At 39.1% G+C, this 144,179-nt stretch overlaps 4 protein-coding genes across 8 annotated transcripts in view; 1 reads left to right on the top strand and 3 right to left on the bottom strand.

Moving 5' to 3' along the window:
• Positions 1-1,999: 1,999 nt before the first annotated feature.
• On the bottom strand, positions 2,000-44,240 carry traf3ip2l (TRAF3 interacting protein 2-like). 4 transcript variants are annotated; one of them, XM_052014795.1, is made up of 11 exons: positions 43,362-44,053; positions 42,395-42,593; positions 25,437-25,526; positions 22,481-23,079; positions 16,767-16,809; positions 13,720-13,787; positions 13,321-13,418; positions 11,885-11,953; positions 11,610-11,726; positions 7,272-7,346; positions 2,000-4,568 (listed from the first exon to the last, which is right to left on the bottom strand). In XM_052014795.1, exons 3-11 carry the CDS (start codon positions 25,445-25,447, stop codon positions 4,422-4,424), a joined length of 1,227 nt encoding a protein of 408 aa, XP_051870755.1. In that variant the 5' UTR covers positions 25,448-25,526; positions 42,395-42,593; positions 43,362-44,053; the 3' UTR covers positions 2,000-4,421. The 4 variants fall into 4 exon arrangements, with proteins under 4 accessions (XP_051870755.1, XP_051870757.1, XP_051870756.1 ...); XM_052014797.1 differs by lacking the exons at positions 42,395-42,593; positions 43,362-44,053 and adding an exon at positions 44,102-44,240; XM_052014796.1 differs by lacking the exon at positions 42,395-42,593 and having other exon boundaries at positions 43,362-44,052.
• Positions 44,241-51,854: 7,614 nt separating this feature from the next.
• On the bottom strand, positions 51,855-122,725 carry chd1l (chromodomain helicase DNA binding protein 1-like). Its single transcript, XM_052014549.1, has 25 exons — positions 122,505-122,725; positions 119,582-119,694; positions 117,554-117,660; positions 113,707-113,818; positions 113,230-113,261; positions 111,181-111,262; positions 110,873-111,035; positions 109,337-109,492; positions 95,321-95,413; positions 94,591-94,687; positions 93,027-93,100; positions 91,477-91,587; positions 90,858-90,972; positions 89,019-89,175; positions 84,609-84,777; positions 82,284-82,429; positions 77,200-77,363; positions 72,140-72,351; positions 70,812-70,910; positions 66,085-66,155; positions 62,104-62,218; positions 60,277-60,385; positions 56,998-57,220; positions 53,451-53,534; positions 51,855-52,080 (listed from the first exon to the last, which is right to left on the bottom strand). Exons 1-25 carry the CDS (start codon positions 122,710-122,712, stop codon positions 51,952-51,954), a joined length of 3,141 nt encoding a protein of 1,046 aa, XP_051870509.1. The 5' UTR covers positions 122,713-122,725; the 3' UTR covers positions 51,855-51,951.
• adal (adenosine deaminase-like) lies at positions 96,139-107,865 on the top strand. 2 transcript variants are annotated; one of them, XM_052014551.1, is made up of 11 exons: positions 96,139-96,274; positions 98,095-98,251; positions 99,075-99,205; positions 99,634-99,694; positions 100,535-100,622; positions 100,908-100,989; positions 102,075-102,201; positions 103,289-103,369; positions 103,595-103,733; positions 105,796-105,896; positions 107,221-107,865. In XM_052014551.1, exons 2-11 carry the CDS (start codon positions 98,216-98,218, stop codon positions 107,416-107,418), a joined length of 1,044 nt encoding a protein of 347 aa, XP_051870511.1. In that variant the 5' UTR covers positions 96,139-96,274; positions 98,095-98,215; the 3' UTR covers positions 107,419-107,865. The 2 variants fall into 2 exon arrangements, with proteins under 2 accessions (XP_051870511.1, XP_051870510.1); XM_052014550.1 differs by having other exon boundaries at positions 96,166-96,308; positions 107,221-107,864.
• Positions 122,726-127,741: 5,016 nt separating the features above from the next.
• The window catches only part of LOC127569601 (T-box transcription factor TBX19-like), a 21,415-nt gene continuing 4,977 nt past the window's right edge, over positions 127,742-144,179 (bottom strand). The window contains exons 2-8 of the mRNA XM_052014388.1: positions 142,349-142,613; positions 140,253-140,387; positions 137,820-137,881; positions 136,692-136,753; positions 134,449-134,637; positions 132,428-132,560; positions 127,742-128,754 (exon numbers count right to left, since the gene is read on the bottom strand). Of these exons, the coding sequence (XP_051870348.1) occupies positions 128,514-128,754; positions 132,428-132,560; positions 134,449-134,637; positions 136,692-136,753; positions 137,820-137,881; positions 140,253-140,387; positions 142,349-142,613 (1,087 nt within the window). The 3' untranslated portion in view covers positions 127,742-128,513. The remainder of the gene's footprint in view (positions 128,755-132,427; positions 132,561-134,448; positions 134,638-136,691; positions 136,754-137,819; positions 137,882-140,252; positions 140,388-142,348; positions 142,614-144,179) is intronic.

Genomic DNA, 144,179 nt, shown 5'->3' with positions numbered 1-144,179 from the left:
TGGACTACATGTAAGCAAAACAGCAAAGGCAGCATTCTCAGAACTAAGTAATGCCACAACCAACATATCAGGTTGACAGACATGCCACATCCTGTTTTGAATGAGGGTCGATTAAACAACTGGTAGGGTGAAGGGGAGAGGGGAGATCACAAACGAACCAGAGTAAAACAAAGTAAAGATGATGGTGCAGTGCATGGATACGAGAGACTGGAATCATACCTTGCATGAAGTCGTCGTGGTTGCTGAAGGCAAATTCCCTTTGTGTCCTTGCTGAGGCAGCTCCTTGGCCCCAACTTCCAGTTGCTTAACTGACAACCTGCCCTTCAATGTGACTGTTTATTGATGATTGCAATAGACAGTAGCACACAATATGCAAGACAATGATGCAGTTAAATTTTTGGCAACATCCAAGCTTGGGAATGATAAATGGCATTTCAGAATCAGGTTTATTATCACTGACGTGTATGTTGTAAAATTTGTTGTTTTGCGGTAGCAATACGGTGCAAAGACAAAAATGTACCATAAGTTACAAAATAATTGAGAGCCTTATTACCCATACTGAGGAGACGGCAGCCTCCGTGAAACGTATTGTTAGTTGTTGCCAAGGCGGTGGGTTTGGTGATGCTGTGAAGTGTTATATAACAGCTGAGGCTCGTCCCTTCTTGAGTGTGAGCTAGAACTTGTATTCATCCCGGTTACATTACTGCTGCTGTCTGCCTGACGTGCTGCGTTCAAAAGTATTGAGAGATATATATTTGTCTGAAGTGGCTCTTGTGAACTGTAAATAGTTTGGGGGAATAATCATGAATCTCATCTTGAGGCTATTTTTGTAGGGGGATAATACTTGATAACCACTGAATATTTGTTTCGAGCAAAACAAATTTTATGAAGAATTGTTGAATAATGTTCGCACTTTTTGTTACTGCTTAATGCTTATGTGGTCTTAAATTATTAAAATAAATACTGTCAGCATTTCAAAATGTGATTGGTTCTAAGTGTTGGCATGGACTGGTTGGGCCAAAGGGCCAGTATCCTTGCTGTATTGCTCTATGACTCTATAGCGCAAAGAAAAGAATAACAAAGTAGAGTTCATGGACCATTCAGAAATCTGATTGCAGAGGGGAAGAAGCTGTTCCTAAACAAATTTGACATTTGTGCCACACAATGACAGGAAATCTGCCACCCATGATACTCAATGGTATAAACATCAAGTCCCTTGGTGTCCACCACCAATTAGATAAATCAGCCGGACCACTCAAATTAGATAAACCTACTGGAGCAGATAAGGTGCTTGCAGTTGGAGGGGTGGGAGCAATAGGTGTTTAACTCCTAAGTGCTTGATTCTTCTGCACTATTTAAATAGCAAGATTGTGATGCAATATTTTCTACTTGCATTGAGGGTGCAGCTGCAGCAACACTCAACCAGTTCGATACCATCCAGGAATGAGCAGTCCACTTAATTGACACCATTCACTAGTTTACCATCCACTCCCTCCAGCACTATTACAGTAACTGCAATACATTCTAATCAACAGGATGCAATAATGCAAAACTTCACGTCTTTATCAGCATTCCCTGCAAAAACCCACTACCTTTGCAACCTTATAGGGCAAGAAAAATATGGAAGCACTTTCACACTGCTCCCCTCTATAAAACATTACATCTTGGATGCAATGTTGACACAAGAGATTCTGCAGATGCTGGAATCTGGAGCAACACACACAAAATGCTGGAGGAACTCAGCAGGTCAGGCAGCATCTATGGAGGGAAATAAACAGTTGACGTTTCAGGTCGAGACCCTTCATCAGGACTGGAAAGGAAGAGGGCAGAAGCCAGAATACTGTAATCAAAGAGTTTTGTGGAAGAATCTTCACTACCTATAATCGCAGAAGTTCAGCAGAATTAACCACAATCATCAATCTCAAAGAGGCCAAATTCTGAAGAATGATTTTTCCATTAAGAAAGCAACCAGAAAAGTCACCAAACTATTTTTCTTGGTAAGAATATAGATTTATTAAACCCAGTACAACAAAATACAACTTTTGGAGAACATGACTGTAATTATCCGATTTTGAAGCACAAACAAATAATACCAAGTTGTCAAGAATTAAACAACAGACATTACATTTCATTACATAAGCAAAAACTGCATTAGAGTAACATTTCCCATGGCTATTTTATGTTGGTCAAATTCCATCAGATTTTGCAGTAAAAGATAGTTTGCAATGATACAACTACAAAATGTTGTCAGCTAGATTCACCAAAGAATTACGAGCAAGAGTATGAGTTTTCTGCTTTCTCTTCCTTGCAAGCCAGATAACAATTGTAGGAAAGATGGAAAATAGATACAATTCTTGCTGTATATAGATAATGCAATTTTATGCTGGAGTATCAGGTAGTTTCTGAATTCAGCTTCATGGCTCCCAATTTAGGACCTCAGTGAGAATGCACTGTGGTAGTACATGACACCATCATAAATACATTATACTTTTAACAACCATCATCTGGTTGGTAGAAACAGAAAACTGGATCGCAAAACAAGTAGTACCAACTAAACATATTAAGTTGTTTTGTACTTATATTTAATGCAGAGTTCAAAAACAATTCAGACAGTGAATTTTGTATGGCTATGCTAAAACAGTTTGTTCCTGTACATCAGGGGCAGGCAAAGGTGGGCATGCAGGGCACAGCCCCCACTTTCCTCTCTCCGATAATCAGTAAGCATGTAAAGGTCATGCACATTTGAGCACAGTGTGTGTTTAATGTTTCTCTCCAAACATGGTCAAATTTAAACAGCTACCTGCAGTTTCTGTATTTATAAACTGCCATGGTTGGTTGTGACTTTACTCCACTGCCATTGCCTTTCCCCCACTCCATGAACACAAGTTATGCTGGGATGTTTCTCAAGTTTCAAGTGCAAATTTAGTTCCCGAGTATTAGTGCATGGTTCAACAACACTTGGACCTCAAATCAAGCTCAAGGCTATTCTCGTTCAATAATTAAGAAAAAGTACTTTGAGGGAGGTGTCACTAACCAAGTCAGGAAAGCAGGATATAAAACACTTTATGCCCACAAGGACATGAATGAGTTATTGTGTTTGCATTGCCACTGCAGATGAGTTATTGGGTCCCCACAGGCCATTTCATCCCAAGTCCCATTTTCGACCATGCAATTGATGCTGGCCTTTATTGTTCATTACCACACAAAGTATGTCACATGTCTATGTGGACAAGGTGACAGCCCTGATGTATTAGCAATTTACAAAGGTCACACCACCAAAGTTCTTTCATCATCACTACCCCTACCCAACAACATAGTGAGAGCATCTTCACCAGAAGCATTGTAGTAGTTCACCACTACCTTCTCATCAGCAATGAGGGATGGACAATAAATGTTGGCCTTGTCGCATCCAAATTAAAAAAAAATTAGGAGCATATTCACTCCAGAGACTTGAGCTTTAAATCCACATAAAATACATGTCACATCCCTGTAACCATGTAAAAATGTCATATTAAAAGTCAATAAAGGATGGTTTTATAAACAAAATACATAAAACAAACTATAAAGACATGGGCAAAATATGGCAAGGTGGCAAGTTTGGAAATTATTCAAGTATCTAAATATAAAGAGCTCTTAAATCACTTTCCAGGTAAAAGATTATTTTATTTAAACCTCAATTTTAGAAGTTTCTGTAGTTTTTTTTGAAAAATACTCACTTATGCAAATTAAACAGCAAGTGATTTAATAGATTCAAGGATTTCACCAAGAAATGTACTATTCTGCTCCAGTGTTTCACAAAAGGCGATAATCACACCATAGTTGAGATGACATCGGGGACATAAACAGTTCCAAATCATTTTTACTGCCCATTATTGCAGCCAGCTGGGATGGGAACAAGCATTTGCCATTTTCCATTCTCAGAGACATCAATGCCAAATATGTTCTTTGTATCAGATTAAAACACACTCTTTTGTGCAAACTCAGTTATTTAATCAACAGTTCTGATTTTGTTTACAATTACTTCGGCCATTTAATCATTGATCAGAGCAATCTATAATCCAACACTCCGCTCACTGACTGTAATAGCGAACATGGCTGGAAAAAGAAGCCTCAACATGGAAAGTAACATTCTAAATTCAAAGTCAGATTAATGTTTGAAAATCTCTTCTGATTTTACCATCCGCCTTCTCTTGAAGGTGAATTATGTTCATATCAAATGTACATCCATGTCAAAGTGAAGCAAATTTAAAAAAAGATTCTGAAATATTCTGAAGTGAGTAACTCATCAAAATCAGAGTTACCAGACCCTAGCGAATTGGCTATCAATTGCCACAGGACTTACAAAACATGAAAAGATAATGAATGGGACTTAACTAGCACATGTATGTTTTATGACATTATAGCAGCAAGATGAAACCTCATTAAATAGATTTCTGAATAATGGTAGGAAGTTCACCAACTGGAGGTGGGTTGTACTTTTCCAAACGCATCAATCGTCGTAGAATATCTTGGCTCTGCACTGGCCAATTGTAGACATGTGTATTTTGAAGCCATGAAGGAACATGTTTCTGTACAAATAAAATGAACAATTATTCAAATCAGTTGATACCAAAGACAGGGTTTGCAATCTGTTAATCAAATTCTTAATTGATCACTATGGCATAATCAGATCTTAATTAAATATTTGTCCTTCATTCTCTATTATTTGAAGCTCCAATATACCCAGTTTGCCCATGAGTATAATGTGCTTGTATAATTTTCAAATGGAAATGCACAATTACAGAAATTCATGTTTACATTTTAATTTGGAATAACCACTTTTCAGAATTAACTGCATAATCAACCTCTGCCACTCCAGTCAACTTGCTCAGCCCCAATTCCACTGCAAACTTCCAGTGTGCCCACTAATATTCTGCCCATCTAACAGCTTCTTCATACATTCCCTAAAGTAAGCACATTAGTTTATCAATGCTTCAGGTTAACTCTATCCTGTCTTTAAATTCATCCAAAATATTGATCTCCCATATTTTTCTTTCCTCCAAACACAATCAAGACATATCTCCTAAATTTTCCACACCCATGCAAAATTCATGCTCATTCAAGTATTTGATTTCCACTATGTGCAGAGTAATTGCTGCTCACGTGTGCCAATTACTGCTACCTCCTTCTCTTCACCTGCTCCACTCCACCCACTTCTCTGCTTTGCTCTTTCCTGTACACCCTCAGCTGCAAATTTAGCTCCACTCATTAACTTCAAACACCCTTTTCAGTCACCTTATATTCTCCTCTGAATTCATGGTCCTGCCTTTAAACCCTCCACCTATATTTCTTCAAACTTGCAGTGTTAATGTTTATCTATTCCCAGAGAAGATCACTAGCTATTTTTCTGTGAAAATATATGACCTTCAGCAGCTGATAAAATACAAATGCACTTACAGCCATTCACTAAAATCTACATATTTTAAAATACTTACTCAAAAATACTGCAATGTGAGTTCTCTATATCCTTTCAATTGCTTATTCTTTAATCCGCTACCTCTAGTTTTCTTAGTACAGTCACTTTTAATAGTTAGTAATGCAACTGCTTTAGCCAAAAACTAAACCAGAAGTCTCATCCAAAACATTAAAGTGATGGAAAAATGCACGAGTTGTGCCATCAGGCCACATCTATTAAACAAAAACATAATGGGCTCCTGACTATATGCAAACTTTGATTCAGTAAGGCTGGAGGAAAAGGGAGAAAAGGGATCCTCAACATTAAGAATTCTTAATATGGTGTTTAGGAACCACATTCAGACCAATGGTAAATAATTGGATCATGCTTGAGGTAGAATATCTTGATTATCAGAAGACAAGAGTTCCTTTAGGATAACAGCCTTAATGCAAACATTTTCAGCTGTCTTAATGGCCTTCCCAATAAACATAACAATATTTATGTATAAAAGCTGCATCAAGTTCATGCAAGAATAGATTCTGGGTTAAATTTGGAAGCACTCGTACTGCTGTTTGAGAGGAACTGCTCTACACTTGTTTCACAAAATTAAATCTCACTATCTGGTTCACCATTTATAAAAAGGTATTAAATGACAAGACCTGCTAAGTTTCTAAGTAGAAACAAATCAAAATTGCCAGAGTTAAGCTTGTCCATTTCAGTCTTAGTACATTTCTTTAGCGCAAGATCATGCCAAGGCATTGAAAGTTATCATCAAAGATTACATATCTGCTCCTCCAGCATGCATAGTCAGCTTCCCATGGTCCACTCTCCATTAGTTTGATGTCAGCCAAAATGTAGTGCCCATAAAGTAACTTGCACTAAATTCAATTCACTTAGCATGTTTGTGTTTGCTGACCTCACTGCATCCTAATTAACCAGTGCCTAGATATTACATTTCTCATCCTTGTTTTCAAATTCTTTTTATATCTTCCAAACTCTTCCTGCCTCATAACCCTCCAAGATACTTGTGCTCCTTAAACAACAGCCTATTCATCCTCAAATTTAAACCCACCACATTTGGCGCCCATGCTTTCAGCTACCAGGCACCCAAGCTCTGGAAGTCCCCCCGACACCCTTTCCTCCTTCATGATGTGCCACGTCCATGAAAATACTTTTGGACATCTGCCCAAATACCTTGTGAGGCCCAGAGTGTGTCTTTATATAATAATGTTCTGGTAATAACTTTTAGGTATATTGCTTTTAAAAAGGTGTTAAATAAATCACAAAGCTGTAACCTCAATCCTTCAAATTTTGCTTGATGGAACTTTAGCATTTCTTTTTGCTCTACCTCAGCTTGCACTACTACACTTTGCATCATTCTGTTGCTTTTGCATTCACTGTATTGATTATTGTATTTATTATTACTGTGTATACTGTTTACTCTGTGAGCTTCACACGAGCAAAGAAGTTTATTGCACCCTGGTGTATATGACAATAAACTAACCTGAATCTTTCAAAAAAAAAATGTAGGATTTTAAATAATCCCATTTGAAAAATAAATCCAAGTATCTGGCAGCTTTATTTTCTTAATATTAGTAATTTTCTTCCAAAAAGCAAATACATCAAGCTGTATAATAAAACTTTTGCTATGTTAACATTGTAAACCATTTCTGAGTTTAGTAAATCTTTCATTTAGTTTAAACATTTTGAACTTGAGTTTTCCTCTCCCCTTTGACTGCACAAAGCAGCCTTCCCTCTCATGATCTTACAGCCTCTAATGTTCCAAAACTCTCCCTATATCTGCCTGCTGTACCCAAATTTCTTTGTGTTTGCTTACCATGCAGGCGCCTGGAAAAATAATGGGAACAAATCTGAAATTCTTGCTTCCATTCTGAATGAATTCATTTTGCAGCTGTAACAAAATAATGGTCAGATCAAAGTACATTTAAGAACATTTCTCACTGCATTTAGCACTAAAGGCAATGTAAAATATGAAAATATGGTTCTGCTAGGAAATGTTATTCAAAAATGCCGTTTTCAGAATTTTTTTTAAAAACAGCTATACAAATTAACAACCTTCCAAAGTGTAACTGTTGTAAAAATTCAAATAACCACTGCAGCAGCCCCTTGCACCCCAGTCAAAAACATATTTTCACCCAAGATATGGGTACAATTTGTTCTCTTTGCAGGATGTGTAAAAGAAACAAGGATACAGTGGTGGAGCATTGGTTAATTTTACAAGGCTAACAATACCAGAAGCCCAAATTCAAACTGCTGCGAAGTTTCAATTTAGATTAACAATATGGAATTTAAAACAAAAACTATTCATCAGTAATAATCATTATAAAACCCATCTGCTTCACCAATGTGCTTTAGTGGAGAAAATCTGCTGTTCTTAATCAGTCCGGCCTATATCCAATTCCAGACTGACTAATGTAGTCAACTCCTAAATGTGCTCTTAAAATAGCCAAGCAAGCCATTTAGTTCAAGGACAAATGGAGATGGGCAATACTGTCCTTTCCAGCCCAGATCCCGAAAAATAAATTAAAAATTGAGCAAAATCATTTAAAATTGATATCGTATGTCTAGAAAACTAGAAGTTGCCAACTATTGGACTATTCCACTGTTACACTCATTTCATACAGCATTAGCTAATCTGAGCTGCTCCATGCAGAGGACACCAAAACTGCATTAGTCATGCTTGGCTATTCAGGAATGAGAAAGCAATGCAAGGAAGGAAAGCACTCTGAGCAGTTCTTATGCCTTTGACTAATACTGATGACCTCTGCCTCACATGCATCAGTATGAGGTGGTCAAGGACATGACTGGTCATCAGAGCAAACCAGTAAAAATGAGATATTCAATGTTCAGGCTTGCAAAAAAGTAAAGGAGACACTCTAGTTATTAGATCTTACCTGGAGGCAGATTTTGGAAAGGTGCAAGAATAACAGGGTTGTTATCATGGGAGACTTCAACTTCCCAAATATTGATTGGCACCTACTTAGTACCAAAGGTCTAGATGGGGCAGAGTTTGTTAAGTTTGTCCAGGATGGATTCCTGTCACAGTATGTTGAAAGTCCGACTGGAGAGAATGCCATATTAGATCTAGTATTAGGTAATGAACCGGGTCAGGTGACAGATCTCTCCGTGGGTGAGCATTTGGGGGACAGTGACCACCGCTCCCTAACCTTTACATTGTCATGGACAAGGACAGGAGCAAAGAGGACAGGAAGATATTTAATTGGGGAAGGGCAAATTATGAGGCTATAAGGCTAGAACTTGAGAGTGTAAATTGGGATGACATTTTTGAAGGGAAATGTACTATGGAGATGTGGACGTTGTTCAGGGATCTCTTGCAGGATGTTAGGGATAAATTTGTCCCGGTGAGGCAGAGAAAGAATGGCAGGGTGAAGGAACCATAGGTGACAAGAGAGGTGGAACAACTAGTTAGGAGGAAGAAGGCAGCATACATAAGGTTTAGGCAGCAAGGATCAGAGAGGGCTCATGAGGAAAATAGGGTAGCAAGGAAGGAACTTAAGAAGGGGCTGAGGAGAGCAAGAAGGGGACATGAAAAAGCCTTGGCGAGTAGGGTTAAGGAGGATCCCAAGGCTTTTTTCACGTATGTGAAGAGCAGAAGGATGATGAGAGTAAAGGTAGGACCGATTAGAGACAAAGGTGGGAAGATGTGCCTGGAAGCTGTGGAAGTGGGTGAGGTTCTTGATGAATACTTCTCTTCAGTATTCACCAAAGAGAGGGGCCTTGATGACGCTGAGGACAGTGTTGGTGAGGGTAATGTTCTAGAGTATGTAGATATCAAGAGAGAGGATGTGTTGGAGCTGTTAGAAAATATTAGGACAGATAAGTCCCCGTGGCCTGATGGAATATTCCCCAGGCTGCTCTGTGAGGCAAGGGAGGAGATTGCTGAACCATTGGCTAGGATCTTTGAGTCCTCGTTGTCCACGGGAATGGTACCGGAGGATTGGAGGGTGGCAAATGTTGTCCCCTTATTCAAAAAAGGTAGTAGGGATAGTCCAGGGAATTACAGACCAGTGAGCCTTACGTCTGTGGTGGGCAAGCTGTTGGAAAGGATTCTAAGAGATAGGATCTATGAGCATTTAGAGAATCATGGACTGATTAGGGACAGTCAGCATGGCTTTGTGAAGGGAAGATCTTGCCTCACAAGCCTGATAGGGTTCTTTGAGGAGGTGACCAGGAAGATTGATGAGGGTAGTGCAGATGTGGTCTACATGGATTTTAGTAAGGCATTTGACAAGGTTCCACATGGTAGGCTTCTTCAGAAGGTCACAGGGCATGGGATCCAGGGAGGCTTGGCCGTGTGGATTCAGAATTGGCTTGCCTGTCGAAAGCAGGAGGGTTGTGGTGGAGGGAGTGCATTCAGATTGGAGGGCTGTGACTAGTGGTGTCCCACAAGGATCAGTTCTGGGACCTCTACTTTTTGTGATATTTATTAATGACTTGGATGAGGGGGTAGAAGGGTGGGTTAGCAAGTTTGCACACAACACAAAGGTCGGTGGTGTTGTGGATAGTGTGGAGGACTGTCGAAGATTGCAGAGGGATATTGATAGGATGCAGAGCTGGGCTGAGAAGTGGCAGATAGAGTTCAGTCCGGAGAAGTGTGAGGTGGTACACTTTGGAAGGACAAACTCCAAGGCGGAGTACAAGGTTAATGGCAGGATACTGGGTAGTGTGGAGGAGCAGAGGGATCTGGGGGTCCATATCCACAGATCACTGAAAGTTGCCTCACAGGTGGATAGGGTAGTTAAGAAAACTTATGGGATGTTAGCTTTCATAACTCGTGGGATCGAGTTTAAGAGCTGCGAGGTAATGATGCAGCTCTACAAAACTCTGGTTAGACCGCACTTGGAGTACTGTGTCCAGTTCTGGTCGCCTCATTATAGGAAGGATGTGGAAGCGTTGGAAAGGGTGCAGAGGAGATTTACCAGGATGCTGCCTGGATTGGAGAGTGTGGATTATGAGGAGAGACTAAGGGAGCAAGGGCTTTACTCTTTGGAGAGAAGGAGGATGAGGGGAGACATGATAGAGGTGTACAAAATATTGAGAGGAGTAGATAGAGTAGACAGCCAGCGCCTCTTTCCCAGGGCACCAATGCTCAATACAAGAGGGCATGGCTTTAAAGTAATGGGTGGGAAGTTCAAGGGAGATATCAGAAGGAGAATTTTTTTTTACCCTGAGAGTGGTTGGTGCATGGAATGCACTGCCTGGGGTAGTGGTGGAGGCAGGTACGTTGGTTGAGCTCAAGAGATTGTTAGATAAGCATATGGAGGAATTTAAAATAGGGGGAATATGTGGGAGGAAGGGGTTAGATAGTATTAGGCGTGGTCTAAAGGTTGGCACAACATGGTGGGCCGAAGGGCCTGTATTGTGCTGTATTGTTCTATGGTTAACTGTGATCTATTTTGGGCACCAAACTTCAAAAAAGGTATGAATGCGATCAGATAGATTTTATTAATATTACAGATACCAATGGATATGGAATAAAGCTATGTAAATGGACCTGCAGTACAGATTAGCTATGACTTTATTGAAAGCCAGAACATGCTTAAGAGGCCGAGTGATGCCTTACGGCTCTTTTATGATCCCAAGTTAAACTCAAGGCAAAGTACAAATGTGACTAAAAGAATCGGTCAGAAGTGACAGTAAACAAGGATCACTAGATGGCACAAGGGCAGTTGAACCACACAAAGAATAAAAAAAAGTGGAAGTGAGCAGATCAAGAATGAATAAATGAATTGCTGATAACTGTTCATCCACCAATAATTAATTATAAATAAAACAAAAGGAAATTATACTTGTGCCTTTTCCAATAGAGTTGAAGCAGAGGTTTTCAAACTGTACGATGCACAATCCCCATTAAGTACACAAGATGTCCATAGGGGATACACTGAAGAAAGTGGGCTGAGGCAGATTTGTTCGGGCAGAGTTTGAAGGTGGGTTGATGACAAATGAGTGGTATTTAAGTATGTCTAGAAAAAACACGTTGGCAAGGGACACTGGTAGCTGATAAATATGGAAGGATAGTTGCTAGGAAAATGTAATAAAGTAACTGAGGAAACTGATTTGGGGGAAAAAAATTAATGATCTAAAAAAATTAAGTAATCTGATTATATTACATTACAATTCATTGGCAGCTTACCTGTTTATAAATAAAGACAGAATTCAAAGAATGTTCATCATTTTTTATGTCAAAGTTCTGAGATGTAACGGCTTCATAGTACTTAGGGCTGATGATGATAATGATCAGGTATCCTTTCTATAAATACATATTAAAAAAATACACCATAATCATAAGTGATGAAGTACATTAAGGAATAGTTTTGTGCTATTAATCACTATGCAAATGTTTGAATAAAATTTAAGGCAAATGTAACCTATTGCAAAATTGCATGATATATTGAGAGGAATACTCACATCATTGATGTATCTTTCCATCCAGTCAATTTTGTTTATACTTCTGAATTGCTGCTCAAATATATCAATCTAAAAAGAAACAGCTGGCCTTAATGATTTATTTTAAGTACAACACTGGTAATTTCATTTTTTTTTTTAAATTGCACACATATCTCTTATGGCTGCATCTGCCAAAAATGAAAATTGAGGGCCTGACTGACTTCCTGTTTATGGGCAGATTTTGATATTATTCCCTCAATTCTTATGAAGCCAAAATTGGGAAATACTGTGCAAATATAGGAAACTACAGATGAGCAATAATGCATTTCAATGACAAAAACTATTTTCTGTTAGAAAAATATAAGATGAGGATTCAAATGCACACAAAGAGTTAAAAAAAAGTGTCAAAAATAGGGTCAGGCATAGCATAATATGCTACAGAGAAAAGCTAGTTTGTGGAACCAGAAAGGTATATTTATCTTGGACTGACCATGATTTTGTACTTGGCCATTTGGGATTATCAGATTAATTATAAATTAGAGGAAGATTTGTGCCATGAATCAAAGTCAAACGGCTCAGCCAATATTACGCCATCTAGATGAACCTTAACACAGCCTAAATTATCTTCAAGAATTTTTTTTAAGAAAAGATATCCTGGAATTGCTTCTAAGCAGACAATTGATTAAAAGAAATTGGGCTATGCAATTTTGGTAATTACACCACCAATGAATAATGAGTCAAAACTCTATGCTTCAAAACATGTTTACCTTTAAACAGTTATGGGGCTTTCAAAACTGGTTCTCTGCCAAAAGCAAATATTTTTCTGCTGAATGAACATTGCATACAGCTCATTTCATGCAGTGTACAGCAAAACATTTCTACCAAGTCAATAAAATTGCACAGTAGTCTTTTTTAGTACTTTTGCTGTCATTTCTAATTCAAAAACTAGTTATTTGTACACATAACATTGATGCAACACCAATACCATATGAACAGCTACTCACACAATGAGAGAATTTCTGACTTGGTGCTTGATTCAATATACTTTCTTTCCCCCAACCCCCGAAAACTTTCCAATACTCCAAACTATTAGTTGTCTGTTAAATATGAAAGAGCAAGGTATCTCACTTAATTGAAAGGACACGTAACATAAGAACAACACTCTGCCCTTTAAAATACATGTACAAAAGCATTCCATTTTAATTTTGTTAAGACGTTTAATTGTCAACTCTGTGGACACTGAAGATACAAGAGATGGACTACTACACCCAGCCGGGGGACTTTTGGTAAGCTAAGTAATCAAACTATCTACATGATTCTTCCTGATCTGCAAAAGTAGAATAATTTTGTTTTGTTCCTTCAGGTTTGATTACCAGCCCTTTCCCCCTCCAAGCTCCAGAGGTCAAGGATGTAAGTGGCAAAATGTGTAGATGAAAGGAGATAATGGCAAAACCAACCTGAGTTTCAAATCCATTCCTGATCAATAAAGCAACAAAGTTGATGACTTCCCCAACATGCTTGTCATTATCTGTTGCATACGTCACAAAGACTTTTCCTGGAAAAATTAAAAAATTATCTTAACACTGATTGGTTTTAAGAAATCTGATGAATCTTTTCTATGTTTTCATTGTGGAACTTTAATAAGAATACAACTAAGAATTCACTGGGGCAGATGAAATAGCAAAGATATCTGAATGGAAAATAAATGTTGAGAGAGATATTGTAATGCCAATTTTAGCTCTTCGTGCACATAGTACTGTTTGATGCAAATACGATTTCCAAGTTAAAAATACAAAAAATTCATACAGAAATATGATTCATGGAAAAAAAGCCCTTGCATCAATACGGAAACTTACTCTGTTCACGGGGAAGTGGCACGCTGAGTGGCACATTTGTATTTACTGGATCTGTGGGAGCAAGTGGCCTGAAAGTACATGAGGTAGAAAATTAGAAAGCTCTGTGTGAAAAGATATAAAAATGTTTCTCACATTCCCTACAAGTAAATATTTTTGATTCAACACTAGAAATGTTAATGATGGAAATAGAGTCATAAGAGTACTACAGCACGGAAACAGGCCCTTTTGCCCATCTAGTCCCCGCCAGCCTGGTTTTATGCCTAGTTCCATCTACCTGCACCCGGACCATTGCCCTCCATACCTCTCATCCATGCACCAATCCAACTTCTAATGTTACAATTGAATCCTTATCTACCACTTCCACTGGCAGCTCATTCCACACTTGCACCACCCTCTGAGTGAAGTAGTTCCCCTTCAGATTCCCCTTAAATATTTCACCTATCACCCTAAACCTATGTCCTCTAGTTCTAGTCTCACCCAACTTGAGGTGAAAATGCCTGCATGCATTCACCGTATCTATACCCCTCATAATTTTATATACCTCTGCAAGATCTCCCCTCATTCTCCTGCGCTCCAGGGAATAAAGTCCTAACCTATTCACCCTATCCCTGTAACTCAGGTCCTCAACTCCCACAACATCCCTGTGTAAATTTTCTCTGCACTCTTTCAAGTTTATTGATATCTTTCCTGCAGGTAAGTGACCAGAACTGCACACAATACTCCAAATTCGGCCTCACCAACATCTTATACAACTTCATAAATCATGGCATTGAGTATAGGAGTTGGGATGTTATGTTGAAGGCCAAAGTGCCAAAAGCTCTCTTTACGACCCTCTCTACCCGTGATGCCACTTTTGAGGAATTATGGATCTGTATTCCCAGATCCCTTTGTCCTACCATACACCTCAGTGCCCTACCATTCACTGTTCAAGTCTTACCCTGGTTTGTCCTCCCAAAGTGCATCACCTCACACTTGTCTGCATTAAATTCCATCTGCCATTTTCCAGCCCATTTTCCCAGCTAGTTCAGATCACTTTGCAAGCTTCAACAGCCTTCCTTGCTGTCCACTACATCCCCAATCTTGGTGTCATCTGTAAATTTGCTGATCCAGTTTACCACATTATCTAAATCATTAACATAGATGATAAACAACAATGGACCCAGAACCAATCCCTGTGGTACACCACTAGTCACAGGCCTCCAATCACAGACAACCATCCACTACCACTCTCTGGCTTCTCCCGCTAAGCCAACGTTGAATCCATTTGGATACTGTCTATTGAAATGTCTTTGTGACATTTATTACTCATACTCTAAACTTCTACACAAGTTGTCCCACATAATCAGAATAACCAGTCAGCACAAAAATTAGTACATCACAGTTAGGATTAGGCTATACAAGTCCCTCAAACCTTTCCCAGCATTTGGAATTTACTGCTCCAAGTACTGAAAATGCTCAGTGACTGGAATTCTGCCCCAGAAGGCTGTGGATGTTCGAAGATTCACATCCTTCTCAGAAAGAAAATTCTCCTCGATTGATGGTACCTATTTCTGGATTTACAGGCCACAGTCACAGCCCCTTGGCATCTATTCCGCCAAACAACATGAACCACATGCACTTCAATATCATCTCCCATTCTTCTAAAATCCAGAGAACACAGGACTACTTGACTCAGTTTCATCTCAGGACAGCCCTTTCTTTTGAAGAATGCATTCAGTCTTTTTCCCAGGGTTGGGGAATCAAGAACAAGAGGGCATAGGTTTAAGGCAAGAGGGGAACGACTGAGTAGGAATTTGACAGCATCATTTGCACACACACACGCATTGGGTGGTATGTATGTGGAATGAGCTGCCAGAGGAAGTGGTTGAGACAGGTACAATAACAACTTTTAAAAGACAGTTGGGCAGGTGCATGGATAGGAAAGGTTGAAGGTTATGGGTCAAACGCTGCCAAATGGAACTTTCTTGGATGGGGCATCTCGGTCAACATGGCCCAGTTGGGCCAAAGGGCCTGTTTCCATGCTGTATGACTCTAATCAATCCAGTGAGCCAATATTGCACCCTTCCAAAGGCAGAAATCTAAGGAGTGCACTGCTTTACAGTTGTGGTCTCTTCTATAAATCTACACAATTACAAGACTACCATACTCACAATCCATAAAGATACTAAAAGTGTCACCTCTGCATGTTGTATTTACATATTCAGTTTCTATGATCAGTATACAAAATCTCCAAATCCTTCCAAATATTTATTAAACTCTTGCCTTTTAAAAAAAAATTAGCTTTCACATTCTTTTATCAAAGCACTTAAATCCATATTTCCCCACATCATAACTCATTTGTCATCTTCTTGGCAAATTACTTAGATAGGACAATGCATTACCGCTCCAATGAGTTGGTGAAGCAAGTGCTCAGGCTCACCCATGGGTGAAAGTTCTGATCTCTCATACATTGTCACAAGAACATGTCTGCAGATGCCGAACCCTACGAGGAGGGGTCATCATCTTGAGGCACTTGCAGGCATTGTCTTAGCAACGTGCAGAGATGTGATGTTAGAAATGCAAAAAAACATCTTTTACTTGTACCACATCTTTGATTGATAATAACACAAAAGAATGTACCAGAATGATTTCTTTGTAAAATACCATTAGGTACAATGAGGGTGAAATATTCATTGCTGCCTATTAAACATTCAGAATCACACAAGGAAGCAATTATCCAGAATTTTCTCACCTCCAACTGAATGATTTCAACAATTATATTTGTCTGGTATTATTTCTGTTGTATTCCATTTTATCTACTCTCCTATGCAAATTTTATTGAACAAATATGAATTACAATAGCCTGCATATTCTTCCCATTTTCACTCTAACTACTTCCTGCATGCAGCTACGTAAAACTTCAGCAATCGATAAACCAATCTTTACAAAGGTCACACAAAAATGTCTGACCTATTTTTATGTTACCGATATACCTTACTTAAAAAACAAAATCATGACCCCTAAAATGGGAAATAGGAAGCAAGGAAAAAAAAACTTCAAATTCCTACCTCTGTAAAGAAAAATTTCCAGGACCATTTGGAGGAATAAAACCTGCAATTAAATTGAAATACTACCAGTCACACAAAGTAAACTGTTGAATACTGCAAAATAACTGCAATGAGTCACCAAACTTCCTAAATGTAATTCATATTCCTTTCTTCCATGAATCTACATTTTGACTCTGGCAATGTCCCCACAGTCATCTCCTGCTTATTCTTCCCTCTCCTTTTTACCACCACCCCTGCCCCCCCACCCGCCAAGTCATTTGCCAATGAGTATGAATGCATGATAGATTTATTACTAAGTGTATGTGCACAGATCCAGAAGTTACAAATACATTTTAAATTTCAAATATTCACCTATTCCTCAGCAAAACAGAAAAGCTCTGTTGCAATGTTATGGTTTTTAAACCACATTTTAGGAGTGCCAATCCTTAAGGCCAAGTTAGTGCCCATTGGTGCAGCATTACCCAGTTATCAAAGGTAACTGTACTAAGGTTATCCAAACTTAGAAGGGACATCACAGCAGAAAGTAAATGGACAGGAAACAAGCTAATTAATCCCATCATGGAGTCTCATGATCTGTACTTTTTAAATAAAGAACTGGCAAATTTTAAGAATACAGACCATTTAATCTGTCTCCAACAAAGTAGTTCTCCCATCTTTCACTAAGGGTTTCAGGACACAAATGCTCATAACACACCAAAATCAGGTAATACCTTATCTCATTCCACAAGGCCTGTTTACCGAAAATATGGCACTCATTAGTATGAATAAAGGGTCAGAAATGTTGTTACAATTTACCTGCTCATCTGCAAGAGAATATTTCTGGATAAATGAAGTTAATAGCCATAATTAAGATTAAAAAAATGCTTGCACTTTTTATTACAATATTTCACTTCTGCTCCAACATGCACTTTTAAGAACATAATTAGGAGTAGGCCATTCAGCCCCTCTAGCTTACACCACCATGGCTGATCTCCTTCAAAGACCATTTTCCTGCCTTACGTCTTCCTTGAATATCTAGATAGTTATTGATCATTCGTTTGAATGCAATTAGTTACTTGCCTCCACAGCCCTCATGGGTTGAATATTCTGAAGACTGACCAGCAGCTTGGTGAAGAACTTTCTCATTCCAGTCCTAAATGGCCCACCCCTATTTTGAGGCTGTGACTGGTTCTTCTCTCATTACTCTGTAGAGCCCTCAAAGAATTTTTAGATTAAGAGGTGCACAAAGTTAAAGGTATATAATCGTCAGGATAGTGACAGATAACGTTTTAAGAGAAATAGTGATAAGCATAGAGCAAACGTAAAATAATCATTCAGCCAAACCCTTATGTTTTACCCGCTGTTTCTATTGGACTGATTTAACAGAAATAAATTTTTAGAGTATCCAAGAACATTTTATATTCCTCCAGGCAATACTGATAAGGCCTGCATTAATTGTCCTTTGAAATTTCTCTTGAACCAAGTTGGCTTGCTAGACCATTTCAAAGACCAGTTAACATTCAATAACATCATTGGTCTGAAGTCACTTTTGGGTATGGGGAATTTTCCTTACCAAAGAACATGCCCAGATGCCTTGGTAGGATTTGAACTAGTATATCCGAATCAGTAGAACAAGCCTAGTAAATTGTAAAGCTTGTAAATTAACTAACATTGTAACATAACCCTGTGGCAGATAGACGTGATGCAGACAGACAATTTTAACAGCTGAATTATTGAATGAGAATACTGAGAGACTTTGAATAGGAGATTTACTGGAATTTATTTCAGAATACATGAGCTATATAGGGATATTCTGCTGATGCAGTGATTAATCTTTGGACTAGTAACCTGGAGACTTGGACGAACAATACAGAAACCAGAATTCATATCCCACCACTGCACCTGTGGAACTTTAATTCAGTTAATAATTTTCAATAAATCCAAGCTCAAGTTAGTATTGACCACAAAGCTACCAAATCATCATTATAAACAAAAGTCCTTCAGGGGAGGAAATTTGCCATCCTTACCCGGATTGGCTTCTGTGATTCCAGACACACAGCATTGTGGTTGACCCATAAAATGTCCTCTGACCAGGCCCAGCATGCACTCTATTCAGTGCAATTGGGCATGGACACCAAATGCTGATCCCAAAAAGGATAAAAACCAGCATTTATAAATAGAAAAACAGAACAAAATGCAGATGCTACAAATCTGAATTAAAAAGAGAATGCTGGAAATATTCAGTAGGCCAGGCAGCATATTGGAGAGAGAAACTGAATTAATGTTCCAGGTCCATGACTTTTCACCTGATGAAAGCTTGTAGACTAGAACCAATGACCGTTTCTCCAAGACTTACTGACATGATATTAAATATCAAAAATGACATTTAAGATAAAGTGGAATTGGTGCACAATGATAATTGATGAACCAATTAAACTTGAGGATAAAAATTGAATTTCCATATCTTGAAAATTGTTAAGAGAGGGAAAAGTGCCAGAGGACAACTTGTTTATATAAAAAAATGGAGGTAGGACGAGCCCAGCAAACTATAATCCAATTGGCTTAATATTAGTGTTTGAAAAGATTACAGAATTCTTATTCAAATGATGTAATAGAGAGAAAAAAAAAAATCACAAAATTGAAAAAATAAGTAGTGAATTCCAAAAAAGGAAGGACATGTTTGACCAACCTTACTGAATTCTCTGACAAAGTAACCAAAAGGACAGATAAGGAGAACATAATATATATTTGGATTTTCAAAAACACATGAATAAGTGAAAAGCAGTCCATAGTCAAGCACAAAAGTGTGAAGTCAGAGGAAGGACAGCACAACAGGGAACAAGTTAATAGGCTTTTGTTTTATTTTACATTTTGGGGGTTAATGGTCAGTTATTCAGATTGGAAAATAATTAAACATATGTTCGACAAGGAACATTTTGACTGTAGTTGTTCAAAATTTATAAGCCATTTGAAAAATTAAAGGGAATTTGGATATGAACATAAAGGATTAGAAAGATATGAACCAATTTTAAAGACAAACAGTATCTTGGCTTTTATTGCAAGAGGATTTAAATGCACGAGCAGGGACACCTAGCTACAATTATAAAGAGCCCTGGTGAGAAAGCAACTTGCAACAGAGTGAGTACGGTGTTGGTTTACCAGGTTGATTCATGGGATGGAGGGGTGGGGGTGCATTGGGTATGAGAAGAGATTGAGAAGACCGAGTTTACACTCGTGAACTTAGAAAAATGAGACAATCTCACTGAAACATACAAAATTCTGAAGGAGCTTGAATGGGCAGATGTGGAGTTGATTTCTCCCCTGGTTGGGTTTCTAGAACCAGAGGTCAGCCATTCACGACAGAGCCGAGGGGATATTTCTTCACCTGGAGTGTAGTGAAGTTTGGAATTCTCTATTGAAGAGAATTTTAGATATTGAGGAAATCAAGAGACAAGGGACTAGTGCAGGAACTTATTAGTTAGTAGTGGGTCCTTCAGCCCTTCAAGCCTGCCCCACCATTTATTAAAATCATGGTTAATCTGATTGTAACCTCAACTCTGCAATTCCTGTCTACCACAGTAAATTACAAATCTATCAAGGATCTATCCACCTCTGCCTGGTTCTAAAACTCTACTTAACTTCCCTGTTGTGGAAGAGAGTTTCAAAAGACCCATGACCCTGAAAAAAAAATTAAGTCTTATCTCAGTCTTAAATAGGTAACGCCCAATTCCAGATTCTCCCGCAAGAACCACCCTACACACATTCACCATGTCAAGACCTCTCAGGAGCTCATATTCTTCAATCAAGTCCCCTCATACCTTCCTTAACTCCAGCAGATAGGAGCATAGGTTGTCCAACATTTGCTTATGAGACAACCCATTCTTTCCAGGTATTAGCTTAATAAATCTTGCCTGAACTGCTTTCAATGTGTTAACATCTTACTTAAGGAGACCATCAATGTACCCAGCACTCCAGATCTCTCCCCATATAACTGAGATATTCCCTCCCCACTTTGGTATTCAATTCTCCTTGCAATAAACTAAAAAAATATTGTTAGCTTTTCAAACTGCTCCATCTCCACACCAGGACATACAGGTCCCTCTACTTCTGTGCCCTGCAATATCTCATTAATTAGATAGCATGCTTTTTTTTGGCATGAAAAATAAAATGGACAATGTCACATTTTTCAAAATTATACTCCATTTGTCAGATTTTTGCCCATTCACATAACCAATTAAAATACTTTGCAGCCTCCTTATGGTCTCTTCACCATTTACTTTCCTACCAGGTAAAAGATCAGCTAAGATGTTATTGAATGGTGAAGGCAAGAGTCTCCCTTTGGCCAACTCCTGCTTCTATTCCATATGTTGATGGAGATGGCAAAGAGCAGGTTATTCATGTGAAGCATTCAAACTAATTGGAACCTGTGAGATTGAAAGGCCTGCTTGTGTACTGCTGTGACTGCAATAACATTTGACCAACGGCTTTACAAATACCCAGCGAGACGCAGTAATAACAGGCTCATTTGGAGACTGTACTTATCTGACTGATAACAACTGACTGATAAAAATAATGAAATAAACAAGTTGTGCTTGTGTTATAAGTATTTTATCACTGGTTTCAGTGACTGCCCCACTTCCTCACCTCCAGACAAACACATTTTAGAGTATCTAAAACTAGAGGGCATGGGTTTAAGGTGAGAATGGGGAAGGTCTAAAGAAGATCTGAAGAGTAAATTTTTCCCACACAAAGTATAGTTGATATCTGGAATGAGCTGCCAGAGGTGGTAATGGAGGTAGGAACAGTAACAACATTTAAGAGGCATTTGGACAGGTACTTGAATGAACAAGGCATAGAGGAATATGGAATTAATGCAAGCAAGTGCGATTAATATAGACAGGCACGATGGTCAGAATAGACGGTGGGCTGAAGGGTCCATCTCTATACTGTACAACTCTATGATTCTATGAACCAAAAGAAATAAAAACTTTGAAATTATCAAAAGGTAGAGGGTTTAAGTAAACAGCCAGGGGAAATGAAAGTGACACCATAAAGACAGGTTTGCAGAATGGTTGAACAGGTCTTGGATGTAATTAGCATCAATAAGCATGGGGTCTTGGGTGGAAAGCAAAGAATGGTAAAGACAAAAATAAAGATGACCAGAAGGAGACCTGGGATAAACAGTTTAGTTCTTGCTGCAAAAGTCTGACATTTTTTTTTGGACCATGCTTCGGTTGAAGCACGCTTCATAGATTTATGTTCCATGCAGTAGGCAGGGGATGACATGATGTTGGGGCATTAAATAAAACCAAGGTACTGCCTGCACAGGAAATGTGTAAGCAATCCTGCAAAAGGATAGTTCTTCTGGTATGAACAATTAACAAAACAGATTACCTTACTGCTGTACTAGGAACTTGTTATGTACTAATTGGTTACCATGTTTGCCTTAAAACATAATGACAACACTTCAAAATTAGTTGCCTGTTGACTGCATTTGGATGTTCTAAGGGAATGAAAAAGGACCATGTAAACTTGATTCAAAAACATAATGCGATTGGCAGGTCTTTAAAGCAGTTGCTGTGCACTACTTCTACTCTGCTAAAACTATTGCAGCTCTGGTATCTAACGATAAAATAATGTATGTAGGAATAAAGCTACTTCCAACAGCACAGAATCTTTTTCAATGAGTTAATTGCATTTCTTCAACATACTGAAAAGAAAAATTCATCGCTAACCTGGTGTCCCAAAAGGGTTGTGGTCTACTCTGCCAGGCGGTACAGGAGGAAAACGACGAGGTTCTGGAACGTACACAGAAACGCCAGGTCGGCAAGGGCTCTGTTGCAAGAAAGGACTGGGTGGTTGAACTTGATAAGACCGCAAAGGAAGCCCTGGTTCAAGATGCGTTAGTCCAAGTGTGCCATATGATGAGACCATTGATGGCGGTGTGCTTCCATTCTGTGGTGAATTAGTCATGCTGGCACTTGGCGACAAGTTGTCATCAGATACAAAACTATAATCTCCCATCAAGATGGCTGCAGAAGGACCGTGCCAATTTCCAACATGTCCTGCAGAGGAACTGCAACAGTTATTCACATGGTGAAATGGAGCACCAGCACAAGTACTGTCAATGCCTTTAGAAAAGGTATCAGAACATGCTGGGGACTGTGAGAGATGTCTGAAATGATCACTGGAGCAGCAATTCCCTGGCACTGCCCCGTAAAGGTCAAATGATGTGATCTGTGATTTTGAAAGAGAACTCTCGCTATCTGTTTCATCATTTTCCTCTGGTCTGTTCTGTGAAGAATTTGCACATTCTTGAGAAGATTGTGGGCAACTGTGGAAATTAAAACAGAAAATAAGTAATGTCAAAACTGGGATTGAAACACCCAAATAATATAATAGAAAGGCTAAAGATGGCAGTTGATCAGTTTAAAAAGAGTACAATGAATCTCAATCTCAGCATACTGAAGTTAAATGGAGCAGTAAAATCCGAAGTGTGCAAGAGAATACACGCCTTAATAAGAATACTGCGCTTTAATAAGCACAGAAAAAGCCACATGACCTTGAGAAAAAAATGCTCAGTCAAAAACATTGCATCAATCTTTTTGGGATCTTGTCCCAATCACATTATCATTAAATCCTAATGATTAAAGGCGGACTGCATTCCCCACTGACCTCTGCACCATCCCAAGGCCAAGCAGAAGTAGGGTTGGAAGACAGGTGGGGATGTGCATGATAGCAAAGGCATGGTTGGAGACCATGGGCATAAGGGACCATTCTAGAGACAGCATGGAACGACAGGCTGGTCAGCCTGATATCAGTAGTGGGGAAGTTACTGGAGGGAATTCAGACAGGGTCTACCTGCATTTGGATAGACAGTCTGATTAGGAGTCAACATGACTGTGTATGGAAAGCCATGCTTGATGAACATTTTAGAGTCTTTTGAAGAGGTAACCATAAAGGTAGATGAGGGTAGGGCAGTGGATGTTGTCTATTTGGACTTTAGCAAGGCCTTCTACAAGGTCCCACATGCTAGGCTGGTCTGGAAGATTAGGTCAACGTGGAATCCAGGGAGAGGGAGTTAGGCAGATTCAAAATTGGCTCAGAGGCATGAAGCAGAGGGTGGTGGTTGAAGGTTGTATCTTGGAATGGAGGCCAGTGACTAGTGGTGTGCCACAGGGGTCGGCGTTGGGACCCTGGTTATTCATATAAATGATTTGGGTGCGAATGCACAAGGCTTGATCAGTAAGTTTGCGAATGACATGAAATTAGGTGGTGGTGTTGTTGATAGTGAAGGAGGTTATTGTAGATTACAGCGGGGGGGGGGGGGGGGGGGGGGGACCTCTGGATCAGTTAGGGAAGTGGGCCGAGGAGTGGCAAATGGATTTCAATACAGATAAGTGTGAGGTGATGCATTTTGGAAAGTCAAACCAGCGTAGGACCTCTACTATGAATGGGAAGGCACTAGGGAGTGTAATGGAACAGAAGCACCTAGGTGTACACCTGCATAGTTTGTTGAAAGCAGCATCACAGGTAGACAGGGTGGTGAAAAAAGTGCTTAGCATTCTGGCCTTCATCAGTCACTATGTTGCAGTTGTACAAGTCGTTGGTGAGGCCACACTTGGAGTACTGTGTACAGTTTTGGTCACCCTGTTATACAAAAGACGTGCTTAAACAGGAAAGAGTGCAGAAAAGATTTACGAGGATGTTGCCAGGACCAGAGGGCCTGAGTTATAGGGAGAGGTTGGCTAGGTTATGTCTTTATTCCTTGGAACATAGGAGAATAAGGGGTGACCTTATAGAAATGTTTAAAATTACAGGAGGCATAGATAAGGTGGATGGTAACAGTCACTTCCACAGGGTAGGGGAGTCCAAAACTAGGGGGGCATGGGTTTAGGGTGAGAGGGGAAAGATTTAAAAAGGGACCTGAGGGGCAATTTTTTCCATACAGAGGGTGGTGAATATATGCAATAAGCTGCCAGAAGTTGAGGCGTGTACAATAGTATTATTTAAGAAGCACTTGGATAGGTACACGGAGAGGCAGGGCTGAGGGGGATAGGGGCTGAATGGAAGAAATTGGGACTAGCTGGGTGGGCACCATGGTCAGCATGGACTCATTGGGCCGAAGGGCCTGTATCCGTGTTGTTACTCTATGACTCTATCAAAGGATAATTGAATTAAAAAATGTAATTGTTTAATCCAAAAGAAGAGAAAAATGCATTGACTTGAGGGAAGCAAAGCTGCATATTCTTTGGGGAGAAACCTCGGGCTAAGTGGGGACAATGTGATAAGAATTCTATACCCACGATAAAACAAGAAAAATAAAGGAAAAAGGACAGGAGATACAAGAGAAAATTGTGATTGGAGGCAAGTGCTGGGATTCTCAATGAGGCCTTTGGAAAATGCCAAAAGAAACAGAAGAGCTATGAGGGATTCAAACCAGGAACGACCACAGAAGAAGAAAGCAAAGGAGTGGAAGGGCTGAGGTTGGGTTGAAGGGAGCACAGAGTTGAAGAGCAGTGAAATGAAAGATTGTATGGCTGGATAGGAGAAGGGAGGAAACAAGAAAGAAGCAATAGAATTAATGAGCTTAACTCTAGATTGGCAACCAAAATGCATACACGTCATCTTGGGTTACATACACACAATTAAATGAGGTACGTAAACAGAAGCCATGTAACACCATTTCACCTTTTCAGCATGATGCAATATTCAGTAATTGCCTCGTGAACCTGTTTTTCTGTTGTAGCAAGCGAACCATCAAATCAACCTCGGCAATAACTGTGGGCCAATCAGAGAAAACAGATGATATACAGAAAAGGTTACCCTGGAAAAACAAATAAACATCAGCAAAACACATGGAGCCTGAGGATAACATAAGCTGGCTATGGCAAATGCAGAGACTACCAAGTCTGCATTCACAGTTGTATTTCATTTTTCCTTCTGACAGGGGAGGTCGTTCAGCCCATCAAGAATATGCCAGCTCTCAGAGCAATGCCATCAATCTCACCTCTCCATTTATTTCCTTTATAAATTCTCCACTATCACATGCTCATCAACTCCACCCCAATTCTTCAACCAAACACCTACAATAGCAGTAATTTACAGTAGACAATTAACCTACTAATCACCGTGTCCCTGGCATGTGAAAGGAAACAGGAGCACCCAGAGGAAACCCACATGGTCACAGGGAGAAAATGCCAAGTCCAAACAAACAGCAACACCACCCAAGGCCCCACTATGCCACCCTTTAATCTTTTGAGGGTTTCATTTAAGCAAGTTGTTCATCGCAGTTGTTAATGCTAATCACGTGAAGCAGGGGTGGGAACAGACCAGGTGGCAACTGCTATCACATAACATGTAAACTGTTGAAACAGGTCTCTATCTCATTCTAAACCTCATTTTTTTAAAAAAAAGTGACCCATGATTGCAAATAAAAAATCACTTCTGCCATACTATGCCAAACTTTGAAAATGTGTGTTAGAAATACCGAACCAACAGACCGTAAGAAAATACTAAAGACATTCTTTTGAGAGAAGATTAAAATTCAACCTCTCTAAAAACTGAAACATTTAGATATAGCTCAAAGTTACCCTACCCTCCCCTCTCCCCCTCCCCAAAAGCACACAAGAAAATAGGAGCAGGAATAGGTCACACAAGCCTGCCCCACCATTCAATATGATCTGTCCCAGGCCTCAACTCCTCTTCTATGCAAGTTCCTCATAGCCCTCAATTCCCCAATCTTTCAAAAAATGTATCACCTCATTTTTCAATAACTTCAATGATCTAGCCTCCACAGTCCTCCAGGGTACAGAATTCCATAGATTCACCATACTCTGCCAGAAGAATCTCCCATATGTTCACACAAGATCATTCCTCATTTTCCCAAACTCCGAAGAATGCATATACAACTTCTTAGCCAGGTGTGATAAAACAACCCCCCTCATCCCAGGAATTAGCCTAGGGAATCTCTTTTGGATTACCATCGATGCTACTATTTCCATTCTTAAATAAGAGCACCATAACTGCGCAGAGAACTCCATGTGTGACCTCACCAACACTCCGTACAATTGTGACAATATGTCCCTATCTCTAAACTCCAACTCCAAAGATAGGTAGAAGTACGTGTGTTGAGGTTGGATATGTTATCTTACTAGGTTCGGATTCAAGTTGGGCTAGATTGTTCTGACTTGACTCGGTACTTTATCCAAGTTAGGTTGATTTGTTTAATGCTACCTTGTGTATCCTCTGTTCTTGATTGATAGTTGGTATTTCATTCTCCAAACAGATCACTCCAAAGATAGGAGTGATCTCCAAAGAACTCCAAAGATAGGTAGAAGTACAAACTAATCAACTAGGTTTTAACAATACTCTATAAACCACAAACACAAAAACACTATAGGTTTATTTTTATTTTTCAGACTGTAGAACAGGGAAAAGAATGTAGATCCTGGATCCCGATTTGAAAATTTAGGACAAAGGAGTGGTTTTACATTAATTTGAAGGTTTGCCAGGGTACAAAATTAAAATCCAACCAAACCAAACCCAAATACTCAGATTCTTTTTCATTCCTGAGCTTCATCAGTAATACAACAATCTCAAACATCCTAGTGATCTGTTTGGAGAATGAAATACCAACTATCAATCAAGAACAGAGGATACACAAGGTAGCGTTAAACAAATCAACCTAACTTGGATAAAGTACCGAGTCAAGTCAGAACAATCTAGCCCAACTTGAATCCGAACCTAGTAAGATAACATATCCAACCTCAACACACGTAGTCAGGTCCTGCTAGGCTCTGATCAAGTAGATAGGTTCTACACCGATCACTATTTCACTGTGAGATACTTTAGCACAACTGGCTATTGAAACAAAACTTATATCATTGAAGCAGGTTGGTTAGCCCAACCAATCTATATTCCATTCAAGAGATTAAGATTTCTTTTTAGTCACATGTACATCGAAACACACAGTGAAATGCATCTTTTGCATAGAGTGTTCTGGGGTCAGCCCACAAGTGTCGCCATGCTTCCGGTGCCAACATAACACGTCCACAACTTCCTAACTCGTACGTCTTTGGAATATGGGAGGAAACCGGAGCACCCAAAGGAAACCCACGCAGACAAGGGGAGAACGTACAAACTCCTTAAAGACAGCGGCCAGAATTGAACCTGGGTTGCTGGCGCTGTAATAGCATAATGCTAACCGCTACACTACCAGGCCTGCCCTCTTCTTAGCCTTCTTTAATTAACCTCATCATATATTCACTAGAAAGGACACAGACTCCACACAGCCACCCTGGCTGCATTTCCTCCCACCTCACTCCATTTCATGCTCTCATTTTCTCAGTGCCAGGGAGAAATGAACTCAACTGGATGAGCATAGTGCAAAGAGAAAGAGATTGGTAGAATGTGCACATGCCATTTTGGCTGGGTTAAATAGTAGAATACTGAGTTGCATCAAATAGTGCCAGGGAAAAGTGCCACTATGTTCCAAGGATTGAAAGGCTTTCCCTTCTTAAAGTGCAAGGAACACCATGTACTGCAAATCACTGATTTTGATCCACAGAGTGTAAATGCCTATGAGAGTGTGTCGGGAGCTCTATGTTCAAGGAAGATTCAAAATAGTCAATTTCACTTGATAGCTTTTTTAATCTTTCATATATAAAATTATAAAATGGTTATGCTAACCATAATGAAAAATTTTTAATGTTTTTTTTTTAAAATGCTCATTCAAAACTCGTGCTTTGAACCAGCAATTGTGTCTTTTCAGTATTTGGATTTCCCCTTCAACAACCTCCCATCCAACCCAAATACGACTGGAATTTCTGTATACTTGCCACCTGAGCCACATCGTACCCATTTTCATGTATCTGTGTTTTCCTTGAAATGCAACATTTTGTTTTTAGGGTGGCTTTTCTTTTTTTTTGGGGGGGAGGGGGAGAGCTGGAGAACAGGAGGGAGAAGAGGGGTTCATTGGATAATGACATGGCCCAGATATAGAATGGAGCAACTCTACTTTGCTCACTATCTGAATTAAGTTGCACTTGACATTTTGTACAAGCTTATCAACACTATGCTATTCCCTTCCTTGACACAACTGCAGTTGAACCATTAGTATCCACCACGTCTCTCCTCAGTCACGGTGTCTTCCCACTCATGGACTCTTAAGTTCCAAAGATTTATTCTCAACCCCTTTCAACTTGTCATTTGAATGCTGACATCATGTGATATGATTCAAAATCTGCTAAATTAAAACTATCCTCTCACCATCACCTCTCTTAACCACTCTGTCACATTACTCAGCTGGATCCAATACTGGTTATACAGAAATTTCTTACAATACATGATTGGAATAATTATAACAATAGAATAACTAGCTTTGGTCCCCGTCATCAACTATGCTTCCAGGCCACAAATACCATTCAAGAGGTTTGTCCAAAGCTGAGCCAGGCTCTTCACAATCTTTGCATTGCTCTTGACACAAAGCCAAGTTTCTGCCTACATATCTGGTCTTTCACGGACCACCCAATCATCCTACTTCCATTTCTGTGACACCTATTCCACCCATGCCCAAGCTCATTTTCTTCTGACTCTCTCAACCAAGTCTTTGCTGCAATTAGGCTTGATTAATCCAGTCCCCTCCTGCCTAGCCTTCCTCCTCCATCTCACCATGAAATATTGTTCATCAAAACCTCCGCTGTCCATACATTACATTCCAAGTTTTGTTAATTCACAACACCTAGGCTTACAGTGGCTCAAGCTCTAATAATGCCTCAAATTCAAATTCTTATTTTCAAGTCCGTCCACGGGCTTGTGTCCCCACCTCTATCTCTGCCGATCATTTCTCCAAACTGAACTCTACAAAAAACATTTTTGAGTCTGTACATACCTCTCATTCTGATCTCTCACACACTTCTGCTTTTAACTGCTCCACCATTTGCAATCATGGCACCAAATTATTGAATTTACTTTAAAATCCACCTCTCGCCTCCCCAAACTCCTACTGAGCACAGCAATATGAGGAACAGAAGACCATAGGATCCCTCAAGCTTAGTCCATTGTACAATAAGATTATGGCTGGTCTAAACTTGGCCTCAGCTCCATCTTCCTGCCTGTTCTCCAAATTTTATTTCCTGATAATCCAAAAGTGTGTCCAATTTGGTCATGAACATATTCAATGACAGCTTTCACAGCCCTCCATGAGAAGAGATTTATCCTCACCCTTACCTTGAGTGGGTGACCCCCTAATTCTGAAACTATGTCCCCTCATTCTCATCATTCCATGTGTTTCAGTAAGATCACCTCTCATTCTTCTAAACTCTCCATGAGCATAGGACCAACCTACTTAACCTTTCCTCAGAAATTAATCCCTTAATCCAAGAAATCAACCTATGAACTGCCTCAAACATAAATATGCCCCTCCTTAAATAAGATCAAAATGATGCACATTACTCCTGGGTGGCCTTACCCACGTTGCAAAGATTAATTACAGAGGACTGAATATAAATGCCAATACTCTTGCTGGAACTGTGTGTCATGTTCATGAAATCCACATCCCACTGTACAGTAGCACTTTACTTCTCTCCCTAGAGTCAGGGAATGATATAGCACAGAAATAGATTTTCAACCCACTGAATCCCTGATCATCATCAACCACCTATTTATACTAATCCAACCCTAACCCATTTTCCCAAGATTCTACCACCCACCTACACACTGGGGGCAATTTAGAGCAGCCAATCAACCTACCAACCCACATCTTTGGGAAGTGGGAGGAAACTGGAACACTGGATGAAACCCATGCAGCCAGTGAGAAAGTGCAAACTCCACACAGACAGCACCAGAGGTCAGGATCAAACTTGAATCACTGGAACTGAGAGGAAGCAGCTCAACTAGCTGTGTTAGTGTGCCATCCATTTAAACCAGATTGCACTTTTCTATTCATTTAACAAACTGGATAAAATAATTTCATTTTTCCCATGTTATGCTCTATCTGCCAAATATTTGCCCAGTCGCTTAACTTTCCCTTTGAAGACAGTGTCCATCACCCTCACAACTAGCTTTCTCACCTATATGCATCTTATCTTATCATCGCCAAATTTAGTGCCTTCTTTTCTGTCCTTAATGTTGTGTGTAAATAGTTCAGTCCCCACTCCAACACTGAGGCACCTCACTCATTACAGCTTGGCAACCTGAAAATTACCATGAATCATTTATCCCGATCCCATTTTCTACTAGTTAGCCAATCACTTATTCATGTTCATGTATTGATCCCAATGCCATGAGTCTGATTTGGTTATTTGGTTTAATATTTCTGAGACTCTGTATTAAACCTTTGTAGAATATTCATTATGCTGGAGCCCCACGTAGATATTACTTTGAATCGCCAAGGTGCACTGAATGAGAAGATGTGCTCAAGGCGATTTTGAAAGAGGAAAGCATGACCTGCTGGTCCAAAGCTCCAAGGTTAGCCATCTTCTCCCGTAGTGCAAAAATTAAATGACTGCCATCTGCCCCTGCCACCATGCAAATTAATTTCATTCAACCTTAAAAATGATTCCACAAGCCTGCATGTTATATTTGTGGAATGATGCTCACATCCCAGTGTCTAGAATTATGTTCCAAAAAATTTAGAAGGTATGGATGGATACCCAAATCACATGCCTGAGAAAAATTCTCGTGTATGGGGATGACAGAGCTTCTGTCCCTTCAGCTAAACTCTGTGCTGCAAATGTGCAACAGAAGGAGAAGAAGGGAAGCCCAAAAATAACCATTAGACATGGACTGCAAAAGATCAAAAAGGCCTTTATAAATTTTATCTACTGTTGGCCTTTTGTTTCCCACGCTATGGGAGTGAAAAACAAAATTATACAATGGGCAAGTTACAGATTTTAACTATAGAGAGAAAACACAAACTCAAAATTTCATATTCAAACAGAAGGAAATTCTTATCTTAAGATGTATGCCTCAACATTACACCTTCCTACTTCCACCACTGATCAAAATGCATTTTGCAAAATATAACACGGCCATAATAATAGACCCAACATATTTTCATAAATTGTCCCCAGATTGTTACAGTTATTTTCTTTAATTATTGTAAAAACCTATCTTTTAATGCACTGGCTAGGGTGGCCTGTTGTGAACATTGTTCATACATACAGTGGTCATAGAAAAATGAAACATATTTAAGTCACCAGTCGTTATTCACTCCTTAGTTTCTGACAGGAAATATAACCACGTTCATTTCCCTACCACTAATACAACTTCTCTTTTTCTATTGTAAACCTGTTCTAATTTGGCATCAGGGGTTATGGTATTTGCATTTTTGCACAATAATAAAGTTTTTAGAATCAATCTACATTATTCAAATCTCACAATATTCAACAAAACAAATTGGTTCTGGTAGAAGTAGACACCTGACTTTAACCTAAAAACAAACTATTGCCCAAGAGATGTACGCATGTGATTAACTGTGTACATTTCCTGTTATTTCAATAGGAAGCCTTATTCAGTAAGTATTCAGTCAATTAACAAGGCTGATTATAATTAAATGTCTTTAAGGTCTGAGTAGTTCTGAGTTGAGACTAATTATTGGTTAAGTTATGCTGGGCACACAAGCATTCAAAGCAATACAAGTACAAGCATAATCAATGTTTTAAAAAAAAAAGGCTTTACAGTAAAACATGAAGAAAGTAAGTTTTCATTGGAGAAAAAAGGTATGTTAAAAAGGCAAAGGCAGATAATAAAGATGAAAACAGATCAACACTTATCCAAGTTAAAATACAAGGTTAGATAAAGGGGGATTCAAAATAGATTATGAACAGATGCACAAGTAATTAGAAAATCCTACTGCTCTCATCACTGTTCCAAAATCAAGATTATCTGCAGAATCATTCAATTCAAATTGATTCATCAATCCAGAAGATCTAATGCTTGCTCATCGTGACACCTCATTTCCTAAAACAGGGATACTACCCTAACTGTGCAAGCCACATAACCCCACCCTCCCCCTCCACCACTGCCTTCCACATTGCCAACTTCTCCAGTTACATAGCATTTTCCATTTTTCAAATGGTTTCTTATCTATTTGTGGGTTTGTACCGAATCTCTGTAGATTTTGAGATTACAGTAAAACTTTTAATCTGGCACACTTGGGGCTTTGATGACGCCAGGCTGCCAGATTTCAGAGAGAAGCAGCACGGAAATAGGCCACTCAACCCACCAAATCTATACCGACCATCAACAATTCATCTGCACTATTACCACATTAATCCCTTTTTATTTATTCTCACAGCATTCCCTTTAACTCTCCCAAGTGAGTTAATTACAGTGGCTAATTAACCTACCAACTCACACGGCTTTGGGACGTGGGAAGAAACTGGAGATCCTGGAGGAAACCCATGTGGCCACAGGGAGAACATGCAAACTCCACACAGACTTGTCCTGGTCCAGGCATATCGACACCACAGCCAAGAAAGCTCACCAGTGCCCCTACTTCCTCAGGAGGCTAAAGAAATTTGGCATGTCCCCGTCGACCCTCACCAATTTTTAATCGATGCAGCTTCCTATCTGGATGCATCACAACTTGGTACGGCAACTGCTCTGCCTGAGACCACAAGAAACCAGAGAGAGCTGTGGACACAGCCCAGCACATCACAGAAACCAGCCTCCCGTCCATGGACTCTGTTCTAACTTCTTGCTGCCTCAGTAAAGCAGCCAACATAATCAAAGACCCCACCCAACCTGGACATTCTCTCTTCTCCCCTCTCCCATCAGGTAGAAGATACAAAAGCCTGAAAGCACATACTACCAGGCTCAAGGACAGCTTCTCTTCTGCTGTTATAAGATTATTGAACGGTCCCCTTCTAGGATAAAATAGACTCTTGACCGCACAGTCTACCTCATTATGGCCTCGCACCTTATTGCAAGCCTGCACTGCACTCTCTCTGTAACTGTAACACCTTATTCTGCGCATTTTGTTGTCACTTTCCCTTGTGCTACATCAGTGTGCTGGTATGATGAAATGATCTGTATGGATGGCATGCAAAACAAAATTTTCCCACTATACATATGGCAATAATAAACTAATTTACCAACACCCAAGGTCAGGATTGAACCTGGGCCTCTGGCACTGAGGGCAGCAGTTCTACTAGCTGTGCCACTAAGCGACTCCTACTGCTGGATATTATTCCTATTAAAGCCACTACACATTTTTATTTTTTTTAAAAAAAGACATTTCATAGTATAATAAATTTTCCCACGAACCTGGTAAGTTTAAAGTTGAGTGCAGGAAATGGAGTTCTGGTGAGCTTAAAAGGAGCATGGCAAATGAGGCCTGGGAAATTTAAAGGGGGCGTGGGAAACAGTGCTCGGTTAGGCATGTTCCAAACTATTGGGATTTCTGAATAATCAAAGGGGGATTCCCAAAGTTTTACTGTAATTCCTGTCTTTTGACATGCAACTTTCTTGATGCCTTTCTGACATTGATGCATTCAGCATTGTTGTGCTTAGAACTGTCAATTTGGGCAAACACTGCTTCAAGAAAATAAACAGGACCTTTTCCTTCTAAATCCATGCTGAATGCTGTTGCATGATCTCAATCTGCTCCCAATTATTTCATTATTCTTTTCAATTTATTCAGATAGAAACAGAAAGTTTGTGTACTACAATCTTAAACTTTGTAGTTTTTTTTTTACTTCTAATAATTGGTTATAATGACATCACTTTTACCAAGCATCAGAGATCCCCTAAAAATGATGCCCAACAGCAAGTAGGGCAGGAAAGGTGAAACCCATTGTACAGACATCACTGTGTTTTAGGTCATTGCTGAGTGGCATCACCACCTCTGACTACAACATCTGGACAACTAATTTTAGTCGGATACTTTAGTTCAGAGGGGGTCATACTATTCACCTCTAAAACAAGTCACAATTCAGAACCTGACAGTGTTCATCCTTTATTTCAAGCTCACTTACCACATTTTTTTAAAAAAGTATAGAAAATACTGCAGACATTGGAAATTTGGACTAGAAATAAGCTAAATCTGCTCAGCAGGGAGAAAGAGTCTATGATGAGAAAAGGTCATTGACCTGAAATAAAGGACTGGATCAAGGTTTCCTGTGATCAGTGGCTCCACAGTGACCAGATTGGAAATCAAATATAAAGATATCTTGACCAGAAGAGCTCAGTGCCCTTCACGTCAACCTACTCAGCTTCAGACCAGCCATAGTTGGCACACAAGTAGTAACCAGATTCCTTTCCTTTGAATGAGATCGCCAACCTTCAGTTAAAAGGTGAGTTCAGGTTGAGATTTTATTATTTTTATTTATTCCATTTTGTACAAGATTTTAATTTACAGTAGTTTAATATATTTTAAACTAAATTTTACATAGTAAATAGATTAAACAATTGTTTTCAATCTTTAAAGGTTTCCAAATAGCAGAGACATTTACAAATAGTCAAATGAGCCTGTACCAAGTGCTCTCAGAATGGTACTGCCTCCCAAGGCATCCAAGTCATCATTCTCAGTCTACTCTGCATTGCAGAAGTCACATGAAGTGGAGGTCTTCTATACAGTGGACCCCAATGAAGCCACAAAAGGTTAATGTCACCTTGGGAATCATTAGGGCAGACTACATCAAGCATGATCCAGTCCGTTAACTCTCCTCATGCCTTCACTTTTGCTGCCTAATCCCTGTATTCCCATCAGTTTCTACTTTTTTTTCCCCTAAAAAGGAAAATATGTTGCACCTCTGACTACCTCTTGCAGTATTTCTGCTTAGCCTCAGCTGTCTGTCTATCATGACATCCTTGATCTGCTTCCTTTGGCTGGTAGGGGTCTCTTTTAAACAAAATGCATGCCTCTCTCATGCTGCCAACTATTTCTGACTCTAAGATCATGCTAAATTTTATTCTGTGTCATGTTTCTCAAGATAGCTGGAATTTCATTTCCTTAGTGTTAAATATAGAAATAGAATTAGACTTTGAAATTGTTGTATTAATTAATGCTTTCAAAGACTTTTTGATTGTCTCTTTAAAATCTATTCAAAGGTAGAGGCAAATTCATTTTCTTTTAAAGAAGAAAAATTACAAAAGCCAAATCAAGATGAAACCAGATTCTCAAGGATTCTGCACACACTGGATTAAGAAATAGTCATGTGTTACATTTACTATCTCTGACCAATATTCCTGTTTCCTCACATACTCTTACTATTTCTTCATAATTTTCCTCATTTTGATGGTTTCCAGCATTTAGCAATCACAATCCATGCTGAGAATGACACATTTTGTAGTCTTGCCACAATGTACAATATTATGCACACATAAACATTAAACTTAAAGCATATTGTAACACAATCCAAGTGATTTAGTAAACAGTGGGCCTAGTTTCAGCAGCAAGATCAAGGTACAGCAAACATTTAGCATGTTCTAAATTTCAGTACTTGCCACTTTGCACACAATGGTTGAAGAATTCGAAGTGGAGACTTTCTATCTGAATTTCCTCTGATTCACAGGGAGTTATGACTTAAAAGTTGGCCAAATGTCTTAAACAAAATACTTTACTTTTTAAATTTAACAACCCAAAAGGCAAGAACACCCATTCCTTTATTTAAGAAATATAGAAATAGAATTAGATTCTGAAATTGCTATACTAATTAATGATTTCAAAGACAGTTAGATTGCTTCTTTAAAAATAGATTAAAAGGGGAGAGGCAAATCCATTTCTACCTTTGTGAAATTGGACTCACGCAGATGGCAATGAGGATGCTGTAAAATAAATTGAAGTTCTTTCAAAATGCATACAATCCATATTTATCCATTCCGAAGTTCGGATAAGGGATTATTCCTTGTGCAAAGTCATACATTTCCCTTTCCAGCCTAAAATAAAAGATGCCAATGGGCTCCAATTTGTATTTAAAAGCCCATTTTCTAGGAGATCTTTACAAGATTTCTGCAAAAGCTAATACGATATGTGGAAGATTTTGCATTTCTCATGGTGAAGTGAGAGGAACTAAAGTCATAAATATGTTTTACTGATATTACTTAAGGCTAAATGTAGTTTGAGATACAAAGAATACATACCTCCAAATTTCACTGAAAATTTAAAGCCTTTTCACCTGCTGGAATTTTCAAATGCAATAGTTAACATATTCAATGAGAGGAAGGTGTTGATTGGGCTGGCTAAATTAGATTGATAAGACAAAACAAAAGCCATCTTTCAACAGCTACGTTCCTTTTTCCCCCCAACTGAGGACAATAACACCATTTACCTTAAAGAGGTAATTCCTCTTACAATACCAAGTAATTGAAATGGAAGGTCTTCTGCATTATTTTATTCTAATCACCAGATGCAACTTCAGCTAGAGTTAATGAGTGTTTGAACTGCTCACAAGTCTTTTAGATTCATCTTCTTAGATTAACCTGAGCAGTAAACAATGGTCTATGCTTAATAATTTCTTGATATTTTCGGCAAACAGGTTCTATACCTAACAATAGGCGATAGGTGCCAGTAGCTAACAGCACTTGGTCTCTAGAACCCTTTCGACAGAGATGATTTTGTCTTCAGGCTATTCTCTTTCCTGTCTTCCCATAAAGTCTTTAAGCTTATGTGAACCTTTCTTCCATACACGTGGTCTTTAACAGGAGTCTATTTTATTGGTTCTGGTGGCCAAAAATGCCTCAGCAATTGAAGACCCCAAGTGGCTTTTTTGCTCCACCTGGGTCAGTATCTCATGTCAATTGATCAATACCTCCGTCACACAAGTCACTCACTCCCATTTTTGATTCAATACTTTACTGCTCCTTCAGCACATTGGGCCAGAAGGGCCTGTTACCGTGCTGTATAAATAAAGTTTAAAGTTTAAAATGTTTAATGAAACAAACAGAATTATGATCATATGAAAAACTAGAAAGTTGCTTGGATTTTTGCCTCCATAAAGTATAATAGATTACTTGTTCTCTTGCTGTTCATACTAGAGTAACATGATCCAGGAACTCCAGACCTTCAATTTATGTTTAAATGAACCCTATCTTGCCAACATTCCAATGGCTTAAATTTTCTGGGAGGGAAGAGGGTGTTCAAGAAAGAAAAAAAATGGAATGTAACAAGATGGACAGTACTTTAGTAAAGGAGGGTAGGGGACTATTTAAAAAAAGTCTTAAGATGGTGGAAAATTGCAATGGAACTCCAGAAATTTTTGCAATGAGACTACTTTGTCACTAAAATTAAAGAAAAATTTATATATGAGCAAAGCTAAGGAAATAACTGTAGAAAACAATGACAGGACTGCAAAGCAGAATTAAATCATTATGCAGAAATTCCCTCAGAAAAAATAGACATTGCACAATTCTACTCCTTCGTCATAAATCACTCCCAAAAGCTACAAAAAATTTCACCAATGAGAAGGCGGGTTATTCCACTTCCTCCATTCCCAAGCATCACCTTTTGCCAGAATCAGAAGAGCTCAAATCCCACTCAACTGACTTGAGCACAGATCTAATCTAACACTGCAGGGCAGTGCTAAAGGAGTAAAGAACCGTCAGAGAAAAGTCTTTTGGACACAATGTTAAACCCATCTTTTCTCTTGGATTAAAGATCCCCAGCATTATTTCAAAGAGCAGGCACATTATCCCATTGTTCTGTTATTTATCCTACATTTAAAACTTCCAAATCATAATAGTTGTCATTATTACATTCCATTGATGGGAGCTTGCTGTGCACACATTGCTGCATTTCCCATATTTCAATAGTGACTACACTTAAAAAGATGCAGGTATTATTATTTCAGGACAAAGACTTTTCATCAGTTTCTCTCTGCATTAATGGTGCCTGACATGCATCCATTATATTTTACTTTTATATTCAGCACTGATATATGGCGAGATAAATATCAAATAGACAAATTAGGTTTTGACCATTAACTTTTTATGATTAACAAATAAGAGATGATAACATTAGATATTATTTATGAATTTCAACAATTACTCAGCATCATATATTCATCATAACACAGCAATTCAATCAAACAACATCCAACATGGAAGAATATCTTTTAAATATAGTAGACCGTACAAAATACACTTCAAGTGCATGATGTCAAACTGATACCAAACCACAGAAAGGCCATTAGGACAAATGTGCAAAAGTTTTGTCAAAAAGGTGAGTTTTAAGGAGAAAGAGTTAGAGATGCAGAGAGGAAACTCCGGAGCTGAGGATCAAGATGGCTGTCAACAGTCAACCAAAGACATTTTGAGGGCAAAACAAGTGGAAGCTAGGGAACAGAAGGGTTCCGAGAAGATTGAAGGTGGAAGAAGGTTTCAGAGAGAAAATGATCTAAACAGCTATTAAGTTTCTTTCTTTCCCAAAAGCATAGCCTCTAAAATTCCTGAAGGCCAATTTCTAAATCAAACTCAACCAACCTTTAACAAGAAAAGCACAGATTCTATGACAGGAAACCACATCCTTCACAATTAATCCAGCAATACTTCCTTGAAAAATTTCATGAAACAAAAAAAAACAAGCTGTAATTACAACCAAAAAAGAAATCTAAACACGTACCCTTACATGGGGATATAATCAAAACACATTCAACGTTCCAGATTTGGCTCAGCTAGTTGCACTCTTGCACATATCAGAAAACTGTAGGTTCAACTCCCACTCTAGAGTCTCAAGCACAAGAATCTAGGCCAACTGAAAATCTACATAAGAGCAATACTATTGGAATAATGCCATCATTTGGATGAAACTTTGGCTCTGTTTGTTTTCTCAAGCAGGTATGAAGAATTTCACTGTTTCAAAGACAAGGAAGTCGTACACCATGGAAATAGGCCCTGATCCATGCCGACCAAGATTCCCATCTAAGCTAGTCCCATTTGCTCACATTTGGCCCATATCCCTCTAAACCTTTCCTATCCATGGACCTGTCCAAGTCCCTTTTTAAATGTTGACAAGATGAATTTTTTTAAAAATTGGTTACAAATGACAACTCAAAATTCCACATAGAGGGCATGGTTTAAAATGAGTAGTAGCGTCCCCAGAGGACATTCAGTTATGTTAAATCCATGAAGGTAGCAGATCAAGTGGTTCTGTTATTCATCTATTGAAGAGAGTTACATTTATTGTTGATGCCAAAATATTTTCTTAATTCAGTGAAAAATGCAATCTCTCGTTATCTGGGTAATGTGGAGGAAATGAAAAGGGACTGGAAGTGACGGGAATGACCCGGGTCATTCTCTCTTATCTCCTCTTCCATCAGGTAGAAGATACAGGAGCCTGAGGGCACATACCACCAGACTTGAGGACAGCTTCTACCCCACTGTGATAAGACTATTGAACGATGAGATGGACTATGACCTCACGATCTACCTTGTTGTGACCTTGCACCTTATTGCACTGCACTTTCTCTGTAGCCGTGACACTTTACACTGTATTGTTATTGTTTTTACCTGTACTACATCAATGCACTCTGTACTAACTCAATGTAACTGCACTGTGTAATGAATTGACGTGTATGATCAGTATGCAAGACAAGTTTTTCACTGTACCTCGGTACAAGTGACAATAATAAACCAATACCAAAGTGAAAAGGGACTGGAAGTGAAAAGGGACTTTGACTAGTCAATATAATTATTCCTTTGTTTACACTGAAGTCAAACACCAATATGGGCCTGCTAGTATTAATTTTGTAACTTCACGCAGTTGATTATTGTATAAACTAATAAAATGGATGAAATGACTAAGCTATCGAACATTCAAAATGCAGTAAAACAGCAATAAACTCTTCCATCCATTAAAGCTGTAAATTATCCAGAGCTCACACCAAAGGGGGACAGAGGAGCAACAGACTTCCTCTCGGGAGAAGGCATTTTTAATAACTTTCTTTTATACAATTTTGGTCTGATCTACATGAAACAACTAGAAGGAATTCAATAGCTGTATCTGTGGTCATGAATACAGAATTAAGACGACGTGGGTACCAAAGCCTTCGAGCACATTGTTATGCATTGCCTTTTATAAACATGCAATGCTTTGGAATGTCATGGTAAAATAGATGCAAGTTTCTCAAGAATTTCTTCACAACTAGCAATTTCACAAAAATGCTGTGGAACAACAAGCACTCGAAGATTAGTTATGAAGCACCACCAACGTATTGGCACAGATAGAAGGACACCAACTGATTGCTCACAATCTCAATGTGGGGATGGAGAAAAAATGCAAGTGGTAGAAAGATTTCACATGGATATGACACAAATCTTACATTGGCGTCATTGTTGCTGCTCTGGTGAATAAACAAAAATCAGTGAGAGTTATTCTTCAATGCATAGACAAGGCATTTTATAAAGCTCTCCTTTAACAACTTTTGTTTTTAATTGGCCTCGGAATTGTCAAGAAATGCGTAATTCATTCCTCAAGTAATTAAAACAAGATGTTTGCTGTTATTTTTTTCTCCAAATTTTCAACTCTTGAAGCTTCCTCCCACCCCCACCGCTCATAATACTGCCTCCACTGACATTTTTGATCACCTTTATTGATAGTACAATTTAAAGCAGGGTTGTGAAAACATTTAACTGGAATTAATATGACATCCTAAGTGTGACAAAACCCTCTTGCGTGTTTTAAGGGTGTGTCATCAAACCTAAATATGACACTAAGGCACACAACGGCAGAAGGCCAAAAGTCTTTCGGAGGATCTTAAAGGAAGGAGTCAGAGGTTTAGGAAAGGAATTCCAGTCCTTAGAGCCTTGGCAGTCATTAGCACAGTTGCCATTAATGATTAAATTTATAGATAATCAAGAGGTCAAAACTCAAGGAATATTTCTAAGGACTGTGGGACTTGGAGGATGATATTAGAGAGAGAGAATGGCAAGGCTGTGATTACATGTGGTTTGATGCTCATCTAATGTTGTGAACAGTCTTGTTCATCACCAGATAGTCATGAGGGAGAGGGATGGAGTCACTGGCAAAGGAAGTGTTATGTGATAGGGACCAAAGACAATGTTTTTGACTTTCCTAATGGGTGGAGTCTACGCTCATGCAGTGGTGAACGTCGGACACACTCTGTCGAGGTGGGTGTCATCAGTAAATATATGGAAACTTATTTTCCAATTACTTTAATGTGGGGCAGCATGTACATGAGAGTCAAATGCAAAAAGTGAACTGCTGAGGAACTCAGTGGATCAGGCAGCATCTATGGAGGGAAATGGACAGTTGACGTTTCGAGTCAACATCCTTAATCTGGACTGAAGGAGTATAGGGAAGGGATAGCCAATATAAAGAGGGAAAGGAGAGGGGTGGAGGCAAGAGCTGGAAAGTGTTAGATGGATCCAGGTGAGGAAGGGATGACTGGCAGACAGACTCGAGGGAGGGAAGGGTGGAAATAGTGACAGAGGCTGGGAGGTGAAAGGTGGAGGCAACAAAGGGCTGCAGAATACAGAATCTGATAAGAAAGGAAGCTAAAGAGTGGGACCAAATAAGGGAGGGATGGTGGGCAGATGTGAACAGTGGGGGAAGGGGAAAGAAACTGGATGATAGGAGACGGGGGGGGGGGGGGGGTGGGGGGGAGCGGTTGGGAAGTAGAAAGAAGGGAGTGTGCAAGAGGACTTAGGTAGATCAGCAGGAGAAAGGGGATGGGGGACCAGGTTACCTGAAATTGGAGAATTCAATGTTCATGCCATTGGGTTGTAGACTGCCCAGGTGGATTATGAGGTGCCGTTCTTCTCGTACACATTTGGCCTCACTCTGGCAGTGGAGGAGGCTGAGGGCAGACATGTCAGTGTGGGAATGGGCAGGCGAATTACAATGAAAGTTCAGCAGAATCTCCATTCCCACACTATCACCAACTTCTATTTAAAAAACAGTAAGTACCAACTTACAAACACACTTCAGAAATACCAGTGATTTAAATCAGTACAGAGGAACCAACCAGAATAACACAAATTCTCCTTTACATATTTTAATTATATTGTACTGCCGTAAATTATCAATTGTCCCCAATATGTTATGGTGCATGCTAAACCTCAAATAAATACTCACGCAATAGTCATGATTAATTGAAATCCTATGCTGTCGAATCATCTAAGTTACTGAATTTGAGCCAACACCCCTTTTACACATTCTGTCTGCTTTTGTTAGTTTGGGCCCATGAAGTGAAAAGGATTTAAAACTTTCTCTAAGCATCAGGGTTCACGGCACCAATTAGTGTGACAACGCTGACCGTACGTGACTGCTAAACACTGCCGACCTCGGCCGAGGAGAGCAGCAGTCAAGCCGGAGAGGAACCGCGCTCTGCCCATTCGCAGGCGGCCTCCCGCGGCTGGGCGTCCCGGTTTACAGCACCAGTGCCCAGACCCATATCTTGATTTGATCCGCCACCCTTCTCGCACGCTGTATTAGCAATGATCCAAAAAAACAATAGCAGGAACTCCCACACCGAGTTTGATCTTAAATACCATCCATCAGGTGAGCCTAGACACGTTAAAACTCTCACACGCAAGAAACGCCCTTAATACATGATTTTGCGATCAACTTTGTCCGGAAGAAAAGGTATCGAGACTTTGTACCGAGAGAAAAGGGCAAAAACACTCGGATACAACCGCGCTCTCTCATCTCACCTCAGTATCCTCACGGTGCTACTCATGTCCACAGACACCGTCCCAGAAGCCGACCAAAGGTCCAGTTCTTTCCCTCCCTGTCAGATCTGATAAACGCCGCTGTGCTCACACGGACGCGGAGGTCTCCGCTGCTACCTGCGGGCTCGGATAGGGGCGGGTCAGGCTGCCTGATGTCAGTCAACAAGCCCGGGCAGCTTGCTCAATTGGCCAGGGCCCCGCTCCACTCGCCGCGTCTTCTTAGCACTTCCAACAGTGAACAGGGTCCTCTGGATTCAATATTATTTTAACCCCAAACCCTCACTTTTTTTTATTGCATGTAACTCACAATCTAGCCACAAACCCACAATGTTTACCCCAAGCACCCTCTCTCTCTACATGTATGTTGAAGAAACACAGCAACAAGACGGCAGACTGCCACAACCCGGAAAACTACTTCCGTTCGTTTTCCAGAATTTCACGTGACAGCAGTCAAACTGCCTGCTTGACGTTTACCTTGCCAAAGTCTTTTTCTCTCTCGGGTACAAAGTACAACGGCAGCTCCAGGCGCAATATCACTTGTTAGAAGGGATTTAATGCGTTGGATTTTGTGCTGCTGTGAATACTTTTGCGAAATTCAAAGTTTTCATGCATATATAGCTCACGGCTTCTGTATTCTGAAAACAAAACTACACTATTTACGTAATAATGCCCCACCTCAAAAGCAAATGAATGAATTCACCCCCTTCTGCTTAAAATCGTACCTGCCCTGTGTATGCCCACTTTTCCAGTCTGCACGTACAGATCTGTAATCTCCATCTTGAGTTTCTGGGTGACGTTAATTTTGTAAAGTTCCTGCCAACTGTCCATGTCACATTTTCGTCTGTGTGCTTCCACGTACATGTGACTAATAAAGATATCTTCCTTAAAAACTGGCTTTCCTTGTCTCAACCTTTCCACCAAATCTGTCATCACTCGTGATTTCAATCTACAACTCAATTTCCCTTATCCCTTTGCTGATTTCATTTACTCCCTTTCTTTCCCCAATCTCGCCTTACATATAATTTGCCCCCATTTACTGCTTTAGAAACCACTTTAGCCATTCTCATTCTCAGCCAGTCATTGAGTCATATATCAGAGAAAAAGGCATTTCACCCCACCAAGCTGCACCAACCATCAAGTACCTACATACAATAACCCAACACTAATCCCATTTTATTCTCCTCACATTCCGCTCAACTCTGCTGAGACTCTACCACTCACCTAAAACATCAGGGGTAATTTATAGATGCTAATTAACATACCAACCCACAAATCTTTGGGATGTGGAAGAAAACTGGAACACCTGGGACGAAACCCATGTAGTCACAGGGAGAATGCCCAAATTCCACAGAGATAGCACGATAGATCAGAATTGAAACTGGATCATTGGAGCTGTAAGGCAGCACATCTATTAGCTATGTCACTGTGCTGTCCCAACCACAGACTTGATTGCTCAGAGAGCAGCTTTTGATACTTCAATCCCAATTATCTCAGCACCTGCCTACAGAACTCAAGTGTCCCAATTATATCATTCATTGACTCACAAATTCATAGTGCAGTATTCCAAATGACACAACCTTTGGCTATTATGTTGATAATCGCTTCCTTACTTACCCCTCTGACACCTGTGTTTTCCATTCCTGTCACTTCTACATCACTGCACTCATCTTTACTCTCTTAGTCTAACTGGCACAGAAAGTATGTCATAAATCATTGGATCAAATTTCTGTTTGACCTATTTAGCTAAGAAATATTAGAATCATTCCATTGCTTTCCATGGTATCTAAACTCTGAATCAGTTCCAGATAACCAAGATGTTTTGTTTGGGTGACAGACAGGTTTGGATCAACAGCTTGAGCCACAAATCAATGAGTCTGTAGGATAATCTTTACTTTGATAAATGGGCCACAAGTTAAAATTGGGACTTATTCATTAGAATTTAACATTACCACTTTTCAGATGAGAGTTCACAGATATGGTTGTGTTACAGAGACATGGTTGAAACAAGACAAGAATGTATTTAGTTTATTAAGGAATACAACAAGATAGGCATTTTTAATATTTATATTTTCTAATATTCTTATATCATATAGTAGGGGTCCATTTGGACAAATTCTTCAGAGCAAACGTATTTGTTTTATTTCCCCACTTATTTCCCTGTAAGCTGTTCTCTCGCACATGTCCATCAACTCCCCTGATTCTACACCAAACCAGCTACACTGGGGATAATTTTTGATCAACAACCTTTCATCATAACTCAGGAAGGAAGCAATGTGCAATTTGGCTTTGGGAGAAGAGACAGGGCAAGTAGAAAATGTTACAGTAAGAGACCAGCAAAGTAATCACGAAGTAATTTGGCGAAGAATAACAGACCAGAAAATATCAAAAGGTACAAATGGACATCTGTCAGTTTCAGTGATAAAAGGAGGAACCAAATACAGGAATTCTAAAAAAGTTTACATCTGAGATACATTTGGACCAATGTTATTGAGTTTACTGATGACACAAAATGTTGTACAGCAATAAACAGGGATGATCGTACGGTTCAGGAGGATGGAGGCAGGAGCAGGACAAATGAAGTTCTATACAGAAAAAATGTGCAGTCAAATAATACACTGTGGATGGATAAATATGAAAAAACAGGTTATCATAAGTAGCACAACTCTTTGGAAAGAATAAATGAACAAAGACCTTCGTGTCCATATATTCAAATTCTTTAAATTGGCAGCACCATTTGTTAAAGTTGTTTTAAAAGTGAAAGCTTACGAGTTACCTAACACTCTAAGTGGAGCCATGGTACATAAGGACAAAGAGATTAGGCTCTCAATCTGTATTCATCCTCAACCCAAGGTTTATAATTAAACTGTAGTAAATTCTGGGTAAAGAATTTCAAGCCATAAGACCTTAGAAATGATTTAGATATTACCAATGGCAGGAAATTCCCAGCAGAAAGGAAAGAGTTAGGGTTAATATCTGCAGAATGAAGGTGGTTGGGATTAGGCCTAATAAACATTTTCAGGAGAATGAGACATAAAGAAAGGCCTGTCACCTCTGGGAAATGTTTCAGTAATTGGATTCAGATTAGTTTATTGTCATATACTTCAGGGTGCAATGAAGTTCTTTGCTCGTATAAAGCTCACAGAGTAAGCAGAATACATGGTAATAAATATATTTACAACAAAAAATACAATAACAAATGCAAAACAGCAAAGTGGTGTGAAGTATAGTAGAGTAATGTGAAGCGGCACAAATAGAAATGCTTAAGTGACAATAATGGAATAAGCAAAAGAGGTAGAATTAAATGTACGGGAACGTAGCAGCACCACTGGGAAGCGGGTGTGAAAGAGGTGATTGGATCAGAAGTCTGATAGCAGTGGGAAAGAAGCTGTTCTTAAATCCGGACATCCAGGCTTTCAAGCTCCTGTATCTTCTCCCAGAAGACAGAAGAGAGAAAAGGGAATGGCCAGGGTGGCAGGCATCCTTGATGATACTGTTAGGCTTCCTGGATGGATGGAAGTGGTGAGCCTGTGATGAACTGGGCTGTATTTTCCACTCTCTGCAGGATCAGTTGGTCCTGAGCAGAGCAGTTGCCACATCAGGCTGAGATGCAACTCATCAGAATTTTTCAGAAAGCATTGACCTTAGTTCCTGTGCACACAAGTCTGTATTCCAAGCTAAAAGTATTCTTTTGAAATGTCTTATTAATCATGAAAATGAAGGTGAAATTAGATGTGTCTAATTAAAATACATGGATTCGCTCAGCAAGTCATAAAGTATCTGGGGAAGCAGAGATTGTTTACATTTCAAGAAAGATCTATCGGATGAAAATAAAATTTTCTAGAAGTTGAATTCTAGCAGTTTGTAGCATATAACTTTTGGAGGATGGATGTTAGACTTTGCTGTAACATCTAACAAAGAAAAACATGCTCTTCTGTGGAGGCAGGTACATTGGTCAAATTCAAGAGATTGCTAGATAAGCATATGGATGAATTTAAAATAGAGGGATATGTGGGAGGAAGGGGTCAGATAGTCTTAGGCGAGTTTTAAAGGTCAGCACAACATTGTGGGCCGAAGGGCCTGCATTGTGCTGTACTATTCTATGATTCTATGATTCTATTTGTATGGTGCCATTAACAGAGAAAAAAGGTGCTATGGCATTTCACAGGAACATTATCAAATAAAAACCTGACATCAGGTCACATAATATTTTAGACATGACCAAAAGTTTGCAAAGTAGATTGTAAGGGGTGTCTTAAAGGGGGAAAGAGATATAGAGAAACAGGGCTTGGGACGGAATTGTAGAGTCTCGGGCCATGACAGCCAAACCATGGTGACCTAAAATGCAGCAATTAAATTCACAAATGAACCAGAAGCTGGAATTAGAGGGATGCAGTTACCTTGCAGAGACATGGGACCAGTGGAATTTACAGAGCAAGGAAGGGATGAGATCAAGGAGGAATTTGAAAGCAAGGGAAAGAATTTTAAAATCAAGGGGTTCCTTAACCAGAAGTCGGTGGTGTAGGTTAGCAAGCACCAAGGGATGGGATTTAGTGGGGAAGGACAGGGCTTGATAGGTGAATGAAAATCTGTGAGAGATAGGACATAAATCACCTCAAGTTTAAAGAGAGTAGGATGAGGCAATGCATAGTAATAATCAAGAGAGTAGAAAGGTACATTTTAGAATTTTAGTAGCATATGAATTGAGCAGGAACTGAGTCATATGATGATTTTAAAAAAACAGTCTTCAGAATGGGGTGACATGAGGTCTGAAACTCTTAGTGTCAAATTTATTATAGAGTTGCAAATAGAGATTGCCAAGAAAAAGGCCAAGATAACTGAAGCAAAATAAACCTGCTGGAAATCTGAAACAAAGAGAAGTTCAGAATTACCCAGAAGATCAGGCAGCATTTGTGCTGGGAGAAACAGAGTCAATGTTTTAGATCAATGGTCCTTCTTCAGAATTGAAAAAGTAAGAAAACAAGCCTTAAATCACAGAGAGGGAGGATAATGTAGAGATAACAGTGATAGAGTAGAGACCAAAGTTTCTAGATTAAGTCTGATTTTGGCAGTTAGAGATGGAAAAAAAAACAAAAGAATATGTTGGAAATATCAGATGAAGAGCACAGCAATTGATGGAAATCTGAAGCAAAAGAGAATCCTGGAAATACACAACAGATCAGCAGCATCTGTGGAGAAAGAAAAACTGAATTGATGTCACAGGTGGATAATGTTACATTAGAACTGGCCAGTTCTGACCCAGGATAGACATCTTACTTAAAATTGTTACAATCAATATTGAGTCATAGAGTCATAGAATAATACAACATGGAAACAAGCCCTTCAGCTTAACTCATCCATGCCAACCAAGATGCCCATCTAAGCTATTCTTATTTGCCCACATTTTACCCATATCCTTCTAAACCTTTCCTATCCATGTACCTGTGCAAGTGTCTTTTATATGTTGTTATTCTACCTGCCTCAATCACTACCTCTGGCAGCTCGGTCCCTATACGCACCACCATCTGTGTAAAGATGTTGCCCCTTAGGTCCCTTTTAAATCTTTCCCCTGTCACATTAAACCTTTGCCCTCTAGTTTTGGATTCCCTTTCCCTAGGGAAAAAACTGTGTGCAAAAGACCCAAGGTTTGCAACATGACTAGACAGACGATAAGGTGCTGTTCCTCAAAATTACGTTGGGTTTCTTTGGAACAAGGTGGAAGGCCAAAATGGGAGTCTGTGGGCTGATAATGGATATCGCTCTCTAACCTAACCCCGTTTGGGAAGAAAGGGAAGAGTCAGATATGGACTAAGTGAAAGTGAGAGCAGGGTGGAAACTAGCTGCAAAGGTAATGAAATTTAAGATCTGATGAAGAGTGATTAGCCTGAAATGTTGACCGTTTCTCTCTCCACTCATGCTGCCTGATCTGCTGATTATTTGTCATTTTCTGAAGGAAGAGGAAGGTGGCAAAGGTATAGACCCGATGGCTGACAAAAATTATGAGATCTCAGAATATGAGTAGCTCAAGATATATAAAGTGGGAGAAAGTAATGATCAATTCCAGTTGCATTTAAGCTGACCATTCAACCAACTTGAGTGAAACTGACTTCATAGAATCAGGGAACATAAATTTTCCATCCATGTAAAATGCTGATAATCTTACAAGCTGACATTTCATCACAGATGGAGTTTTCAAGAATGGTGAAGAATAGCAAATAAGAAATTATTTTTTCTGATCTTTCTTTCAAATAAACTCATGTATTATAAAATCAATATATTCGGCCCGTTCCTCACTCTTTCGTTTTGGTCTGGCTTGATGACAATGCTTTATCCCTTCAATATTCCACTATAATTTTTTTTAAACAGTTAATGCTTCATTGCTTCAGATATCTCACTATACCTTTGCTTTTCAGAAGGATTAAGTGATGCAACATGCTAGGAGTTTAAGGATATGGTACAAAAAAATAGCTCATTCCCTGTTGGTATACAGTATTATTCTGTACAAGGACAATGCTCATGTCAACTTTCCCTGCTTATCTATGGGCAACCTTTCAGTAATCCTCTGTGAATCCACACATCAGCATAGTAGTTTTCTACTGGAATTTTTGCAGAAAGTGTTGGAAAAGATCCACCTTGCTTGTCCCACAGTTCAAAACTCGAATGTTTTATTTCTCAATTAATATTCTCACCAAGTGCCTAACTCCCTTAAATAGTACTGCTGTCACCTGAATTTTATTGTCTGTCTGGGCAGTTCAGTCTGATTATATTCTGCAATAACTGACAAAATCATAAGAACATAAGAAATAGGAGCAGGAGTAGGCAATCTGGCCCGTCGGGCCTGCTCTGCCATTCAATAAGATCATGGCTGATCTGGCCTTGGACTCAGCTCTACCTACCTGCCTTTTCCCCATAACCCTTAATTCCCCTACTATGCAAAAATCTAACTGTGTCTTAAGTATATTTAATGAGGCAGCCTCTGCTGCTTCCCTGGGCAAAGAATTCCACAGATTCACTACTATCTGGGAAAAGCAGTTCCTCCTCATCTCCGTCCTAAATCTACTCCCCTGGATCTTGCGGCCATGGCCCCCAGTTCTAGTCTCACCTACCAGTGGAAACAGCTTTCCTGCCTCTGTCTTATCTATCCCTTTCATAATTTTATATGATTCTATAAGATCCCCTCTCATTATTCTGAATCCCAGTGAGTATAGTCCCGGGTGACTCAATCTCTCCTCATAGCCTAACCCCCTCATCTTTGGAATCAACCTGGTGAACCTCCTCCGCACCGACTCCAAAGCTAGTATATCTTTCCTTAAGTAGGGAGACCAGAACTGCACGCAGTACTCCAGGTACGGCCTTACCCGTACCCTGTACAGTTGCAGCATAACCTCCCTGCTCTTAAATTCAATCCCTCTAGCAATGAAGGCCAACATTCCATTTGCCTTCTTGACAACCCGTTGCACCTGCAAACCAACCTTCTGCGATTCATTCACAACCACTCCCAAGTCCCTCCGCACAACAGCATGCTGCAATCTTTCACCATTTAAATAATAATCTAATCTTCTAATTTTCCTTCCAAAGTGGGTGACCTCGCATTTACCAACATTATACTCCATCTGCCAGACCCTTGCCCACTGTCTTAACCTATCTATATCTCTCTGCAGACTCTCCGCATCCTCTGCACAATTTGCTTTTCCACTCAATTTAGTGTCATCAGCAAACTTAGATACGCTACATTCGGTCCCCTCTTCCAAGTCATTAATGTATATCGTGAACAGTTATGGGCCCAGCGGCACCCTGCTCAGCACTGATTGCCAACTAGAGAAACACCCATTTATCCCAACTCTCTGCCTCCTATTGGTTAACCAATCCTCTATCCATGCTAATACATTACCCCCCAACTCCATGCATCTTTATCTTATGTATAAGTCTTTTATGCGTTACCATATCAAACGCCTTCTGGAAACCCAAGTATACAACATCCACCTGTTCCCCTCTATTTGCTGCGCTCATTATATCCTCATAGAACTCCAGTAAGTTTGTCAACCAGGACCTGCCCTTCCTGAATCCATGCTGTGTCTGCCTGATGGAATCATTTCTATCCAGATGTCTCACTATTTCTTCCTTAATGATAGCGTCAAGCATTTTCCCAACTACATATGTTACAATTCATTACAAAGCAATTACGTCCACCTTCTCTACTGCCTCACCACTTGATTGCTAGTCCTATATGATAATCAACAGGCTATCAAGCTTCCTGTATAATAATCAACAGGTTAGCAAACTTCCAATCGGGGAAGCATCAGTAAAATACTATATGAGTCTTTTCAATTTGAATTTTAAAATAAACCCCAACCAAACACAAGTAGAAATTGACCAGCAAATGGAATGTGAATATTTCAGTGCCAAAACAAATATCAAGATATAAATAAACTCAAACAATGGAACTAAATATTCACAATTCTTTAATAAAATAAAGCAGACAAGGATAGCTATCAATTACACACTTATGATAGTCCCATATTTGCGTGATATCTTCAGGGTGCTCATTGAATGATCTTTGCTCAAGTGAAATTCACTAAGAATCATCAAGTTTTATTTCATACAAAAATGTGTCAACCTTCTGCTGCTTTGAGAAACAAACTTTCAGCCATTGCACTTGGACCACGACTGCTTCGGGATTCTCCTGTATACAGCTTTGCAATTCCTAAAGTCAAAACACAATATTATCTGAGATAATTCATTCATTTCTTGTGGGATGCCCTCATTACTGTGGCCATTTCACAAACAGGAGCGGGTGAGTGTGGCAGGAATTAAGCCTGACAACATTCTGACAGCTCGTGTTGTCAGACAGTCCCTTTCACCATTTCTGAGCGTTTCTGATGATCAGAAACATTTAGAAATAGTGGAAAAAATATTGGAGCAATTTCAACATTCTAAGAAATTTTTATAAAATACAATTATTTTTAAGCCACATACAACAGGCATGATTAAAAATATTATTATTAATTAAAGTGCAATACACAAATCACTTACCTTTACTTACCCTTTTATTAAAGTACGCCAACCGAACTCAAATGAATGGGGCTGCTCTAGACAGACCTGCCATGCCTGGCATAAAGCTGAGGAGTCCAACGTGAAGAGAATCTGGTCCCTCAGCTCAGCACAGAACCACCATCAGACAGAATGCTGAGTCTACTGGGAATGGGAAGTCAGGTTTGCAGGCATGGAAATCTGTTACACACTGATACAATCATTACAGCCAGCCAGTGGTTCTGTCTCCATTGGTGCTGCCGGACCTGCATGGTGTTTCCAGCATCTTGTTTTATTAGTTCAGATCTCCAGCATCTGCAGCAATTTGCTTTTACATCTTCCTCATCACTTGCCAGAAATTACATGATTCTGACCTTGTCCCCAGCAACCATCCTGCCTGTTGCCTGAAGTGGCTGCAGGAGGTAAAATGCTGGAATCTTACTTGGTCCCCAAAATCCAGTTTACTTCATAAGACCAACTTCTTGCTCCTCAGATTTCTGCCTGCCTCAACTCTACTCTTCTCTAATTACCACTAAAACCAGCTCAACATCTAGATCAATTCAAGCTTTACATTCTTTACTGCTGAGCCAGCTCAATCTCCTAGCTCACCCTCTCACTTATCAATTCATTCTCACCCAAACAAAATCCCACATTCCACTCTTCCCCAGACTTTATTGATCCTGAATGATCTAACACTCTGGTTTCAAAATTCTGGACTTTATTTTCAATCCCTCTGTGGCCTTGCCCCAGCCTGCCTTTGTGGCTTCCTTCAGGCTGAAACATATAGACGCACCAAGTAATGTGTGAATACTGAACCACTTTCTTTTCCCCATTATTGGCACCATAACTCCTTTCTTAATTACCTTTGCTGTACCTTAACCTCCTAAACTTCTCACATTTTCCCATTTTTCCTCCTCAAATGAAACTACTTCAACACTAGATTTGCAGCATTGCAAGAATGCAAATAGTTCATTTTAAGAATAATTGAAAAATGAAAATAAAAAGGTTAAACAGAAAATTTACTATAAAACTAATGCTGCTTACCTGCACTTGGTTAGAATTATCCACTTGTGCCACAATGTGGGTGGTTTCAGCACAGAAATTGCGATCCACATTACCATTATAAGTGCATTTTAATTAAGGAAAGTAATCATTCCAAAGAAAATAACCATCCCAAAGAAAATAATATTAAATTCACAACTGAAAAGAATGGAGCTAGCATCTTCTTTTGATACAGATTTATAAGAAGTGGGTATTTATGAACCTAAACTAATCAGCCTGGGTGTCACGAACCAGCAACAAAAGAAACACACTGAGCATAATTCAGTGTTAAAAACTATTTTATTAATCACTACTTATGATAATACGTAAAATAAAAGTAAAAATGTTAGTATGTTAGAATTCAAAAATGTTAAACCTTGAACGTTAACCCCAAAACTAAACTCATCGTGTGTGTGTGTGACAAAGTCCAAAACTCCCAGTTCCGGAATGGTTCTTAAAGTTCAGTTCCGCAAGCCATAAGGTGAAACATGAGCAAGGGCTTCTTCAACAACCACCGTTGTCTGAAGATAAGATGTAGATGTAGAAAAACATAGAGAGAGTACATACGAAATCCAAATGTTCCACGATGGAACCCAAACGACACTTCAGTGTTTACTCGGTAGTGACTTCCTCACCCCAAAATGCATCCGAATCGTGGTCGTCCACACACAAATACCTGTTTCCTTCTACAGGTCAGCAACAAAGTGAACTCCACCAGATTACTTCCAACTTCCATACATGGGTTTCAGTGGCAAACACAGTTATTGTTTCTCATCCATCGATAGAGAAAACTAGCAGGCTGGTGTCTCTCTCCCTTCTCTCTCTCTCTCCTTCGTCTTCTTCTTCTGCTGACTTCTACAACGTCATTACATCCTTTATCTTCTATTGACGTAAGCACGCCCCACACACACATACACACACACTCTCTACCTTAAAGGGACTTTCACTGAGTCCGTAACACTGGGAAAGTTGACAATGAATCATCTTGAACCACAGTGGTCCAAAAAGCAGTCATTATGATACAAATCATTGGGTTTCTCAGTTATTTAGGATCAGTCACCTTTGCTGTGGTGTGGGGATCACATACTGGGCAGGGCTGGTAAACGTGTTGATTTCTTTCCCTGAAGGAGAATTGAGAGCCAGATGGGTTTTTGCAATAAACCAGTAGTTTTCTGGTCATCAGTATGCACACTAGTTATTGTTTTAATTCCAGATTTATTTAATTAACTGTATTTAAATCAGGATCATCTATGATTCTATTGAATGAAGAGGCTAAAGGAGCCACATGGCCCACTCAAGCTTCCATGTAGAGTCTATAAAGACTAATTTAGACCCTTGGCACAGTTTGATCAACCACAAGATACAACTCAAGTTCATGAACCTGAACTTCCTTCAAGTTGTCTGATCTGTATCTCTTTTTCTAATAAACTCCAGCAGTACCTTTAGTATCAAGTTATTTAAGAGTTTAACAGCTTCTTTGCTGCAGATTATTACAAGTATGTGAGTATTGCTGGCCTATACTGTTTGGAGGGTTTATTCCTCTCTTTGATTGAGACTCATTGAAATGAACTGCACAGGTATAGTTGTTAACATAAACCTGTTTAAAATCCTCACTAAGTGACAGCTCTAAGAGAAGTGCAGGGAGCAGTTCTACACGTGGCCTTCTATAACCTAACTTTTGACTCCATCAATCCGGAAGGATTGTGTGGAATCCTCTTCACATTCGGCTGCCCACAGAGAAATCTCGCTCTGACTTATGCTTGCATGCAAGCCTTGATCTTTATCAACTGGGTCCACAACAGATTCAATCTCATCACAGAAATGTGTAAAGCAAGGCTGAGTCATTGCCCTAACAATTTTCTCAATCTACTTTGCAGCAATGCAGCACCTCACTTCCACTGGAGTGGAACTAATCTGGACCTAATGGGAATCATTCAGCCTACATTTCCTCCACCAAAGCTAATGTCACTTCGACTTCAGTAGTCAAGCTGTAATATTCAGACAACAGTCACGATTCAGAGGCCAATCTCCAAGTCATCTTCAGCTCATTCAGTGTAGCATTTGAAAGGATGGACCTCACACTCAATATCCACAAAACATACGTCCTCTATCAATCTGCTGAACATTTCTTCTGAAAAATGTGGACCATTTCTCAATTGTCAGAAGCCACCTCTCATCATAGGCAGACATTGAAGGTGAAATTCACCACTGCCTTCAGTGCAGTGTTTGAAAGAAAGTACTCAAAGCTCAAGACCTCACCCCTGGCACAAAACTCATGGTCTACCATACAACAGTGATCCCTGCCTGCCACATGCTTTGAGATTTGACCTACCTACAGCATTCAATCCAAAGCACCGGAGAGATACCAAAACTGCTAACTCTGCAAAACCCTCTAAATCTATTGGCTGGATAAGTGAACCAACATCAGCATTCTCCCCAGGTCAACATCATCAGCACTGAGGCCAAATTATGTCCAGTTGCCTTCACTGGGCAGATGACATATTTTGGATGCCCAACACCAGACCCTCAAAGCAGATACCCGAGCCATCTTCAACATCTCCCTCGTCTTTCTTGATCTTTCTGTCTCCATCTCTGGAGGGCTGAAGAAGATGGAATCTGATAGGAGAGGACAGTAGACCATGGAATAAAGGGAAGGAGGTGGGGAACCAGAGGGAGAAATGTGTGGGTGAGGGGCAGGATGTGAGAACAGGGCAGGTGAAAGGGAAGGGGTAAAGGGGTCAGAGGGATAAGGAAAAACCAATGGTAGGGCAGTGGGGGGGGGGGGAGGAGGAAAAATTGGGGAGTGGTGACTGGAAGTTAGAGAAATCGATGTTGATGCCATCATGTTGGAGACTACCAAGACAGAACATGAGATGTTGTTCTTCTAATCTGCATGGTAATTGGTAGTCTCCAACCTGATGGCATTAACATCAATTTCTCTAACTTCCCCCTGATTTCCCCCTGCCCCCTTTTGGATTTCCTTTATCCCTCTAGCCCCTTTACCCCTTCCCCGCCCTAACAATCTGCCCCTCACCCACACCTTCCTCTGTCTGGTTCCCCACCTCCTTCCCTTTATTCCATGGTCTACTGTCCTCTCCTATCAGATTCCACCTTCTTCAGCCCTTTGCCTCTTCCACCTATCACCTCCCAGCTTCTCACATCATTCCCACTTTCCCCCCTCCCCCACCTACCTACCTTCCCCCCTCACCTGGATTCACCTATCACCTGCCAGCTCGTGCTCCTCCCCCCACCCTTTTATTCTGGCTTCTACCCTCTTTCTTTCCAGTCCTAATGAAGGGTCTTGGCCCGAAATGCCTACTGTTCATTTCCCTCCATAGATGTTGCCTGACCTGCTGAGTTCCTCCAGCATTTTGTGTGTGTTGCTCCAGATTTCCAGGATCTGCAGAATCTCTTGTGTCTGTTTCCATGCTGTATCTCTCTATGACAAGATGGTGGCTATTTCAGAAATTCTGATTGCCATAATCATGAAACCAAGAAAATATAACTAACACATCAGGCTACTCTTACCACATAAAGTAAAAGGATATGTAATCAAATAACGGCTCAGCATCTTCTCTTCTGATACATTGAAAAAGTAAACATTCACTCCAGACATGAAATCTGGCAAAGTGCCTGATCCACCTGCTGATTGTCCTGCCATATCATTCTCTGTCCTACTTGTGTTCCCTTTATCATCGTTTGCTGAAGCTTTGGTGGTAGAGATCGAGGATCCAGATGTAGATGCAGTGGCATGATGTCTTTTGAAATAATAGCTGGCATACCTTGTAAAGGAATGAATCTTTGCAATTAGATAAAGTATTTTAATAAAAGAGACCCCCAAGTAGAGTTCACTGAAAGCACAATAACCAAAAAGTTACTGTATGCTCTATCAAATCACAGTGAGCACTTTAAAAAGAGACAGGAAATCTCAATGTATGGTTAAAATTGAACTCTACATCTTGTGTGCATATAGACCTCAAAACATTGCAAGTCCAATATAAAAACAGGCATATGCTGGAATCAGTGGTATAAAGGGTGGCAGCCCCAACAATAATTGAAGCCATGCGTCTTTGAACATATGTGTATTGTGTATGTCTGTTTAATGTGCCCCTTCAAAAAGCAGACATTTACATTTGCGTTCACAGCCCTAAATGCAGATACTTATATATCTCTAGAGTGTAGCACTCTCTCTTTCTTCCTCCTTCCAATCTCCTTATGTCTCAGCTTTTGACAAAAGTGAATTACCCAGATACCTGAAATCTGAAATAGAAACAGAAAATGCTTGAAATACTCAGCAGATCTGACTGCATCTATGGAAAGAGAAACAAATACAAAATAACCTACAGTAATCCCATCCAAATTCTCAGCACAGAATTAACCTTTGTTGTGACATATTTCATTCATGACTGAAGGGAAAGCAACAACTCACTGAAAATATGAGATACTGAAGGAACTGGTTCTCTAAGAAATATCTTTTGGTGAGCTGTGTGCTCGTCTAAAAAGAAAACTTGTCACAAGTTTAAGGACTTTTTTTGTTCAAACTGAGGGTGCTGCTGGCAAGACAAACATTTGTTGCTAACCTCTAAATATGTTGGGAATATGGTGGTGAGCCACCTTGGAATTGAAGGTATTTTCATAGCGCAGTTACACAGGGAATTCCAGGATTTTGACACAGCGATGATGAACAAATGGCAACACAATTCCTTGTCAAGGCAGCATATGTTTTGAGGAACTTGCTGGAAGCTCTGTTTCCATTCACAGGCCCCTTTTGCCCTTCTAAGCAGTAGAGGCCAATTAAACTGTTCATCACTTTGCTGATGATCAATCCTAGATGACAATTGGTCATCTAAGATTCATCCTTTTTGTGGATAGAAGTATCTTGTCATTGGGCTAATGCCTGTGTTGCAGTGATATTACAACTGCTTGGTTCGAACCATGTTTGTTCAGAAGCACAAGTCTTTAGCATTACAAGAGAAACAAAGGACTGCAGATGCTGGAATCTAGATGAAAAAACAACAAGATGCTGGAGGAACTCAGCAGGCCAGGCAGCATCCATGGAGAAAAACAGATGGTCGACATTTCGGGTCAGGACCCTTCCTCTGAGATCCTGAAGGCCCCTTAGGTCCTGAAGAAGGGTTCTGGCCCAAAACATTGACTGTCTGTTTTTCTCCACGTACGCTGCCTGGCCTGCTGAGTTCCTCCAGCATCTTGTTGTTCTTTTCTTCAGCATTACAGTTGGGCTGTTGTTGAACCCCATCATTTCTACTTGGTCCAGTGCATTCAGCCTGTTTTTTGGTATTGTAATCATTTGGAGTGAACTGAATTGATAAGAAGCTTTTGTGATTTCCTCATGAGGAGGCTGAGGTAAAACATCTGTTTTGCACTTCAGGCCATTGATGGTTTCAAACAATTCAGACAAATCTTTGACACTCACATGCCTGGTTCTGTCATAATTGAGCTGGGAAACAGTCATGGGCCCTGCTATTTAACTGCTCATTCCCATCCACATATGGATATCCAAGGGCTGCAGAGCTATGAACTGATCCATCCTCATTACTGCTTCAGTATGTTGGAACATCTTTTTCTGGAATATCTAGTGCTGTTCCTGTTAGGTTCTTCTATATTCTTCATTGAGCAAAATTTCTCCCTTGGCTTGTTGGTAATGGCATATGTAAGGGATATGTCAGGTCACAATGGAACAGAATTCTGTCCTTGATGGGCCATGGTTGTCTTGGATGCTTGGATTTAGGTTGTCAGGTTTATTCCAAACCACTCCACTTAGCACAGTGTTAGTGCCATACAACATGATGGACTCTGTCCTCAGCATGAAGATGGGACTTAATGTCCACTAGAATTGTAGGTTGTCAGTCCTATCAGTACTGTCATGGGCCACAAGTAGAGTGGAAAGGACAAAATCAAAGAGGATTTTTCCCCTGTGCTGGCTCCCTCATCATCAGCCTATGGTGCAATCTGGTAGTCACAATCTTCAGAGCTCACCCAATTCAGTCAGTACTGGTGTTCCTGTCATTCAATCAGTCATACATTTTTAAGTCTCATATTCAGAGTCCCTCATTCATGTCCTTGCTTCCTTCAGCTCTTCTTCCAAGTGATGTTCACCTTGAAGTAGTACTGATTCTTCAAATGAGGGAGGGAAGTAGACTGTGAACACCAGTCTTTAAATCGGGTTACTAAGAAATCCACATTAAGAAGTGTGTGGAACACACCTCCCTGGAAACTGCCAGAGTGATTTGCTGCCTCTTTAACATTCAAACTCTGACAAACCAGCCGGTAGAAGCAATAAATAATCATAACATTTCCTTGAGGCATCCTAAAACACATCCACAATCCCCCTTTGAAGGATAGCAGGGAAGTGGACAAAGAACCTGATTCAGCTGGCTGTATTGTTTAACACAGTGGACCCTGATTCATTTAAAACTGAAAATGATGGTTTTCCCTGTTCTCTTGTTTTCTCTGTTCTCATTTTCTTCTTCAACCTTTGTCTTATGTATCTTTATGGATACAAAACAGCTCCTGATCAAAATTGAAGACTGTGTAGAGTGTGATTGTATTGAAGCCAACACCCCCAAAATAAAGACAGGCAACAAAAAGATCAGTGAGGAGGTTTCAGACATTCAGCCTAAACAAGATCATGAGAGAGCCGCAAGAACATGAGCTATATTAGTAACGTAAAATAACAATATTATAGGCTTGGTAAGGACAGCCCCAAGCTGAACATCTGATATTTTGAAGGAATGCAATTGCACAATGCTTCATGAAAATTACCCTGTATAACAAACCACAGACATCACTTTCTAGGTCACAAGGATACATGTATGTTGCTATCCCTCTCGATGAAAGGTATTTCCGAATCAGTCTTTCTGTGCCATACCAGTTGAATCCTTTGGTTGTATGCCCTATACGCGGTAGATGAACACTTGCTGAAAAGAAAAAAAAATCAAATATACATCACATATACTATGCCATAATTTGTGTATTAATACTAATTTGCATTTTATTAATAAATAATAAACAAAATATTTCAGTGAGAATTAAGCGGAAAAAGAAATAGTTACAATGGTGTCAAAATACATTTCAACATAGCTAACACAAGTGCAAATAAGCACTAGTCTTAAATTCCTTTTCTGTTAGAAATTACAGTAAGTCAGTATACATTATTAAAGTATATAAAATGGTATTTTCTTATTTTATTTGTCGCATGATTCCCTTTTAGCATTTGTTAGTTAATTTAAATATGATAATTTAAGCTGTTAAATGTTATTCCAACTTTGCTTTATTACGGTGTTGCCATTCAAATTCCTCAATGCAAATATCACAGCTGTGTTTTGAATTAAGATATAAATAAAACTATTAAATCACCCTGTGTGTTTGTTTCTTTATTAACTATAATGTAAAAAAAACAATTACTTTCCAGCATGATTAAAGAAAAAAACCAAGCATTTGACAACGAACATCACTGATCTTTCAAAGTAAGCATTTGTTGCATTAAACTATTAAAAAATTACCAAAACAATTGCCATTTTTTAATTCTTTGGAGCCAAATATTACAGAGTATAGGTGATTATTAGGTAACATTAAACATTGTGGGAATAATGTATTTAACTGCTTGACAATCATGTTTCACAGTAATTAGGTGAGCGCCAGTAAATTAAATTGAGTGTGATGATAAGCTGGGAGAAAACTTGTGAGCAATCTCCTTAAGATTCTTTCCAGGGAACTGTAAGCACCAACAGGACACTCTTATAGATGAAGGAAGTCCATGGTGAAACAAAGACAACTTGGTTCCAGGTTTCCCATGAGATCAGTAGTCACAGTGTGGTACCATGCCCATGGATTCAAAGCTAAAATGCTTTAATAATCTAAGCAGAACAGAAAATCTGCATACAGTGGCAACTTAAGATATAATCATGTGTATGATGTCACTTTACACATTCTTAGCAAAGAACTAAAGGGCATTTATAGCTTGGACAGTCAACGCTAAAGTGGGGCTAACACGTCTTGATCTAGCAGGCTACCAGTCATTACAATGCCTTAAGCTTCCTGAGACATTAGTGTTCTGACATATTGAGATAGTCAATGCTGTCCTTACAGACCTATGTTCTGTCTATGTCTTGATCTAGCTACTCCTCTCTGCTGATCCCCTTTTGCCTTTAGAGCTGCCAGTCTGTGATGAGGAAGCTGGTTCTGTTCCTGCTGGTACTATGCTTACTTGCTAATGCTGGTCACCATGGTTTTTATTCTGGATCCAAGTAACACAGGATAAGGGGTACCCATGCTGATATCGTACATTAGAGATCCAAAGTTGTCAAAGCAGTAAACTCAATGCACAAACACTGTGAACATAGCCATTCACAGGAGCAGAGAAGTAAGGCACTGTGGGGTTTCAGCATTAACAAGGATATTTCACTTCACCCAATTCAATTGCCACTGTGTTCTCACCTTCCTTAAGCAGCAAACCCAGGAAATATATTAAAACGCAAAAGTCACATTAACATTGTTGCAATTAAGTGAAGTGATGAGCTCTCTCTTGAGCAGGCTGCAGAAATCAGTGGATTGGAGCTTCAGGTTATGCCATTAACTTCCATGGTTTCAGCCCCCTTGTGTTCCATTAGAATTCAGCTCTTTATCGTTTACATACCATTTCTCTTCTTGGCAGCTTTGTAGATCTTCTTCAGCCCTTCTTCTAAAGCTGTCAGTTTGATACCGGAGATATTGTTGGAGCGGTCTCTTTGCTGAGTAACTATCAATGCCAACTTAAAAAAAAACAATCTCTTTATTAAACATTTACAGATTATCAGAATTATTATCTATTCAAATATAAAATGGACAGACTAAACATGTAAATGTGTTTCATTGTTCAAAAAGAATATAAAATTATGGTCTGACCAAGACATGAGGAAGATATTATTAAGGACCGAAATGTGCTCTTGATGTCACGTGAATGATTTGATTAAAATAAGAACCATTGATGGATAGGGAGGTGAAGAAGGCATACGGCATGCTCGCCTTCATCAGTCAGGGCACTGAATATAAAACAAGTCATGTTGCAGCTGTATAAAACTTTAGTTAGGCCACATGTGGAATACCGTGTGCAGTTCTGGTCACCACCTTATGGGAAGATTGTGGAGGCTTTGGAGAGGGTGGAGAAGAGCTTCATCAGGATGTTGCCTGGACTGGAGAGTATTAGCTAATAAGTAGAGGCTGGACAAACTTGGATCGTTCTTGCTAGAGCATCACAGGCTGAGGGGTGACCTGATAAAAGTAAATAAAATTATGAGAGGCACAGATAGTCAGAGTCTTTTTCCCCAGGGTGGAAATGTCAAATACCAGAGGGCATAGCTTTAAGGTGAGAGGGGGAAAGTTTAATTTTATATTCTTTTTGAACAATGAAGCAAGTTTTGTTTTTACAAAGAGAATGGTGGGTGCCTGGAACACACTGCTAGGAGAGGTGGTAGAGGAAGACAGCTAAACTTAAGGTTAAGAAACATTGCCAGTAAGTGACGCTTATTCCCACATATTCTGAAAGAAATGAGCAATGTGGTGGTAAAGGCTTTGGCTAAAATTTCACAAAATTCTTTGGAAAAGAATATCATGCCAGAAGATGACGCATGACAGTCGACATTCCTTTACAAATAATGAAGCCAAAATAAGACCAAGTATTTATAACATGGTGGAATCTACACAAGATATGAAGTATTTGGAGAATCATAAATTCATCAGAGTCAGACTGCATTGATTTCCAAATTGTGCTTAAAGAATTGAATAGAATCCTTTGAAAACACAGGTGGGGGGAACAATAATGGAAATGCAAAGGACATTGTTTACATAATTTTCAAAGATATTTTATAAAATACTAGTAAGAGGGCAATGGCAAAGATATTGCAGAATAAATGAGAATATATTTGTGGAATGTGAACTAAGGAGAATTTAGCTCCTTTGTTCGGGGTGGTCAGAGAGTAGTTGTAGATATTGGAATAAAAGTAGGTTTTTCTTACTGTAAACACTGAGTGGATTTCCAAAGACTCTTGTATAAGTTTCTCTTTTACTCTACCAGCAAATGAAGCAAAGGAATTGATGGAGCAATCCTGAAACTTGATAGAACATAGAACAGTACAGCACAGGAATAGGCCCTTCGGCCCACAATGTTGTGCCGTACCAATTAGTAATCAAATGCCCAACTAAACTAATCCCTTCTGCCTACACAATGTCCATATCCTTCCATTTCCTGCACATTCATGTGCCTATCAAAGAGCCTCTTGAATGCCCCTATCAAATTCGCCTCCACCACCACCCCAGGTAGTGCATTCCAGGCACACACCACTCTCTGTAAAAAAAAACTTGCCCCGCACATCTCTTTTGAACTTACGCCCTCTCACCTTAAACGCATGCCCTCTGGTATTAGACATTTCAAGCCTGGGAAAAAGATACTGGCTGTCTGCTCTATCTATGCCCCTCATAATCTTATAAACCTCTATCAGATCTCCCCACAGCCTCTGCCGTTCCAGAGAAAACAACACTGATGATGACAGTGAATGCTGGGGCATAGCAAATTCTTATAGACTTGTTAAAGGCTGCAAAAGACCACTTGTGGCCATTAATTGGATAGAAGACAGCTGCAAAATGTGAACCAATACTTCTTGGTGTACAGATGCACAGGTTCATAGAAATGGAGGCATTGGTGAATGTGGTCATTCAAACAGCAAGTACAAAAGCAAGGAGTAACACTGGGATATATCACACCATGGCTAAGCGGAGGTTAGTGTACTGTGTAAAGTTTTCATTGAATTATAGAATCATAGAAATGTACAGAACCAAAACAGGACCTTACAGCCCACCTTGTCCATGCCGACTACAATGCCTATCTGTGCTAATCCCATTTGCCCGCATTAGGCCCATACCCCTCTACACCTTTTTTTACCCAAGTATCAGTCCAAATGTCTTTTAAACAGTTAATTGTATCTGCCTCCACTACCTTTACTGGCAGCCTGTTCCAAATATTCACAACCCTCTGTGTGAGAAACTTACTCCTCAGATCTCCTTTAAATTTCTCCCCTCTCCTTACATCTGTGCCCTCTAGTTTTAGACTCCCCTGCCCTGGGAAAAATCTATCCTATCTATGCCCCTCGTAACTTTCTACGGTCACCCCCTCAGCCTCCGATGAGAATAAACCCAGCCTATCCAATCTCTCCTCATAAATACAGCTCTCCATTCCAGGCAATGCCCTGGTGAATCTCTTCTGCACTCTCTCTGTTACTACTACATACTTTCCTACAGTGTGGCGACTAGAACTGTACACATTACTCAAAGGGCAGTCTAATCAACATTTTGTACAATTGCAATATGATGTCCCACCTGTTATACTCAATGCCTTGGCAAGCATACCAAAGAACTTTTTCACTACCCTATCCATCTGTGTTGCCACTTTCAGGGAGCTATGGACTTGTATGCTGATATCTCTCTCTGTACATCAACACTCCTAAGGTCCCTGGCATTTGCTCTCCATGTCCTAACAGAAGTGGACCTTGCACTTGTTTGGATTAAATTCCACCTGTCACCACTCTGCCCAACTTTCCAGCTGATCAATGTCCCACTGTACCTTTAAACAACCTTCTTTGTTATCTCTGACTCCAGCAATTTTTGTGTTCTCTGCAAACTTACTAATCATGCCACCTATATTCTCATCCAAGCCATTTATATATATTACAAACCAAAAGCAAAAGGTCCCTGCACCGATCCCTATTGTACAGCCTTGTTACAGATTTCCAGTCAGAAGAACATGCATCCACCACTACCCTCTGCCTCTATCTCCCAGCCAATTTTGGATCCAGTTCATCAACATGCCTCAGATACCTTGTGCCTTTACCTTCTTGGTCAGCCTACCAGGCAAGACCTTGTCATTTAGAACCTTGTGTCGAGCAACCCATTAGAAAAAAAACTTAAAAGTAGTGTAAGATGTGGAAATTATTTATTAGTTTGTTATCAACAATGTAAAATCATCATTACAAAAATCGACATGATATATCAGGGCTTTGTTCAGGTATAAGCAAGGCTAGAGGTTGATCTACTGCTCTCCAGGAAGGATCATAAGCTACAAGATGATACATAGTTTCATTTTGTCAGAGAGACAATAAGGAGGGTCACAAACTTAAGGCATTCAAGTATCTTGAGGCAGATTAAAAAAAATCTATTCAGGCAGACAGATTGAAATATAAAATTCTCTTCCCAAAATAGTTATTGAAGTAGTGTCCATAAGTTCTTCAAATAAGGAATTAGTTCTTCAAATAAGGAACATGGAGAGCAAGCAGAAAAGATGATTATACTAGGTGGCTTATTGGAAGAAAAATGGCTCAATAACTTAATTAAATTGATTGTTACTACACAGGAACAGGTGATAAAAATAAATTTCCATGAAGAGCAGAAGAGGAAGAATAAAAATAATTTTCCTTCCACATTTGAGAACGTTTAGATTGGTCAGAATTTACACTATTGTGGAACTGTACTGTGGTTAAACAGATATTCTTGATTATGTGCATGACACTCAGTTACACTGGGTGATGCAAGGAGACAGAAAATATAAATTATTAAAATAATCCAGGATAAACATACTATTCCTACGTACCAAATCTTGACCAGTATTTCGTGACTCTTTGTCATCAATGGGAAATAACAGGACACTACCCAGAGAAAGATCTGGAAAGAAAAACAACTAACTCAAACACCAGTGATACGAAGATTGCATCACCAATTTTAATATTAAATGTACATAGATTTGATTGTTTAATTATTTTTCTAATTGAAGGATAACTTCATTTTGGGAACTGTCAGTCAGTATACAAGTCTTGCTTTTCTGATTAATGCTTTACCCGGCATTGTCTGATTTCATTTAAACATTCCACAATAGGTACAAATTGTTTAATGAGACTTCAATTTATATAATTGTATCACATTTATACAACTGCCTCACTGAAGTCCTCTAATATATTTCTTTACTTGCATTTGAAATATCAGATATCTGTTGCAGATCCATTAAGGTACAATACAGTGAAATCATAAAATATAATAAGCCATTAATGTATTGTGAAATGCACTAAATATTGGTCACCTGTTTAATAACATTTTACAAAATCAGAAAAAAAGTTCTTCCATTGAATATTACACCCCATCATTAACTACCTTCTGAAGTTTAATTTTCTTAAAAAATTTTGGAATTTTCTCTACAAACTCCAAAAAAGGATTCATAAAATACCATAAAAGCTAAGTAAACTCATAACATCCTGTATACAATGTACAAAAAAATCCAGTTATACTGTACAAGTACTGCTGCTTTCTTTGGGCACACTTCTGCTTCATCTTTGGTGAGACCATGCATTAGGTTCAATAGGTTCAGACTTTATGTATTCACTAATAACTGAAAGGGTGATGGCCTAGTGGACAGTGTACTGGGAACCAGGAGCAGGGACGGACAGCGAAGGGCAACTAACCAAGGAATGCTCAACAGAAATCGGCTGCAGGGTGAATGGAAGTTCACCACGAAACGTAAAAATGTACAGGGTGGCAGGGAGAAGTGCAAAGGCAACAGAATGACCCAGAGTGAATCTGACAACTAGGTGCAGACCCGGCAGGGTGAAGCTCAAATGGACCAGAAAAAGAGACGGCAGTGTCCAGTTCAAGCGGACCTAAAAGGGATATGGCAGCGTAGGGCTCAAGCGGACCTGAAGGGATGGTGACCTAGTGGACCGTGTAGGGTGAACCAGGAGCCAGGATGGACAGAGCAAAGGGGCAACTAACCAGGGAATACACAAAAGTCATAGGGCACAGAGTGAAACTAGGAGAGCAGGGTGATTGGAAGTTCACCATGAAGTGTGAAGAGGTGCAGGGTGACGAGCCAGCACACCAGGTACGATGAATCAGGCATGAACAGGCTGAGAAGGCAGAGCGAAGCAAGGGCGAACCAAGTAGGTAATAGAGGTAGCGGGCGGCAGGGAGAAGCGCAGAGGTAGCAGGATGGTGGTTCTGGCAGACTGGGTACGGACCCGGCAGGGTGGGGCTCAGGTGGACCTGAAAGGGAGAAGGAAGGGTGGAGCTCAGGCGGACGTGAAAGGGTGATGGCCTAGTGGACCACGTAGGGTGAAACAGGAGCAGGGATGGACAGTGCAAAGGGGCAACAACAAAGGAAAGCTCAACAGTAATAGGCCACAGGGTGAATGGAAGTGAACCGCAAATTGTGAAGAGGGTGCGGCAGGGTGAAGCAGAAACGAAGTGGGTAAATAGGATTAGTGTAAAAAGATAAAAGGGCGGCACGGACATGGCAGGCTGAAGGCCCCGTGCTGTATGACACTATAACAATGACTCGAAAAAGCATCAGCTCTACCATTTCACAATCTCTCTTGACTCCTGCACTGCCTCCTTGCTGTCAGGCTGCTTGTCTGCTATCCAGTTGGATAAGCCACAACTTCCTCCAGCTAAACTTTGGAAATCTACTGAAATAAACATAAGAAAATAGGAGCAGGAGTTGGCCACCAGGCCCCTCAGGTCTGCCCCACCATTCAATATGATCAGCATCGGTTTTCAATGCAGACACTTAGTAACACAGGACAGTTCTTTTAAATTGATACAAATGCAGGCATACAACAACAGCACAACGGCATAACGTCAGACAAAACTGGGAACTTGAAGCGCTTCAAAAGGCATAGATTCACAGAATGGTCACAGCACAGAAGAATCTCATTCAGCTTCTCCAGTCCATACCAGCTGAATGTCAGTGCAATCCAGTTAAACCTGAACCCTCTTTCCATAGTCCTGAAAATTCTGTCCTTTAAGATGATTATTCAGCTTTCTTTTGAACACTACAATTGAGTCTGCCTTCACTATTGTCCCAGTAGTACAGTCCAGGGCATGGCCACTCACTGAATAAAACATTTCTCCTCAGGTTCGCTTTGGTTTTCTTTCCACTCATCTTTATTCCATGTCCACTACTGTTGACCTCTCTGCCAATACCAACAGTTTCTCTTTGTCTCTGTTCCTTCATTATTTTAATTACATCTACCATGACCTCTTCTAAGGAAAACAATCCTAGCTTTTCCAGTCTACCCATGTAACTGAAGTCTTATCCCTAGAGTCACTTGTTTTAAAAAAATACTTTCTCCTGCATGCTCTGCAAATCCCTCAACCCTCATCAGCAAAACTGCCTTCTCATCTATTCCCAGACATTAATTGAAAATGGCAGAGCACTTTTAGCAAAATCTTTCCTAAAGTGTAGTGCCCAGAGCGAGACACAAGATGCCAAATGCACCCAAATAATTGTTAAAGATTCACCATGACTTCTGTGACTTAGTATTGTATGCCTCTATTCATAAGCCTGGGATCCCAGAAGCACTTTGTCAAACTGCTCTGCCATTTTCAATTAATGTTTAGGAATAGTTGAGAAGGCAGTTTTGTTTATGAGGGTTGGGGGACATTGATAGGATGGTAGAAATGTTCTGAGGAGCGCTGTGAATGAAAAGATCGGGGAGTCAAAAGCAGAAAAAAAGAAAAGTAATAAGGAATTTTGATGTAAATTGAATTAAATGAAAGGTTACCAAATTAAAGAAAGTAATTTAGTCTTCAATGACTGTATGAACAACGTGTTCCGTTCAAGAAAAAATTAAAGTGAGAGTTTGATGAAATAATACCAACTTTGAGAATCCAGTCCAAAATTCCTTGTTAACTTCAGTCAAAGCATTACAATGATGATCACACTTGCAAAGCATTTAATTGGCTAAATGATGAGTTCAAAGGTTGTGAAGGCGAGAAGGTGCTATTTTAATGCACCTTCCTTTTTCTTCTGTTGATTCATGTGTCTCCAAGTAAGTGAATTCTCATTGCATTTCTTGGATCTCTAACTTCTTTATAGATCGCAACTATAGCCACTTCTGTTTTGAGGTTGCATCTAACTCATGGTAAATTAACATAAAACCAACACCAGCTAAAAATTTATTTAACTGTTTACCCCAGCCTGCCATGAGGAACCACGGAAGATTTTAAATAAGGTTTTAAAACAGACAGTAAGCTGAAGAATCTGCAAAAGAAGTCATTCATATACAAGCATGGCCAAACCAAGGACACAATTTGTTTATCTGCTTTCTTCACAGAGCTTTTGTGGTACAACTGTTTACAGAATTTCCACATCAACACTAAAGTGTTCACCAGAGTAAAAGCTTTTCAAGGTGCACATAAGCTCAAAATCCTTCCCTCTCAAAACAACTTTGCTATGAAAATTGATGAGAAGGACTAATACATTTCGCAATTTATGGGCGTATGTGAGCTTAGTTGGGCACAAATGATACCAGTGAGAAGGCAGCATTTGCATCAATCAGCTGTCATGGGAGTGACTTTTGTACTTTATAGAAGGATGTATGGGGCAAACCTGGAACAAATTGCAAGGGACTCAAGCTAAATTTGAGTGATCAGCAGGGTGAGTTGTGTTTAGAATCAGAGTTGAGTGAAATATGTGTGACTTATGGTTAGGGTTACAACTCAGAGTTTAAAACTGTAAGATTTCTAGTGTATAAAGGTAATATCAGAACACAGTTTTGTGTATTGTATGATTCTTCTGTAGCTTCTTGCAATATTTTATGTTATATTATTTTTAATTCTTTCATTATATTAGTTGCAACATTTAATTAACTTTAGTAAGTTTTATCTTTACCTCACCCTGTCGGGCTCAGACCAAACTCAGCGAATAGTTTTAAGGGACAACTACCTACACAACCAAAAATGATAAGGTGAGACAGATCCTACCTAACTAGCCAAACATTAATGGAAAACAGCTAGTGTTTTATCAAATTGCACCTTCTTCATTTATTCAACTTCCAAATCTATAAGCCATTGTCACATGTTATAGCTCATTGTACAGATTCCATCAGCCCTATCTGGACAGTCGTAAAGACTGCAGCTTTGAATTAAATGCTATGCTGTTTGATGGATGCCACGTTCACACAATGAGTGAAACTAGATGTTCATTTAATGAAGTGAAACAACTGTGGAGATCAGTGAATGGATTTGCCTACATAGAGTCTTAAAGTTATTTAAAAATGAATATTTAAAAATCCAATTATTTACTTAATAATCCTTTTTCATGTCTGGAAAGAATATCTGCAGTGGCAGATAACATGATGTTAAAATTAGCAAAGTGAAATAACATTTGCAAACCTGAGTATAAATCTATGTTAAACACAAGATACTTTATTCCAAAAACCTGCACACTTACATTGGTAAAACGGTTCAATGGTGTTTAGAATGCAGTCAATTTAAAAAAAGAGAGAGCAAATAAAAAGTGCATAATTTTAAAATGTTGGTCTCTCTTACCTTTCATTTTCCCTGCTTTTCCATACTGCTTTCTTGGCTCATTGGATCTAACTTCCAATGCTGTAAACAATCCTCCATTCCCCCATCTTCCAGAGTCATCTAAAGAAAAGTAAAATTTGAAAGAACTAAATGCTTCAGGCAAGTCAAACAAAACACAGAATTTAATGAAGCTGAAGCGGCCATCATCTGGGCTGAAATAAAACGTTTTCATAATGAAACAATCTGTGTCTCTCAAATTAGTTCCTTTTAATACTTTAATCACAAATAAGGGCTCTTCCTTTCTATTCATCTTGAACTTGCACTGAACCTCAGCTGCATTTTGTAGCATATTCGCTCTTCAGGTCTGTGATATTTCACTGAAGCATGTTCTACAAGGTAGGATTGCTCACATTCCTTGGCATTCAGGAACAATGTATGTTTGGTCTATTAATTATCTCCTTATGAATGGGTGTAAAAAAAGCAGAAGCTTCAGCAGCTGTGTCATTCAAGTTTCTTCTAGGAAGTAAACGTAGTTATGAGCAGCTTCCTTGGAATGAAAATGGTCAGATCTGGAAAAGGAACCAGTCCTTTCGAACAGATGCCACTCAGATGTCCCTCAAACAGAGGGACGGGGAATCCAATCATCTGAGCAGATTCAGGAGCATCGGTGTGCCGGTTTGACGTCAAGTACATGGAAGATATCAAGGCACAAACTTAAGCACCATGTCTAGGGCAGCCTGACAGTATTTATTGAGCAGGAGTATCTAAAAGATAACAGAATAAAACATAATTTGCACTTCAAATATAGAAAACCATTTTCAGACATTTCAAGGTGCATTATCAAAATACTGTCAGACATTAGTGCAGGCAACCTAAACCTTAATCAAAAAGATAGGTTTTAAGGATGCCTTCAAAGAAGAAAATAGAGGTAGGGAGGTTTGGATTGCCACATGGTACCCTAGAGCCTAGACAGCACCAATAGTGGACAGATGAAAATTGGAAACTAAGGACATGTATATGTCAAATGGGGAGGCTGACCAGCCTCCACAATAATCACGCAATCATTTATATCTGTATGTCTAAAGTGCCGCCCACCCCACCCGCCCCCCCCCCCAAAAAAGAAAACAAATGTAATTTCTTGCCCACTTCCCAGTTAAAAACACACAAGGCTATATACAGAGAGCTGTATGGCTGGAGAAGGATGCAGGTACAGGGACACAGGATAATGTGAACAAATAGAAGATAAGTCATATACATCAGTGAGATTAGGAAAGATACGTGAATGAGATGACATTCCACCATTCAAGATGCATGACTTCAACAATAGAACAAGTTATTTTTCTACTTGCCAACACAGTGCACTATTATGGCATCCTCTTTGTCAGCAGCTGAAGGGTGAGTGACATCCCCAAGGACATAATGAATGGATGTCTGCTCTGTATCTGCAGAATCCAGATCACCTGGAAGGTCATTTTCATCTTCCTCTGATTCATCCTCGCTTCCACTATCCAATGACGGAAGACATAGTGATCTGTAGCCACAAGAATGCCACCAAGCCATCCTGAGAGAAAGTTTATTCAATATTATGTTAGTTAATTATTAAAGATAAACTGATTGTTGAAAAAACTCAAAATAATCCCTTAAAAAAATCTCCCATTCTTAAAAAGTCAGTGAGTGAAGGCCTAACCTGCTCAACGCATCCTTATACAATCACCTCTTACCCAATCAACCCCGTGAACATTTTCTACAGTGTCCTCAATGCAAGTGTACCCTTCCTTAAATAAGGAGACCAAACTGTATGCAGTACTCCAGGTGTGGTCTCACCAATGACCTGTACGGTTGTAGCAAGATTTCCCTATTTTTATACTCAATCTCTTTTGCAAAAAAGGGCAACATTCTGTTTGCATTCTTTAACGTAACTGAATGCTCACTTTTTTTATGTTTCATGAACGGGGACATCAAGATCCCTCAACAGCATTCTGTAGTCTCTATCCTGTCTGAATACATATTTTTCTATTTTGCCTACCAAGATGGATAACCTCACATTTTTCCACATTGTATTGTATCAGACAACTTCTCTATTCAGTTCATCCCTCTGCAGACTCTTTGTGCCCTTCTCATAACATGCTTTTCCACCCATCTTCATATCAGTAAATGTGGCTGCAATACACTCATGCAAACACACAAAACAAGAGCAGGAATAGGCCCTTCAGCCCCTCGAGCATGATCCTCGTTCACTGGGATCTCGGCTAATTCGACTGTATTTTGAGCACTGTCATAGAAAGGGATTACTAGGTGGACAAAGGAAAAGATTCAAGGATGTACTTAAAGCCTCTTTGAAAATATGCAACATTCGGGAAGGAGCACACATCACCTCACAAACTAACTACCTATCTGCCCTGTCAGACACCTCCTGCCCAGTCTGTAGAAGAGACTGTGGTTCCCAGATTAGCCTCATCAGTCACCTCAGAACCCACAAACAGGAATGGAAGCAAGTCATCTTCAATCCTGAGAGAATACCTAAGAAGAAGATATAACAGAAGCATAATCTCCCCACCCGCACATTCAACAATAGCATTCTGTTAGCTTTCATAATGAAGGGTTCTGAAGAGTCTTTGACCTGAAATATTAACTGGTTTCTCTTTCCACAAATGCTGCTTCACTGGCTGAGTTCTTTCAGCATTTCTGTTTCAGATTGCAATATTTGCAGTTTTATTTGTTTTCCTGTGTATCTGCTGTACCTGGATACAGAGCTGCATACAAATGCTGTAACTTCTGCAAGTTTGCAAATCATGCATGTGGACATCCAGATCTCTGCAAAATAAAGTTACTGCCAAAATGGACAATTTCATATCCATCCACATTATACCTCATCTGCCAGATCTTTGTCCACTCATTTAACCCATCTATATCCCTTTGCAATTTCCTGTCCTCTTCACAGTTGCTTCCCTACCTATCATTGTGTCATTAGTCAAATCAGTTCCTTCATCCAAATTACTTACACAGACTATGAAAAGTTCAGACCCAAACACTGATCCCAGTGGCACAAAACTCATCGCATCTTGCCAACCAAAAAAAGACCAATTTTTGCAAATCCTGTTTTCTGATTGCCAGTCAGTTTTGCCTCTTATCTAGGTAACTTAATTTATTCCAATTTATACTCACTCATTAATCTCCTGCTCTTCATAATCATTGAACAATTTCCTGCTCTTCATACTCACTCAGCAATCTTCCACTCTATATTCCCATTCTTTAATTGGCTCTGAAGTGATTGGGACCTCCTGATAACTTGGTAAATTACTTATACAGAGCTATGACCTTTCTCCTAAAAGCATTTTATGTATACTATAAAACGTTTCAGTAAAATAAACTATGACAACCCTTCATACAGTGGCAGAACTTTGCCAAGGTCAAAAGGTTATAAATATGAGCCCCATTCCTTACTTCAGCTCATTATCTAGGCTGAAACTTCAGTACTGCAGGGACCCAAGGGCGATGCCTTTAGAGTGACATATTAAATCGAAGTCACTGGTGAATAACAGGAAGCATCAACGTTTACATTCAACCAATGTTTTTAAGAACCTACACTGCATGATATGCACAAGCTGGCTGCTCTTTTCTGTCCAAAACAAAAATGGCAATACTTCAAAAGTAATCAATTTGTGCAGATGCCATCTGGCATGCTGAGGACAAGAACAGCACAAGGTAAATGCACAAATGCTTCAACTCACAGAATCACAAGGGGCTGCAGAGGGTTGTAGACTCAGCCAACTCTATCACGTGCAAAACCCTCCCCACCATCAAGGACACTTTCAAGAGGGCGGCATCCATCACTAAGGACCCTCACTATCTGGGACACGTCCACCTCTCGTTACTACCATTGTGGAGCAGGTACAGGAGCCTGAAGACCCACACTCAACGATTCAGAAACAGCTTCTTACCCTCCGCCTTCAGATTTCTGAACAGTCCATGAACCCACGAACACTACCTCGTTATTCCTTTTTGTTGCACTATTTATTTATTTTTGTAATTTATAGTAATGTTATGTCTTTGCACTGTACTGCAGCCACAAAACAACACACTCCACGTCATATAAGTCAGTGATGGTAAATCTGATTCTGATACATGCAAGTTCTTCTTAAGGATTTCTCAACAAAAATTTCATAATACTTCCATCTAGGAAGTGAGGTTTCTCAATGATTCAGTTGTTTTATAGCAGAAGGCACTAAGTAGTGTAGTGTGGAATTGCCTCAGGCTAGATTCCCAGTCACAAGTAATTAGCTGATTTTTTTTATCAAAATAGATTTTTTTAAAAATTAACTAGCCAGAATATTCTGGAGATAAGGACAATGAGATTCAGCAAAAAGATTTGCTTCTGATCGTTGCTCTTTGATCATTTACATCAATGTTGAATGAGGAAAAGTTTCATGTACTCCATTATCAAGTAAGCTGTTAACAATCAGCATGAAGGCTCACACAAAATGAGTCATGTTAGTGAAACATTGGAGTGTAATCTTATACTTCAGCAAGAAATCAATACTTTCAGGAGTGCAAGGAAAACAATTGCCAATAAAACAGGAATGGTGCTGACGATGCTAAAGCTATTTGTTTCTCTGCACAGATTCCAACAGTTGTTACTCTTGATCCCATTTAGTTCCTGAATAGAATCATTAAATAGCACCACAGAAGGATCCCAGTGGCTCATTGAGCCTAGGCCAGTCTCTGCAAAATGAATCAAGGAGGCCCCATTCTTTTTTTCACTCTAGAATCTATTGTATTCATTTTTGAAAGCCACTATTTAACATAAATACAGAATAAAATCGTAACAGGAGTAGGCCATTCAATCCTTCAAACCTACCCCGCCATTCAATATGATCACGTCTGATCCATGCTGGCCTCAACTCCACTTCAGTGCCATTTCTCTATATCCCTCTATTCCCCGATCTATCAAATATTTATCCACCTCCACCTTAAGTATTTATAATGATCCAACTTCCACCACCTGAATTCCAGAAATGCACCACCTCTATGAGAAGAAACTTCTATGTACTACAGTTTTAAATGACCTGCCCCTGATCAGGTGGTTACACCCCCTTGTTTGAGACTCTCCCACTAGTGAAAACATCCCAACATCTACTCTGTCAACCCCCCTCAAGATCTGAAATGTTTGAATAAGATTATCCCTCATTCTTCAACTCCAAGGAATACAGGCACAAACTATTTAGTCTCCTTTGGTAGGACAACCATCTCATCCCAGGAATTAGTACAAAGGAGGTTCACCAGGCTGCCTCCAATGCTATACCTTTCATTGGGTAACAAGACTAGGTGAGGCCTCACTAACATTCAGTACAATTGCAACATAACTTTCCTATTTTTGAACTGCAAACCCCTTCTGGATTTGTTGCTGATTGCAATTACATCTTTACCCATATGTGGTACTGTATCTTAAAATATCCAGGTACAACTAAAAAAATAGAAATCTAAGTGTTATGTTGATCGTTTTCACCCCTGGAATGAATTACAGGCTATAATCCCTTTCCAGTCGAGCAGTATTTTTATATTATACCAGTAAAATCTTTCTTGATGTTGCTAATGGTATTTCATTTTTGCCCTAATTTTTATTTTTTATATGCCCAAAATTTGCCTTGTAAAATTCTAGTTCCTTCCATACAATAATATGGAAATTACTGCCTTCCTGAAGAACAATACAGATGGCAAAACATAATGGTGACATGCTACATTATTTCTGTGAGCATTTATCGTTGGCAACAATAGCTGACTGATAAGTAATTAAAAATGTACAATGCAATCTTCTTCCTAATGAAGGTGTGCCAGCAGCTATCAGTTGTACACAGTCCTCATGTTGGTTGCAGCAATAATAAATAATGCATCACATACCCTCTGAAGGATAAAGTATATATACATTTTCCTTACAAGTCTTACTCTTTTGCAGGGAACCGCCACCTTAATTTATCAACTAGAAAAATACTTATGTTAAAAAAGCAACACCAATAAAAGCTGTGCATTTAATTCTCTTCCAAGCTGCATTCATAAATATTACTATTCTAACTTCTATTACTTAACAGTAGTGGGAAAAATTTTTGTTCAGTGGTTTTGAAAACTCCTGGTGGGCTCACTTATGACAATGAACTATTAAACCCACATAGCCATATTACTGCCTTTGATATCACGATGTTAACAACATTGAAACCTGCTTAACTGCAATACTTTCCATTGAATCAAAGACTTCCATTGAATAATGACTCTGTAAGACAACACGCATGCACAGAAATCTGTGTTCCTAGCTAGCGAATTTGGATGTACAAAATTTGGTATTGGTGAGGGCACTGCACATCCTGTATATTCTCCCAAAACCAAGCAAAAAAAAGTAACATGAGACAGCCTTTACTTTTTCTTTTGCTCCTCCTCTTCTTGCTTTCGTTTCTTTTCTTCCTGTAGCTTTGCACGCTTAGCTGCTGCTTCTTGACATTTCTGACGTCGCTGCTGAAGTTCTTCAGGAGACAATATTCGTTTCTTTCTGGTGGCTATATTCAATGCAGCAACTGGAAGAAGCTATGCAGATAAAAATCAAAATAAGATAGCTATTCCTTATTGATTCAGGGAAAAAAAAGTTTCCCTTTTTTACTTTGTATTTGATCAAGGGGAGTGAGTGCATATCAGCCAGGGAACAAAACACGATTCCTTTTGACAACAGTATCAAAAGGACTCCCAGTTCAAATTTACAGTGGCTAAAATGAACTCTCTACAAAATATGTCTGAGCCTTAGCTCCCAAAGAACACACTACACTGTGCTAATGTCATATTTTGTTCCACTCCCCACACCTGTCATACTGTGACCTCTCTAATTAACTGGACTGAATTTGTTCACGTTCATCTTACTTAAGATCCTGGAAGCTAGAAGACATCTACCTCATAAGTAGGATAGTTTTCAATGCCAATCTAGAATTATCATAAAACTAAAATTCTCATAATTGAGGATAAATAATGATGATGTTTTAAATTGAGGGCAAGTATGATGTTATTGAACTATTTAAACTGTCATAAGTTTATTATTTTTCTTGATGTTAATTTACTTTTTATACCAATGATATTACAAAGTAATTGCCATAAATATTTGCAGTAAATGAGGCAGATATCTCGTTATTAATGCTGCACTTGGTTAAAATCCCTAAGGTTTTTTTTGTGAGCACTCTGACAGGTTGAACAATTAGTCAGAATCTGGACCGAATGGAAGAGCTGAAGGATGAGGAGGATGAGTTTTAATGTGCGAAGAAGTTTTCCCCCCCATCATCCCTGACACATTCTCATAAATATTTCATGGTTGAGATTAAACTTGGCTTTAGAAAAATCAACTCTTACAAAGGCATTAGTTATTTGTAAAGAAGGGGTATGTAGATTGAAGAGGGCATATATTCTTGGCCCTCAGTATGGGAATACAGTATATCCAGCTCTGGATTGCCTGCTAGAGCCCTATCCAAAACCCTAACGGGTACACAATTTTCAGCTGAATCTCCTGCAGCTTGGGAACCAAAGCAGGGTTATGCCATTTTCAGTATTTCTGTTTTTATACTTCATTGATTCTTGCCTTAATTAATTGCCATAGTGAGGCCTAATGTAAACTGGAAATATGATACCTTATCTTCCATCTAAGCACTTTACAACCCTCTGGAATGGACACTTAATTCTCTAACTTCAAGAAACTGTTCTCTCCTTGTTTCCCTTTATCAGGCTTATGACCCCTTCTCGCCCTGTTTCTTTAAAATGCCTTGCTAACAGTCAGTACTTATCCTCATCATCTGATCTCTCTTAACCTCCCTCACTACTCCTCCCAGCTCTGCTTTAAAAATGTGAACCCTCCACGCTCCCCACAGTTCTGAGAAAGGGTCACCCAAATATTGACTGGTTTCTCGTTCTACAGATGCTGCATAACTGGCTGAGTTCTTGCAGCATTTCTGTTGTGGTTTCAGATTCCAGATTCATCTGTTTTATTTGTTTTCCAATTAATGGTGTACATTTTACTGACTTACTTGCACACCTCTATCTCATCTATGGTTATTGGGCCAACCTCTGCTCTCTCGGGAAGTCACAGAAATAGTAGAACAACCTTGCACCTTATTATCTACCTGCACTGCACTGTCTCTGTAGCTGTTACACTTTATTCTGCATTCTATTATTGTTTTACCTTGTGCTACCTCAATGCACTGTTGTAATTAATTGATCTGTGTGAACGGTATGTAAGACAAGTTTTTCATTGTACCTCACTCAGTACACGTGTCAATAATGAACCAATTCAAATTGTAAAAATCAACCAAATCAGTGGTACGGAGCAGGGGAGAAAAGCTGGTACATTTCATGGAAAATTAATCTTTATTTCCCTCATAGGATGAGTTCTCTTGATTCATTGATACCAAAATATGCACTGACAGGTTGTTCTACCTTTTGCTATACGCTGATATCTATAAAGGATCACTGATTCAATTTGTTTGATCAGACAGCTCAGGTTTTGATGCTACATGTAAAGTTGTTATTTTTACACAAACTGTGCTTATTAATAAAGGAATAACTAGCAATATGTCTCTTCTCAAAGGCCAACTGGACACCTGTTATCTCAGAATCACCATCTTTTAGTTTTGCCAAATGCATATTTGTTAGTTGATAAGACTACTAATATTGCTGTCAAGTGCTGCAAGATGCAAAATCAAACCTGATGAAAGAATGATTTAAAATTATTCATGGGGCTATTAAGGGTGAGTTTGTCCATTCTTTTCTCATTAACTCTAAAATTTATTTTGAGTGGCAGCTTTAATCAATTGTTAACAGTTCTGTCTTCCTTGATATCAGACTGGATCAAGGAAAGAGAGACACAATTGAGAATGGTAGCATATGTATTGCAATGCAGAGTCAAGTAGGAGCTCCCTAACACAATTTACTCATTTCAAATATTCTGAGGTAAATTATGAAAATTACTGCAGGGTGAAACAAGAGTGGAATTTCCTTTTTTTTTTAAGTACAGTTTTAATATGCAAGTGAAAAAATATTCTATTATTCTACCCAATTTCCTGGTAGTCCTTTTTGCTTCTGTGTTACTTCTACGACAACAACGATAATGATCAGATTTCACCATGAACCGCTAGTTTAGCAGTCATCCAACATAGAAACATCCATACTGGTTCCAATATGTTCAACACAAATGGCTCATCGTGTACTCTTGGCATGTATATCGCACAGTTTATGTACATGCATCAGATTTTGTTTTACTGTTTACAGTATGGAAAATGAAGTCTGCATGAAACATAAACAGAAAGTTGAGACACAAGAATCTGCAGATGCTGAGACCTAGAGCAAAAAACAAACTGCTGGAGGAAACAGCACTGTACAGATGTACAGTGGAAAGCATTCTGACTGGTTGCATCACAGCCTGGGATGGAAACTCCAATGCCCAGGAATGCAAGAGGATGCAGAGAATGGTGGACTCAGGCAGTTCCATTATGGGTACAGCTCTCTCCATCATCGAAGACACCTGCAAGAGGCAATGCCTCAGGAAGGTGACATCCATAATTAAGCACCCTCATCATCTGGGCCATGCCCTCTTTTCATTGCTGCCATCAGGCAGGAGGTACAGGAGCCTGAAGATCCACACCTCAAGGTTCAACAAAAGCTTCTTCTCCACTGCCATCAGATTCTTGAAACGACCTGAAAAACCCTAAGTCTACCTTGAACTATATTTCTCTCAACTTGCACTGATGTTGTTATGTTTATTTTTGTTTATTTTGTTGAGTAAGTTATGCATAATTTATGTTAATTTAAGTTTATCTAATTTATGTTTGTCACGTTTGTAATGTACTGTGTTGCTGTGGCAAAATAGTTAATTTTCATGGCATTTATACCCTGGGTATGTATGTCTGTCCATGACAATAAACTTGAACTTAAACTCAGCAGGTTGACCCACTGAGTTCCTCCAGCAGTTTGTATTTTGCTACAAACATAAGGTATTTTGCAGGAACCTAAAGATGAATATCTGGATTGTAACTTGGATCAGTTGATATAATTCTCAACTGATTCAAGAAACTGTAGGTTCAAGCTCCAGCAGGACTTGAATTCATAGTCTACAATGAGTAAATCTGCAATGAATAAGTGCTGCCCTTTGGATTAGATGTTAAAATTAAAAATCCCAAATTCAAATCGCAGCTAAAATTTCTGTTGCATTAATCTACAAGTAATAGTGAACTTCCCTGGCTTTTAGCCATTATTCCTCCCTCCGCTAAATACAGATCAACAGCTATATATTTTTTCACTGCATGTTTGTAGGACAATATTATAATGGAATTTGCTTATGTAAGAACACAAGAAATAGAAGAGGACACCATTCAGGATCTTGTGCCTGCTCTGCCATTCAGAAAGGTCATTACCAAACTTATACCCCAGCATCAGCTTCCTGCACTAACCTCATAGCATGTAATTTCCTTAATATTCAAAAATCTATCCATCACTATCTTGAAAATACATAATGACTGAGCCTCCACAGCTCCCTTGAACACAGAATTCCAAAGATTCACTGTTCTCTGCATGAAGAATTTTTTTTTCCTCATCTTAGTCCTGAATAGCCATCCCATTATTTTGATATGGCAGCCCCAGGAACTAGACATCTCAATTAGGGGAAACATCATCTCTGCATCAACCTTGAAAAGCCCCATAGGAACTTTGATGTTTCAATGAGATTACCTCTCATTCTTCTAAACTCTGGAAAGTGTAGACCCAATCTATTTATTCTGTCCTGACAGAACAATCCCACCTGCCTCAGTAATTAATCTGGTGAATCTTTGTTTCACTCCTTCTGTTTAAAGTACGATTTTCCTTAAGTAAGGAGACCAGAACTGTGCACAATATTCCAAGTTTGGTTTCACCAAGGCCCTATATAATTGCATAAATTGTGAACAGCCTTCCAACCCAAAAAAGACCTCTTTCACCCACTGTATGTTTTCTATCTGTTAATCCTCAATCCACACTGGTACATTAATCCCAATCCCATTTTGACAAATTATGTATAATAATCTCTTGTAAACCTCACATTGAAGCCTTTCTAAAATTCCAAATACATCTCTTCCACTAGCTCCCCCCTTAGCTAATCTGCTAGCATAACATGATAAAAATTAGCATCATGCTTCTGAGGCAATTACTTCCGTAAAGTATTTTGAGATTTTTTTAATGTGATAGAGCAATATAAATGCAAGCATTTTAATTAAACAGTGTTTTGTAATTTTATAAAAAGTTACGTTAAATATAACGTTTTTTAATTTGATTAATAAAGTATTTCACAGAAGAAATTGACCAAAAATAGTGTTGGTACCATCAGTAGATGAAAGATATATCGTGTAAAGGATATTCAGTATTTAATAGGTTAAGAATATTACTACAAATTGAATGAAAGGTGTACAAAACTCTTGAAAAATACTTAGAAATCAATTGCCTTACATTGGACTTTGTGCGAAGTGATCTTCCTCCTTTACTGGATTCTTCAAGTACCATTTTGTGAAGTTCTAGAAGTTGTTCAAAGGTTTTCTGGTCTGCTGAACTAGGTTCCTTTGAGTAATCTCTCCCCTCATACTGGTACATGTGCACTAAAACAAAATATGACCTTGGTAACAAATTACAGTTTAACAATATGACTGCATTCACATAACCAAAAAGTCAAAATATCTCCTTTATGCACCCACGCAGTTTAATTTTTCCCATTTCATAGACAAATTGAAACGATATTTTCCAAGATATTCTGGTTACAGTATTAATGACTACTTGTGGATCAACTGTTAAATTTCTCACCATGATACATGGTTTGGCAAGTAAATCATTCTGGATATGTTAGCCGTGCTTTTTGGATAAAAAAAACTTCAAATCTGTTCACTTTTCTGGCAAAACAATGTAAGCTGTCAATGTATTCAATTTTAATTCTTTCTTCGAAATGAAGGTCAATTAGCAAGTTAGCAAACAACTTGAATAGGTTAGCAATGCCTGTGAGATAAACGTGACAGCACTTCAGAATGACAGTGGGTATTATGATGTGCAACTAGCCCCAAATCCAATATAAAGCAAGGAAACATTTCAAATGTTCACTGTGTGTTAATTATAGCGCGTGCATTGTTCACCCAGTGTATACAGTTCTGCTCATGGCCTGAAAGTCTTTTCCAGTTCTGACAAAGGGTTTTGGACCTGAAATGTTAACCCTGTTTCTTCTTTCACAGGTGTTGCCTGACCCATTGAGTGTTTCCAGCATTTCCTGTTTCAATTACTGTTCATTGGCTGAATGGTTCCACTTTGGACCTAATATTCTGTGTGATTAGCTATTAAAGAAGAGGGGAATTGTCATTGGAGGGAAATTGCCATTAGAGCATTGGCAAATGTTCATCATGTGAGTAGATCTAGTAGAACGTGAAGAATGGTTCAAGGCAGGAGACAGCAGGATTCAAAGTTTTTGGATGCTGATTTTAAAAGGTAGTGGAGGAGATGCAAAATGGGAATGATGTCCCGTATCTGCAAAGGAGAAGGGGATCCTCCAAACTGAAGGCAGCGGAAGGAGGTAATGCTAGAAATCGATGCCAAGAGTCAAGCACCAAGGATCCAGATGCAATGTTAAAGGCGTCTACAAATCCAATGAATGCATCTGCAAGTGCCATATCTTGCAAAGCTCATCACCAGCCTCAGATATTGGCCAGTTAACCACCTCAATCACTCACCTACCAGGACCCACTTGGAATGTTCATAATTTCACCACATCCTCACACACTTAGCACTGTGGCAAGCCTCACATTCACATTTCACACCACTGGCCAAAACCCCAATACATCTATATTCATGATTTATCAGACAATGAAGCAGGAAGTGCCTATAAGGAATGCAAAACACTTGGATTCTACCCGATAACTGTCAAAAAGCATTAATACCATAGTTTGGCACAATGATTCATCAAAGTTCAATTCAAATTTATTTCCTCTTTTGGGTGGATAAGCTGTTATCTTCTGAAGAGAGTACTATCCAAGATGTACAAGATGTACTCATATCATCTCCAACAAGAGAGTGACTAACAACTTCCCCTTCACATTCAACAGCAATACCATTGATAAACTCATCACCATCCATGTACTATAGGTGATCATTGACCAAAAACTTATTTGGACCAGCCATATAAATAATGTGGCAATAAGCACAATTCAGACACAGTATATCTTGAGCAAGTTACTCAATTCCTAAATCACCAAAATATTTCCTTCATCTATTAGGCATTGGTGAGCGTTATAATGGAATACTTTCCACATGGCTTGAGGAGCATAGCTCCAATACTCAAGAAGCTCAACACCATTCAAACCAAAGCAGCCTATTTGAGTGACACCAGCCAGTCTACAAGTTGCACTGTAGACACTCACTGAAGCTTCTTTGAGAGCAACTCCCAGACCTATGATCTTTACCACCTACAAGGACAAGTGCAGGGGAATGACATCACCTTAAGTACCCATTGAAGTAACTAAGCTGACAAGGAAACAAATCAGTTCATTCTCATCGAGTAGAAGTTGTTGAACTTCCTACTGAATGGCAAAATTTAAATAGTTTTGCTGCACTGACAAGCAGTGGTTCCACATGTATCCATACCCCTCAGATAAATAAAAGGAACATAAGCAGAGGTCGAAACTAGATAAAAGTAATTAAATTTTTAAAGCAATCAGGAGGCAATTAAAAAAAATCAAGTTTATGGCAAGGAGGTTAAAGAGTCTGACGAGAGTAATGTAAGAAATCACAAACGCATACTTGCAGTCTCCAGTTCTTCATTTGCTTCCATTTTGTGACTCAGTTGGTCCTGTGTGACCCACATTCCTTCTCTGGTTTCTCCAAGAATATTTTCCAGACTAACATCTTCAATAGTACTCTCTTCAGAAGACAACAGCTTGTCCAACCCAAATTTCAGGATTTCACTCAGCTACAGTAAAAAAGACAAATAAATTTGACTTTGAACATCGATGAATCATTGTGCCAAACTATACTGCTAATATGTTTTTGCAGTGAAATAAAACAAATAAAGTAATAGTTATCTTTGACGTTTGAATGTTATTTTCATTCATACAATTAAGAAAGAAATCATAACATTTATGCAACTAATGTAAGATTTTGAAGATTTGTCTGTTTAAATCAGAATTGCAATACTTGTAAATTTGTTATTTATAGAGCAAGATGAGAATTAACATGTAAAGGCCTTGGGGTTAGCTTAGCTCATCCTTCTGTGAGGAGTCTATAATTCCATCTGTTACAGATTTCAATCCAAGGATTAGCTGCTTTGTTAAGCAATATTTGAAGTTTTGTCTATTTTACAAAGTATTGGTATTGGTTTATTATTTTAATTTTTTTTATTTACAGCGTGGTAACAGGCCCTTCCGGCCCAACGAGTCTGCGCCGCCCATTTTAAACCCAAATTAACCTACCCGTATGTCTTCGCCATGTGGGAGGAAACCGGAGCACCCAGAGGAAACCCATGCAGACACGGGAGAACATACAAACTCCTTACAGACAGCGACGGGAATTGAACCCCGATCGCTGGCGCTGTAATAGCGTCGCGCTAACCGCTATGCTACCGTGCCGCCACCGTGTCACCGTGTACCGTACCGTGTCACTTGTACCAAGGTACAGTGAGAAGCTTGTCTTACAAACCGATCGTACAGTAACTCAATTCATTCCACAATGCAGTTACATTGAGTTAATACAGAGTGCATTGAGGTAGAAACGATAACAGTACAGAGTAAAGTGTCACAGCTACAGAGAAAGTGCAGTGCAATAAGGTACAAGGTCACAACAAGGTAGATTGTGAGGTCATAGTCCATCTCATTGTATAAGGGAACCGTTCAATAGTCTTATCACAGTGGGGTAGAAGCTGTCCTTAAGTCTGGTGGTACATGCCCTCAGACTCCTGTATCTTCGACCCGATGGAAGAGGAGAGAAAAGAGGATGTCCTGGGTGGGTGGGGTCTTTGATTATGCTGGCTGCTTCACCAAGACAACGAGAGGTAAAGACAGAGTCTAAGAAGGGGAGGTTGGTTTCCATAATGCACTGGGCTGTGTCCACAGCTCTCTGCAGTTTCTTGCGGTCCTGGGCAGAGCAGCTGCTGTACCAAGCCGTGGTACATCCAGATAGGATGCTTTCTATGGTGCATCAGTAAAAGTTGGTGAGAGTCAAAGGGGACAAACCAAATTTCTTTAGCCTCCTGAGGAAGTAGAGGTGCTGGTGAGCTTTCTTGGCCGTGGCATCTATGTGATTTGACCAGGACAGGCTGTTGGTGATGTTCACTCCCAGGAACTTGAAGTGCTCAATCCTCTCGACCTCAGCTCCATTGATGTAGACAGGTGCATGTACACCACCCCCTTTCCTGAAGTCAATGACCAGCTCTTTTGTTTTGTTGACATTGAGGGAAAGGTTGTCGTCATGACACCATTCCACTAAGGTCTCTATCTCCTTCCTGTACTCCGACTCATTGCTATTTGAGATACAGCCTACAACGGTGGTATCATCTGCAAACTTGTAGATGGAGTTAGAGCAGAATCTGGCCACACAGTCATGAGTGTATAGGGAGTAGAGTAGAGGGCTGTGGATGCAGCCTTGTGGGGCACCAGTGTTGAGAATAATCGTGCCGGAAGTATTGCTGCCTATCCTCACTGATTGAGGTCTATTTGTTAGAAAGTCAAGGATCCAGTTACAGAGGGGGGTGTTGAGTCCTAGGTCTCGGAGTTTGGTGACAAGCTTACTTGGGATTATTGTATTGAAGGCAGAGCTGTAGTCAATATACAATAGTCTAACGTAGGTGTGCTGGGGAGAGGGGTCTTGTAACCACGTTGCTTCAGTCTCACCTGCAGCCGAGCCCTCTTGCCATGTTTCCAAGATACGTGCTGGCGACTATTCATTCTTGAAGTGGAGCCACCAGGCAAGTTATTGTTTAAGGTCAGACCTGTTCCATTTTTGCTGATTACTCTATATGAAAAGATTCCTTCAGTAGTACTAAATTTACTGTCACTTTACATCTGTGTCCCATATAGTAATGTCACAGTTTAACTTGCAATGCTCCAGACTTGCTTTACTCTGTTATCTTTTCTACACCTCTATTGGATCACTTCCAAACTGTTCATTTCCAACAAGTCTCCAATCTTCCCTGATAACAGTGTTTTGACGTGGAACATCAGTTTATCAGTTTACATTGTACAGTTGGGATATGCTGGGTTTTTAGGCTGTGGTGAAGTCCACAAACTCTAGATATAGATATTAGATATTTATTTATTCGTCACATGTACATCAAAACACAGTGAAATGCGTCTTTTTGCGTTGCTAAGAATGTGCTGGGGGCAGTCCGCAAATGTTGCCACTCTTCCAGCACCAACATAGCATGCCCACTGCTCCTATCCTGTACGTCTTTGGAATGTGGGGGGAAACCGGAGCACCTGGAGGAAACCCACGCAGACACACGGGGAGAAGGTACAAACTCCTTACAGGCAGCAGCAGAAATTGAACCCAGGTCGCTGGCGCTGTAATAGCGTTACACTAACCGCTATGCAACCATGCCGCTCCTCTATTGACGTTGATGGCTCACAATGCCTCATGGATATCAGGGTTTGAGCTGGTGGTTCTGTTCTGAATCCACCTCATTTTGCTTGAAGTTAGTGTCACACAACACAATGGAGGCTTTCCTCAGTATGAAGATATGTCTGAAAGGGCTGCACTTGGCCACTCCTCCCAATATTGTCCTAGATAGGTAGATTGGCTTTTCTCCAAGACTTGTGCTCTTACCAGTTGCAAGCCCAGTTTTTCAGGTTTGCCTTTCAAGATTCAATCAACCATTATCCATTGAGCCTAGGATAATTCCCCAGCCAGGGTACATCCTGTGCTTGTGTTGCCCCAAGTACTTCATCCTAGTGGGGTTCAACAGGGAACAGTACTGATTGATCCGCTGAGGAGAGGGATAATGGAGGAGTCTGGGACATGAGTTGAAAGGCATGATTCTATGTCAGAAATGTGCCTTAACTAATGTGTGGGATAACTCTTTCAGTTGTGGCACAATTACCCAACTGCTGATTTGTAGGACTTTACACATTGACTGACATGTTTTCTTTTATCGGATTCATTGGGTGATCCACCCGTTTAATTGTTGCACTTTGTGGTGATTCAGTACAACTGTGAGGCTCAAAGAGCCTTTGCAGAGAAAAGTTATAGTGAACAATATTAACATACATCTGGAAAAGTATCTATGCAGACAGATTTCCTTTCCAAGGACCTTAGTGAATCACAATTCACTGTTTCTGGTCCCTTTACCAATACTAGATTTTATTTATTGATATTATTTAATTACTGAATTTAAATGTACAGTTCCATGTTGGAATATAGCCCTATGATCAGGCAGCTGATTAGCTATTCCTGTTACATAAACAATATGCTACCATTATCCGCATCATTTATGAGATATCACGTAGCTAATGTTCAAGTTTACTCTTGGTTGCTTAATTATACACAGATGTTTACAGTAGAATGTGTACAGTGTTAAAATAAATGGTTGTGGCCAGCACCAATATTGTTCACTATAACTAGTATGGAAAATATTAATGCTGGCAAAGCTGCAAGCAGTTTGTTAAATGGTGTGAATAAAGTGTTGGATCATTTAAGATTCAACATAGGTTTAAACTTCTTTCAAGCCAAGACTGCACAGCCCCTGACCAATGATCCTGCAGGAGTGAGGGTACGACTACGTATACCTCTGAGATTCTTGTGGTCAGATGGCCTGCAGGCTTTAATTGTTCATGCTTACACATGAAGATGGTTCAATTGGACAAAATAGGTTCAAGGGAACTTCTGCCATTGGACGAACTTAATCTTCATCATCTTAAGGAAGATTCAGGTTAATGACCTTTCATCAAATTTCCAGCATCTGCAGTATTTTGCTTTTTGGTTATTTGAAAATTGAACCTGGAATGGATGTTGGGAAAATAACTGAACCATTCCACAGCAGATTACTTATTTTTGACATGTTTCGCAAAACAAAATTACAGTGTACAAAGCACAAAACTTTTGATTCTAAATGATAGTTATAGAGGTGGCAATCCAAGATCCAATCCACTAGAAAGTCCCATTACAACAGCAGACCCATAACTTCTTTGCCCATTTGGACCATAACAGTTAGCAATTGCTCACCTGCATGTCGGAAGTACCAGATGATTCTTCTCCTTCCTTCATTGAGAATTGACCACCTTCAATCAAAGTATTTGTCAACTTCAATTTTGACATAGCCCGGCTGTATATCAACTGTTCAACTGTGTCTCTTCCAATCAGACGAATAATTTTAACTGGTCTTTATACAAAAAGATCACTTTAGAGGAGAAAATGATTCTATTCATTTTGACAAATGTGCTGATTTTAGTGCATGTAGCATCATACAGCATTTTCTAAACTTAGCCATACCAATTTTTGGATAAGCAAATAACCATACTATAACACTGTTCTCACACTGAAAAATTACTCTCCAGTTTCAGTTTCAATTCTTTACAATAACGACATTTTTACTTACGTTGTCAAGACTTTGTTGCCAAGTACAAAACCTCTTAATTACATAAACACGCAAACAGAACAAATGAGAAAACTTGGATTTTCCATAATCCCTTCCACTTGGAAACATTTGGTATAATTGTGTTTTTGTTATGGAGTTGAACAATAAGTGATGAGGTATTTACATTCAACAGTAAAATAGAGAATGAATCTATCTTGCTTTGCCATGGTGCTTGGAGATGAACTCTAACAACATGATAGTATTTAATGGAAAGCAGAATCAAGGTCTTTCCCCAGTGGAAAGCTCTCAGATCGATGTATTTGTCAGACAAAGCCATAACGTTCTGCTGTAACCATGTACCTATAATTGAAAGGATATCTGTTCTACACAAAAATATCCTTGATTTGATTTCTCTAATTGCATAGATACTGCAAACAAAGGCAAAACAGTTGTTCTTTAAATATGCAAATATTTTTCCTGGATAAACAAGCCAGGTTTCTTCATTGACCAAGGAGATTTCACCTTTTCAATAACTTAGTACATTTCAGCAAAGGTGGTGGAAAAAGTACTCAGTAGCCCAAAATCAGAGTGAAGGGGAAAAGAAGAAAAACATTATTTGTGGTTCCTGCTTCAGAATGCTGTCCGTTGATTCTCTCTGAAGTCCTATATCTCTATGTGCATTAAGTTAAAACAAGGATGGGCCAATTCACAGTTCTGTGACCCCTTCTCTCCCGGACAAGGCCAACATAATCCTTACTCTGAATATTATCATACCAACTTCACAAGCCGCTCCATCTAAAACTGATCAAGACAAAATTGCAGAATCAGTAGGAGGCCAATGACTTACAAGTTCTGAAGTGCATCTTTGATTCACATTATGTGATAATGTTGACTTTCATTCTAAAAATAGTCAAATTAAGAGCACTTCAATATAATCAATGTATTTTGGCAACACCAACATTTGAACAAAATCAGCTGCTTAAAATACCAGAAACTCAAGTACCTATTCACTGCTGGGGTTGAGTTGAAAAAAGGGGTAAGTCATTCATTACCTCCAGCTCCACCTCCTCTTATAAAAAACTTTTTTTTAATTTTGCAATCCTTAGCCACCCAAACCAGCCTTCAATCTCAATCTAGTTACTCGTCTGAATGAATTCAGTTCCAAACGCTTCCTGTCAACTTGTATTAGGGAATATTTATGGAATAATTTTCAGCAATGAAAATCTGCAAGAATAAACAAACTAACACTTGTCAAAAGAAAATGACAACCATGATATATAGCATAAATTCTCAATAGAACAGTTTTAAACAACAAATTTCACAAACTGTGTTTTCAGAAGGTAATATTGTATATTCATTTAAGTTTTAAAAGCTTGTAAAAGGCACTGGATCTGGAGCCAGACCTAGACATTCAACCATCCTCAAGAAATTGTAATGTATGGATTCAAATATAAGCTTAGCATTCCAATGAACATTAACTCCCTCACCTTTTCTGGCCAATCCTGTGGGCCCTTGCAGATGCCTGAAGGTCATTTTGAGGATTGAAATCACTGTCTACAAATATAACAGTATCAGCAGCAGTCAGGTTCATTCCTACTCCACCTGTTTTAAAAAGAAAATCATAATATTTGAGAATCAAATATGCAATTCAGCAGAAAAGGGCTAAATAAAAATCGTATATTGAGAACGAGAGGCTTCAGCCACAAAGCAGCACCAAAAAAAAAATGATTCTCTTTTAATAAGAACAGTAAAATTAAGAGGACCAAGCTGCTCAGAGGTATAAATTATTTTGTTCAGGTAAATAGATAAAATCAATGGCTAGCGAGTCAGTAAATTTAAAATCAACTACAGAGGAACAAAGAGTTTAGGAGAATTTTTTAAAATATATGGAATATTCTATCAGAAACAATGTTGGAAATAGTCTCCAGAAAACACTTTGAGAGTTTAGATAACTATTTAATAACAAAGGATTATAAAGTACACAGATAGTATAAACCTTCATGTAGCCAATAGGGACATGACGGTCTTCTTCTGTGCGATAGAATTTCATGATTTTAAATTGGCAGTATTATTTTAGGGGAAAATATCATACTTGTTCCTACAAACCTGCTCTGGTGCTTAAAAGAAAAACAAATACATCTTGTTGATTAAAGTTTTTGATTGCAAGATATCGTTCTTCTCCACGTACTGACCCATCCAGACGCTCGTAGCTGTAACCTTCAAGAAAGTAAGATTACGGATGTATGTGGGAATCACAAAATATTAATAAAAATTTCAATTTAAATATAGTGCCTTACACAGACTCATGGTTTACCTAAACAATTAGCAGTCATTTAAGTACCACTATAACATAGTAAAAAAAAATGCCAACAAGGGCATAGCAAGGTCGCACAATCAGTAAAGTGATTATTTTTGGGGTTATTGGTTGAGAGATGGATATTAGCAAAGACACCAAGGAGGATCCCTCTATTCTACTTTGAAATGGTACCATGAGACCTCTTACATCATTGACAGCGGGCAAAAGGACTCTGGCTTAATGTTTCATCCAAAACACAGCAGCTGTGATAGGATAATGCTGATAGGACAGAGGTAAACCATTTAGTAAGTTTTGTTCAAGCAAACAAAGTTACATTTGCCTTCAGGAACTAATTTCCTGAAATAAAAAGGACAATGCATAGAAAAATTACATCACAGTGAACCAGATTCCCATCTGATTAGCATTCAGTAAAATATTAAGATGTTGTTGCCATTCATTTGCTCTCACAATTACAAAGCTAGTTACGGATATTGTAAAAATAAATTGACAGTACATTGCCTGGATCCCATTACCATTCCATTTCTATGACTGGAAACTGAGACAGGCAAGTCCAATTGTACACTTTTTCAAAATTTCTGGCTAAAAAGGAATCATTACATAAATGTCACGAACCAGCAACAAAAGAAACACACTGAGCATGATTTAGTGTTAAAAACTATTTTATTAATCACTACTTATGATAATACGTAAAATAAAAGTAAAAATGTTAGTATGTTAGAATTCAAAAATGTTAAACCTCGAACGTTAACCCCAAAACTAAACTCGTCGTGTGTGTGTGTGACAAAGTCCAAAACTCCCAGTTCCTGAATGGTTCTTAAAGTTCAGTTCCGCAAGCCATAAGGTGAAACATGAGCAAGGGCTTCTTCAACAACCACCGTTGTCTGAAGATAAGATGTAGATGTAGAAAAACATAGAGAGAGTACATACGAAATCCAAATGTTCCTCGATGGAACCCAAACGACACTTCAGTGTTTACTCGGTAGTGACTTCCTCACCCCGAAAAGCATCCGAACCGTGGTCGTCCACACACAAATACCTGTTTCCTTCTACAGGTCAGCAACAAAGTGAACTCCACCGGATTACTTCCAACTTCCATACATGGATTTCAGTGGCAAACACAGTTATTGTTTCTCATCCATCGATAGAGAAAACAAGCAGGCTGGTGTCTCTCTCCCTTCTCTCTCTCTCTCCTTCTTCTTCTTCTAACTTCTTCAACAACGTCATTACGTCCTTTATCTTCTATTGACGTAAGCACGCCCCACACACACATACACACACACTCTCTATCTTAAAGGGACTTTCACTGAGTCCGTAACATAAATGCTGTTGCAGCTTTTACCTCGATATTCCATGTAGTCCTGCAGGATATCCAGCATCCTTGTCATTTGGGAAAACAGTAACACTCGATGACCTCTGATGAATAAATTTAAATTACAGCTTAATTATCCATTTGTTTCATTCAAGAGACATTTACTTTTTTTATCCATTCCTCCTTCTCCCTGTGCACAAGATGCATACACTTCTGTTTAAAGAGGGAACTAGTACTGGACATCTTACTGATAATAGCAAATGCAGTATACTATCAGCCATCCAATATCCATGGAGAATGGGATGTGCCAGTACCATGAGAATTGCTCAAAAAAAATTACTGTACATCATGCACTAATATTCTATGCATAAACCTTTAAATAACCTTCCAAACTATATGTCAACTCCCTACCGTTTTACATATCAATGTGTTACAATGCAATTCTATATTTATGGCTAAACAGTGTTTCTGTAAAATACAGCACAAGTAATTCATATCACCATTACAGTAAGTGACAAATCTTCAAAGATATTGCTGCTAATCAGCTTACGACTGCACTGTCCTTATGTATAAACGTAAATAAACCAAAAAGGTCTTTTCACATTTATTTTGCATAACACTTGAAATAAAATTCACCATTTCAGCATTTTATGAAATTGCTCAATATTCTCAGTTCATGAATACCAGATAAACAAGAGTTATCATATGCCAAATCTCAACTTTCCAGATAATATTGGATTTCAGTTTGTATCTTTTTGCAATAAAGATTAAATTGCAATTCCCAGAAACCATACTCTGATTATGATACCAGCTTCCAGGAAAACAGATAAATAGATTGTTTCACAAAGGCAAGTGAAAAATAAGGTGGTGTGCCAATGTAGGTACTAAAAAGAGAATTGTGCATCATTCTAAAATGCCTATGATGTAATAGTCAACAGTAAACCCATTTGAAAGTAACTACTGAGACCAACTACCATTATTTTACTCCTTTACTGTTGAAGAGGCTTAGCAGTGAAAAGTGTGAATTTATCACAAAATATTTTACTGTGACCTTCATAATTTTATTTTTTTCTCTTCTTTTTTTACATTGGCTTAAACTACCTTAAAATTTATGAGGCAAAATTTACACCAATCAGTCTTCAGCCATTGCGTGTCGATGCACAAACAATACAAATTATTATGCCAGTTTAAAAATTCTTTATATGGAGATAATTTGATGATCTGGCTAAACTAGTTCAGAAAGCTGAATGATGAAGCATTGATTATGCCAGTGCAGGGACACCTCCCAGTCATAAAAATACACGTGAATGTATTAGTCATGACACAGCTATGCTGTTATGCATCAGTGCAAAGTAGTTATGGGTTTGTTCAGCAATGAAATAAGGGACATGTCAGAGATGTGCACTTTAACAAGAATCTGAGACTAATTTTACGAGGTAATCTAACATTTTCCACTCTTGAGCCAGCATTCTTTAGCTCTGTAACTTTATGTAGACACTGATGTAAAACTTGATTAGTTCCCAAAAATTAGTTGATTTTGGCATTGTGCACAGAACTCAGAGTAATCTCATGCAAGGAATTTTAATAATCATGCCTGGGGTGCAGAAATGCCAGTAATTTGTCAAGTAGGTGAAGTTTACCACTCGCTTCAACAAGGTGATCTCCAATCTGAAATGGTTCTGGTTCCACACCTAAAAAACAAAACACAAGATGCAACAAATGAGGAAAGTCTGGACTGAGACATCAAAATTATTACAATTTCCATCCATCCTTTAAAAGACAGAAAGCAATATTGATAAAAAAAACAAAATATTTTTGAAAAATATATCAGGGTCATTTATGTGAATTATTTAATATTTTGAGGACCTCTCAATATAAATGTAATCCCAGGATGTATATGCACTTTGAAAATAATTAAGTATAGTTAACTTACTAACAAGAGATTTTCCTGGTGTTCTGACCAACATACCTTCCTTAACAACACAATCAATAAGAGATTACAATCATCAACCTTATTCTCTGCAAATTAGCCACTGCATTTTCCTCTACAATAAACCACTTTATTTCTAAAGTAACGTATGGTTTGTGAAGTTTTTTTAAGGCATTCTAGGGATGCAATAAAGTTTTAATGAAACAAAGATTCTGTTTTTTCTTTGCCACATTCTAAATTAATTTCATTTATGGTTAGCTTTACACAAAATCATTTAACTCTGAATGATCACAACTGAGATTTTCTACCTGCACGTGGGATGAATTTAAATCTGGTGAAACAGCAGAATTTTGAATTACTCCAGATATTCTTTTAGGATTACTGCTTTGCTTACCATCAAAAAGATAAGGATGACCAACACATTTTCTAAGTTGGATTAGGATATTCATCAATCGAGCTTTCTTGCCCATTTCATTTTCAAATGCATCTAAAATGAAAATTACAATTGCAATATAAACAAACCATTAAAAAGCATGTGATACAACTGCCTTCCACACTGTAATTCCATGTGAAATATATGAAAACAGCCACAGTTCCAAAAACGTTGAGAGTATAAAAATGTGATAAATGATTGTGAGTTGCTCTAACATTCAGAAGGAAGTACAGGAGCCTGAAACCCCACACTCAACGTTTTAGGAACAGCTTCTTCTCTTCCACCGTCAGATTTCTGAACGGTCCGTGAACACTACCTCATTATTCCTCTTTTACAATATTTGTTTATTGGTATTGGTTTATTATTGTCACTTGAACTGAGGTACCCTGAAAAACTTGTCTTGCATACCAATCGTACAGGTCAATTCATTACACAGTGCAGTTACATTGAGTGTGACTTAGTCATATTTATGCCTTGCATTGTACTGCTGCTGCAAAACAACAAATTTCACGACATATGTCAGTGATAATAAACCTGATTCTGATTTTTAAAAAGTGAGAATCTATTAATCTGTGGAATACTTTGTATATTTTGAACCAATGTTCATTAAATACTTAAAATTAACTGTATAAGTTAAATTTAACCTAATGTAACATTTCAGCACTTTTGCAGCTCTTGCCGAAATGGAGAAAATCACAAATAATTGGTGAAGTTAACTGAAGCTTTACTGATACATCAGGTAACCCAGCACTGCAGAGCAGGGAGCGGCGCCGCTCGGTGCCGGAGCTGCAGGCAGAGCGCGGCCGCCGGTTGGGGGCGCTACTGCGGCCTTCCGCCCGGGAACCCGCACAAATCCCGCCATTTGAGCAGATCTGCACCAGGCAGATTTCCTGCACTGTTTGAATTTCTCGCAAGGTACGACAGCGGTGGCCTTGTGGCTCGGGGCAAGGTCAGTGGCAGTCGGTGTGAAGGGCTTCTGTAGGTCCGAGGGCGGAAGGACGAAATCACTGGAGGCTTCACCTGTCCCCAGGCCACAGTTGCACCGGGCCAGCCTGCACCCGTCCCCCCCCCACCGGGCCGGCCTGCACCCGTTCTCCCCCCCCCCCCCGTACCGGGCCGGCCTGCACCCGTTCTCCCCCCCCCCCCCCGTACCGGGCCGGCCTGCACCCGTTCTCCCCCCCCCCCCCCCCCCGTACCGGGCCGGCCTGCACCCGTTCTATCCCCCCCCCCCCCCGGTACCGGGCCGGCCTGCACCACCCGCCCCCACCAACCCCCCCCCCCCGTCCCCCTGCATAATGTACTATGCCCACCTTCTGCCCCACTTACACAATGTACTGTACCCACAACACAGTTACACACCACACTGTTTTTTGTTTACAACATGCTTCATATACATATTTACAACGTTTTTAAATTAAAATGTAGTCCTCCCTGACCAGGATACACTCCAGCCCCAAAGGTGCCCACTGGACCAGGAAAACCTACAGCAATCCAGTGTATACTGCATGCTACTGCTTCAGGGACACCTGGGCACAGACTTATCCTTGGAAAAGGAGCTGCTAGTCAGCATGGGTGATCCACGAAAAGCCCACAATCTGGACCTTTGACTGGCTACCTAGGCGAGGCCAAGGAGCAAACCAATGAGGAGTGCCCCTGCCCAACTCACCACCCTCCATACTGGGTGCACAAAAATCAGGAGAGTGGGGCTGAGGTGTAATGAGAATTGAGGAGCAGCCCTTCAGGTGGTCATAGGGGCTGCAACCTCCCACACATGGAGCACAGACTCCTCCAGGCTACAGAAATGGCAGGTGATCCAGGAGTCCATCAACTAACTTGAAAACCTATTGTAGAGGACCCATGGTCCACAATATAAAGGGGATAGTCTTTTGCATAGAGAGACATCCATTTGGGAATCCCTCACTGCCTGGTGGCAGAATGGATTGCCACAGCATTACTGGATAGCAGATAAGGGCAAGGAAATGGAAAGTATGCAGGAGTAGTCCATATAGCAAATGCCTCTGTGTAGACCAACTCCCAGGGAGTGTTTTGAGGCCTGGGTCAGATAAATCCAACTGAACAAGGATCACCTCAGTCAGCAGCGCCCTACACCCGAGTTCCCCTGTGACCCACTGTGATAGGATTGCCAGAGGTTTCAGTCATAAGCCTCAGTGGCATGCAGTATGATCTTGCATAGTCCAGTCTGTCCCTCGATCTGGCTGCCCAGACAGAGCTCCCTCCTCCGCTGGTGACAGAACAGTCTGGCTGAAAGCAGCCATGTCCCTATGAAAGATAGACAAGTCCCTCAGAGAAGTATAGCTGAAGCCCACCATTGAGAGTTGTGTGTCGTCCTGAAGGCAGTGTCTCTGGCTGAAAAAAGTACTTTGTCAGCACAGGGATAACTCACAGTAGTATGTTTAAACCAGATTTATTTCCAAACAAAAACTACTACAATGACTGCAGCATTTCATCTTCAAATGCTAACATTTCAAATTCGTTAGCAGAAACACCACTAATTAAACATAAAATGTAAATGTAGATATACAGTTAATGTGACAATTAATGACCCTCAGAATCTTTCACAATTTTCTCTCTAAAAGGGATAAAAACTATATTCATAGTAATGCATTAATAGTTTAATTAACAGTCACAACCTTCCTGGTTGAAGATTGTTTTTGTATTTAGACAATAGACTGCTTTGTTTGCCTTCATCTGCTCTTCTTTAATTTGTTCTTTAGATCAAGGTAAACAGCCAGCTTTTCCCACAGCTGGAAAGGAGTGAAAGTAGTCAAGAAAAAAATTATTTGTGATTGGAACATCCTTTGCTGCAGGATTCCTGATATCATCGTGACTACAGAAATGATGGTGCAATTTCATCAAGCGTTACCTAAAGTTGTAAGTGCTTCAGAAAACCTAAAACTTAGGTGTGTTCAGCAATGCAGTTTTAGATCCTGAACTCAACCTCACAGTTGCAGCTCAAAATAGTTTATTTGCAGTAGACTGTCACTGCTTTTTGTGTTTTTTGTAATTTGTAGGTAAGGGTGTGTCTAGAATCCAATAAAAGTTTTGGGCTGAAGAGACTGCTGTCAGCCAGCTTCACTCACTACCTAAGGCTGCTCATTGTAATGAGACGATGTGGTCTTTGACTCCTTAAGTCAAGTTTTAGCCTCTGCGGTTGCTGTCTTTTTAAATTATCAATGCAGTGAAATGCAAAAGCTGAGCAGAGAGATGAGGTACACAAATTGAGCTGAAATGCATAGATCAATAGTTTATTCCAGTTAAGTACATTACAAATCACATTTGATTTTTAAAGATTGAAATGAAACTGAGATATCCTACAATCAACTTAAAATTCCACCAAACTTTATCTTTCTAAAACAAATCATACAGCTGGTGCGTGTGAAATACATGGCCACCTTGAACCTATCTGATTACATTTTAAGTGTAACTAAGACAGAGAATGCTGAAAATACTAAGCAGGTCAAGGAACATCTCTGATCTTGGGTCATCAACCTGAAATACTTCTCCCTCCTTACATACTGCCTGACCCAAGCATTCCCAGTGTTTTCTGTTTTGACGTCAGATTTCTAGTATTTGCAATTTTCTGCTTTCGATTTCAACATGAAGAACTCTGCTAAGAAGGTAAATGGATGTTTCATGATTTGTAAACACATCAAGCATCACCATATATCAATAATGATCTGTTTTTTCCCTTCAGGAACTCCATGCTCATCTCAACACCTCCATCAGCAGCACTACAATGGAAAAGCTGATACTGCAGAAACCACATCTCAACGTTCGGCATAACATGACCATGATCAGGAAAGGCCAAACAAGAACCTTAGAAGAGTGTGTACTGATAATTATGGATTTAAGATAAAAATGAATTTAATATTTTAAACCAGCTATAAAAGAAGGCAAACTTGATAAAGTATTTGTTGCACAAATTTCATCTTAGATTAGGGTGCAGTTGGCTAATCTCTCTTTAGACAGCTGGACACTGGTCTGAGAATCATCCTGAATTATTTCTTGTTACCATAGTGCACTATGTATTTACTAAGATAACAAATGAAATTGAAGTTAAGTTTGCATAAATCTTCAAATGTATTATTTGAAGCCCACTATAAGCTTAGCCTAAAATTGGGGATGCAAATTACATCAGCTCTTCAGTACAAGCTTCTCACCAGCACTAAATGTGTAGGGAATGCTACTCATGATAAGATGAAAGTTGCTGAAAAAAATTAACTTTACCTTTAAGTTATATTTTTTCCCCACAGATGCTTTGAGATGTTTAAAGTAATTCATCAATTAACTGACAGCGAAGAACACATCTTCATGGTAAATGATTAACCAAATGTTCTAAAGTAGATATGCAGTAGTAAATATAGATCTCCCTAGTTCAGGCTAACAAAAGATATTTTTGTTAAATTACTGATCCAGATGTTTCCTTGGAGTGCTATGAAGGAACCGTTGGACTACATTGAAGTTCCAGCCAGCCCAGTCATGTGGGCTGGGCTTTATATGCATGTTGATGGTGGGCTACAAACATGCCATTCTATCCAACTGTAAAAAAGATTTTAACATTGGACCTGCACTGTCTAAAAGGAGAATGCGCCTTCTTTAAAAGTATGGAGTACCATCAAGAATATTTTACCCACTCATCAAATGATCACAGATCCTCCCCAGGTTACAACAGGGTTCCGTTCATGAGAACTGTTCGTAACCTGAACAATTCGCAAGTTGGAAATGCGGCCGTCCGGCAATATATTTAAATAAAACCATATGCCAACCAAAGGCAACGTAGTTAAACCAGGGAGTTTCAGTCAACCATTCAGATTTCTCTGCTGGATGGAATGATATTGCCACAAACTGAGTTCCCAAACAGCAGAAGATGCCTGCAGCCCTGCAGCAGCTGGCAAATCCACATCTCCCAGATGGTCTGTTTGTATGGGCTTTGGATGTCAGGCGTTTGTAACCTGGGAAGGACCTGGACACAGAAATTTTTGTTTCACTCAAACTCAAATGCAACTTCTGCTGTTTCTACACTTGCTGCACTTTCAGCAAGGCTTTCACAGCAAAAGCTCCACAGTCCAACAATGTTGTACTGAACAGGGACAGAGAGGAGGCATGCATCATTACTCTGAGGATATACATTCATAATATGATGAACTCTTCTAGGTGACAAAAGAGGTGATTAAAGAATTTGCAGCTGATGGTGTGAAATATCTTGAGCTGCGAAGTACACCCCGAGAAGAAAGCGCTACAGGTAGTATTTTAATATATTAAAATTAGCATAAGCTAGTTGTTCAGATCTCCACTGATTATGTTTGTGAGACATGGCAGCGCACAAATTGGCTATCAAAAACCCAATTCTTTCTTACCTAATATTATGGTAAGGCGGGTAAGAAGCTTTAACTTGTAGAATAAAAACAGAAAATGCTGGAAATACTGAGCGTTGGGCAGCATTAGTGGAGAGTAACTGTTTCAGATCAATGACCTTGACTTATGTGACATAACTTGTTGACGCTCCTTGCTTTTATTTCTTATACAGGAATGAGTAAGAAGTCATATGTTGAAACTATACTTGAAGCCATAAAACAATGCAAACAGGAGGATGTAGACATAGATGTAAGGTATGTGATATTTTTACTATTATCAGCTGACTCTCGCGGTATTCATTGGTGGTCTGGAATCCAATGACAAACGTAAAAGTTAAACTGCTAAAATCACCGCTCAAGAACTCGAAGGGTTTCAAAGGGACATCCTGAAATCATTTAGGGGTATTTATTGGAAATCAGTTGAAAAACTAAATCAATGGTTTTGACTATAATAACTATCAATCTAATCAATTTTTATTCCTTTATAAGATTAAAGGGGTTACAGCAAACTGACGTAAAAGACATGCCAGGTTATATATGGGTACTGAACAGGTGGCGTTTCTAAATTTGGTAACATGAGGGATGAATTGGTGGACCTTGACAGCAACTGCAGGACATTGTGAAGCTTAGAAACTCCTTAGGATTTTGGTGTTTGAGAGGTTTGGATGAAGGTGGGGAAGATTGGATACAGAAGTATGCAACATTTGGACCTGCAGGAAGTCTTGGAATCCAACTAAACTAGAAAAGTCTTCCTGTTGTTTGGATGTTTGGGGGAGTTGGGTCTCAGAGTTTGGGAGCGCAGGAGTGCTTGGGTTGAGAGTAATACAGTATATATGACACTTCCTGTGATGAGTGCTTCTCTGGGTTGTAATTAGTAGTGGCATCTTAAGGTCTGATTGGGCTGAGAGTAAGATACAGGCCATCCCCAGATTACAGCAGGGTTCTGTTCCTCTGAACTGTTCGTAACCCAAACAGTTTGCAAGTCGGAAGTGTGTGAACCAAGTTCCCACATGGCAGAAGATGTCTGCAGTCCCACAACGGCTGGCAAATCCATCCCACCAGTCTCCTAGAAGCTCGTTCATATGTATGGGCTGTACATAAGTTGGGTGTTCATAAACTGGGGAGGACTTGTACTAGGACTTCAGAGCAGTAAAGTGCTTTCAAGAGTTGACAGTATGAGGAAGAGAGTTCCCATTTGCAGGCACTTGGGGGGTAGGGAGGGATACACAGTTTCCAAAGAAGAGGATCTGTTTGATACAACAGTGGTAGGATTCTTTTTTATTTTCTTGTTCATCTCAAATGCAAAAAAAAACTAACAGTGTTAATTTTTATTCCTTTAGATTTCTATTATCCATAGATAGAAGGGGTGGGCCTACTGTTGCCATGGAGACTGCAAAACTTGCAGAAAAATTCTTTACATCCTCTGATGGGCTAGTAGTTGGCCTGGATTTAAGTGGAGATCCTAAAGTGAGTAATTTATTTCTATTTACCTGTGTCAACTCTAATTCAGAGCAACAGGGTGCAGTATTTTGTCTCATTCAATCATTTTGTTGGGCTCTTTCCACTTGTATGAACATTTATCTAAGGATCACTTTTCCTATAAACTGACAGCATTCAGATACAAGTAATCAAATATAAGGGATATATATACACATATATAAAAAAAATAGGTATACACATACACTCACATGGTCAGTCATACATTACTGGGTCCTCTCTTATGATGTCCAGTGAATCCTGTCTGCAGTGAGATAGACTGTACTTGATGTGCTGGCAAGTACTGGAATATTGAAAGTTGGTGTGTGGAAAGAGCCAGGGTTTAGAACCTGAGCTGGGTGCTTTTGTAGATACCATGTTTGTTCTACATAGGTAAAATTATTATCTGCCTTACACATTATTTCAACTTTTCTGACTTCTCAGTTCCTGTAATCATCAATGTTTTAATGAGTAGGTTAAGTAACAGTTACATTGATACATGGCTGTTGAGGGCTAGGTGTGCGGCTAGAGCTGGGATCAGGATCAGAATAACTGCCAGATGTGGTGGATGATAGAAAAAGTCAGAAGTTTGTCAATTTTCTCCCTGTAAAGATGTGATAAATGTAAAGCAGAAACATACAAAGAAGTTGTTATTATCCATGTAGCAGTCAACCACTGTTATGGCACTGCAGCTCTAATGTCAATGCCAGTGGCCTTAGAGGTGTCACTTTTTTTTATTATGCACAGGAAGCCTGCATCCTTATCCATCATGGATAAGGAGGACTTGGTGTACCATCAAGTGTGCACATGAGTGATATCACTCAGTATTTGTTAATCTATGCATTTAAGAATCCACAAATTGTACAGCAGTCTGAAATGGTTTTGAATAAAAGTGATGAGTGGTCAATATTGGGAGGGGCCTGATGTCAGACATGCACATAAATAATTTGGTTTAGGGAAAAAGTTGCCCAAAACTCAGTGTTGCATTAAATCAGAGATTTGTTTGCTTATCTCAATAATGGATTAGTTTTAGTGGTGCAATACTGGGCTTGTGACCACTTTTTGTTTTCTTTTTAAGGTAGGACATGCTAAGAGTTTTATTGCCCCACTTCATGCAGCTAGAAACATTGGTCTTAAGCTTGCTGTACACATGGCTGAGGTAAGAAGTTTTTAAATTGGATCAGCAACTATCTTGAATTTGTATTCTTGAATAATTTGAATTCTTCAAATATTGAACATTATATTTATGAAATTTGTCTAATTAATATTGGTAATGTAACAAATATACCTAAAGCAATCTAAATAAAAATTGTTCATTCTAGAAACATTAAAATCTCTTTTGATTTTGAAGAACATTAACGCAAACAATTATATCTTCATTAAGATCCCAAATAAAAATGAAGAATGGGAAATGTTCCTTGGTCTTCCACCAGACAGGATTGGCCACGGTACATTCCTTCATCCTGAAGCTGGAGGTTCAGACCAGCTGGTCAACATTATCAAGAAACATCAAATACCCATAGGTAACAATATTTTAATTTAGACAAGTAATGGTTTTGCAGAATGTATAGAATTCATTGAATGAAAATAATTGCAGAAATTATTTTTTTTAAGAGATCCCTGGAGCATATTATGTTAATGTTGAGCTATTCTATATCACAGAGTGTGTCTATTCTGCACCCCCAGTAATACTTCAAATTATGACTTCTTGATTAAGGTTTTAGGGAAAGTTCCTTTCATTTCCTGGAAGGAAACACAAGGAAAACAAATTCTCTGGTAATTTAGATAACACTTTCTAACTTGCAGCATAACTTCAAGGATACAGAGATATGGAACCCAACCTTTGTATTCATGGCTCGAGATAGCTATGTGATAATTGGGAAAGAAAGTAAAACCATATGAAAAAGAACAAACTTGCACCTTTCACAGTCTCAGGATCTGTCAAGGTGCCATGCAGCTAATTAAGTACTTCGGGGAAGGATACAGGTGCCAGGGGTGATGGTGGAGGCAGATACAATAGAGGCATTTAAGAGGTTCTTAGATAGGTACATGAAAATGGAGGGATATAGACCATGTACAGACTGAAGGGATTAATTTAATTAGGCGTCATTAGCTTAATTAATTCAGCTCAGCACTGTGGGCTGAAGGGCCTGTTCCTGTGCAGCATGTTTTCGTAGCTGCGACGTTACTGAATTATAGCCTGAAGCTATTAAGTGGAATTGATCCAATAAAATGAGAAAAGCATGTATTAAGACATTGGAACATGCTGTTCATGTAATGTACATATACTCAAAGTGCTTTGAGCACTTCAAATGTCACTCCGTGCACATTTGACACCAACATTGCCTTACCCATGCAACATTTAAATGGATACACCATTCCTAAACAACTTTGTTAGGATCTCCATTTCAGTAAACAATGCTGGGTTCATTGATTGAAACAATGGAATAGATTTCTGATCGTTATTCAGGTGAGCACCTATATTTCACTGGATGCCAGTCTCTCCCAGGACGATCACATAGTCATTGGCATCCAGTGAAATATAGGGTTGCACGGAGTGACATTTGAAGTGCTCAAAGCACTTTGAGTATACATACATTACATGAACAGCATGTTCCATGAGATGGTACTTACTCCTTTGTCTGTCTTATTATTTTTCCAGACAATTCACCTTAAACTGTTGTAGTGAGAGATTTTATCCCTAGATTAGAGAAATGCAGAGAAAATGCATTTTCTCTGGTAAGGCGGTTAACCATTCAGGAACAACAGGAAGAGAAATTTCTTTTACTCAGAGGGTTTAAATTGCTGGAGTTCTTTACCCAAGAATATTCTGTCAGTTAAGACTGATCTTGATAGATTTCTCCAGGATATAAACCTGACAGCTGTTTTCATAAAAATTTAACATACAGTATATATAATGTATATCTGACTGTACTATTAGAAGTGAGAGAAAATAACCAATAAGACAGTTGTAGTAATGCTTAGAGAGATAATATTGGCTGGGTTATATGTTTTGTATAATGTATATCTGACTGTACACAGAAGTGAGAGAAAATAACCAATAAGACAGTTGTAGTAATGCTTAGAGAGATAATATTGGCTGGGTTATATGTTTTGTTTTGAATATTTTGCATCCATCCAAGCCTACAGACGGGGCTTTGTTTTTACTACTTTATGTGAAATAAGGTCTTTCCAATGGTACAACATTACCTTTATGTTGCAGAACCCTCTAAATAATTTGAAGAGCGAGATATTTTACTTAAATTTTACCATGGCATTTATAATTTAAACACCAAAGAAAAATTATAATAAAAACAAAATGTGGGAGATAGGTAGCATCTACAAAAAGAGAAAAGGTTAATGTTTCAAGTAGGTGACCTCTCATCAGATCTGGGAAAGTGGGAAAACAGCCAGTTCTGAGAAAAATCAACCTGAGAAATACATTATGTTTCTTCAAACACAGATGCTGCTTGACTCTGCTGAGTATCTTCAGCATGTTCTAATTTTATTGTTGTTCCAGCATCTGCAATTTTCTTGATTTTCAGGGAAATGGTTATTCTAGTCAATTTACATCATGTTTTCCAGAGCTTTGCTTGACATCAAATGTCAAAGGTCAAACCGTCTCATCATACAGTGGACACCATTTCAAATACTGGTACAATTGTGGACACTCCTGCGTACTTTGTGTAAGTCCAGCTTATTTTGATGTCATTAAATGGTAATGCAAATATTGAAGAGTAGATGTAATTTTAGATACTTTGCTTTTGCAGAGAACTTAAAGGGCCAGCACATTGTCAATAGAAGGAGCATATTATTTGCATATTAGCTGTGGTGCTTCTCATGATGATGATGTTACAGCATTCTCGCTTCATTTCCCAACACACACTCATAATAAAGGACGACAGATAGACTATTAGACCCAGAAGAATACTTTGCCATTCCCGACACTAGTTCTCTCCTTCATATGACCAGATCAAGATTAGGAATTTATATGTCCATAACGATCACACAAACAAACGCGCTGTCCCACTCAGGTTTGGGCATTCATTCTGCACATCTCATCTCAGGGTGTCATCTTGGAAACACTTGTTCCTGAACTCAGAATGTTGGGGGGGGGGGTAAGATGAAACCAGGTGAAACCATGTTACATGGCCTCTCCAATCATCCTGCTCCCATGTTCTCACAAACAGTCCATCATCACTGGTCCCTAACACATAATCTTCTGCATTCTAGAATTATCTCGATTAACTAGAGGCTTTACTGTTTATTGCATTCCATCTTGATTTCATTTGCATTTGTTGTTTGTTTCAAGTCTGGCAAGTACAAAATGGAAGAAGTAAGAGCCCCAACTTTTCCTATCATAATTTTTAACAACTACAAGATTTCCCAATTAAGTACGGATAAAGTAATGATAAGGGAAATTTATGACAGTAAATAGCAGACTGGAGGTTGGGTGGGGGGGGGGGGGGGGGTGTAGAAGAGGAAAGAGGGGTTATGGGTGGAAGGGAGGGGACTCCTTTGCTCAGCTGATAGTATTTATTAAAATAATTTGGCTGAGAATCTTTTACATTACATTTGGGTGATGTCAAAGAAAATAATTTTGCTGTGTGCCTCAGCATGAATTAGGTCTAATGAGTATAATAGTGTTGAAAGTTTGCATTTCAGTATTTAAGCTAGGAAATATTTAAGTTAGCAACTGTATGAATGAGATATTAAATGGGTAGGATGTGATAGTATTTGTTTCAACATTTATACAAGTATGTTACAGTATTAATACAGTTTGTCCTAATTGCAACTTAGTAATTATGGCCTATCTCTCCAAAAAATATATATTTTGTTAATCTGCAGAACTTATTACATGCAGGACAATTTATGGTTAGTTTTTTTAAAAGAAAGCAAAACAAGAACCAACAAAATTAGTTAAGCAGAGATAGTTTTTGTCAAAACAACTAGTTGTGTTTTAAACATTTGCAAAAGTAATTGTTGCTGATTATTTTTCTCTGTTCTCAGACTGATGGCAAAGGTGTATTTGCCAGCAATTTGTCACAGGAGTATCAGATTGCAGAGTCAGCTTTCAACCTTTCTAAAGCACAGATATGGGAGCTGTCCTACCAAAGCATTAACTACATCTTTGCTCCAGAAAGTATAAAATCTGATTTGAAACGTCAATGGAATGAGCTGAAACCAGGACTAATTAACCAAGACTAACCAAAGATTATGTGACATGGACAATGCTTTTGGGCCCTTTTTCCTCCAGCTGATACTCACTCTTGATTGTTTCTAATGAGAGACCTATGAAAGCAAATCAAGATTATCTGCAGTTCGAAGTACTACACAAGTGACCCACCCCCATGAGCAGTTGTTCTTTTTTATATCACTGATAACAGATGTATTTTGCTGACATATAGGTCCTCCAGAATCAGAAATAAAGTTTACAGAATAAGTTTCTGCTTATCTTTTTTTATAAATAGTTTTATTGTGCACAATATTAATGGAAAGATTCTTGCTATCAAATTTTATTTTCTTTTAAGACAAAGCAAAGCAATTTGGAATGCTTTTCTCAGACACAAAAACGTAACTGGGTATTTTAAAACACCAATAATTTCACTACGCTTTCTCCATCATAGCAGATATTGATGAATACACTTCCTGCTTTTCACTGTATATTTTAAAAGGTGTGATATACCTTCAGGAGCAAATATAATATCATACCATCCTATAACTATATTGCACTCAGCATGGTTTGCTGCTTCTGAATAATGAACTCAACGGTATCAATTCTCCCCATGAATAAAGTTTGTTTTAAAATCCATTCACAGGAGTTGGCAACAAGGTGGTTATTTATTGCCCATCCCCAAATGCCTTTTGAATTGGCAGTCATCTGCCCTCATGAACTGCTGCAGCCTTGGTGACAATTGCATGTTGTCTGCTTTTTATAGCAATTTCCATATAACTTAAATCACTTAAGAAACTGGATAATTTCAACATTAGTTACTTTTTGTGAGTATTCATAGTATATAAAATATTGGCCTGGATTTTACTGACACAACCTGCCAGCTACAATTTCTGCTCCTCAAAACTGAGTTAGCCAAATGCAGATTATTGTTCTTTATTGTCCAGACAGTTGTGAAGTTGAGTGATGCAGCCTTGAGCTGTAACATGTCCTCAGATAATACAATGGAGTGCCGCAGATAGCCAGAACAAGCAATGCCCCAGATTTAAAAGCTGTCAAAGCCATTGGGTTTCGAAATATCCCTGAACATTTCTGACATTCAGAAACAAATCAACAAACCATAAATGAATTAACCAAATAAAATCTTTTTGAAAGTTTCCTTCCAAATCTAAAGATGAAAATAATTTTCAAAAAGAAATATGCATTTATTCTTTAGCAATTGCTTTTAGAGCTGATTTGTTTACAGAACTGTGTTTACTTGTTTCACTACCATAAAAAAGATCAAATAAAAATGCTGCATTGATCTTCAATATCTTTTGGAAAACAGAACTTGTTTTGAAGATTAAGCTGTGATTCAGTGACATAATCTAGCAATTTATGAGTAAAACGGGTGTGATCACCTGTGTTTGATACCTGATGCAAGTCCACTGTAGATCAGGGCATTATCAACCCCTTTGATTCCTTTAGTGGTACACTCAATGAATTTTGCAATCAACATTTCCCCCCCCAACCCCACTCCATTTTAAGTATCCCAAAAATGTTGGCTTAAGCCTTTCTAACCCATTAAAGTCATGATGGTTTTCTTACTGATGAATTTGTTAGTACAGACAGAAGTAGCTTTATTGAAACCTAATTATGCATCAGTATTGCCAGAGTTTAAACAATTTATGTAAAAAAAAGCCCAGACAGGTGCTTTAATTTTTCTCTGGAAATTGCTCAAGAATACATAAACATCTCAAGTAGATCAGTATATGCACAAAAGTATGATATTCAGGTTCTTTGATGTATTTGACATACTAAGTATGAAGTATGGCAAACCTCTGAATAAGCATAATATATGCATTTAGGTAACAAGCATAATATATGCATTTAGGTAACAAGCATCATTGTACAGTCAAACAAACTTTTTTTTAAACAAAGCTCCGCGTTTAGAAATGGATATTTAGTACTCACCCAAATCCTTCATCAGAATGGCTTTATAGTACTTTTTCTGCAGTACAGACATTCCATGATACAAGACAACATCCATCTTTTTAGGTAGTTCAGAGACAACATCAGCCTTGATTCTTCTCAGGAGAAATGGTTGCATTAGACTATGCAGTTCTTTAGCTAGGGAGAGGAAGAAGCATATGCCATGAAAATAAAGATAAATCTTTTTTGTAATAACATAAGTGACTATCCTAGTTTTCAGAATAATAATTTAAAGTATACACTTGATTGAAACTTTGTGATTACTTTTGCTGCAAGGGTTTAGAACTTATTGTTGGTAACACTTGTTTTAAAATCAAAATTCAATTAGAAATAAAAAGATTAAAAGGCTTGCATTTATTCAGGGCCTCAGATCAAACCAAAGTATTTCATAGCCAATGTACCTGTATATTTGAAGTGTAATCACCATTGTAGGGCATGCAGAACACAATCTGCACAGCAAACTCCCTCAAACAGATAATAATCAAATAATCTGTTTAGTGATGTTAATTGAAGGATAAATATCAGCCAGAATGCTAAGGATAACCTCTTTGCTTTTCTTGAAAATATTGTCTTCTATAATCTCCCTTCGATTTAGCATATCACCCAAAAAAATGTACCTCCAATTCCGTCAGTAGGGTGTGAGCCGAGATTTGTGTGCTCAAGTCTGGACTTCAAGTCATAATCTTATGACTCAAAGAGTGCTACTAATTGAGCTATAGTTGACAGCTGGATATAAAATTTTCACTTTTAAAATAAAACAAGCAAGAATTGAGTAATTGATTACAAAGCAACTTTGTGCTGCATTCTCTGCATGACTGCAAAATTAAGAACATAAATTAACTATGATCTGAAGTTCACACAATCCAGACAAGTTATAGACATAGGTTAAGATGGGATAAGAGCTCTATCCATAATGCTTTTGCTACTCCTACAGCTCATCTACTGTTGAACAACTAACTTATGGCTAAAGGGAACAGTATTGTAGGATGAAATAAAACACTTTCTCCATACAGTTGAAATCAAGAAAAAAATTAATAATTTCTACAAAGTAATATAAGTTTCCCGTTTTCTCTTTTTGCTACCAGCCTGCTGGAGGTCCCATTTGTCTGTTTGGAACAAAGTCTGTCACATTGCATCACTTTAGATCAACATTTTTCTAGTTAACAAACCTGAGTCCCAGGAATGTAAAATACCATTAAATTGACAATAGTGACCAACCATGTTTTAAAGTATAATCTTACTTGCAACATAACATGTTATGACAAATGTCTTTAATTCCTCACACTTCGTTTGCCATTTAAGCAAGTCACGCACAAAAGAATTGCCAGCATTGTCAGAAAGAAGATATAACTTTCAGCATCAGGATCACCAGCACCAGGTTAGAAGTGGGTTGCCCAGCAGTTCACATGCATTTGATGCATTACGCAAAATGAGAGGTTTTCCCGGAATAGAATTGAACTAAATTAGCTTTCCTACATAATAAAATTAAATAATTTACCACTGACAAAACAAACATACCTTTTTCTGTGTTCTCTTCTACACTGCTGTAATATTTAACAAATTCATCAATTTCATCTGCTGAGAATACCTTTGGTTCCACAAAGCTCAGCAGTGAGTAGAGTTCATGAAGATTGTTCTGTACTGGTGTTCCAGTTAACAAAAGTGTGAATCGTACTGAAAACTAGCAATAAACAATCAATCACTGACAAGCACATATCCATTTCTTTTGTATATACTACACTGATATAAAATTCATAAACAACAGAAACTAAAATGTGGCATTCTCAGCAAATGTGACAGCTGTATTTTTTTTTTAAAAATCTTACGGTTTTCAGAGCCTGATACAGTAGAGAGTTCTGGTTCTTTAACCTATGGGCCTCATCCACAATCAGTACACTCCAGTTGAATCTGGAATAGAACACATTAATCTCTATTGATACAAATATGATAGCTTAGTTGAATCCTTGAAACTAAGATAATTTAAAGGGATATTTACCGATAATTATTCTGATTTAAATTAAAAACAAATTTGTGAATTCAAGGAACTTCACATTTAGAATTTTTTGGACATTGGATAGCTATATAAAATTTGATGTTGTGCTTTACATGAAGGTAGTGTTAACGTTGGCCTGAGTCCAAAAATATTGTTCTGCTTGGATTATATTTTTATGTAACATATTGTGTATGTTGGCCAGCCACCATATAATAAAGTTAATTCAAAATTTTGACTTAAAATAAACTGTACTTAAAAACAGTAAAAGCAATGTAATTTTCCTTTTGGTATCAATGTTCATACTGACAGAAACATTTTTATGCAGTTATTTTATTTCCTCTTCAGCAACATTCACTGCTTTGTATTCAAGCTGATATTAATCTTATTTTAAAGTCATTTCCGCAGGCACCACATCGCTACTAAACTGAACGATGTATGACCTTATCTGCAATGTCTCAGGTTCACATTTCACAAATAGTGCCCTCCAATCCATTTTAGTTCCTCCATCAACCTAAATGCACATTGTCACTGGAGCATCCAATTCCTTCTTCAGTGACTCTAGTTTTTTTTCCTCTGCTCTACTCTTTCACCATGGATCACTGAATGTGAAAACTATCTTTTAATTATCTGAACATGAGTACCAGGAGGAGGAGTCAACCATATGGTCCCTCAAGGCAGTTCCACCATTCAATAAGGTAAATGCTGAGTTGATCTTGGCCTCGACTTTCCTGCCTGTTCCCATAACCCTTGTCTTCCACTTTAGACCAAAAATCTGTCCATATTTGACAGCCTACTTATTCATTTGTTACCCTGTTTAAATTGAGCACACTCATTAGACTATTTGCAATTTATCTAGACATTTATAATGTTCGTTTGTAAGCTTGATCACTAATATTAATCTTGTCCCTTGTCTTTATACCCAGAAATAAATGTGTTCTTGGGTGTTTGTTTTGACATCTTTTAGTGTGTAAGGTACATGCATCTAATTAAAATTGATTAATTCCACTTTGTATCTTATGGTTGTCACTTGTCACTTTTTGTGTAGTAATTACAAAGTACTGAGAAACTGTGTTCATTATTTAACTTCTGCCTTCCTCCATAGCTCCTAGAATCTTTGACCACCTTCAGAATATGTCTTTAGAAGCTCTGTGATAAGCAGTTACACAGTAAGCCCTTACAAGATTTGAAAAAGTTATCATTCACTTTATATTTAATAATTTTGTTCATCCACTTAATTCAGTGTACAAAAACACAATTTAAGTAATTACAATAAGATGCAAATGTAGATTTGGGATGGGGTGTTGCAGAGATAAACGATGAAGTCTTCCTTATACTGGAAGCATCTGGCCATCAGACGTACAGCAGGTCCACCCAAGTCTGGAATTTATTTTTAAAAAAATAAAAAAAACTACAGAAGCTAGAAATCTGAAACAAAAACAGAAAATGCTGGAAACATTTAGGTCTTTGGCCTGCAATGTTAACTCTGTTTCTGTTTCCACATATGCTACGTGACCTGTTGAGTGTTTCTAGCAATATTTTTTCTTTACTTGTATGTGAATGGCCATTCCTTTTGGAACTGCCAACCACAGCCACTGTGATTCAGTCCAGCATCTCACTTTCCCATGCCCAAATGAATGTTGGAAATATTAAATCATAGATAAATACAAAATCCAGCACAAATGCAGGACATTATTTTTACTTCCTAGTACACTAAACCAAATAAAGCTTACTCTATCATAATCTGGTAACAGGAAAGCCTTTAATAAAGTGCACGCACATTATTTTGCCTACAATATTAATAATACTTTTCTCTAAATAGTACTAAATTAGTGTTAAAATAGTGCTAAAATAGTTTCTCTAAATAATTTACAGAGTGACTCACCTTCTCAGAAAAGAAGTGTCTTTCAGGCAAATCTAAAGCAAATAACAAATGTTTATCACTTCATCAGGAAGTTTTTTTGCATTTGATCAATAAGATAACAGGCATATGCCCAAGCCATGAACAAACCTATAAACGCTTTTGCATATTGTGATCAAGCATTAAACTTTAGACAATATAAAACTACTGCTTTAAAACGATACAGATTGGCTCATTTAAAATCTATACAGTATTTTGTTGTAAAAATCACTTATAGCCCTACCCCAAACAAAGTTTCACATAAAAGACATTTAATATCTTGTAATTTAAAATCATATGAATGAATTAAACAACATACAGACAAAAATTAGCCCAAGGACATCAATAATAAGTTACCATTATTCAGTCTTACATGAGATAGGATAATGCATATGAAGACAGTATCATCAAAGTAATGATTCTGCAAACTATATTGAAGAGGATGTTGATCATCCTTGATACCTCATATGTGGTGAGAAGTACATGAAAATTGCAATTTTCCAGGTCTTGTTGCGAAGCTATTCTTGTTTCTTTATCTCCGGTATACACAACAAATGAAAGTCGTGGAGCAAATCTGCAGAATAAATTAATTAGTAAAACAGTGTTGTGGTGACACAAAGATCTGGTAAAGGCACAGCTCTGCTCCAATGGCACACCTGTGGCCAGATGTTCATTTAATCCACTTTAATAAAAAAAGGAAGTGAAAAGAAACAATTCATATAGCATAGCAGACTACAATAAAGTCCCAAAACACTTTGCAAGTAGCTTAGATGTGTGGTTAGTCTTGTAATGTTGGAAATATGGCAGACAATATGCAGAGAAAGGGCTCAAAATAGAAGAGTGATGATTTTTTTTAAAGTGTAGCTGGGTGAGAGATACATATTGGCTAGTACACTGGAGAGAAATCCTCTGCTGCTCTTCAAAATAGTACTCCCTCTGCACTGCACTGAATTGTAAGTCATATGGTTGTGTCCAGACTGGGACATAACCTTCTGACTCAAGAGATGATTATGCTAATAACTGAGCCATCTCTTATATATAGAACAAATTAACTTTTTTTTAAAAGCTGCTCTCAGAATCAAGAGCTGCATTAATAAAGCAAGCTACCTTTTTACATTTTCTCATGATATGGCTATGGTAATTTGAAAAGAGGGAGAGGAAAAATAGAGAACCAAAACAAAGCTTATTTAAGGATTTCCAGAGTGTAAGAGTTATGTTTACTACAAATGCATCTCACGGGGTAATTTAGCAACATCTATAAAGACAAAAACAAAGGGCCAAATCAATCTGGCTGTGGGAAATCAAGTGATGGAGGAGCCTCAGCCCTTGAAATTGTCCAACAGATCTTAGATTCTTGCTCCCTGTGCAGATGAGCGTGGGGACTGTAGGAAGGATGAGCAACCGAACCAAGGCAAGGTGATTCAGGGAGCCAGTCAAGAGGGGGGAAGAGAAGACAAATGTAGTTGTGATTGGGGATAGTATAGTAAGGGGAATAGACACAATTTTCCATCACAAGGATCAAGAGTCCTGAAGGCTGTGTTGCCTGCCTGGTGCCTGGGTTCAGGACATCTCACCTGACCTGCAGAAGAATTTGAAGTGGAAGGGGAAAGATCCAGTTGTTGTGGTCCGTGTGGGTACCAACGACATAGGTAGAACAAGGAAAGAGGTTCTGCTGAGGGAATTTGACCAGCTAGGGACTAAAGTAAAAAGCAGAACCAAAAAGGTAGTAATCTGGATTGCTACCTGAGTTACGTGTAAATAAGATCAGAGAGTTAAATGCATGGCTCAAGGATTGGTGTGGGAGAAGTGGGTTTGAATTCGTGGGACACTGGCACTAGTATTAGGGAAGGAGGGAGCTGTTCCGATGGGATGGGCTCCACCTGAACCGCGCTGGGACCAGGGTCCTGGCGAATTGCATAACTAGAGCTGTAGATAGTGCTTTAAACAAAATAGTAGGGGGGGGGGTGGGTTCAACAGATTGGAGAAGTATGGATAAAGTAAAAGGGAAGGAGAGTGCAGGAGAGGTTACTGAAGTCTCCAGAATAAAGAATAAAACAGAAAGTTTAGAAAGGGATAAGAATTTAACTTCAGGAAACATGGAGACAAATTTGAGAAGGCTTGTGAATATAGGACTGAAGACATTATATTTGAATGCACACAGTATATGAAATAAGGTAGATGAGCGCACAGCGCAGTTAGAAATTGGCAGGTATGACGTTATGGGCATCACAGAGTCATGGCTGAAAGAAGATCGCAGCTGGGAGCTAAACATCCAAGGATACACATCCTATCGAAAAGACAGACAGGTGGGCAGAGGGGGTGGAGTGGCTCTTTTAGGAAAAATGAAATCAGAAGGACTTGGACAAGTTGGGAGAATGGGCAAATAAGTGGCAGATAGAATACAGCGTAATGAAGTGTACGGTCATGCACTTTGGTAGAAGAGATAAAGGCATAGACTATTTTCTAAACGGGGAGAGAATTCAGAAATCGGAGGTGCAATGGGACTTGGGAGTCCTAGTGCAGGATTCCCTAAAGGTAATTTGCAGGTTGAATCAGTAGTAAGGAAGGCAAATGCGATGTTAGCATTCATTTTGAGAGTACTAGAATATAAAAGCAAAGATGTAATGCTGAGGCTTTATAAGGTATTGGTCAGACCACATGTGGAGTATTGTGAGCGGTTTTGGGCCCCATATCTAAGGAAGGATGTGCTGGCATTGGAGAGGGTCCAGAGGAGGTTTATGGGAATGATCCCAGGAATGAAAGGGTTAATGTATGAGGAGCATTTGATGGCTCTGGACCTGTACTCAGTTCAGAAGGATGAGGGGGGATCTCATTGAAACCTACCAGATATTGAAAGGCCTGGATAGAGTGGAGGTGGAAAGGATGTTTCCAGTAGTGGGAGAGTCTAGGACCAGAGGGCACAGCTTCAGAATAGAAGGACGTCCCTTTAGAACAGAGATAAGGAGGAATTTCTTTACCAGAGGGTGGTGAATCTGCGGAATTCATTGCCACAGATGACTGTGGAGGCCAAGTCATTGGGTATATTTAAAGTGGAGGTTGATAGGCTCTTGATCAGTAAGGGCATCAAAGGTTACAGGGAGAAAGCAGGAGAATGGGGTTGAGAGGGAAAAATAAATCAGCCATGATCAAATGGCAGAGCAGACTCAATGGGCCTAATGGCCTAATTCTGCTCCTATGTCATATGGAATGGAAGGGAACTGCCAGCATTCATCCACGCACAGATAAGCAAGTCTTCAGCGGCCTTGATGCAAGTCTGGAATGAGCTGAATGACAGGTATGAGCCCATCTGTCACTCTGCTTCATGTGGAACATGCCTCTACATTCCAAGCCAAACAGATCTGGCCTATAATCAGAATCCCCATTCATCTGAATACAGATTCCCAACCTTGACATTAGTAAAAGAGGCAAGTTTTTATTCTATACTTTAAGATTTTAATTATTTATTAATGTTGAATCCTTTTAATTGAAAGTTTAAAAAAAAATTGCAAAGCCTCACAGACTTTGACAGGAGACAAGCTGTGCCCCCAACATAGCTTCCTACATAAGACTGTTGAGGTAATCCAGGACATTGGCTGAGGACTAGTTGCTGCTGAAGGCTCACTTTGCCTCGCCACCAGACTCCAGGATTAGGCTCAAGCATCCAAACCAGGTAAGTGTAGGCATGCAGAAGAGTTCAGGCAGTGGTTCAAATTGATAACCATTTAGTCCATAATGCTGGGAAGTAATCACCTTAGGTTTGTAACTATTGTTTGGAGAATACATTCAAACAATTTCAAAAATCTTTGTAGCACTGACATCTATGATACAATGCACACATATATCTTCTGATAATACTGTTACTTTTATCTGTGCAATAAAGAACCGTAAAGGTTATAAAAGACTGGCACTGTAAATGCACACAGACATCTTATTGGGCAAGGAATGCACCTTTTGTCACTGAATTACAGAAGTCGTGTAAGGTCAATCACTTGTAAACAAAGAGCAATTTACACTTTGGATGAATGCAATATTGATTCAGTCCCAATTTAACTTTCTATTGAAGTCAATGCAAATTAAAAACAATAAGTGATTTTACACAAGACTGAGAGCCACAATTAGTTGTTGAGTTCCTGGGCAGACTACTTATCTTTATTCTCTAACTACAGCTTTAATATTTTACTAATTTCTCAACTAATGGTTGACAGGGCAATCGCGAGGAAATATAGAAAGAGAATGAGAGCAGAAGCAAGAAAATGAGAGAAACTTAAACTCAGAGCAACCCAGTAAACAAGAGAAATACTTATTTTACCCTTCCAATTCTTCTGTCCAATTCCTTAGCACTGACAGCGGACATAGGATCAGGAAAGGACCTTTCTCCTTTTGTCTTCCAGTTAGATAGAGGAGAAAAGATATTGACTGAAAAAAATGGGAACAGAAATGTCACTGTGTAGCAGATCTTCACTAAATCCCCTTCATCCATCATTACTGTCTTTGGTTATCTACATTGAAATTTCTCAACAATTTAAAATTTTCATTTTCAGGCTTAAACCATTCATGACCATGTTCTTCTCTGTTGCAAAGCTTGTAGCCCTACAACATGTCCAACTAATCTCCATACATCTGAATCAGCCTTGCATACAACACTTCAGCAGCACAGTGGTGTAGCTAGTAAAGCTTCTGCCTCACAGCTCCAGCAACCTGGGTTCAGGCCTGACCTCCGGTGTTGTCTGTGTGGAGTTTGCAATGTTCTCCCCTTGGTTACATGGGTTTCTCTGGGTGCTCCAGTTTCCTCACACATTCTAAGGACATGCTGGTTGATAGGTTAATTGGCCACTGTAAATTGCACCTAATGTATAGGTGGGAGGTAGAATCTGAGGGAAAGCTGATGTGGGAATGAAAAGAATGAACAGGATTTGTGTAAATGGGAACTTCATGGTCAGCAAAGACTCAAGGGCCTAAGGGCCAATTTCCACTCTGTGGGACTCTATGACTTTCTCAAACATCACATCACATCTCAAACATCATGCTCTGCCATTCACAACATCCCTCCACAATTCACTCCACTGGTTTAAAATCCATTTTAAATGTAACCTTTAGTCATCAATACTAATATTTCCTTTACTGTCTTAGCATCCAGTTTATTTTATTGCACTGTTTTGAATTGCTTTGAATGTTAAAAGGCACAATGTTATTTTACTCATTCGCAGGATGCAGCTGTCCTGGAGAGGTGATCACTTATTATCAATCCCCAATTTCCCTGTGAACTGAATACTTTGCTTGGCCATGTCAGAGGGAAGATTAGAGTCAAGAACAGTGGTGGACCTGCAGTCACAAATAGGACTAACCTGGTAAAGAATGAAATATTTCTCTTGTTAAATGACATTAATGAAGCAGATGGATTTTTGCATAAATCAGTTTAGTTACATGGACACCATTATCTACACCAGGTCTTTGTTCCCAATTTATTTAACTACTTACACCTAAATTTCCCAGTTGAGAATATTCCCAGTCTCGAATTTCAATCTAAGTCTCAGGATGCTGGTAACTTAATCACAAGACTAACTTGCACATATTGTTAATCACCGTTTGTGGCAACCAATAATTGTTGGTCCAGATCATGTTGGCTTTCACGAGTGGTTCTGATTAGAACCACTAACATTCAGCCATTGAAACCCAAGGTCAATGCCAGACATGCTGTGAAATGCAGACTCCTGGACTTCTATCAGGTTGCCCTGCTGCTGGTCTCCATGTGGAGTTCAATGGAGGAGACCAGGCTTGTTGAGATTCTTCATCATTGCATTGAGGATTCATCTCATGGATCCTGCACCAAATGAGTCCTGGCACTAGACTTGAGACCCCACCAATTTCAACAGGGATTGCAGAGCAAAGATTTAGGAGGCAAATATGAAGCCAAGGTTACTTTATCTAAAATGATTTTGCTTCAGTTTAATGTTTTTCATTACTTAAATTATTATTTTTATGTTTATACAGAGGATGGTGAAACTTTGGAATTCTCTGCCCCCAAGGTCTGTGGAGGGCATGTCACTGATCGCACTTAAAATAGAGATCCATGGATTTCCAGGAATTAAAGGCATCAAGGGATATGGGGGGAGAGAGCAGGGAAATGGTGTTTGAGGTAAAGATCAACCTAAAGAGCTGGCCCAAGAGGCTGAATGTTGTGGGCCAAAGGGCCTGTTCCTGTGCTGTACTGTTCGATGTCCTACCCCTGCTCCTATTTTTTTATGTTGTGTTAAGAATTACTTTTAAAATTATTTACTACAAAATCAACTAATTATTAAAACTGATAAAGTTACAAGTTTTGCACAAGTTATCTTACCTGGCATGTTTTACCAAGACCCATCTCATCTGCAAGGATGCTGCCATGTTGAATAGTGTGACAATGAATAAGCCAATTTAGGCCATTAAGTTGGTATGAACGGAGATGTATACCTAAAAAGAAAGCATATGACTAGTAACAGAGCCCTATATATGATCAGGTACCACATAAAAGAGTCAAAGGGAAGACAATTTCACCTTAAGTTCAGAGAAGTGGGAAAAGATATGTGGATATATCATGAGGTTGTAAGATCTTGTGTGTTTCTAATTTTGGGACAACCATTCACATGATACAGATTTAGGAAAATAAGAAACATCATCAATATTGGTTGACTATATTTCAAATCAGAGATACGAAAAATTGTGACAAGAATTTTAAAGGTTTGATAAAGAACACAGACATGGGAGTAAACCACATGGCCCCTTGAGTTTGCTGTGTCATTCAAGAGATCATGACGATGCAATCATCACTCTGGGCAAGGTAATAGAGTGAAGCACCTCCATGAATAACGAAAAAGCAGAGATAATGAAAAGGATAATTGAAAACACTTTAAAAGGCATCAAACATGCTGCTCAGTACTTTAGCTTTACTGAAATACTCAGTTGGTTTTACAGTTGCCCGTTTCTACCTTATCAAGCACTCAAGTTTCTTTTGGTTCAATGGTTAAAACCACATCTTTCCATTTACAGAGGTTGGCAAACATATTTGCAATATAATAAGATTCTCTAGGATACAGAATGCTATATATATAAGGTTCAATAAATATGAAATCACCACTATTCTTTTACTGTAACTATGATTAATACATAATTACTGTTCTCATTGTAGTCCTCCTGTGTTTTCTGGAAAGGAGCCTGAAAGCATAGGTCTTTTAAATATTGAAGAGTTAACCTTTAAGATAGTAAACCAGCCAGTGGTGAATCCAGATTCACTGTTTATTTATCTTTGCCCCATATCCCTTGTGCATGCCGTGGTATCTTTTAGATCCACCCAAGGCAGCTGGTGGGGCTTCAGGTTAACATCCCATCCAAAAGATAGCACCATTCTTGAATTTCTTCAATTCTGGAGAGGCTGCTAGTTGTCTGCACTTAAGTCTCTGAAATGGAACTTGAAGAAATAACTTTATAATCTGCAATTTCCACAAGCTGAAACACTTTGTATGTATAGGTGTCTGAGTCTCTACAGATATTCATTATGTCTAGCTTTATACCATTTAGAAAGCAGTCTTTTCTTTACTTTTTAAGTTTGCAAATCACCTCTGATTTGCCTGACTGAAATCCATTTTCCACACTTTTTGCCCATTCACATGATCTATTAATATCTTTTAGTTTTGTTTTGTTTTCATCAATGCTAATTTCAGTGGTGTATACTGTAATCTCATCAGGAAACAGGAATCCCAATGACATTGATAAATAATGAATAGTTGAGGCCCCCAAATATGGTAGAACACCACCACTAAGCATATTTTACCAATTAACCTATCTCCTGCTGATTAGGAAATTTCCCAACCAGTCCTGTCTATTGGAACTATTTCCTAATGACGGATGTTAGGTTAACTGATCCATAATGCCATGTGTTCTCTCTCACCGTTAAATAGTGGAGTGACACAAACAAGTTTTCAAGCATAAGAGATGGTTCCTGTATCAAGAGAAGATATTCTCAGCTATCTCCTTTAAAACCCTTGGATGGAAACTATTTTTAGCGTCCTTATTTATGGAGTAGTTATAAAGATCAGTGGGAATGGGCAGATGTATTTCGATGTAAAAAGTTTAAAGTAAAATATTATTAAAAATATGAACACTGAAGTACTGTTGAACTTGCACCTGATCTTACAAAAACTCCAGCTAATGTACTATTGAGTTGTGCCATCACTCAGTGTCCCACAGATTTAGCAAGCTTGAAGAGAGGGTTTGCAATCCTAAAAAGAGGATCAGAAACTATAGCTGGCAAATTCAGGGAGTGACCTAATAGAGTTCCAGATTACAAAAAAATTGTCATAACCTTGGTTAATTTATTAGTACTGTTCTGATGAAAGGTCAAAACCTGAAACATTAGCTATTTCTCTCTCCACACATACAGCCTGACCTGCTGAGTAGTTCAAGAATTTGCTATTTATTTCCAGATTCAGGCAGAAGAGATTTAGTTTAATTCGGTATCGTGTGCAGCACAGATGTTGTGAGCCAAAGGGGCTATTCTGTGCTGCACTATTCTCTATGTTTTATTTCCTGTATCCACAGCTTCTTGTTTTTCCATCATTGAGTGAGGGGTCCAAGTTAATGCAACCAGCAAAGATTAGAGGTTGACAGTAGGAGTTGACCAGGTAAGTGACAGCATTGAGAGCTGGTGGTGGGAAGAAGGAAAGTGGTGGTCTTTGTGGGTGCTACATTTGGGATGGGTGAAATTAGTGTAGGCACTGAACAGGTACCAAGGCCAGGGAATAAACAAGTGCTGAGCAGGGAAAGGGTGATTAGTACAAACATGAGAAAAGGGTTGGGCTTTAAATGTGGTTGCCAAGCAAGGGATGGAATTATTACAGGCACCTAGCAGGGGAGAGGTTAGCGCAGGCACTGAATGGGAGAGGGGTTCAGCACATGGGGGGAGGGGTGTTCAGCGCACACACCAAACTTGAGAGAATGGGGGTTCATTATGGTCACCGGAGGTGGGGGGGGGTGGTGTCAGTGGGGGCACTGAGCTGAGGAGTTGGGGGGGGGGGGGAAGAGGGAGGAGCTGGGGGGGGGGGAAGAGTTGGTCAGGGGATTAATCTGGGCACCGAGCGAAGGATGATATGGGGGGAGGGGAAGATTAGTATGGGTAGAGAGCTGGAGGGGTTGGTGACTATGGTGGGGGGGTTAGTACGGGCTTTGGGGGGGGGGGGGTAGCCCGTGACCCATCCCCTCTGACCCTTCGGTGAAGCGGCACCAACCTGTCAAGCCCCAGTTCCCAACTTCCTCCTCCTCAAACCGCTCAATCTCTCCGGCCCGCGGGCCGAGCACTTGGCGAAGGTTTTGCAGAAAGTGGGACATGTTTAACCCCGGGGGGCGGCGGAACCGAAACCAGAGAAGTCTCGGCCTCCCCGGTTCGGGCAGACTCAGTGGGGAACCGGACGGGCGTCCCGGGACACCGGCACGCATGCGCCTTCCTGCGTTCGCCATTGGTCGGAGCCTCAGGTTGGAAACTTTCAGTGAGGCTGGAAGTTGGGAGGCAGAGTCTGTGGGTGAAGTGCGTCTCCTTGCGGCGTCCGCCCATCTCTACAGCGACAATTTGGCCTGGATCATGCTGCATGGACTAATCTCACGGCGTGTTTTCCAGGTTCACGGATTCCTCCACCGTCTGCACTTTCGGTGGCTTGAAGGAGTCCAGGTCATTATCCATGGGAGAGATTGCAGCTTCCCCCACCTTCCACTGTTTGAAGTAGCTGCAGCTCAACAACTGGCCGCCCTTCAGACCCACGCTCCTTATCCCTGGCAAATCCCATTTTCTGCTCTATTTTAGCCAGTTAGTGAAATTGTTTATCAGGTGGTGATTGGCAGAAAGTTACAAGACGCGAGTTAATTACAGAGGAGCCTGAGGATTGTCCCATATCCCTTTGTGCACGCCGTGGTATCTTTCAGATTTCTGAAGATCCTGAGGATTTCTGAACGCTCTATGAACACTACCTCGTTATTCCTTTTTTTGCACTATTTATTTTTGTAATTTGTGGTAACGTTTTGTCTGCACTGAACTGCTGCCGCGAAACAACAAATTTCACGACATATAAATCAGTGATAATAATTCTGATTCTAAGCTGGTCATATGTCTATAGTATTAGAATTTAAGCAAAATCATTTTTAATCATGTTTTATAACAGTTCATGCTTTGTTACAATTTAATTTGATTACCTCAAATGTATCCTCTTAAAAGTTTAATTTGAAAGAAAAACATATCACAATAGATGCACGATCCAAGATGATGTTTACTTTTAATAATTGCTACAGTATAACAAACACAGCTAGTTATTGAATATCATTTTTAACACAGGTGCCAACAGCAACTAAAAAAAAGAAAAACTGGGGAACCATTCCACAGTGAGAAAAAGTAGAAGGATTTTCAAAAGCTTTTGAATTAATAACTCAATGTCCAAAACTGCCTACAAATTATTGTATTTAACATATCCATAGGAATCACCACAAAATATATTTTAAAGAATGACTGGATAGTGATGATTACATGTTAATTCCATCTTGTTGATGGGGGATTCATCTAATAAAGTACAAAATATTATACAGATCTATTATTAAGTGAAGTAAATAAATCATTAACTAAATAAAGGATGCAGTGCTATTGTTGTTTGTGTCAATTGAACAGGTACTGTTTCAGACTGGCAACAATTTATAATCATGAGTGATTAGAAAAAATAAGATCTTAACATCTGGCAGGGTAGCTTGTACAATGATGACTAAACAAAACCTAAGTAATTACAGTAAAGTGCTTTGGGAAATCAAATACTCTTGAAAACTGCTCAATAAATGCATGCATATCATTTCTTTCAAAACAAAAAATGACTTTATTTAATATTCTGGTGCTTAATTTTCCTGATGGTTCAGGAGTGGTTATACAGGTCCCAGTTGTGGTAAAAGGAAGAATCATAGTTTAATTCCCAGTTGATGCTGAATTATTTGCTCTGAACTAGAGTGAATTATATCCATAATTGTTATATTCATAATTCTTATATCCAAGCCCTCAGGCTAGTTCAGAACAAATAATGGAATAGAAATCCACCAGTAATACACTCATGAGTTTGTGGCCAGATTCTGCTCTAACTCCATCTACAAGTTTGCAGATGATTCCACTGTAGTGGGCTGGATCTCAAATAACAATAAGTACAGGAAGGAGATAGAGAGCTTAGTGACATAGTGACATGGTGTCATGACAACAACCTGTCCCTCGATGTCTGCAAAACAAAAGAGATGGTCACTGACTTCAGGAAAGGGGGTAGTGCACATGCTCCTGTAATGGTGCTGAGGTTGAGAGGGTTGAGAACTTCAAGTTCCAAGGAGTGAACATCACCAAAAGCCTGTCCTGGTCCAACCACATTGACGCCACAGCCAAGAAAGCTCACCAGCGCCTCTACTTCCTCAGGAGGCTAAAGAAATTTAGCATGTACCCCTTGACACTCACCAACTTTTACTGATGCACCATAGAAAGCGTCCTATCTGGATGCATCATGGATTGGTATGGGAACTGCTCTGCCCAGGACTGCAAGAAAGTGCAGAGAGTTGTGGACACAGCCCAGCGCATCACACAAACCAGTTTCCACTCCATGGACTCTGTCGATACTTCTCTTTGCCTCAGTAAAGCAGCCAGCATAATCAAAGACCCCACCCACGCTGACATTCTCTCTTCTCCCATCGGGCAGAAGATACAAAAGACTAAAAGCATGTACTACCAGGCTCAAGGACAGCTTCTATCCTGCTGTTATGCGACTATTGAACAGTTCCCTAGTATGATAAAATGGACTCTTGACCTCACAGTCTACCTCATTATGAGCTTGCACCTTATTGTCTGCCTGCACTGCACTTACTCTGTAGCTTTACTCTGCATTGTTTTACCCCAATGCAGTGTGTTATGAATTGATCTGTATGAATGGTATGCAAGACAGGTTTTTCACTGTATCTTTGTACAAGTGACAATAGTAAACCAATTCCAATGATTCACCTAATCACTATCCTGTTGAAAATGCAAGTATTGACATCAGAAAGAGATGGAATTGGGTTTATCTCTTATATGCTTCATGGTTAAGGGAGGAAATTCATCCACAGTTGCACCTACTAAACGTGCAATATGGTTCCATCCACAGTTTGTATTCTGCCTCAAAATTTGTTAACATGCAGTTGAAGGAAATTTCCACAGAAGCCTGATTAGATAATTAATATTCTATTACCATTACAAAATGTTTTGTGCTGCATGTTTCCAGTCATTTATTTAGTTGTTGCCAGAGCATATTTTGGCTATAGTTAAGGAGTAAAGCAGACTTTTCTTACTGCTACAAATTCAATGAGAAAACTATTCAACCTTACATTGAGATTATGACTTTTTGTTTTAATTGCTTTGGATACAATGATATTTTATACATCGTAACAGAGCGCAGAGAACCAGATATTCAACAATATTTCATACATAAGTGGCTCAGCAAAGTCTTTCTGTAACTTACAATCAGATCTTTCAAGTATTGAAAGGGTCAATACAATTATGAAGCACACAACCATAATAAAAATGTGGATGCATTTTTCCCCAGAGTGGAGTACAGATCATGCTTGGGCACAATCAACAATATTGAAAAAAAAATATTGTTGTCAGACTTTGTTTTGCTCAATTTTAAACTCAAACTCATTTACATAAAACAAAATTCAAGAGTTTCTGTAAACCAGTGCAAACAGACGTTGTTTTACAAGTTGCCCTTCCTTCCTTTAAAACATTCTTGATCTTTAATTGTGATAACCTGGTGCAGTTTTGTTAATAAAGCAGATCTAATCATAAAAAAAACTTTTAATATATATACACAATCAACATGTGAATACACAGATTTTAAATACAGGTCCTCCCCAGGTTACGAATGCCTGACTTACAGCCTGTACATACAAAGAAGCCTTTGGGAAACCAGTGGGGTGGATTTGCCAGCTGCTGTGGGGTTACAGGCATCTTTTACCAGAAGAATTGGGTATTTTTGCATACCTTCTCCACCCCAAGCCAAACTGAGTTAGGAGCGATGAGCAGACTCACTCACCGAGTAAGTGAGGCTAGCTGACAGCCACTCTTCTCGTGCCTGCTCACTCTCCTGTCACAGCTGTATCCAATCATTTCTGATTTACAAACATCAGGTTATGAACAGTTCTCCGGAACAGAACCCTGTCATAACCTGGGGACATCCTGTAAGTGAAAAGAATTTGCACTTCTAAATAAATTTTACAGCCTCGGGTTATTTCAAAGTTCTTCAAAGCCAATAAAGTACTTTTACACTGGTTTAAGAATCACAGCAGCTAGTGTGCGTACAGCAAAGTACAACAAACAGCATGTGACAGTGACCAGATCATCTGTTTTTATAATATTGACTGAGGGATCAATAATGAAGACAACTGGGCAACTTCTTTTCTCTTCATCAAATTGGTGATATGAGACCTTTAGGTCCAGCAGAGGAGGGGACAGGACCCAAGCTTAAAATTTGATCTAAAAGACAGCACCTCCAGTGGTGAAGAACTCCCTCAATGCCGTAGTGAAAGCTACAAAAATATTTGTAATGTCTAACAGTCAATTTAAACATAGAACAATACGGGCCCTTCGGCCCATGAGGTTGTGCCGACCTGTATAAACACCTACTCTCTGATCTATATAACCCTTCCCTCCTACACAGCCCATAACCCTCCATCTTACTTTCTTCCATGTGCCTTTTAAAGAGTCTTTTAAATGTCCCTATTGTATCAGCCTCTACCACCACCCCCGGCAGTGCGCTCCAGGCACTCACCACTCTCTGTAAAAGACCTACCTCTGACATCTCCCCTAAACTTTCCCCATCTGACCTTAAACTGATGTCCTCTGGTACTGGTCATTGCCGCCCTGGGGAAAAGGTGGTGGCTGCCCGCTCTATCTTATACACGTCTATCGTCACCTCTCATCCTGCGTCACTCCAAAGAGAAAAGCCCCAATTCGCTCAACCTTTCCTCATAAAACATGTTCTCTAATCCAGGCAGAATCCTGGTAAATCTCCTCTGCACTCTCTAAAGTTTCCATTCTTCTTATAATGAGATGACCAGAATTGAAAACAATAAACAATTTCTTAATAAACTAAATATCTGAAATGCCTGAAAGCACATACCATCAGGATCAAGGACAGCTTCTATCTTGCTGCTATAAGACTATTGAATGGACCTCTTGTATGATAAGATGGACTCAACCTCACAATCTACCTCGTCATGGCCTTGAACCTTACTGTCTGCCTGTAATGTGCTCTGTAACTGTAACACTATATTCTGCATTCTGTTATTGCTTTTCCTTTGTACTACCTTGGTGTACTGATGTGATGAGATGATCTGTATTGATGGCATGTAAAACAAAGTTTTTCATTGTACCTCGGTACATGTGACAATAATAAACCAATTTTTCCCAAAGATAGAATTTGTTTTCTTGCACCAAAATTAGTTTAATTTTAAAAAGACATCTGTTAGCAAACAAATGGATGGGCATGCAACCTGCCAATGAATTTGTTATGGAGCTGTGGGTGATTTTGGAGGCAGAACCAGCTACTACTGAATCTGAACCAAACATAATTTTTGTTTGAAATTCAATCCTAAAGTTTACGCAAATGTTGTACAAACGGCACTGGATAGTAAAAGTGCAACTCAATGGGGGCTTTGGTGTCTGGTTGAAAATTAGCAAGGTATTCTGGGCTTAAGATGCAGGCCACCACAAATGGAAGATGAACTCAGTCATTGAGAGATACAGCAGGGAAACAGAGCCTTTACCTCACAGAATTGGCACTGATAATCAACCGCCCACTATTTGCAGAACTTATCAAAATGATTTATCCCCAATTTCAGTATAAATCCATTGTATGAAGTTGAAAAGATTTCATTTGGTTGCACTTTAACTATATCACTTTCATCTTTTTCCAACTTGAATCTTAAGATTAGTATTTAATTTAACAGATTGATCATAGATTCAGCGGGAACTGAACATAAGTCACTCAAGGTTTTGTTTAGGATTGTGGCTGGCAGACAGAGGAGACTTTCAGCTAAAGAGGGCACACTTCTAACCCAACATGCCATATATTCCTTTTGGGGATCATTCTCACATTTCAATATTTTAAAGTCTAGAACACAACTAGATAAATGTATGCAGATAAAAGTTAATTCTGTATGTTGCTGAAGTAGATGACCACAGTAATCAAACATCACAAGTATCAGAATGATGGAGATGAACTTGAGCTCCACGATGATACCACAAGCCTGGTTAATGGGGATTCACTGATCATCTCCATTGCTGCTCCATTTGAACTTGTCACAGTAACTAGGGATGAAGGAGTTGTCGGCAAGCTCAAGTTTCCTCGAATAAATGGACTTTGAGGGTTTCCAGCAGCTGAGCTCAGTTGGTTAGTTGGACTAGCTGAACGATTGCCCACAGTCCAGTGGCATGTATACTGGCTGAAAATAATAATACAAAGATAATTATTGTAAAATACTCTAGAGACTACCAGATCTCATGTATTGGGTGTAATTTGTTCAAAGATTTCAAAACAACCAAGTATTTTAACTATTTTCTAGATTAATTGTAGACAAATATATCACATGATTAGGATCATTATCAGATAATTTCTAGCTGCAGTTTTCTTCAATGTGGAATTCGTTTCTTAAATGTGAAATGTTTCCAGTTATCTGGTGAGAAAAGTGCACTCAGGTGAGAGTTGCAGGAAAGACTGGACCACCTGAAGGATTATCAATGCCCTACTTTAATTAATTGATTCATGTTGGATTCTGCTGCCAATTAGTCCTCAACCCTAGCTGTATACAAGCAGGAGTCAGTTTGCGGTGGTCTTCCCAAAGGGTGCAACTTGTGTGCACGCGCAAAGAAATGACAGGTTAATTACACCCAGCTTTCTGAGGAGAGGCAGGGAGAAAAATTGGTTGACAGGAGAATGCATCACAGCAGATTAATAATTATAATATTTCAGACAGACAGCAATAGTGAGAATAAGAACTATTTTTGATTCATCACAATTCAGCTCATTTGATTGTGAATATGTCAACTCAACTTTTTATAACTTAATTGCAGTCAATTGTGAATTATGCACATTAAAGCAAAAGATAGAAAGGTGGAGATAGAAGAGTTCCCCTCTTCTTCAGCTGCAGTAAATTGTATATATCACAATAACACATTGTACTACAAACACAGGCAAAATGGATTTTAGTAAAAATGTTAGCCGATTTGATAAAGTGATTTATTTCACAAAATTATGAAGTCATCATAGCCAAGAATTTGCAGTAATAATAATGGCAAATCTATCACAGATAATAAATCATTCAGCAAGTTTGTCTGACAATACGATTAAACATAGAAATCAGGAAGTTGCTTTCCAAGTTTCTCTGCTCCTCCAGAATTTTTCTTTTTAAATTACCATCTCCACCTAGAAATTTGCCACTAAGGATATGAAAGAAATATTGCATTTAACAGATGAACGTTACAGAAAAATTTGCGATTTGATAATTCAAGTGTAAATTATGTTCAAAAGGCGTGATAAAGCTTTTATTCTGCAAACAAACTTGCACACTGAATTAATTTTTACTCATTTGGTATCTCATTCTTTTAGATTTTAAATATCGTTGGAGGAGACATGCTGCTTATATGATGTTATGTGCCTGTGATGCTGCTGCAAGCAAGTTTTTCATTGCACCTGTGCATAAGGTACTTGTGCATATGAAAATAAACTAGCCTTTTGAAATATTAATTAAATCAATTTTATTTTTACTTTCTTTATTTCTTCTCTGCCTCATCCCATTTTTTATTTGTCTTTATTTTCCTTTTCTCATTTATTCAGCTTTTCTTGCTATCTGGGCATTGTTGGCAGGACAAACATTTATTGCCCACCCTGAATTGCCCCTGAAGCTGGCCTTGAATTGCAATTTTGAATCATTGCAGAAAGTACTCTCAGTGTTGTTGGGGAAGATGTTGCAGGGTTTAGACTCAGCGATGAAGGAACAGTGATATAGTTTCAAGTCAGGATGCTATTCAGCTCAGAGGGAAAGATACAGACACCAGTGTTCCCATGCACCCAAAGCCCTTGTCTTACTTGCTGGTAGAAGTAAGTGGTTTGAAAGGTGCTGTCAGACTAATCCAGGTGAGAAATTGCAGTGCATTTTTCGAGATGGTACACACTGCAGACATTGAGCACTAGTGTAGGAATAGATAATTAGGGTTTAATGGGGCACCAATCAAAATGGGCTACTTTGTCCTGGATGGTGTCGAGCTTCTCTTAGAATTGTACTCATTCAGTCAAGTGATTCTAAAACAATCCTGACATGCAGCTTTCAGATAGTGGAAAGGTTTTGGGTCACTCACCACAGGATACTGAACCTGTGACCTGTTCTTGTAGCTACAAGTATGTGTGGCTGGTCAAGTTGCACTTCTGGTCAATGATTTCCCAAGCACATTGATGATGAGAGACTCAGCAACTGAAGTGCCATTGAAATGTCAAAGATAGGTAGTTAGATTCTCTCTTGTAGGAAACCATCACTGCCCAGCCATTCTGGCAGGCAATGACCATCTCCAAGTGGGGAACTGCAAATGAAATTGAACACTGCAAAATCAGCAAGTATTCCCACTGCTGACCTATTGGCAACAGGCAGGTCATTGATAAAGCAGCTGATTGTTGGGCCTAGGATTCTGCCTTAAGGAACTCCTGCAGTGATGTTCTGGGGCTACAATAATTGATTTCCAACAACATAGTTATTTTTCTTTGTGCAATGTATGACTCCAGCCAATTGAGTGTTTTCCTTTTGATGCCTATTAAGTTGATCCCACACTTGGTCAAATGTTTTATAAAGGTTTTATAAAAGAGGTGGCAAAGTATTTTGGTCAGTGTTTGAACCAAAGCTGTGATAAATTCTGGAGTCGGGTGGTCCTGGCAGAATCCAAAGTGGGCATGGGTGAGCACGTTAGCAGTGAGTAGGTGCTGCTTGGTGGAGCTGTGGGTAACAACTTCCATTGCTTGGCCAATGAATGAGACTAGACTGAGTGGTAACTGGCTGCACTGGGTATTTTGTGCAGAGGACAACTTTGCACATTATCGGATGGATACCAGTGTTACAGGTGTACTGGAACAACTTGGCTAGTGGATCAGCTAGTTTTAGAATGAGGATCTTCAGTACTACAGATAGCACAGTGGCAAAGCAGTTAGCACTGCTGTCACTCAGCACCAGCAACCCAGTTTCTATCCTGACCTCAAAATCCATCTGAGTAGAGCTTGCATGTTATTCCTGTGACTGTGTGGGTTTCGTCCAGCTGCTCTAGTTCCCTCCTAAATCCAGAAGTCACGCTGGTAAGTTAATTGACTACAGTAATCTAGGTGTGTGGCAGGAGAACTGGGAGATGTTGATGGACAGGTTACAAGGAATAAAGGTGGGAGAATGGAATCAAAAGGCATGAGCTTAGAGACAGCATAGACTTCTAACTGATTGGCAGGATAGTGAAACTCATGTCAGCTTCTTCTCCCAAGTTAGCATCAAGGCTCCACTCATCTTTAACCAGCTCTATGGAAAGACCACATTATCTGCATGCCTGGCACCAGATTCCTGAAACAAGCACTCTACTCACAGCAAGAAGTGTCCACAAGGTCAGAGAAAACACTTAGGGTGTTCTCAAAAGTCTCATTTAAAAAGTGTAGCATTCTCATTGACTCTTGAAAATCTTTGGCCCAAGAATGCTCAAAAATGGTGGAGAAGCTTAAGGAAAGGCACCAAACATGTCAAATCTCTCCAGGTGCACAGAAGGCAAAACACAAGTCAGCTGAAGGAGCTCACCAAACTACCTACCCACTGTCAAACCCCACCTACTCCTCTTGCAGCAGTCTGCAGAATCACCCAACAACTCAAAACTAGAGTGGGAGCAGGTCATCTTGAAGAACTGACTTAGCAGGAGAATTAAGCAGTCGAACAAACATTTTTTTTTAAAAAACGGGCTGTTCAGAAAATAGATTGACATTAGGGATTGTGGGGGCCAGAAGCCAGTTTTGGATCAGTTGAATTTCCACAATGGAGAAACATCCATTCATAAAACTTAAAATCATAAGCAGCCTTTAGATTTCCAACCTGTATTCCTCACCTGGAATTCGATCCAGTTCCAGATGCATGAGTCAGTGGTAACATGTTGGCATGTGGGGGTGGTGGCAAGGTTGACCAGTTGTCATGCCCTGGTATAGCCTGAAGGCTGTTACTAGTGTTTTCTGCAAAGGGCACTTGTTAAAAATATAATATTGATCAATAAACAAAACTATTTTTACATTATAAAGAAGTAGGGAAAAAATGCAAATCCTCACTATCTGGGTTAATCATTCTCTGGGATAAGTGCCAGGATAAACTTTAGAGAAAATCCTGCTCCTTTCACTTAAATAGTCAATAAAGCTGGAATCTGTAGTCTGCTTTTACAAACCTCCACCTGCTGAAACAAATACCTTCTGAAATACAATTACAATTGGCTACCAAACTATGACTAAATCATTTTGATTTCTCTGGTTTGTATTCTGCATTCTGAAACCTCCAATTAAAGTCATTTTCTGTTCACACAGGTCATTCATAGAGATTCCATCAACAAATTAGTCACAGTCAGAGTTATGCAGCATGGAAACAGGCCCTTCAGCCTAACTCATCTATACTGACCAAGGTGCTTACCTGAGCTGGTCCCATTTGCCTGCATTTGGCCCATATCCCTCTAACTCTCTCCCATCCATGTACCTGTCTAAATGTCTTTTAAACATTGCAGTTGTACCCACCCCTGCTGACAGCTTGTTCCATATACCCACCACCTCCTGTGTGAAAAATTTGCTCCTCAGGTCCCCTTTAAATCTTTCCCCTCTCACCTCAAATCTATGCCCTCTAGTTTTAGACTCCCCTACCCTGGGAAAAGACAGTGACCATTCAGCTTACCGATGCCCCTCATAATTTTATAAACCTTTACAAGGGGTACAAGGTCTCTGCTCAGCCCCCTTTGCTCCAGGGAAAACAATCCCAGCCTATCCAGTCTCTCCTTATAACTCAACCCCTCCAATTCTAGCAACCTGCTTGTGAATCTTTTCTGCACCCTCTACTTAATCACATCCTTCCTATAGCATAAAAAATTGTCACTCTTTGTGCTGACTTGGAACTGCTTCTCCTCAACTCCCCCTTTTCAAAACTTCTATAGCAGGAGTCCTCTCAGCCTTATTCTGGTATTAAGAACAGGAAATGCTGGAAACACCCAGCAGGTCTGGGAGATGTATGGAGGGAGAAAGAGTTAACCTTTCAGGTAGATGACTTTGTATCATTTCAGATAGGTCACCGACTTGAAACTTTAACTTTGTTTCTTTCTCCACAGAGGCTCTCTGAACCTGCAGAGTCTTTCCAGAATTTTTTTTTCAGATTTCCAGCACGATTTTTTTTTTGTTTTGGCAGCACCTTACTTTGACTTTGCGTTGAAATATTTAGTCCAAAGTTCTCATTTGCAGTTGGAAACATTGGATTCTCAAACCACCTAATCCATTACAGACCAGTCAAAGACCTATGAAACTGCGCATTTGAATGAATTTTAACAAAAATACCCATCCACAGAGACTCCAGGCCTGTGCAGTGGACTTATTGATAAATTTGTTAAACTATTTCCCTAACATTATAAACACCCCACTTTGTCTTAGATAATTGTTTACCATTGTTTGGCAAATGCTTTTCTGATTCAGCTAACTTGCAACAACTAAGATGCAGAGACAATGTAGATTAATAATGTTCTTAACGATGAGAATACATGTCCCATATTTAACATGGTACTAGGTTTTACTTGTAACATATTTCAAATCCATTCTGTGATACAAGTAACAAGTGCATTAACACGAAATTCTTTGCTATTTTAAAAGGATCAATAAACTTCACAAAATTACACAAATTCAAAGTTAACGGATATATACTAATTCAAAACCTTCATCTTATCCTTTATGATATTCATGTTACAGTAGCTGAGATCATTAAAGTTTTAACAAGGTTAAGTCAGTCTTGGATGTTAGATTTTATTAACAGTGTTTTGAAATACTAAACTAAATTATTAAATACTCACCTTAATATACAAATTAGGATCTTAATTAACAAACCTGAGCTTACCTGTTGGGTAATTTCTATGTACGTAGGATGTTGGATATGGTGTGGCAAGGTGGCTGCGCCGTGGACTGTACCGTTCACAGTTATGGAATGAATGGGCACCACTAGGAAGTGGTAAACCAGCATGGTACTGGTAACTTGGATTTGCTGGGGTACAAATAGTCTCACCATTAGGTATCAACCAGCTGCTTACTGGAGAGAATAAAATCAGTAATAATTCAAAGTTATAATAATAACTCTAAGTCTCTCAATAAATTCTGGTAGTGTCAAATGTCTCACCTATATCGAATTTCAAATATCTGGGCCATGATAAATTTTATTAACTCCAATTGATCAGCTTTGGCATTTTCTTAATAACATATTAACTGGAATATTTAATTTTTAGGTTAAGATTAAGTTTGTTGATTTCAGAATCTGAAAGTAATGGAAAACAAACCCTAATCTGGGGATACAATGATTTTTGATTCAATTTTTGCCAATTTATAATTTTTCTAATCTAAGTAGATGCCAATATCAGTGGCAAGATGCCGAGTTAGAGATACAAACACAATGTAGTAATGGTTTAAAGAAATATTACTTTTAAAGATTTAGGGGTTGATAAACTTTTGAGATACAAGTCATTTTATCTAATCAATTATACAAAAGTACAAATTAGAAGCATGAGAAGGTCACACAGCAATAGGAAACCAGGGCAACAGTAGACAACTCAGCCCCTTAAACCTGCTCTGCCATTTAGAAGATCATGGTCGATCAGATTGTAACCACGTCTCTGCATACACACCTACCTCTGGTATCCTTTTACCCAGTTTATCCTGAACCTGCCTGCCTCTGCCTTATAAATATCCAAAAGACTCAGCTTCCACCAGCCGTTAAGAAAAAGAGTTTGAAAGACTCATAACCCTTAGAGAAAAAAGAACATCTCATTTGTCTTAAATGGGTGACCCTTTAGTTTTAAATGGCGACCAAGTTCTAAATTCACTTCCTAGAGGAAACATGCTCTCCACATCCACACTAGTAAGATCATTCAGGATCTTACATTTCAATCAAGTCCCCTGTCACTCCAAGCTCCAGTCAATACAAGCCTCATCAACCTGAAACATTAATTCTCTTCATCCACAAATACTGCCAACCTGCTGCATGTTAAGCATTTTCTGTTTTTACTCCCTACTTTTGTATTGCCCTAGCAATAATTAGAACTAATCAAGTCATACAGAGTCATAGTCAACCGGAATACAAATTCTATTAAACTCTTTATAGCTACGTCAGAACCTTAAATTGAATATAGGGAGAAATGGACTGTGGGAAAGCATTCAGCAACCACAAACCAAAGGGAAGTTCAGCGTAATTTTGAACAGCCTGTTGACAATTTTTCTCGTCTGTCATCATATCCTCATTTTCTGGATTCTGTCATTCTTAAAACATGGGGGCATTTCTACATCACTTTCTTCAACAATCCTACAATATTATTCCCATGCATCTTTGAAGTTTTAAAAGCTCGAAGTTATTACTTCACAATATTAATATGCTGATCATTGTGCAATCATCAACAAATATCCCTACTTCTTACAATTGAAGGAAAGCCATTGATGAAGCAGCTGATGGTTGAACCCAAGACACTACCCTGAGGAACTCCTGCAGAGATGTCCTGGGGTTGAGACGATTGACCTCCAACTACCACAACCATCTCCCTTTGTGCTAGGTATAGTTCCAACCAGATGGTTTAGCCAGGGATCCAAGGCCATACTCAATCAAATGCTCCCTTGATTTTAAGGGCAGTTACTCTCACTTCACCTCTGGAGTTCAGCTTTATTGTCCATGTTAAGCTTCTTGGTGTAGTTCAACTATAATGACAATTAAAATTTGAAAACCTAGACACAGCATCTATATTCCTATGGGAAAATGAGGAAAGTATTCAACTCAAAGAAGGAGAAAAACGCTGCAACAGTTTCTTGTTGGAAGTAAGAATAACCATTTAAACAGCTCGTATTTTAAATGGTTGGGATCCCAAGGTACTCCCAGGCTAAAAATTAGCAATAGAATATTTTCCTTAGCAATCAAAAAAAATGTATAGTGGAATCATTAACACTCCAAATGCAAGTGATGTCCACCTCCACAAAAGTCTAGTCAGTTTTTATTCAATAAACAGGAAATATTTGCTTGCTGACTGATCTCAGGTCCTCCCATTCTTCATCCTCCATAACCAAAAATCCATCATCCCATGTAACCACACTAAGTTAGTGACTTACTGTGAGAGTAGCTCAAGTGGTGATTTCCAGGAAGGTCATCTGAACTCTCCTTATAACTGGTTCTGTAAGAGCACATTATGCAAGGAGGAGGAATTGAGCAATTAAATCATAGTTATTATAAATATAAACACCATTTTTTCTCCCCATGTGCAAGACAGTGACACATGCTCTATTAATGATCCTTCTTAGCTAATGGAAGCTTCCCAAATTTATATTAAGTTTTTTTGGTATCAGTTATAATGTTTCCTTTTACTTACTCCTAGGTGGCTTTATTATTTAATTCTCAGCACACTGGATTTCTTATGCTGCTACACTTAAAGTTGGTTCTCATTATCCTACAGATTTTTGAGCAGAACTGCAATTGTATTTACAGCAAAGCTCTCAGGATGGGTATTCCTCTAGGCTTCCTTCTGGCAGATAACATTGTGAAGTTCTTGATTGTTTAAACAAAAAGGAAATGTTTTGCAAACTTGTACCATGTCCAGGCCAAGCTAGTAATGGAATCTCTCTAAAAGTAGCTAAAAACAGACCACCAGGATGAAGTGACAGTTCCACCATCCACGGGTTATCCAAAGACAAACCACCAGGCAAGGCCAACATCACATTATGCCCCAACTTCCATGCAGGTTCAATCCTGACACGAGGAGAGATTGAAAGCAAAGTAAACCAAGTCATCAAGATGATCATCAGCATGAGAGCAGGGAGAATTAGAGGCACTGGCTTGCAGTCAAAGATGAGCAAGATAAATTCCTGAAGGGGCAAGGTTGGCAGGTACTGTTGTACTTTATACAAATGCAGGTAATAACATTATAGATTACACCATGACATTAAAAGATAGAAATGTATGCAAAGATTTCCGTACCTACCTTGGCACTTCTTTGGATGCTAATGGGTGTCAATGGATGTCTTCTCTTTTACCTGCACTTGGATTTGCATTTTTTATTTCTTTAATTCAGGCCCTCAGACCCTGCACTTGAAGGGCTAAATCAACTGTAACTCTGTCATTTCTTGACTTGCATGCAATGTGCATGAAATGCAACTCATTTCAAAATTGCAATGAAGAAATGAAGAAGCAACTTAATCAAAAAGCAAAGTAACTTCATGTTCTGCTGCAAGCCACTGCCTTACCTTTCTTTAGAATCCAGGAAGGCTTTTGCAAAGGGATTATTCTTAATCTTCAGAGCTGTTACCTTAAAAATAATTAATGCATAAAACTTAGAACACAGCAGTTATGTAATTAGATAACTGACTAGAAAGCAAGATTTGACTAAATGCTTGTAACTGTAGCCCAAGAGGCAGGCCATTTTCCCTACCAGGTTATGGGAGGGGTGTATTGTGGGCAACAACAACAGCTCCAACTAGAAACATGCAATAAAATAGAAACAAAACAACATTTCTGGCAGATAACATGCTGAAGTTGTTGCTTGCTTTAAAAAAAAACAGAAACATTTGAAAAATTATATACTGTGTCCGGGCCCAGCCAGTAAAGGGATCTCTCTGAAGGTAGCTACCAATGCACCACCGAGGTGGAAGTGATAGTTCCATCACCACTGGGTCATCTTTCTGCCTAGGCTCATGCTCAGAGACAGACCACCAGGCAGGGGCCAACACCACACTACACCCCAAGTCCCAGCGAATCCAATCCAAACATCAGGGGTGACTGGAAAGAATGTAAACCAAGTTACAAGAATAGGGAGAAGTGGGGGCACAGACATTCAGTCACGAAAACCCCAAGTTGACAAGGCTATATTAACAATAATAAAGAAATCCAAATCCTCTTGCCTCTGGTCTGCAGTCATAGCCTTGCTCCACACATGTAATCCCAATTAGCAAATGTTGTAGGGCATTGAAATTTACCATAAACAGTTTAGTTGTGTCACTAGAACCTCCTTCTGGTCAACCCTGTCCCTAATCTCTCAGTTGGCTATACGGGTCCCTTATCAAAATTCATATGGGAAAGCCAAGTTTCCCTTTTATACAAAAAGGAAATCCCAATCTTTACAGAATGGTTGGCCAGCCTGGGCCACAGTGAGAAATAAGATTTATATTTGTACAGACCCCTCCCCTCCTAGTTCACATGTGCTGTCCCCTCCTACCACCAATCCACAGATAAATTCCAGCTTTTCATATTCCCATTCTGTCTACTGAACCATTGGTGTAATTGGGAGGAGAAAGGAACCTCATCATGTTCCCTTAAGGCGACTACAACTTCATTCTTGAATCAGATCCTGTGCCACACGCAACCAGAAATTCCAGTTTATAACTGCCAATTGTCATTGAAGAGCTGTCAAAAGCCTCAGTGATAAGCAAAGGGTAGACAGATATGTGATGCACCAAACACCCTCACCTTCTGATTTCATAAATTAAGGCGAGAAAACCCTCAAGCTGCTCACAATGGGTGCCTGCAAGGGTCAGATCTTGCATCCACACTTCCTTGGTGTAAATATTGCAGATAGTAATTTAGATTCAGATAGTAATCACCTTTTTCCCCAGGGATGAAGTGTCTAATACTAGATGGCATGCATTTCAGGCGAGAGGGGGAAAGTTCAAAGGAGATGTGTGGGGCAAATATTTTTTTTAAAGTAGTGTGATGGGTGCCTGGAATGTGCTGCCAGGGATGGCGGCGAAGGCAGATGCGATAGAGGCATTTAAGAGGCTCTGAGATAGGCACACAAGTATGTAGAGAATGGAAGGATATGGACCATGTGCAGGCAGAAGGGGTTAGTTTAATTAGGGGTAATTAGCTTAGTTTGGCACAAAGTCATTGGCTAAAGGGCCTGTTCCTGTGTTGCACTGTTCTATGTTCTGCATTGATGGATAGAAACATTTTGTACTCACAGGATTTTTAAGTTCTGGCAGACCACCAGATAAACCCATCAGGAAGAAATGGTTTGTCTATTGGGCAGCTGGAAAAGCAGCAACATTCAGAAGGTAAACAATGTAAATACTAGCTGCAGGAGGGGACTGCTGCAACAATATACTTAAACTCAATTAATCCAGCATGCTCAGGTCTTTGGTGGTGATGCTGGATTAGCAGACTATCAGGTTTTGTTTTGCTGCTCTGACACACATTTAATTCACTTTCTCTTTAAATGTTACACAGTAGAATAATGAATTTTTCCAGTGACCCTGCCAAGTTTACAAGGGACCATGGGAAACAGAACCAGGACCCCAGTTAGTGGACAGGGAACACAGGAAACATCACCTGGTGAACCAGATGCCAATTTCCAAATACTCCGATAGAAGACTATCAGAGTTTTACTGCACTCTCTTTCTTGAAGAATTTGAATGTCACAAAGCAGTGGCATTTTAGCCCCCACACCAAGACCCTCGAATCCACATTGATTTGTATCCAAGTTTTATAATCTAGAACTCCTGCCCCAGGAAATAATAATTGCATTCATTTATCCTACTCTTAATGGTTATTGCTGAAATGATATCCATTGTAGACCAAGAAATATTTTGAACATTTGATAAAATCATATATTAAAATACAAAATTTATTAAAATAACTAAGAAAAGCTCAATACAAGTCAACATTGTAACAATGACTGTACTGACCTCTTCATTCTGATATGCAGTCACTGCAATGAACTGGGTTTCAGGGAAAGAGTGATTAGAAATCATCCTGTGAGGGCCCCCTACGCGCACTATGTGAACCTGGGGCTTATATTTATGCAGAGAATTTAGAATTACCTGAAAAAAACATGAAAATGACCTGTAAAATTAAGTGCAAACTGCATGGAGGGAGATCATCAAATAAGTACAATCACAACTAGAATGATCTGTAAATGTTGGTCTTGTTGGTGATGCTCATTTCCCATTCATGAATACTAAGAAAAAGCTGTCCCTCATATTTTTTGCTGTGAATGAAGAATAAATATGCTAATCAGGACTAATATGAAGTGTAGCACACACATATTTGTTGCAATGACCACCAAGGATGACAAATTTCTAAACCCGGTAACTCCCTTCGCTTCTTGGGAGCACCACCGACAGTCCTTTTAGTGCAATTTCTGCTCTTCTTGCATTTGGCTCTAATTACCAAGAAACAGAAAACACAAGTTGTCCAGATTTCCAGTCTTCTTGTTATCAGATGTCTCACTCAGTAACCCTGGTTCAAAAGATAGTAATATCCCAAGGACCATCAATCATTATTTCACCTTGGTTAGGTAATTCAAGCACAATAGTTTGCAAAAACGAAAGATCCTGGCTGCTTTCTGCAATACTGATGCATATTTCAATTATTAATAGGTGAACTCGCATTTATATAACATTTACACCATTAAAATATTCCAGAGTTCTTCACAACTAATTAAGTGCTTGTGAATTGTGGATATGATTCCTCCTTTTCACAACAACAAATTCTTTATCCAAAAACCACAGAAGACTTCTCTTTTATATTCCCCACATTCCATGCTTAAAAACAATAAAAGGTTCCTTCTCCTGACTGCCAAATGTTTCCTTGTGTTGCTGTGAAAATGCAAGACAATGTATGATGCAGTTCAACTGCGATTTTCCTCTTTGCCATGTAGACTCCTGTGACAAAAAGCTATTTGAATCAAGTACTGACAGCTTGAAGATTAGAAGAAAACGTGTGTTGGCACAAAACATAGAAAAAACATAGGGGGGATACAATCAACAAAAATTCTCAACAGTGAATAGATAATTTAAGCTTCAGTAGGTTCAGGCACTCACTGAATGGTCAGAGAAATCCTGCACCTGCAACATTAATAAGGAAATTTCCAACTCTATGCAACAAAAGAACTTACACCTAACAAGGAACAGCTGATGTTACCCAGCAGAATGCTAGCCCATACCAGCTAAATAGATCTTTAGTAAACAAAAATGCATTTATTTTTACTCTACATTTGACAAGATTGGATCAAGCCTTTCTGCTGACAAATGGAGAAAAACTGAAAAGCCTTCCATTCTATTACTGCAAGTTCATTCATGATAATCACAAAAAGTGCCAATTTATTAACAGGAGTCCTAAATGATTTACTTACTTACAAGAAACCTATTGAAATAGGGTATAAAAGAGAAAAGGCACCACGTGATATTTTAAAATATTGGAAGTGTTATAAAAGGCTAATGAAGGATAAAATTACTCTATCGTGGGTGTCAATCATTTTAAAAGCAGCTTTGCAACTTTGTCCCAGAACTAAAAACACCACAGGTTCACTCCCCCCCCCAGTAAATTTGTTTATTCTTCAATGTGGTTTATTGTTTTTTTTGGTGTTCTAAAGGATTCGCAATTAATTTCATAATTACGAAACAACTCCAATTATGTAATTTTGCATAAAGCACTTACTTTTGTTTATGTCAATTTTAGGAAAATTTTGTGCCAAGAAAAACATAAATGACTGAATTCATTACAAATGCTTTTACATGAAATTGTATTCATAGGGAGATCTCTTAATGCTTACCGGGCTGCATCAAGCAAACCCTTTTTTCCTGACTAGAACATGATGTCCATTAAACTCTGAATGTGCCAATTAGTCCTGTTTATTCTTGTTTATATTTGGTTTCCTTTCAAACAATAGCCTATGAGTAGAGTAGGATGAGAGGATTGCTATAATTACATTAATGCACACTTGATATTTCACAATTGCCCTGCTTGTGATTATAAATGAGAGGAGAAGAGAAAGCCTTACCTGTCCAGTGGTGTTGGCTTTATTTGTTAACTTGACTTTACTGAAAGATATTGGTGCTTTCATCCAGTGTGCACCAAAGTTGGGGGACTCTGGGTGGATGTAAACACAGCTTTGTGTCAGAGGTTCCAGTTTACCAGCTGGAATCCATTCACCATTCACATATTTCCAACGATGACTGTCAGCAGCAACAAAATCTAGCAGGAATGAATACATGCCATTTGGATCCAATCCAGATACACTTATTTTCAGAACTGGAAACATCCGTCTGAAACAAGGAAAAAAGGGGGTTGGGAGGAGGGGGAAAAATATCGATCTTTGCTTTTGGGAAGCACATAATGGTAATTGCAGCAAATACCAGGAAGAGTATAATAATCCTTTCAAAAATGCCTGACTACTGTTCAGATACAGAGATTAATTGTTATGTTAGTCCAAGCACACCCTTTGGTAAAGTAGGAAGTAAAAAGGTTTAAACAATATTCAACAATTCAAGGGCAAAAGTAAGTTGAGAGCCAGCTGAAGAGTAGCTGGATTAGCAAAAGAGGTTTTTGAATTGATCTTTCAGGACAGCCCTAATTTTACTAAATCATAGAACAAACCTGTACAGTGAAAAAAAATTAACAGTGTTATTCAATGGCAGTTTGATAACAAATACAAAGAGTGCCTAACCATCAGCAACTTTCAGCAAGTTATCTAAATTCCTAAATTTATTCCAAGCAATGATCATGTGGAATAATTACAAACAATACATTTATCAGCATTATTCCATTGTTACATCACGAGTCAATGACCATTTCGTCTGTCAAAGAACCACATAAAAATTCAGCAGATTCCCCAGACATCAAGTGCTACACAAGGGCAAGGCTTCTCATTAATGGAACCCAGTTAAATTTGGAGACAAAGTGGGAATGGGTAATTACAGAGTCAGGGTACAATAAGACAAGGGTTGTGAGCAAGGAGTGTAGGGGAATTCCAGTACAGTGGCTGCTGGAAACAGTGAGGAAGGAATTTACACAAACTATTTTAGCACATTGCATTCATTGCTCAGAATACCAACTCTTTGCACTGGAGAAACCATAGAGAATGACCATTTGCAAAACACCTCCAATCAATCTGGAAATGTGACCCCTCGCTTCAGCCTCTTACACTGTTCCAAAGAAACCTATTGTGTGTTCAGGGAGCAACATTTCATCTTCTAACTGGGCAAATTGTAGCCACCTGGACTCAATTTCAGATTATCAGCAATTCAAATCTTGCATCTCTTATTTACGATTTCATTTTTTTCTTCTGGTAAATTCATTCTCTCCTGTTTACAACTCCTCCAGGCCTACTTTTGTTATGCACAACTGACTTTACCATTCTCTTTCACATTGCACTGAAATGACATTTGTCATCTAATCTCTCCCTCCTTTCACCCTCCCATAGACATGCACTCCATCCTTCCTTTCTGTTCAACTTGAAACTTGTTTTATCTCAGATTTCCTAGTTCTGATGAAAGATCATCAGCCTGAAAGATTAACCCAGTGTCTTTCTCAACAGGTGTTCCCTGACCAACTTTGTGTCTTACTCCAGGTAAATTGAAATTGGTAATAATGTGGACAGCTGAATAATTTTATATACCATGCAACGAGATCCTGGACAGCCAAGAAGAGCATGACAAGGGAAAATGCACAGAGACAAAGAAAAAAAGTGGAATAAAAAATAATTAGGAAGTCAGGATTCAACCAAAATATTAAGTCACTATTTTGCTTCAGTATCTACAAGGTAATGATGGCCTTGTGATAATTCTGGGAATGGCGTGAATGGTGAGACTGATGTGTGATCTAATGGAGAT

Source organism: Pristis pectinata, chromosome 4, assembly GCF_009764475.1.
Source record: "Pristis pectinata isolate sPriPec2 chromosome 4, sPriPec2.1.pri, whole genome shotgun sequence".
NCBI classification, from domain to species: Eukaryota; Metazoa; Chordata; class Chondrichthyes; order Rhinopristiformes; family Pristidae; genus Pristis; species Pristis pectinata.
The sequence above is the reverse complement of the archived record's forward strand: the minus strand, read 5'-3'. Positions and strand labels throughout refer to the sequence as shown.

Excerpts from the sequence above, each read along its gene's own strand:
- traf3ip2l (XM_052014794.1), bottom strand. The coding sequence starts at position 43,387 with ATGAGTAGCACCGTGAGGATACTGAG. Across the intron at positions 13,788-16,766 it reads GGAAATTTTTCTTTACAGAG|GCCACTTGCTCCCACAGATC; the intron begins GTAGGAATTTGA and ends ATGTACTTTCAG. Across the intron at positions 11,954-13,320 it reads GGAATGGATTTGAAACTCAG|ATTGATATATTTGAGCAGCA; the intron begins GTTGGTTTTGCC and ends GTTTCTTTTTAG.
- adal (XM_052014551.1), top strand. The coding sequence starts at position 98,216 with ATGATGGTGCAATTTCATCAAGCGTTACCTAAAGTT. Across the intron at positions 100,623-100,907 it reads CCGAGAAGAAAGCGCTACAG|GAATGAGTAAGAAGTCATAT; the intron begins GTAGTATTTTAA and ends TTTCTTATACAG. Across the intron at positions 103,370-103,594 it reads TTGCTGTACACATGGCTGAG|ATCCCAAATAAAAATGAAGA; the intron begins GTAAGAAGTTTT and ends ATCTTCATTAAG.
- chd1l (XM_052014549.1), bottom strand. The coding sequence starts at position 122,712 with ATGCGTGCCGGTGTCCCGGGACGCCCGTCCGGTTCCCCACTGAGTCTG. Across the intron at positions 109,493-110,872 it reads AGAAGAGAACACAGAAAAAG|CTAAAGAACTGCATAGTCTA; the intron begins GTATGTTTGTTT and ends TCCTCTCCCTAG. Across the intron at positions 60,386-62,103 it reads AGCTGCCAAGAAGAGAAATG|CAAGTGTTCATCTACCGCGT; the intron begins GTATGTAAACGA and ends TTTTCTTTTCAG.